Genomic DNA, 139832 nt, shown 5'->3' with positions numbered 1-139832 from the left:
TTAATAAACACGCAAGGACAAATATCATTGTTCACGTATCCCCTTCCGAGCAAGTATTCACTTAGGCGATTATACCACATTCTTCCAGATTGTTTCAAGCCATAAAGTGATCGTCTCAACCTAACTGAGATCGTGTTCCGTGGTCTGGAACTAATTGCTTCGGGTAATCGAAGTCCTTCAGGAACTTTCATATATATACTTGTATCTAGATCCCCATATAGATAAGCTGTGACCACATCCATGAGCTGCATAGTCAGTTCCTCGGATACAACCAAACTGACTAGATATCTGAATGTAATAACATCCATAACAGGAGAATATGTCTCCTCAAAGTCAATCCCAGGTCGCTGAGAAAATCCTTGTGCTACGAGACGAGCCTTATATCTCATAATCTCGTTTTTCTCATTTCTTTTCCTTATGAATACCCATTTATATCCCACGGGTATAACTCCAGGAGGTGTAGGAGCTACCGGCCCAAACACTCCCCTTTTTACCAATGAGTCAAACTCAGCATGGATTGTTTTTTCCCAATTCGGCCAATCATCCCTCTGTTTACATTCATCAATTGTTCGAGGCTCAATATCATCACTCGATACAATTTCAGTAGCTACTGTGTAAGCAAACACATCATTGATGATTATTTCATCCCGATGCCAAACCTCATTCATGCATGAATAACTAACCGAGATTTCTCTATTCTCGGGAATGGATACTAATGTCGAGGCGTCCCCCGATTTCGTCTCCAAGACGGATCCATAGTCCGGAACTATATCATGAGATGGATCGGGTGGGATCCCATTATTACTATTGCTAACCTCATTCAACTGTTGGGCATTCATCCGCTTCCGGGGATGAGAATCCTTTGATCCAATTGGTCTCCCCCTCTTCTGGGCAGGGAGATATGATTGGTTAGCAGGGACTGATGGCCTTCCCACGTTTTGTCCTTCTGGGACATCTATCCTTGCAGGCACGTTTGCAGCTGGTATATGAGATCTCGTCACTTTTTCCAAGTCAGAGAATGAGTCTGGCATATTATTGGCTACTTTCTGTAGATCTATGAGTCTACGTACTTCAAACTCTCTGACTGAAGTGGAGGGATCATGATGAGACACAGTGGGGTCATTCCATACAACTTCACGCCGTTCTTCAGGAACGTTAGTGTGAACGTTCTTTTCTCCCCCTAACGGCGGGAAGACGGTCTCATCAAAGTGACAGTCCGCGAATCGAGCGGTAAAGAGATCGTCTGTCAAGGGTTCTAAATATCGTATTATAGATGGTGATATGTAACCAACATAAATGCCCAATCTACGTTGAGGTCCCATCTTGGTCCGTTGTGGCGGAGCAATCGGCACATAAACTGCACACCCAAATGTGCGTAAATGAGAAACGTTTGGTGTACTTCCGGACACCAACTGTAACGCAGAATATGGTTGGGTTGCAGTGGGCCTCAATCGTAATAACATAGTTGTGTGTAATATTGCATAGCCCCAAGCAGAGATTGGAAGTTTGGTGCGCATTACCAAAGTCCGTGCAATCCTCTGTAAATTCTTAATAAATGCCTCTGCAAGGCCATTTTGGGTATGAACATGCGCTACAGGATGTTCTATGTCAATACCTAAAGACATGCAATATTCGTCGAAAGACCGCGACGTAAACTCTGCAGCATTATCCAGTCGAATAGACTTAATGGGATAATCTGGATAGTGTGCTCTCAATCTTATTATTTGAGAGAGGAGTTTAGCATAAGCAGCATTCCTCGTAGAGAACCAAATCGACCTGTGACCACTTAGTTGAAGCATCAACCATCACCAAAAAATATTTAAAAGGTCCACATGGTGGTGAGATGGGGCCATATATATCTCTTTGGATTCGTTCCAAGAAACCAAGAGAATCTTTACTAGTTTGTGCATAAGTTGGCATAGGATCAAGTTTTCCAATAGAACAAGGTACACATATCTTATCATTGTGTACAAGATCCTTATTCGTTAGTGGATGCCCAATAGATGTGTTAATAATTCGGCGCATCACACTTTGACCCGGATATCCCAGTCGGTCATGCCATAGAAAATATTTGCTCGGATCACTAGACTTCGAGCAATCGACAAGGTGTGCTTCTGGCACTCGAATTTTGGTCTTATATAACCCTATCGAAAGTCACTCTAATTTTTCCAAGGTACGCTTCTGGCCGTACACGTTAGAGGTGATGCACATATACTCGATCCCCTTTTCATCAGTTGTTTCAACATGATAACCATTGGCTCGAATATCTTTAAAACTCAGCAGCGTTCTACTGGAACGTGGAGAATAAAGAGCTTCTCTAATGGTCAGAATTGTGCCATGAGGTAACATAATATGGGCATTACCATAACCATCTATTATACTAGATGTGCCTGATATAGTAGTCAAAGAAGTCTTACTAGACATGAAACTAACAAAATATGACTTATCCCTAAGGATAGTGTGCGTTGTCGCACTATCTGCCAGACATTCATCCCCACATGCCATGTCTAGAAAGATAAATAAATCTAATCATATATTCCGCAATTGAAAATACTTTAATAAAATCCAAACAAGATAACTCTATCGAGTACCATATAAACTAATTAAAACATAGCCATATAAAATATAGTTCAGAAAATAAAGCACAAACATAATCCAAATACGAAATTGGTTCATAAGCATGACCAAATAAACAACATAACTTAAAACTGATAAACTAGAAACATAAAAGAACATAATGTCTAAACTCATAAAATAACATTGTAATCATATTCCAAACTGGGTCATTGGGCCAGATGTGCCCAGATTTGGGAGTCGAGCAATGGGCTCCTCATTGAGAACGTCTATCTCAACCAGGTTGGTCTCCGGTGGTGTATTGTTATTTACACCACCAACCATAACGTTCCTCGCACGACAGGTGCGTGACCAATGCCCAGTCCCACCACACCTATGACATGTATCACTATTCTGATTTTGATTCTGATTCGGGGTTCTATTCTGCTGCGCACCTCTAGGTCGAGCATTGTTACCTCCTCTTGGCATATTCCCCCTTTGCCCATACTGTGGGGGACCATTAGGTGGCCTATTATAAGGAACATGTCCGCCCCTATTACCCCGTCCTCTCACTCGACGATTGAACCCCCGGCCTCTGCCTCCTCCACGGTTGTTTCTGTTGACCAAATTTGCTTCTGGCAAAGGTTGAGGATTTCGATTGACCAAATTTGCTTCTGGCAAAGGTCGAGTACCAACTGGTCGAGCCTGGTTGTTCTTCAAAAGAAGATCAAGTTTCTTCTCGGCAAGGAGCAGAACTGTGACCAACTCTGAAAACTGAGTATAGTTCTTGGCTCTGTACTGTTGAGACAGTATCATATGTGAGGTAGGGAATGTAGAGTACGTCTTCTCCAGAATCTCAGCATCAGTTAGTTTCTCTCCACAAAACTCCAGGGTGGATTTGATGCGACATACTTCAGAGTTATACTCGTTAACGGTTTTGAAGTCCATAAACCGTAAGTGAATCCATTTGTTTCTTGCTTCAGGCAAGAGGATTGTCTTTTGGTGATCAAATCGACTAGCCAGGGCATCCCATAGTATTTGGGGATCCTCAATCGATGAGTAGTCCAAACGGAGGACCTCATCTAGGTGCCTTCTAATCAGAATCATGGCTTCAGCCTTCTGGGCTTCGTTAAGCAGATTTTCTTTGACAATAGCCATCCTCAGTTTTTTACTAGTGAGATGGATCTTAACATCCATTGTCCAACTCACGTAGTTCTCACCAGATACATTCAAAGGGGTGAAATCAAGTTTGCTCAAATGTTCCATCCTATCGTACATAGACAAAGAATACATGCGAATCAAATTATTGTGTATTACTTTTATGTCATGAAATTTGCATATGACGTGATACAACCACATATAGCATATATGACTCGCATAGAATTCACATATATTTCAACCAGTTCATGATTATTAGACAAACCGATTGTTTCATGCACACAGAATATTCACATGGATGATTTTATTCACTGGTCATATAACATTAAATGTCCAAACATGTACGCAGAATATTCATAGTGAAATCATTCTAGAAGAATATTACATATTACTCATCTTGACAAACAGATTAATTCATAAACTTCTTATCTTCATTCACCAACAAAGTACAACTCATATAACAATCTATTCATGAATCATATAGTACTCGAAACATCAACCGAGATTTTCAAACAAATATCAAATAACATCAAATAAATATGCTACACAACTTTTCATGCTAATTCGAATTTATCTAACATGCATTCATATAATAAAGAATTTCAAGGGGTTAAGGCTTACTTGAAAATTGATAAAATTCAGATACTATAGAGAAGATTATACGTTCTACGAAAGTAGATCACCGTTTTACAAACGAACCACGCTCACAATTTCTCCAAGTATCCTAGCCCCACGAACAATTATTCTTCCACGATCACCGCGAGCAATTCGTGCTGATAACGTGTTGTAAATCGCCCTAATGGTATTGCTCTTCGGTTTGATGATGGTGGAAAATAAAGTATGACAATATAAAAGATAGAGAGAGAATGCAAAGACAAAAATCCGTAGAGAGATTAATAAGGGTGTAAATATGGGGGAGGGAGAATTCCATTATATAGGTGAAAAACCACCGGGAGTTACAAGAGAAGTTACAAAATAAGTTACTCTACCACTAACACATAATGGGAAGACATGGGTAGGTTAGTGATCTAGTGGGGAGTTGGGTGGTTATGTTAGGAAACCCCACAACCATATTATTTACAACATAAATAATGATTTATCCCGATCCCAACTAGGTGAAAGCGTATTAAATTATTAGTTCGATAATTTAATATTTCCCTGAATTAATAAAATTTTGTTCCCTCTGAGTCCATTAATTTGCAGAGATTTAAATCTATGAGCGAGAGCAAAAGTTCTACGATATATTTCTCACAATCTTCTATATCGAATTACATCGGATTGGGTGAGATTGAATTAATATCTCACTGACTAATTAATTATTTAGTCAGGATGTTTGATTCGTTAGATTAAATCTTGCATAAAATTTGTTAAATTCTGGTACTTAATGTGAATTGTCTAAAAAGTATTTTAATTAAAATAATTAAGATATTATTTTAAGAATAAAATTGTATTTTCCTCTTTTAATTACCCCTACAAAATTAATCGGGAGGGGTGCTACTAATTAAACCAAATAATAGCACCTAATTGCGGGCTCTAAGTGTAGTAGCGGGCTTGACTAAATACGAATCTCATCAACCAAATATCTTACTAACCCCTACTATTTAGTTAATAGGGGTTAATAGCACCAAGCAAACGAGGCCTAAATAGTGAAATTTTATAGGATTAGTTTGGCAAAAAAAACAGCTGAAATAAATACATGATACTAAATAAATAAAAAATAAAGAACTCAATTCACCACCCATATTTCCGATTTTACCCTTTCCCTAAATAAATGATCTAGAGATCATCTTCTCCATTGTTACTCTATTTGCACAATTCCACCGCCAAAATCGGGAACGAGGATGAATGTCATTCACTCATTTTCCATCACAACATAATATTCCATGATGGAGGTGGTTTTCAGCATGCAGCGCATAAAAAATACATATTGATTTCTATAACTCACATCGGTATTTCGAATTCCACCGTTTCAATTCCTGCATTAAACTGAAAAAAATAGTCATGAACTAAACTTTCAAATCCCAAATTCCAATTTTTATAGACCTATGTTCCATTATTTTCTTTCCGACAAATGTCCAAGTTTTCGATTCTTGTTCCAAGTTTTGGATGACATACTCTTATCAGTCTCATCAACACTCCCAAACGAAACAACGGCAAAGTTTTGATCGCGATGAATATAGAAAGTATGAACTGAAAAATATCAAGCTGAAATCGAACAATTACCAAAATTTCACTCCTCCATTTTACAGATTCAACCACCACACTAACCAAACATCAAACAAGACCTCGTTATTTAAAGAATCACCGGTTATCTACCAACGAACGAAACGAGGCCTTAAGAGTACTCGAATAAAGAACAAAATGCACATTGTATACATGCTCAAAATTCAAGAAACCATTAACCAGCTCAAACTGATCTTCACCAAAACTTTATAAACAAACATAATAATTAAAAAAAAAATCAAAATTCTTCCGCCGGAAATATAAACGAAAAACACGAAAAGAAGAGATGAAGATTGCATATACTGAACACCAAACCCGGGAAAAAAATTGCAAAATAGTCCTCAAAAAGCTCTTCTTTTTCTTCTTCTTTTTCTTCCTTTCTTAATTAGGGTTCCAAAATACCTACCCCATTTCTGCAATTCGTCCTTCTTCAAAGCAAAACCCATCAGAAAAGCACAGCAACAAAACCCTAAAATCCAATCTTTCACCCCTCTTCTCCACCCCTCCGCCGAAAACCCAAATAAAAGCAACCCTAATCCACCGAGCAAAGCATCCCCATCCAAACCCAATTCTTTACCCGCAAGAAACCACAATCCCACCGCACCAAAAATCACCAAAATTCCGACGATCCCCAATTTCGTTTTCCTTTTCCTCCTTCTCCAGCCGTCGAACCCGCCCCACCCGAACCGATTCGGGACCCAATTCCCGCCGCCATTTCCGGACCCAAATTCCCGCAGAATCAATTCTAAAGGTTCCGGTAAAAGCCTGAGCTTTGACGCAATGATGAAAGCTGAATCGAGGATTAGCTTGCCGGATTTTCCGATTCCATATCGGTTTCTTCTGTTTGCGGCGCAGAGAATTTTTGGTTCGGCGGCGCGTGGTTGGGAATTGCTGTTGGTGCGAATGGGGAAGAAGGATTGTGTGAGGTGTAAGGAGATGTTCATTTTGACATTTGGATCTGTAACTAGATGAAGGGTTTCGAGCATTCTGCTCTGTAAACTCTGAAGAAATTTAAATTTAAATTTAGTTGACTCAACTCATACAGGAAGTTACGGAGATCGAAATTAAGGAGGCGCTTGACGATATCGGTGTGGATAGATCGCCGGGGCCCGACGGCTTCTCGGCTGGTTTCTTTAAGAAGTCGTGGGACATTGTTGGAGAACAGGTTGTTGGTGCGGTGAAGGAATTTTTTGGCAACGGATTCCTGCTTAAACAGTTAAATAATTCTTTTATCTCTCTTGTGCCGAAGGGAAGCCACTCTCCTTCGGTGGGAGATTTTCGGCCGATTGCGTGCTGCAATGTCGTGTACAAGATAATTACGAAAGTACTTGCAGCGAGATTGGCGCCGATTATGGATTCGATTGTTGACAAGGCTCAAGCGGCGTTCATTCAAGGGCGGAGTATAAGTGATAATATCCACTTGATGCAGGAGCTGCTTCGACATTATAATCGAAAAAGAATTTCTCCTCGATGTGTTATTAAAATTGATATTCGGAAGGCGTATGACTCGATTAGTTGGGACTTCCTTTTTGATATGCTGAAAGGGTTGGGTTTTCCACCGCTGTTCGTTAATTGGATTGTTGAGTGCGTTTCGACTCCATCCTATTCTCTTTCCATTAACGGCGGTTTGCATGGATTTTTCAAAGGGAAGAAGGGGCTGCGACAAGGTGATCCGATATCACCTTATCTGTTTATTTTGTGTCTCGAATATTTCTCGAGACTGATGGCCAAGGCTACCGACAATCCCGACTTTAATTTCCACCCGAAATGTGGTCCTTTGAAGATTACGCATCTTGCGTATGCGGATGATTTGATGCTCCTGGCTAGAGGAGATCCTATGTCGGTTCAAGTGCTCATGGATTGCTTGAAAGATTTTGGAGCGAAATCGGGGCTGCAACTTAATGTGCTCAAATCAAATATCTATTTTGCGGGGGTTTCCGAGCAGCAGGGCGAGGATATTCAGCAAACGACGCACTTGGTTAAGGGAGTTATGCCTTTTCGGTACCTTGGTATCCCTTTGGCTGCAGCACGTCTCAAGGTTGTGCAGTATGGGCCTTTGCTTGACAAGATCTTGGCTTATATTAATGCCTGGACGGGGGCCTCGCTTTCTTATGCGGGTCGGGCTGAGTTAATTCGAGCGGTCCTACAAGGCGTGGAATGTTTTTGGCTTTCTATTTTCTCCATCCCGGTCACGGTTAGAACCGCAATTATTAAATTATGCCGTGCATTTTTGTGGGGAAAGGCAGGAGCGTCCGTGGCATGGAAGAAATGTTGCCTTCCGAAGACCGAGGGAGGTCTTGGATTGAGAGAATTAGGGGCTTGGAATGCTGCCCTTATTACGAAGAATCTGTGGGAGATTCAATCCAAGAAGGACTCGTTGTGGGTTCGGTGGGTTAATTGTGTATATTTACGGCAACAATCTGTTTGGGAATGGGTTCCGGGCCGACAAGACTCAGCTTTTATTAAATACCTGGCTTCTATTCGAGATCAGATCCGATTGCATTTTGGGTCGGAGGAGTTGGCAATCGCTAATTTGACCAAATGGTATGGTCTGCCCGGCAAGGGGTCTGCCGCTGCTTATGATTGTTTTCGTCCGAGGGCTGCTCCTCGTCCGTGGGCTAATGTGGTCTGGTGTCCAACTGTTACACCGAAACACTCGTTTATTCTGTGGCTTGGTATTCTGTCCAGGCTCAAGACCAGGAATCGAATCAAGCACGTGGAGGTTGAAAAGTCGTGCATTTTTTGTACGGAGCCTGAAACTGTGGTGCATTTGTTTTTCGGATGCACGTTTACTTACAACATTTGGAGCATTATTCGGGAATGGATGGGCTTCCCTCGGGCTGCAACTACGCTCAAGAGTGCTTTGAAATGGCTGAAGAAGGAGGCTCGTGGCTCATGTTGGCGGCAAAAAGCGAAGAAGGTGGCCCTTGCTTGCACCGTTTATCAGATTTGGAGTGCTCGCAATCGGAAAATTTTTGAGAACGAGACGCCTAGGATTACTGAGATGGTGCGTAAGATCAAGATACTCGTTTACAAGACGGTTTTTGCCTTGTTTCCGCAATCAGCTTTGCAAATCGTGCATCCCTGATTGTTTTTTGATCTTTGGTTTGCACTTGACCCTTTTTGATCTTTGGTTTGCACTTGACCTGTGGGGTCTTGTTCATGTATAGGCATTGATATATATTTTTTTGATTACACTGCCTGGGTATGCCCAGTGTATTTGTAAAGTCCGTTTTGATCTATATATTTCACATTTACCGATCAAAAAAAAAAAAAAAGTTAGATTACTAACTCAAAGAACCACAAATTTCGTGTATAGAGTTTTGCCAAATTCCGAGCTGAAGGTGGTCAAAATCATGTTACGTTATAGTTAAAACTGAAACGACATTTATCACATCCCAAACATACCTCGTGGTATTTATAGTATAAATCCATTCCCCTTCACCGAAAAAAAACTAAAAGGAGAATTTAGCAATTAATAGGCTTACAGCCATGAAAACAACATAAAGGCCAACAAGACAAAACCCCCAAAACCTAGGAACCCTAAACCTGCACCAAGTCACAACCAACAACGAACCCATCAAACTCAAAATCAAGAACACAAACGCAACCACAATACTCGTATGGAAACGAAGCTCGTAAGCTTCCGGATAAACACTCCCCGTCTGCATCACCAAAGCCGTACCGAGCCCAAATAGCATATTAAACATGGGGCATGCAAAGCAGCCCGCCATAGCCATAGCGGGCTGGCCCGCCTTCGCAACCGCCACGTCAGCAACTAGGTCACCCACCGAGTTCCCCCACGCAAGTACCGTCAAACCAAGAAGTGCTGACGGCAAATGCAGAAGGGTGCCGATAGCTGCGAGGCAGTTGAGTAGTTCGCCAGCTATGGTTGAGATCCAGAACACGCTCATTATAAATGCTGTTAGCACTACCGGGATTTGTTCGGTTTTTTTGGGTTGTTCTGTTTCCACTACCACGTAGTGGAGAGTGGCTAAGGAGGAGGTTGCGAAGAGTAGGATTGACCAGAGAGGGAAAGGGGTGTTTGGGAGGAGGAATATGATTGGGTGGTCTAAAGGGATGAACGATTTGCATGCGTATGAAAGGGCGAGTGGGCAAAGTGCGATGTTTGCCGAGCGGTAGAATCTGCTCCATTCGGATGGGGAAGTTTCCGGGATTGTGAGTTTTAGAAGTATCGAGACTGGTACTTGCCATATTTGTGAAATCTGCACAAAAAGAAATAAAAAGAATCTTCATTTGAGATAAAACGACAACGAACATTTTGGTGTAAAAAACGCACATCATTTGAAATCTTCGAAGCAACAAGACAAAGCTTTGACCTACTTAACAAGTTCAACGAGGATGACAAAACGAACAACGACATATTAACTGATCACAAGAACAACTGAAGCAGAAAATCGAGCTACCGATTATGTGCTTAAATAAGAGGCCAGAATGTTAATATAAAGTAAAGGTTCCGTATTCATCTAGTGCAGTTACTTAGTGCATTTATGTTATGCTCTTCGGTAACGAACCCGATAGATTAATATACCATTGCTGTTTATTTCCAACGGTTACGGCACCAACGCAGGCAAATATGCCAGGATGAGTATGTGAAAATTATAGCAAAAGAAAGTATCACGTGTTCCATTACATTGTACTATTGGATAGACACGACCTACGGGCAAATGTAATTTCGACACACTCTCCAAAACGTAATCCAGTATAATCACTCGTTATATTGACGGACTTAACTGTAACAGATATTCTAACCTTGATCGTACTGTTGTCGACATACACCCGACATACACCAGTACAAATCATGAGAAAAGTTACAAGGAAGCAAGTACGAACGGGCAGAAATCTATATCCGAGATACGATGCAAAAAAAAAAAAAAAGAAAATCGCAATTTACTAACACAGAAACACATGCTCTCGATGCAATATCATAAGCTTTTAAAACCGTAAAATTTATGATAGAAATCAAGATCGAATGCACCACTAGATCACATACCTTTTCGACCGCTTTCCAAAACCAAGAACTCGATTTCCTTTTAACTTCCGATCTGTCGATTGATCGCCCACTTTCACAATCGATCTCCGAATTCACCGCCAACTCCAACTCTCCCCCATTACCAGAGCTTCTACTCTTCTCTCCACCACCACCGCCGCTATACCCGAAATCCATCGAAAAAACAATCCCAACAAAGAAAACATAGAAAGCAACAAAACCAACAGCCTGCCACAAGTAAATCTCGGCACTCAAGTACACGTAAAACATGAACAACGCAGCAGTCAAGTAAAACAGCACATCCCTAATAAACGGAGCCGGTTCGACGGAAAATGGCGCGGCGTAAATAGCAACGAAGCCGACGACGAGAGCCGAGACGAAAGTCCCCGCCGAAAGAATCGCGCCGAACCCGGTTCTCGGCTGCCCACCTCTAACAGCCGCCACGGAGGCGAACACATCGGGCGCCCCATTGCCCAATGCCAGAAGCGTGACGGCGCCCATCGACGGAGACAGCTTCAATTGGGCGGAGAGATTCGTCACGACGACGGAGAACCGATCCTGGGCGGTTTTGACCAGGATGTAGAACTGCAGTAGGAGGATGAGAGAGAGAAAAGGGACGGAGAGATATGAATTGCTGTTGAAGATGCATGAATGGAAGGCGGAGTAGTTGAATAGGCCGTCGGAGGATGTGAGATTTGAGGGGGTGCAGTTTGGAATTGGGGAGAAGATGAGGGACCTGTGGGGAAATAGTGTGGGGTTTGGGGGAGGGTGGATTGAAGGAGGGCGGAGGAGGAGGAAGAAGAGGAGGGTGGTGAGGAGGATGAGTGAGATGGCGGTGATTTTGAGGATTCCGGTGAGGGTATTGGCGGAGACGACGGCGTCGACGGCCATGCCATTCCCAAATCTGTGTTGTTTCGGAAGAGAGTGGTTTATTTTTAGGCGAGTGAAGTTACGCGGCTATTGTGTTGTGTGTGTCGGTGGGTGGGTTGAATCTCACTCGCCGGTGAGTCTTTTGACTTTTGGTTATGCCCTTTGTTTTCTTTCTTTGACGCGCTTTTGCGTTTTTTAAGCAAGGTTGTAAAAAGCGGGTCGGAGGCGGTTTGGTACCGATTTACGATTAATGGGTGCGGCATTTATTAATCGCCGTTAAATTGGAAATAAATTGATTTTTAAAATTTAAATAGATATTAATTATAATTACTCAAACATGTATAAAAAGGCATGGGACTTACTATTCATAGTGCATTTTTTCCGGTTACAGTGCGAAATAATTCATTTGTCAAGAAACCCTTTTAACCTTTTTCCAAATCCTCTCAATCTCCAAATATACCGATTTTTGTAGATCGTGATTTGTTTTTGTTACAATCAGTTAGAGCCCAACAATTATCAAGATGGTCAACATCGATCCCGTTAATGAGGTAAAAAATTACGTTTTTGTATGATATTTTTCGATTTTTAGTCGTTTCGTGTACAATATCACGAAATTCTTTAATGTGTTTTGTGTGTTTTGTACGAAATTAACATCATATTCATGTTTACCAATAATTTCGTACAAAACACTACGAAATGTTAACTCGTATTTTGTATAAAATAATACGAAACAAACAATATACTATTTGTGTTGTGTGTTTAGTATGATTTTACACGAAATGTACACACGTAGTTCGTATACTTATACACAAAATCCCTATTTTTTTAATTTTTTTTGTGCAAGTATCTAACTTATTTATCTTTTTTTTTACGCAGTCATATGAAGACAACTTGTATTTTGATCCCGCATTTTTTGAGCGAAACGAATATGAAGATTTCTCTCACTTCTTTCAAGTTGATATCGTGTTCGATAGTAGGAAAGAATTAATCAAGTGGGCCAAAGCAACTGCAGTTAGTCATTCTCGCCGTTTGATTTGTCAGTCTAGAAGGGAGAATGCACAGTATTTGACGTGTGACAAATATGGACATGGCCGACAAACGAATATCGATGTGGAAGATCCTAGAAACACTAGAACAAAAAAATGTGGTTGTCTATTCAAATTGATTGGCAAAAAATCAAGATTTGATGAACTATGGCGGTTGACTGTCAACAATGGCAAGCATACTCATCCTCTAGCTTTGTTTCCTCACAAACATGGTATGACTAGTCGTATAACTTCACAACAGAAAGCAAGAATTAAATAATTGAGAAATTCTCACGTGAAGCCAATGCTAATCATGGATAGATTGAGGAAAGATGATCCGATGATACAAACCTCTATGAATCATGATTACAATGAGTTGGCCAAGATTAAATCTGAGGAAATGGAGGGCATGATTGGTATTCAATTTCTGATGCATAACTTTCAACAAGGCGAGTATCGATATTGGCATCGCGGATGTTATGTTTGCATGTCCCGAATCTATTAAGTTACTACAGCTGTTCCCGTATGTTATATTGATGGACTGCACATACAAAATCAATAAATAAGTAAAAATTACGATTGTTTAAATTACGATTGTTGTGTTATAATGTATTGTATTGTTTAAATATGTAAAAAAAACATTGATGTAGGTATGTAATGCCTCTTTTTAAAATAATTGGGGTAACTTCAGTTGGGAGGAATTTTACGATTGTTGTTGCATTTATGTCGCATGAAGATGCAAACACCTACGAGTAGACTTTGAATTGTGTGAGAGAGTTGTTAAATGGTGTCGAACCTGATGCGATCTTGACAGACAGGGAGTTGAGTCTCTTGAAAGCACTGTCAAATGTCTTTCCAGTTTCATATCATATGTTGTGTATATTTCATATAAACAGAAATGTTAAGGCAAATGCGACGAAATTTATGGGAGGCAACAAAGACCAAGGTCTGATATTCCGACGTGTGATGTGAAATTGTTGGTGAAATCATAAACCGAAAAAGAGTATCATTACAATTACAATGAAATTGTTGGACGGTATGTAGGATATCCTAGACTGATAAAGTATTTGAATGATCACGTGGTTGATATACAAGGAGAAGTTTGTCCAAGCATATAACCGCAATGTGTCCCGAAATCCCATCCCGAACTCACCCCTACAAAAACCCCTTCATTTTTTATTGTTTTTTTTTCGGGATGCAAAATAAAAAATTAAATTGTAATTTTCTTCAACCTCCAACCTAATTCCGAGCGTACAAAGGGCGAAAAAATAAAAATCACACCGGATAATTGCAAAAATTATATTTTCTTACAAAATAAAATTAATCAAATAAATTTTTATGACTAATTTACTCGATTAATATATCTTTTATTGTAATTGGTGGAAATATTAGATAGAAATATTTGGAAGAAAATATGATTTTCACATAACTTGATAACGAAATAGGTCAAGGATTTTTTTTTCGTGAAATATTTTTTTGTGATAAAAAATATAATTTTTAAATACCACTATGAATATTAAATTACCTTTATTAGCTTTAAAGGTTCATGTGAGATGCATTATGCAATATATTATATTTCGATGATGCAAAATGCTATTGATTTACTTCAAGGGTGCAAAATACCAAAATAATATATTTCAAAAATGCAAAGTGGAATCGAGCCAAATAAAATAGAATCAAAATGTACACTGGTTTTATAGTACAATCTAATGCAATTTTTAAATATGTATTAGACCTCGTGTGGTGCGTTCATTGCGACAGGTCCCTCGATTTTTTTTTTCTTTTTGGATATTTCATAAATATCAACAATAAAAATTAAGTATTTTGTATTATTTTAATAAAAAATAATTATAATGTAAAATATATTATCATTATTGGAATTTCTAAGCTTAAAATCATGGGACTGTTAGCTTATTTAGATGCGGAATACACTATTATTTATAAATAAATATAAAAAATCATTAGAAAGACAAAGAAAATTTTCTTGCAGGATTGCCTGCAAATCAAAGTTTGGATCCATGTTCCACGTCATTGTTCCCACCATTAGTTACATATTATCGGTTTTATAATTTGAAGACGAAGATAAATAGATATTTGATTTTTTTTTTTTACATTTCACTCTCTTTAGTCTTTTACTGTGTTATTTCTCCTAATGACAATTAGCACGTAATAGTAATTAGAACGTGATGGTTAATTAGAGTACACACCAAAAATGAGATATGACAAAATGATTATATTTAAATGGGTAACATTTTGGGATGATTTTGTAACATGCGACCTAGCTCCTCATTTCGCCTCCATAATTTAGAATGTATAATTTTGACTGTTACACTATATGTTTACAAGTTTTTTTGTTTTTTTTGAAATGTTACTCATATTTATGCTACTTCATCTCACTAATGGATGTTCTTGTTTGATCTAATCACATGGTTGCCACCGACCCTTTAGAGTATTCAATAAAAGTTATAAGTATGTTCTAGAGTATATGGTAAATACAATGGTGCCTCTTTAACAGAAACATAACATGTTATAAATACGGTTTGATCCTTCTAAAGTGTCTATCCAATACACGAAGCAATCAACAGATGACTTTATAGAGTTATTGCATGCAAATTTATTCGCACTCTATTTTCCCTGCTACTGCTATGCAATACTTTCTCCTTATAATATTATAAAGCAGTTTGTTTCGAAAATTTTAATGTGAATAAAATTGTCGATATGAACAAAGTCCTAAGCAACACATCTATTAATGGAAGAACTATTTACAAAAGTTAAACAACTATTTAATCAGTTGTTTAAGTACTTCCTCGTAAACAACTCAAATTTGTAACAAGATTTGAATTTCTACAAATTAAAAAATAAATAAAAAATCCTAGATTTGTTCGGTGTGTGCTTAAAATTCGTGCAAATATCGAAGTGTTCACATCTATTAATGGAATAACTATTTACAAAAACAACTATTTAATCAGACGTCCTCGTAAACAACTCAAATTTGTAACAAGATTTGAATTTCTACAAATTAAAAAATAAATAAATAATCCTAGATTTGTTCGGCGTGTGCTTTAAATTCATGCAAATATCGAAGTGTCCAACAACTGTTGTATCTTGGACTGAGTAGCACTATAGTGCTATTTCCACGCAAAGTCTCTCGCTCATCACCATAATTTTGATTTTAAAACTAATTTTACTTTAAAAGTCTAATGTAACCTCAAATGAAAACACTAACATTCTTTTGTTATTCATTACAACTGGAGATTAATGAATAAGCTTAAAATCCCTTTCTTTGAGATGATTAATCACTGCCATGTGATTGACTGCCTTTTAATCTAATTGCCCTGTTACCGTTATAATGGATCGAGAGAGAGAGAGAGAGAGAGAGAGAGAGAGAGAGAGAGAGAGAGAGAGTCAAGTAATCATATGCACATTGCACCACATTGCACCGTATAACTCAACATACGCATCACATTGCTCGTCTCATTCCGAATCCGAATCCGAACCCAAATCGATTTTCGAAAATCCAACGCAAGTTCACAGCACAATACATCGACGTGATGCTTATGCGTGATTTTAACTACAAATATTTTTCAAATAATCTCAAAAGGCTCGATAACCAAACTGAATCCATTTCCGAACTCTTAAATTACCGAATTCTTACAAACACTGATATAAAACTCTACCTCTCTGCTTCTCGATTTTGTTCCTCAAAAGTGTCTAAAAAGTTATATCAAATGCCATACTTTTAATATATTCACCTATACAACTGAGGCAAGCGATAGCCGCTCATAACTATTTTGTCGGAGAACATCTTGCCGGTCTTCGGCATGACATGCCAATGCAGTGTTAAGTTAAAGTCTTTACCTCGTAAATTGCTTCCCTATGAACACAGGGTAAGAAAATAAACAGAAATTAAATCAAAAAATTTGGCTAAGAAGAAATATATTAGTAAGTGCTAAAAGCTAAAACACAAGCACTCACTTGATCAATAAATCGATATTTGTTAGTTGTGTGAATCCAAAACTTTGCGTGCTCTTTCGAAGGTATAATTCCGTCCCATAATGACACCTGCGAAAATGCATTTTAGAAAATTTATAACGCAAATCAAACATATACTATGTTGCACGGAAACTTCAAGTTCTTAACAACTCCGTGTTTCTGAAACTTTTCGTGTCAGAAACTCGAAGACACCTTATGGGCCATTTTGCAATTTCTAAAAAGTTAGAAACATGTTTGAATAGCAGAATTTCAAATATTTTTGTTGTTTCCCTAATTATTTGCATGATTTAATGATCAATTGCAAATTGATAGTTGATTGTAAATTTATTTTGGATATGTTTGTATAAAAATACATAAAAAGAATTTAAATATAAATAAAAACTTATCTATGTTTATATAAAAAAAATTATAAATATACCCCTATACTTTTAATATTTACACATTTCCCCCTAGTTCCCGGAACATGCCGTTTCCCCGTTCCCCATTTCCATGTCCGTGCTACATAGAACATAAGCATAGTAAACGATGTCACTGACAACCAGAGGTACTAACATAAACATATTATAATGTTTAAACAACGACAGCGAGGACGAACGATCATTACAATATGCATACTCCACAACACAAATCAAACATAAAGTTAATGAACAGATACTAAATGGATATATAATACCTGATTAAGCATATTCTTTGGGGTTTCATACTCGGCGGCTAAAAAGACAAAGACCTGCAAAATCGAGATAATTGGTGTCACATCCAAATATGCTTCAATCCCAACAACTGACTCGAAATTCAGAAGGAAGAGGCAACAAACAGTATTTATACATTTTCATTACGTTTTTCTTTCTTCATATCTAACATTTTTTTCTGCCTTAGGGTTCTATAATGCCGCTATATAGAAACGAAAAGTAATCTTACAAACTGAAATCACCAAAACACGTAGAGAGGATATTCAGAGTGCAAAACTAGAATATTGTAAATGCAGACAAACCTGCTTTGTATTCCACGTGAACAACGACTCTAAGTTCGCTGATATATTCAACGTCAGGCTCACCTGCATAAAGTAAAATTCTTAATTAACACCAACGAAGTACTTCATTTTTTTTTTTTAATTGTTTCTCAAAAGGGAAATGAAGAAGCAGACCACAACTCTGCATGACGTTTTTTCGTTTTTTTAGGATAAAATCAACAGCCACAGCTTTTTGCATCAGCGTAAAAAATAAAACAAAACTTTTGCGTACTCAAACCAGACAGCAATGCAAATTTGCTCCCAATATTATTTACTACTCCCCAGAGCCCTAAAAGGGACAAAAGGTGGGGGTGAAGAGAACCGAAGAGTTCCGTTTTCCCAAAGTAGCAAAATTTGCAATTTTCAAATTCACTTAATTAGATGTCGATCATGTATTTTTCATCATTTAACAGTTTTAAAAGCAAGCCAGTATCTTTTTTTCCTTTTTCCTTCGAAAAAAAAAATATTAAAAGAAACTGGCTTTCTTGTTCCAGATCATGGTATAGACGCTCGTTCGACAAAGATAATATAGCAGATTAACTAACACTTCTACTTCAATAAAAACAAGTGTAATTCGTTCACATAATAATATCAGTGCAACACTCTTTATCTCCTATCTTAGGCAGACTACAAACTGAAACCAAAAGAAACATAGACCAAGATAACGTGATAGAGATTACATCAACTAATCATCCCCTAATTAAAAATCAGACTTAACCCAACATGTGAACCATATATCGAAGATGTTTACTCCAAGGATTTCTTTAACTCATAGGGAGATAACTCATTCAATTTCCTCGTAACTATATTTAAATTTTAGGTGGTTTCCTTTTTTCTTAGGAGAGATAGTATCCGTTCACTTAGACAGTCGCAGTTTTCTTGATTTACAGTTCCTCCAGATTTCTATATAAGAGACTGTACATATGCTTTGAATCGAACAAGAAACAAGATATGGTTATAAACAAACACCATTATCATCTTCTTCGTGGTATCAGAACCAAATCAACGACTATTCATGGCATCAACAGTTCAACCCTATCCTTATTCATTACGATCACATGAAATTTGTCGATGGAGCCTTTCCTCGTCCCTTGTCAACTATCGATACAACTACTGGAACAACCCACAACCTTAGCCATAGTCAATGGATTTGTCAGGATCAAATTGATGTTTCTGATGCGATAATAGACTGTCTCATGCCCTCAATTGAATCGTACCACAAATTCATTCTGTCTCCTTGTACTTATCTTTTTAGATAGCTTTATTATTCTTAGCCTAGACTGAATCCTTTCGTTCAGGTAGTTTCTTAGTGTCCTTAGCCTACAGATCCTCCATCTATTTAAGTTATTGCGCGTGTTGTGTTCTTTGAATGAAACAAGAAACAATATATACTCCTAAGAAACGAAATAAGGTATACTTCTACGGAACACCATAATCTTTTTTCCCCCAAACGCACAACAAGAATTCGAGTGATTTAGTTTTATAATTATACTAATCATAAATATAATTAGTTTTACAATTACATTTTCCCTTTTCCACAACTTGAAACTCTTATAATACATTAGTTTTATAATTATATTAATCATAAATAAATTTATTTCACCGCCTTCGTAATCACAACATACTCATTTTCATTTTCAAAACAGACAAGAGATCCTTCAATCTAAGCAAATAGGCTGAAATTATTTAATTAATTAGTTAATTAATTACCTCGTCATCACCATCCGGTTTCTTCTGGAACCAATTGATGTTCAACACCTAAACAAAAAAAAAAAAAAAAAAAAAAAACCCCAAAAGCATTTAACATATTAGGGTTTAAACAAACACAAAGAAAATCAAACCCATCGACACAAAAGAAGAATAATAAACGAAATTGAAGAAAATACTATTTTGCATAAATAAATAAATTAAAGTTTTACCTGGACTTGTGAAGTGGGCGACGGCGAATTGAAGTTGTCAGAGACAGAGGCGATGGCGCACATTAGCGCGAGAATGGTGATGGCGAAGGTTAGCAAAGCGTTAGCTCTGTACCCAAAAGAATGCATTTTTATTGCCCTTTTTGAATTAAGCAAAAAATGTGGTGAGCCAAAAAACCAGAGATTTTTAGTGTTGAGGAAGAAGAAGAAGAAGAAGAGTGGTGGGGGTTATGACTTTGGGGAGACTCGTCGCACAATCGCATTTATGCTTTAGATCTCTGTTTTTTGCATTTATAATTTCCGAAAATCTGATTATCACTGTCGTATTCATTTTTATATTTAATTCGATTTTCCTCAATTTTAAATTTTAATAAATGAAAAGGGATTTGTTTTTTTTTTTAATATGTTTTAAGAAAATAATTTGAGGACGAGGATGAAATTAATTGTTTGTATCTTGAGATGAGATAAAATACACTCTAATAAAAAAATAATGTTTAGTAGGGTTGGTACGGTTCGTTTTTTGCAATAAACCAAACTAGTACCGATAATATCAGTTTTTCATATTTTAAGAAACGAACAAGTCATTTTTTTCCGATTCTGTGTGAATCGTTTTCGGTATCAATTCGGTTTATTTTCGGTTTCGGTGTCATCTATCGGTTTGGCATAATACCGATATTTGATTAACAGTGAATTTGAATTTTCATTACATTTGTTTGAGAAAATTAACAAATAACAATCCAAAATTAACTAATAAAAAACATGTCACAATCCAAAATTAACTAATAGAAAACATGTCACATGGAGGCGCTCGAAGGATAAAGGCGCGCTAGGGGAAGACGGTAAATATTTATACTATATATCAAAAGGACGTCGTTTTGTATAAATCGGTTATGTTCGTTAATTTTTTTATTCTTCATGCACAAATGGATATTTTCGGTTTTTCAAAAAAGAATTACTGTACATGCGGTTTTAAGTTGGGACGGTGCATATCGGCTCGGTTTTTTTGGTTTTCGGTTCGATTCTTTTGTTTCTCGCTTTTTTTGCTCACCCCTAATGTCTGGAAAATATCTATTAGAAGAGAAATATTATAAAAATATTTTTAGTGAATACGTTTCTATTGTAGCAGTAAAATCTTTCTTACAGTAGCAATCAAATCATGTTTGGACGGAGGGAACCAATTAGATAGACGAGCTGGACTACGATCAATATGTCAAGGTATATAAGCTTTTCGAAAATCGTAAAGATACTTGTTACTCCAAGCTACGATATCAGCCGTAGTAGTACTCTTTGCAGATCTATAAATCTCAAAATTCAGAATGTACCAGGCCTTCCGGCACACTATTGCAGCGTGTTCAAGATCCTCCCGACTAAAGTTCGCATAAAAAAGGATAATTTGTATGTGTCTCTATCAACAAAAAACGTTGTGCACTCCATATAAATTTCATCCTATCGCAAATAAGAGCAATATGGAGCGCCGATTTGTGCTCATTTTGACAGCGACTACAAAATCGATTTGGTACAATATTCCGGTGATATAGCTCCACCCTCGTAGAAGGGATATCGTTAGTTCGTTACATGCTATGCAAATGAATACTCGAACTTTCGCAGGAACTTTTATACGCAGATAAAATCTCCGCTTCTGTTTACTATTCCACTTCGATTTCCCCCATTAATACCTCCCATATGATCAACCATAGATGGAATACTGAAATAATTAAGATCTTACACAAAAGTTTCCATTTTTTTTAATTGAATGTAAAAAATAATTAATAGTTATTTAAAGAAGTGCTGTTAAAAAAATAACAACTATGGTGGTGGTTGCAAAAGCTTTTACAAATAGATTGTGAACTTTTTTTTGTTCGTAATCTATTTTTAAGCGTTTGCAAAATATATTTTTGCTTTTACTTCTCTTAAATAAGTAAATTTAAGCTATAAATTTGTTAGGGATAATTAGTGAAAACCCTCCAACTCATTTACTTATATTAAGGTGGATATAACCGTCTTTTCAATATTAGTGAGAATCCCTCTAATGAGTTAATGAAATAAATATTTTATTAAAATTTATAGCATTCTCTCTCACATATCCTTCTATCAATAATATATAATTTATTTTTTCCACCTAAAATTCTAATCACATAAATTCATCGTCTCTTCTTCTCCTATTCTCTCTTCTTCCACAGACCTTCGCCTCTCTACCTCCGTGCCGCCGCCGTCACTCCGCCAACGCCGCCCCACTTCGTCACGATCGACACCATGGTATTTACAGATCTCATCATCCTCCATTATGCCCTGCAAATTCTCTGAAATCTTGAAACTAGCCTCGTAGTAGATTTCATTGTCTTCACTTCCTGACCTTCTTGCATGAAATTTTATGGTAGGTTTCTCCGTTTCCGTTTCTTGAAAAAAAAAACGCAATATTTAAATCTTGATTAAAAAAAATACTTGTTAATCAACAAATAATTATAACTACTAGAGGTACTAGATCATAAAATTTGACAAAGAAATTAATCAAGTGGTGACAATATATATATGAAAGAACATATATATCTTTTGAAAATATATACTTTTTTTTTACAATTAAATATTATGAAAGAACAATTTGTGTAGTTATTACATAAATATATACTTTACATGATATATTAATTAAAAATGTACTAATTTTTTCGTTGAAATTATGGTCAGATTGAGATAATATAAGTTTGAAAACATGGTTTAATAAATTAATTAGTATTTTAATGTAATAATTTGTTGACAGAACATCATATTTCAAGACAGGTCATGCATGCATGTTATCATATTTCTTGTTTGGTTATTTTATTTTCAAACAATTACAACTTTGTCATTAACTTAAATAGTACTTTACTTAATATAATATATTAAAAGTATAAAACTGTAGTCAATTTGCATTTAAGATCATGTGGAAAATTATTGAACAACTCTAGATCGAGTCAAAATACTCGATTAATTATGATCCATCAGTACACTTATATGATTAGCTATGGGTTCCTTTATTAAAAAAAATGACGGCAGATTAATTTGGTCACTTTAGATCAAAGAAAAATATATATTTAATTTTCATGCAATATCAAGCAAGCCTTGTAACCTACACCTATATATATGGCGACACTAAACTTGTGCTATGTATACACAATTAAAACTGTATATCCAAACGTTGCAAATGACGTATACATACGATAAGTAACGTCCATATACTATAAATGGTGCACTTCCAAGGTAAAAAGATGCGCATACGGTGTACGAGCAAGGAATTCTAGGGTTGGGTATGCTTCTCATGCTCATTAATTAGTACACAAGAACTTATCATAAACCGCACTAAATGTATTTCGTGTACATACTTACGAGGAAGCGAAGAATTATCTGATTTTGTCGGGGTCATTTCGATGGTGATGAATATCGCCTTTTCTGAGTAACAATAATGTCGACGATGTGCATATTCATCTACACCATCGTACTCACGTCTTCGTCGCTCGTCACCGACATATACAGTCTTTCTGGTGGGCCTAGGTACTGAAGAACCAACGAATCTGGATTTGTAGCTCCACACTTTTCTGCTACTGTATATCAAAAAGCTCATTCAGAGTCTCATTACTCTTGATTGCAATGACAAAGAGCTGATGATTATGGTGGCGACAACATCCTAGCACTTCAACCAAGGGTTGTTGACTATCACCAAATACGTTCATTTTTTCAGACATGGGGCAAATAACTAAAAGGTAGCGATGTAGATGGGCGGAACTATGGTGGCGCGAAAAGGGGGCAGAGGTTGAGCATGATGTTTTTTTCAATTTTTTGTCGTAATTTTAGGAAGATTCGGACATATTTGGGAACTATAATTATATGTTAAGAGGATGTATAATGGTTGTTTAGTTACATGTATAGATAATATGGAGAAGAAAAAGAAAATACAAAATCATTTAATGAAGGGTGTTCCAAACATTTCAGATAGGAAAATGAGCTAACTGCAAGCGAAACTTAAAAGGAGGAGCGTAGTATCCAAAGTATAATTACATGGATTGTCTAGTATATGAAACTAGACAAAAGGGATTTATGAGTTACAACCCCTATTTAATATTCATGCGTGGTACTTATGGAACTTTCAATTCAAAAGATCGAAATCGATTGAGCTGGACAGTTGGTCCAAGGAAGAGTAGTTATATTTTCAAAATTGGGAATGTATTTTTCTTCAAACAATGATTTACAGTTATGGTGTCAAGGTTATCATCTTGAGTAATACAATTTAAAACTAATCGAATTTTATTTTTTTTATTAGACCAAATTAACAAGAAATGAACTAGTTCGACCAATAGATGTCATATTTATCGAAGATCATTCAAGGTCAGTGGTACAAGCTCGAATGCTGCGAAACTCGACCAACACGCGTACTAGGTAAAATATATGGATCTGTTGAAACATAAATACTAAATTACGGCAACATGTATGTTTATACACACACACAAACGTTATGTTATAACAAATTTTATTGGTGACGGGAATCTGGATCTCAATATCCGGGCATGAATTCTTGCGTCAAATTGTGTCCATAACTTGTTATTGCCCATTGAGTAGTGACGGGATTTCACGGTCTCCTCACACTTTCTTGAATCAAACTGTTTGGATACGTCGTTATCCATTAGCGTTGCCTCTCTCGTCGCGGGCTTGATCATCGGATATTTCCCATCTTGTCTAAGTCTATACATGACCACAAAGTTGTCCCAATGGTCCGAGTAATAATCGCAGTCCGTGTCTATAAAGATTGTCTCTACCGAGGGGGAATTCTTAAGCAAATGCACAAGGAAATTTTCTTCACTAAGACACCCGCAGTACCCAACCATTTTAACAACCTTCAGATTTTTATGACGAAACCTCTTTGCCTCTTCTGGAGTTACTTCTGGAAATGGTATCATGCTTTTTATCTGTCACAAACAACAGCAAAGAACTAATTACAACGAAAATTTAACATTATAAATTAAGAGATAGAGATGAATTAAGTACCTCGTAATCTAAATACCATGGGCGGGACACCAAGTAGTCTATCTGTAACAGGATGAAAAATACAGGATTCGGTGATTAAAAAGAAAAATGGCAAAGGAACTCATTCCTATAAGTATGATTCTTTGAGCTCACGTTAATTTCAATTTCAGTCAAATAATTACGCAGAAATGCAAGTTTGACATTCAAAAAATGCAGCATCATTTAAACCACTTTCAAACTATAATAAAAGATAAATTCATCCATACACTGTTACATAAAATTTCAAACCCAAGGTGTGGCAACAAAATAAGAAACCATACCATAAGCATTCATCCAACACGGAATGTGATATATGAGTTACGCCAACATGGTAAATATTATATTAAATACAAAACATGAAAGAACTTGAACCAGAAAGAGCTTTCTCATTCATCGTGAAAACTTGTTATCGAAGCAAAATGCTATTTACCCTTTCTTTATTTATTGGATTATTATGTTCTATGGGTTGCATAATTGAACAGTTAAATTCCTGTCATTAGATATCAAGCTTGATAGCCAAGTTATTCATCTCAAACAACAACACGTAAACAAAAGCATACTTTATTTGAAATAAATTAAACATAAAATAAGCAGTTGAAACATTTACCTTGAGTTTAAACTCGTGAAGGAGAGGAGATGCATCGATCAATGATGTGAAAAAGAGAAGGCTCCGGCCAACTTTTGACACAATATTCAATTCCAGCTGCTTTAGAGATCCAAACTGATGAAATTCAGGAGGAGCAATTGTTCTCTTGATGCTCTGTGACAAAAAAAAAATGAAAAATGTCAGTTCGTTCGTGATGGTTAAGATATGTCATTCGGTGATGTAATTCACGTACCTCCCTTTGAACATCCTCAGTTTGAAGATTCAAGACAAGCTTCACCAGTTGAGCTGAATAGCTCGAGTGTTTATTAGGTTCGTACACGAAGGACTTACAAAATACCCCACCGAGAGTTAGCTCGAAGGGATCTCGAGTTTTCTTGAACGGTAGACTGATTTCACTTCCTTGGTACGTACACGAGGCAAGATTTGTGGCAGATATCTCCAGACTTTCGAGATTGCAACAATCAGATATTTCAAGTTCCTTCAGATTTGGCAATGGATCGACAACTCGAAGATGTTTTGTAGCATCGGAGGCCCTTATGCATAACTGTTCAATACAAGGACACGAGTCTAGGAAATATTGAACCATCTCATCTTGTATATCGACGTCAACCAATTTAAGTGTTCTTAGAGAGACAAAACCATTAAGGTATCTTAGGGAGCTCCTCATAGACCCGAACTGACGGTACTTATCACGATGAAATTGCGTTAGCAATTTTACAAAGCTAGGAAATTCGTAGCTGCAGTGAAAGCCACAGTCGGCCGACAAATCCAATTCAAATCTTTTTACTTGCTTAAGCATGGCGGAATATACCCAATGATCAATGGCAGTAGATTCAGTCTTTTGCCTTGTATTAGAAAAATGAATAACCAAACCATCAACACGGTTATACAACTCGAGGACGTGTTTCACGAAAGCTCTGAACTTTTTCCGAGTAGCAATATCCTTATCATGAAATTCCAATGTGACAGACATAGACATCCATAGATATCTCCATCTGGAAGAGAGAACGCTCGTTCTGACAGCATCTTTGATGCTCATACGAGACAGAATGTCAACAATGACATCATCAGGCAGCTCTTCAATCCCAGTTCCCTGCATCATCATAATATAGTAAGCAAGATTTACGAAACAGCATATATAATAAAACCACAACCGGCGTGCAATAAAAAAAACTCATTACGAACCTTGTGCGTCCGCTGTCGTTTTCTTGGGGTTTGTGTATCTAAATCCGCCTCGCGCTTCTTCACCTCCATCGCTATCGCAAGTTTTGGTGAAAAACTTGTTTGAATAACCAAAAAAAAATTAAATTTGTTCAACGGAAAGAGAGAGATGAAAAAATCAGTTCTTCCTACAAACGACAAACACGAATTAGAAGGAATTGAATTGTGGGATATGAATCTGAAACAGTGCGGAAGAAAAATTGCGATCCGATTTAAATTCTACCTGAAATTAGGATTTCTAGGGCACCGATAGGATAGTTAAATAGAAAGGAAAAGGAAGAAGAATAATTATGTTGTTAGAGAGGTTGATAGGATAAAGGGCGACTCAAACTTCGACTCTTAAATACTATGTTTGTAAAAAGCCGGATCCGAGTTGGTCAGACACTGATTCACGATTAATCGGTGCGGCGGTGATTAATCGGTGATAAATCGGAAATAAATCGGTTTTTAAAATTTAATAAAATATATTTCTAGATATTATTTATAAATACTCGAATCATATGTAAAAAGATATTTAAACATAGTTCTCCATCATGTATATATTCTTAATAATATAATAAAAATTTAATAATTATAAGATCATAATACATAAATATCCTTATAAAATATAAATAAAAAAACATTTTTTTTGACTTTACATTTATTCATGAACATTTCTGACATACATCATTAGTTCTTTAACAATAACAATTAACATAAACAAAATAAGACATAAACTCATTTTTTTTTTTATTAAAATCTCAACTTTTATTTTGAATTATATATAAAAAAAAAACAAAAAAAAAAAAAAAACCAATTTTTGGTCGATATTTGCCACCGACCGCCTTAAAGATTTGACTAGGGGTGAGTTCGGGACGGGATTTCGGGAATTCGGGATTTTCGGGATCGGGATTTCGGGATTCGGGATAGAAATTTTAAATCCCAATCCCGTCCCATAATATTAAATCCCGGTAATATCGGTATCCCTAAATATTTCGGGAATTCGGGATTGGGATCGGGAATCCCATATTTTGGCTAAAAACTAAGAAATATAAATATTTTTTTTTTCATTAATATTATTTTATACATTAAACCAACTTGAATATATTATATAAATACTATTTTTATTGCACTATTTATTTTTACCACAAAACTTGGAACAAATGAAATTTGAATTTTTTTAAAATAAGTTGAAACGATATATTATATTGTATTTCTCATCTCCTTGACAAATATTTATATATATATATATATATATATTATATATATATATATATATATATATATATATATATATATATATATATATATATATATATATATATATGTGTGTGTGTGTGTGTGTGTGTATGTGTGTGTGTGTGTTTATTAGTTTTTTTTTTCTTTTTTCCTAATTCGGGATTAAAATATCCCGATCGGGATTGAACCAATTCCCGAATCCCGATCCCGTATTTGTTCCTAATCCCAATCCCGAATCCCGTAATCCCGAATTCCCGAAGTTTTAATCCCAAATAGTAAAATTCTAATCGGGACGGGACGGGATCCCGAATCCCGATCCCAAAGTCCCAGCCCTAGATTTGACCGCCTCAGACCGCCTAAAACCGCCTCACAGGCAAAAAATCGATTTTTCAAACATTTACACTAAAATCGTAAAGGTTTTAGACCGCCTCCGCCTCGGAGACCGATTAATCGGCCGCCTCAGCCGATATTTAGAACACTGTTTAATACCGGTGAAAAAAAATCCTTTAGTTTATTTTGAATTAGTTAAGATAAGTATTATATAATATATATTATTTATAGGTGTATTTTTGGAAGAAAAAAAATCAGACTTTTTTCGGAACTAATTTTGGAAATTAAATCGGATAAGAAATCGGAAGTTCCAAGGTTATATATATATATATATATATATATATGTATATATATATATATATATATATATATATATATATATATATATATATATATATATATACATATATATATATATATATATATATATATGATTTGTTCGACCCTACACCCGGTGATAAACACCGGGTGGATCTTCTGCTGCCACGTGTCTCTTTTTTGTATTTTATAATATATTCACCGCTAGGGTTTATACTAATTAATGAGCATGAGAAGCATACCCAACCCTCGAATTCCGTGCAAGTACACCGTATGTGCCTCTTTTTACTTTTAGTAAGGGAAGTGCACTAATTTTTTGTTAGAAATTTATCGTATATACATACTAATCCCAAGAACCAACATGCTTGAATCAATGAGAATTAAACAGAAACATAAACACGGAAGCGTACCTTACATCATGGAATTGAATCTTCGAATCTCCACTGGATTTTGGGATAGGTCTTCCAAAGAATCCGCAGTTCCTTAATTATCTCTCTAACGATGGATTTTAGAAGAGACGGAATGGTTGCGTTTCTTTGGAGACCACGACCCTTTATATAACTGTAGAGTCCAGTTATATTACAACTGTGATTCAGCCCCATCAATAAATCACAATTAAACCCTAATTGTCTCTACACATTAGGCCCATAATTATAGTCTAATACCCATAAGTCCAACCCAATAATCTTTATTAGATCACAATTAATTTAGACTTTCTTTTAGATAGCCATACACATTTACGTCACATATGTGAGCCCACATAATTATTGAAATAATTCCAACAATCTCCCACTTGGGCCACATATGCTATATACCTTATAAATGTGTACACCTTATGAGCTCAAATATTGCTATCATATAAAAAGGTATTCCTTACAATCTCGTCCATTGACCATACTAATATAGGACTAAAGAGGCTTTCGTCACATTGATCGTGTCTAAACCCAACAGTAATCACGTATACCAATATAGCCAAACGACATAGATCAAATTATGGTGTGTAGCATGGAAATTACATGTAATGTGATCTTAACATGCCTATTTCCAAATGGTCCTACTTTAAACTTTATTGAGTCCAAACCTTAACACAATTGTACAAAGCGCAACCAAATACTTTATTTCTGCAGAAAATTTAATACACAACTTTGTGTCCAAACATATCATAGAGCTACCAAAATGTGCTTATATATACACATAAATACAAACTCCCACTGAACCATAATATCCTTAAATGATATAACACTTACATGAGCGATGCTCATGAATACCTTATGTGTTAATCCTTTAGTAAGCGGATCCGCAATTGTGGAGTTTATCTTAATATGCTCTATATACTGTCCACTTTGTACCTTTAACAACAAAGAACTTTCACAAGCTTTTGTTGTTATTCAAAATTATAGCTGTTAAATATTGTCACCGTATAACTTTAATACAAATCAAAATGTGCAGCCTAGTGACAAAAGTTTATAGTTATGTTTCAAAATAAGATGCCAAAAATTACCATAAATTCTTAACCAACGTGAAAAGAGCTTAAAGTGTTTGCTTAACACCTATGTCGAAATAGCTCAATCGCTTAGGTTTACATTAACCAAAATGGATCTATACTTTATACACATCATAAAACTCAAAATCAGAAATAAACCACACGATCTCCCAAAATATCTGATTTTGATAAATGAGCATATGTATATAACTTACATCCCTATAATTACTGTATAACCCATTTGGCTGCTTTGCTAAATGATCCACTTTATAGGGTTATTCAAATATCTGCCTAACTTTATGCACGCCTTAACCGAATGCGCACATTATTTTACTTTAAAGTATTTATTGGGCATTGAATGAGACTAAACAAGTCTCTTTTATTGTGAGATTATCTCCCACTGATCCTTGGGTATGTACAATCATTAACTTTATTTATCTCAAAGTGCATATGAGATAATTAACTTAGGATTGTAACATCATTAACGGGAATTTTAATTTCATTAATGGACTACTTTAGTTGGCAATCAATATCCTTCAAATCTTTAAATATTAAGATTGTATGGTTGCACTTTATTGTTCCATAAATGTTACCATTTGAGAAACATATTCCTTTTGTCCATAAATTTCTTAATAGAGTCGACATGAGTGAAATCTTTAAATGACTAAACGTACCATATATTTTTCAATATTTCCCATTTGAATTACATTTGGTCTCAATTATTTGTAACCAAAGAAATTCACACCTTATGGCATTTTGATAAGATCCTAATGTCTTGTCATTCTAAATTTCAACTCATCTTTAATGCTTTATTATTTTAAGGTTGTTGAGTTTGCTCTTTAAGTAACAATTATCAAAACTTGATTGGGGAATTATTCAACATTGTCTTATCAAAACTCCAAATCTACTTTTCAAACAATGACAAGTATAAAGACATGTACATTGTCAAAAAACAGTATTAGGAATCGAATTGATTCCTCTTTAAAGACAATGTATATAATCTAAATTTCTCCCCTCAAACTCAACATCCTTAAAAGATTTTAAATTTCCCCCTTTTAAAGAAAACTAGTAATTGTACCCGTGCGATGCACGGGACAACAAATTGCATTGTTTTGATGTTGTAAGAATATAAACAAACGTTTGATGTATTGTATGATCAAAATTTTATTATAATCATTCATTAATAATTCATCACTGGAACATTATTAAGTATACTGCACACACACAAAAAAAAAAAAATAACTTTACTGTTGAATAATTTTCCAAATGAATTGAATCAGCTAATATCAGTAGATTGAAAATTTGAACCAGGAAAAAAATCATCAACTCTGTCCTTCATGTTGAGCTTAAAAGTAATTAGATTTAAGAACTTAGTTAACATAATCAAAACTAAACTATCGACAACATACCATCGTAAAAGGCAATCTATACATCTTGCATCGGAACTAAGCCCTTCTCCATTGCCTCATTTTAAGGTTGTATTGCTACTGGAATTAACAATTGGAAAATTAAGAAACAAAAATAAATATAAACAATAAATTAAATATCGCATACAAACAATAAGTCTTGAAGGTCGACTTCCAATAGCTTGTGGCTACGCCCATTTTATGTTAATTCTCTCAAATCATTCCTTTCAATTACATGTCCAAAAACATATAAAATGAAATAATTGTTATACATAAAATTTGAAATCTTTAGTATAAATTAATGAAACAATTATTATAAATAATATCTAGGAGGTAAAAATTTGATGAAAATCGATAATAATAATTAATAATATTTAGGAGATAACATTTGATAAAAAAATCAAAAAATAATATTTAGGAGATAAAAATCTGATAAAAATTGAAAATAAAATTTAAAATAATAGTTAGGAATAAAAATTTGGTAAAAATCGAAAATAGTATTTCAAATAATGTTAATGAGATAAAAGTTGCTAAAATACGAAAATAATAATAAGAATAATATTTAGGAGATAAAATATGATTAAAATCAAAATTATTATTTAAAATAATATTTAGGAGATAAAAATCGAAAATAATATTTAGGAGATAAAAAACTAATAAAAACAAGATAAAACTCGAAAAAATATTTAAAATATTATTTAGGAGATATAAATTTGATAAAATTCGAAAATAATATTTAGGAGATAAAAATATTCTACAAGTGGAAAATTATATTTAAAATTATAGTTAGGAGATATAAATTTTATAAAATTAAAAAATATTATTTATAATAATATTTAGGAGATAAAAATTTGATAAAAATAAAAAATAATATTTAGGAGACAAAAATCTGATAAAAATAAAAAATAATATTTAAAATAATTTTTAGGGGATACAAATATGATAAAATTCGAAAATAATATTAAGGAGATAAAAATTTGATAAAAATTGAAAACAAAATTACAAATATGACATTAGGGTTTCTTAGGGTTGCCCTAGCGTTTCTTTCTTTTATATATAAGATAATAATATATTGCAGCAATTAATGTTTCTCCTAAATGTACCTTAGTGAAGAAGAATGACTTATCATACTTCTTTGAATGTCCTTGAATATTCTATTCTTGAATTTTGTACCATTTAAATTGCTTATGCAAGATTTTACTGTAAGAGACTTTTACTTAAATTATAGGTTAAATTTTGTATTATGAAATAGATCAAGCTTAATATTTCCAAATGAACAAGCTAACCGAATTTGTTCAACAGAAAATTTAAATCCATCTAATGACGGTACCAAATGCCTATTTCATAATTCAAAAGAAAACCTAAGAGTCCTCATAGCCTCAATCCCAAATATCTTACATAAGCTTTATAGATGTATCTTTCAACATCAATTGAATATTGGTTATGTAAATAACCCTTATATACACACTTACGTGAGTGTAACCCAGGATCTATTCACTAAATGTGTCTAGGTACAAATTCAAAATATATTTTAGAACACATTAAAGTTAGAAACAAGCATAATTACGTTATTCAACGTACCTGAGATGTAAACTGCAATTATAAATATTTATCTTAAGGTGTACTAGTGAAATTAATACTTAGTTTTTCCCCCTTAATTATTTATTCTTCGTGTGTACGGTCAAAGTTTTATTCTTTATGTTTTACAACAAACCTTATATTGACCGTTCACGGAGAAAAATAAATTAAACCATATCCACTTTCAAGTCAGTGAAACCACACTAACTGAAGTGCTATAACTGAAATAATATTAGACTATTACTTAATGTGCTTACTTATGTTCATTTTCTTTATACCTTATTTAAACAATAGATATCAAAATCTAATTTGTTGCAACTTTATCGTTTTAAAAATAAAACGTATCCTTACTATCTTTAAGGAACCTTCTAGTACGTAGCCCCTAATTAAACCTTATGCCCCCAAAAGTTATTTAAAATAGATGCACATAATGATCTTAAATTTTATAATTAGAACGATGATATACTTTAGGTTCTTCAATTGCTCTATCCAAAATAAAAATTAAGATCTATGCACCATACTAAATAATAATAAGAATAATAAATATTTGTGCAATTAAGCACAAAAGTGTTATAGGCAGACAATGTGTAGGTAGATAAATAAATTAAATAGAGAATGCAAATAAAATCAATATGCTCACATTATAATCCAAAGATTGACTTTGAAATTTTAAATAATTATTGAATACATCTCAAGATGCCTTGATGACAATAAATTCTGTCAAATAATGAGCCCATCTTTGGATGTTACTTACTATTCACATGGAAACTTAACAATTGTCACGCACTTATTACCACAGTTGCATATGTGATTCGGCCAAATATCAACCTACCTTTGGGTATAGTTAAATATTCGCATGAATTTACATACACATTACATCTTAACATTCTCAATAAGCTAATCGACACAGAGAGGTCACTTTGGTGGCTTCATGCTTCAATCAGTTATCTTAAAAGTCAGACAACTTAGAGGGTGTTTGGCTAAGCTTATTTTAAACAGCTGATAAGCTCTTACGTCTGATAAGATGTTTTAAGAGCTGATAAGCTGTTACATCTTATTTTTAGGATTAATTTTTAAAGTGTTTGGATAATGGACTTATTTCCTATTTTTACTCATTAAAAGATCTTAAATAAAAAGGTGGGGTGGAGGTACTTATTTAAAAAGATCTTATTTGCTCTCCAACAGCTTATTTTAAAAAAAAATTAAGATCTTTTTCTAAAAATTTACCAAACACTTTGGAAGAGCTTATAAGCTCTAAAACATCTTATAAGCTCCTTTTAACCTCTTATAAGCTTAGCCAAACACCCTCTTAATAACAAGTCATTAGATGTACCCAAAAAAATTATTCAGAAATTTAAAGTCGTTGTTCAACGCTAAGGCTCTAAAGACATCACCTGAGCGCTAACAGTCTGTATCCAACACTAAGATTGCCTCACTGTATTGTTTTCGAATCAAACTCTGTAGTATGGTTATTCATAAAAATGAGTATGAATTGAAAACATTGAATCCATCTTTATTTTGAATTTGAGCTAAAGAATATGTGGGGCTCACAATTCAACCTTATTTAGATTTAGAGGCCAAAATAAATTTTAACCAATAAATCTACCTTTATATGGATTTGGACTGTATTAGTATCTCAATTTTGAATTAAAACAAGGGTTTTGAGTCAAATACCGAATGAGTCAAACCTTATATGGTTAATTAATAACCATTATTCATATTTTGATTTGTTAATGTTTAAATTATAATTGGTCATAAACTTATTGAATTAATAAATTAATTCATATCCTTAATTGGACCCATTAATTAAAACATTTAAGCCTAATAAGCCATAAACTTTAAAATCTGAAAATTCCCCAAATTAGCATTAGAAAATCGAATTTGAAATTCAAAATGAATTGCACTTTATTGACCGACCAAAACTTTTAAATGAATATTAGTTCGGTCCCTCAAAATAATTGAAATATTTAAACGGCCCTAAAACCTTAAATCAACTTTTTTTTATTCTTTAAAATTGCCCTTGCCCCAAATCCAGAAGATCTTAAAACGTAAAGGACTGGATTGAAATTTTGAAAGTAATTTTAGGATCACAATATATTTTCTGAAAATATATCACAGTTTTTGAGAGAAACTTTAAAACTGGGGACTGAAATGCACTTTTCGAAAGCTTGAGGGCTGTAAGACAGATTTTTTTTTATTATTATTATTTCAAATCGACCCCGGCACAAAATCACGAATAACCAAAATATGGGCCAAATTGAAATAATGCTAAATATCTCAAACTTAAATAAGGGGACCAAATTTGAAATTACAGAAACCCTAAATCTGGGGTTAAATTGTAATTTCCCAATTTTCTTTCTTCAGACCCGCCGCCACCACCATGACTTTGCAACCTAAGCAACACCACCGCCGAAAACACACCCTTATTAGCAAATCCCCAACGCCAAGAATCACCAAGGACAATGGCTTGCGTTCGCTATATTGGCCGCCGGAAACGGGAAGAAGATAGTGGTGTGAGTCATGGTCGTCGCCGCGGAGAATCTTGCGACCGTGAATCACAGCCGAATGGCCGCCGTCTGAACTGTATTTTAGAGGACCTAAAATTTGCTTTTTACCGTTTGAAAAAGGCTATTTACCGTTCAAAAAAACTCTCTCTCTCTCTCTCTAAAAAAAATTGCTCTCAAGACAATTTCTTCACAAATCATTCTTATTGGTGTGATATACGAACATAAATGAATTTATCGAATGAAGATCGGGATAGCGAACACAGCGAGGTAAAAATTCCGTCTTTTCGATCGAAAAAACTGGGCTAAACATTCAAAAGCCCAACTTGGGCGCCCGACAGTGCAGTGCACGCCCATGATGGGCGTGCAGTTGGCGGTTACACGCCCATTATGGGCGTTTGTAGGCCAACTGCACGCCCAACATGGGCGTGCACTGCACTGCCGGGCGCCCGACTTGGGCTTCTGGGTTTTAAACCCTTTTTTTTTTTTTTTTTTTAAATCAATTTTTTTACGTTTTTTTCAGGACGATACGTCTACATTTGAAGTTGATCATACCGATTATTTTACCACTACTCAGTTGTTTGACTCGAAGGATGAGGTAGTGGTTTGGGTGAGGTTCGTTGCAAGAGGTCTTTTTGTGAAAATAGTAAAAAGAAGCAGTCCTAAAAAAAAGATTTTTTTGACTTGTGACCTATTCGGGGAAAAACGAGAATGTCCATCAACTAATCCAGACGCGCGCACGAGAAGGACCGGTAGCAAAAAGATAGGCTGTGGTTTTTATATTGTCGGAGAGCTACGATGGGATGATAAATGGGAGGTCAGAGTAATATACGGGAAGCATAATCATGTTCCGATATACAAGTCCGGGCATGGGATGAGTGCATTGTCTCAGGAGGAGGCGAAGATCATTAGTGATCTGTCACAAAGTCATGTGCCGCCCAAGAAGATTTTGGCTAACTTGAGACAAAATGGTTTGGGTCTCGATGCTTATTCGAAACAAATATACAATGAGAAGGCGAAATTGAAAAGACTATCTAGGGGTGACCGTACAGTGATGCAACATTTGATTGGGTTGCTTGAGGAGCATAACTATTACAAGTGGTTCCGTACTGATGAAACAACACATGCAGTTACTGATTTGATGTGGGCTCACCCTCAATCTGTCGAATTGTTAAGTATGTTTCCGTACGTATTACTACTTGACAGTACTTACAAAACCAATCAGTACAAATTGCCTTTGTTGGAGATTGTTGGTGTTACTCCTGTCGGGAAAAATTTTACTGTAGCAGTCGCATTTTTGCGCCATGAAAATGAAGACCATTACACATGGGTGTTGCAAAAGCTGAAGAGACTTTTCCCCCCTCAGACTCTACCTAGTGCCATTGTGACGGATCGAGAGTTAGGGCTCATAAAGGCGCTAGAGAATGTATTTCCGACCGTACCTCATCTCTTATGTCTTTGGCACATTAACATGAATGTGGGGCGTCGTGCTTCAAGATGTCTCGGCAATAGTAGGCGTCGCGGCACGGCTTTTGTAGTTGGTACGTGGCAAACCTTGGTAAAATCAGTGTCTGAAGAAGATTTCGCCATGAATTACACAGCTTTGTTGGACGAGTACGCGAATTATCCAGATTTGATTGAGTATCTCCAATACACTTGGCTCGTATACAAAGAGAAATTTGTAAAAGCATGGACGGATCTAATTTTCCATTTGGGTAATACATCGACAAGCAGGTATTTATTTATAAGTTGTTAAATATATATACTTAACTTACTGTCATGTAGTTTATTGAAACATAGCATATTCTTAACATATTAGGGTGGAGAGCAACCATAGAGCATTGAAAAGATGGTTGGAATCGTCGACGGGTGGCTTCGACACATTTTGGGCACAGTATCACTCAATGATGAAAGATCAATTTAACGAGATACTAGCCGATTTTGCAAAATCAAAGAGGATTCGAGCCCATACGATCAACGTGCCCGTATTTAAAATATTGTCCAGTGGAATTGTAACACATAATGCTCTGCAGATGTTGGACGATGAGAAGGATGAAGACATAGACGGTTGCGTCTGTTATATGAGGAAATGTCTTGGACTCCCATGCAGACATGAAATTCGTGCAAAGATGAATGCACGACGTGGTGTGTTTTATGCAGAGGATGTCCACATTTTTTGGAGGACATTTATTTCGGGATTCGGGGATTCCCTAGATGAAAGTGTTGGTTCTGTTCCCGACCACAGGTCACAGGCTATTGGCAGGCTAGAAGGGTTAATGAATGATTTGCGTGAGCGGTCAGAAATTGAGATCACGGACGTGACAGATGTCATTTTCGAACGAATGCATCCCGGGGCTATGGAAATGAATGAGCCACCAGTACTAGCCTGCCCGAGAGGTAGACCGCGGACGAACTCTACACAGAGGGATTTGTCAGGGCATGAGTTTCCATTATTTCCGGGAGAAGGTGAAGATTCTGGACGAGGACGAGGACGAGGACGAACACGAGGCAACAGAGGGCGTGGTTCATCTTCTGAGAGATCTAGCCGTGGTCGTGCTCGTTCATCGACCGTGAGTGGACCCGCAATAGGTCAAATTCCCCGACCCCCTTGGATGCGACACCTTCATTTCTGCCTTGTTCCGGAGGTTGTGACGTGGACGGACGTTCAAGGGGATGGTAATTGTGGTTATCGAAGCGTCGCGTGTGCAGTGAAGAACCACGAGGATGATTGGATGGATGTTAGAATGGATGTTTATAACTGTATTAAAACACACGAAGAGTTCTTCAAGGATTATTTCGGTGGTGGTAATTTAGTGTATCGGGTATTGGCGAGTGTCGCTTATTGGGACAACGCCCCAGCACCCTATGAGAAGTGGATGACTATCACGGACGTGGGCGTGGTTGTGGCAACATATTACAACGCGTTGGTCTTGTCGGCTAGCAGCTTGGGCAATCAGACTTATTTACCACTTTGGGCTCCCGAAGGTGTTTCACAGTTATCTTACGAGATGACTATACTATTTCTTGAATCAGGAAGCCACTTTGTGTACGTGAAGATGAATGATAATTGTCCGCTTCCTCCGTTTGATAGACAGTGGGCGAGGTATAGCAATAATAGTGTTGCATATCTACCAGAGGCGTTGCGGAGTCGACGTGAAATGTGGGATATTCTTAATAGTGTTTGATTTAGTTTTGTTTATTTTGTTGGAATGAATGTATTACTATTGACATTGTATATTATTATTATTATTATGTTATGATGTTATAATAAATATTACTATGTTATGTAATAATAATAATAATAATAATAATAATAATAATAATAATAATAATAATAATAATAATAATAATAATAATAATAATAATAATAATAATAGTAATAATAATAATAATAATAATAATAATAATAATAATAATAATAATAATAATAATAATAATAATAATAATAATAATAATAATAATAATAATAATAATAATAATAATAATAAAAACCGGAAATCAGGTTATGGTTACACATATTTTATTAAACATAGATTTAGCTTAAAAAACGGAAATCAGGTTATGGTTACACCATATTTTATTAAACATAAATTTAGCTTAAAAAACGGAAATCAGGTCCTGAACACCTAAGTATCCCTCGTCCTACGCCTGCGGTGAGAATGTCGCCCCTGAGAGGGTCCTGCATCCCGATCGTCAGCATCAGCACGGTCCAACTGTAGATACTCAGCGAATGGGGCGCACATGTCCTGGATCGTCCTGAAGAAGTCATCGGGCATATGCCGATATCCTGGAATAGTAGACGGAGGCAAGTTATCGTAGAAGTACGGATGCAACACTCGGGTGAGATCATATATAGCCGGAACTGCAGATGGTTCCGCTCTTTCAACCGGCTCGGTACTAGGATGTACACGGACGTGGGTGTGGTCTAGAAACCACGGCATATACTCCGGATCCGACTCCCAAGCTGGACGCGCCGGATGACCATAGTAAGCTCGACTAAGCATGTGCGTGTGGGGGATATCCCACATCTGATCGCCAGGCTCATAGTTAACCTTGTAAGATGCTATTTTTCTCTCCCTCTTAGACCCTCTTAGCGGACGAATTGGGTCCGCCGGTTTAATCTGCCGAAACCCGAACTGACGCAAAACTCTATCGGGCATATAAGGCTCGACCGTATCCATCCATCGAATAGTCCCGTGATGAACCGTCTTTGCAACTTCAGATGACACTTTCAATCCAAATGGCGTCCAATTCACCTATATTCATTTAATTATACACATATATTAATAAGCATAATTAATATAAAATGATACTTACACACATAGATACTTACATCTGACGGACGCATCGAATCGAGACGTCTACGATAATCTACAAGTATATCCTCGTCCTTAGGAATATGATGTATCACCTGCCACCGTTTACACCATGGCTCTCCCGTAACATGTGCGTTAACCATCGGAGGCCGGAAACACGGAAAATACTCATATATCCAACACTACAGTACGGGAAATAATAATACGGCATAATTAACAACAACAACAACAACAACAACAACAACAACAACAACAACAACAACAACAACAACAACAACAACAACAACAACAACAACAACAACAACAACAGCAACAACAACAACAACAGCAACAACAACAAGAACAGCACCAACAACAACAACAGCACCAACACCAACAACAACACCAACACCAGCAACAACAACAACACCAACAGCAACAACAACAACAACAGCAACAACAACAACAGCACCAACAACAACAACAGCACCAACACCAACAACAACACCAACACCAGCAACAACAACAACACCAACAGCAACAACAACAACAACAACAACAACAACAACAACAACAACAACAACAACAACAACAACAACAACAACAACAACAACAACAACAACAACAACAACAACAATAATAATAATAGTAATAATAATAATAATACCTCTAATAGTGTCAGACATCCAGCAATCTGCGCCGCCTCAGCTCGCGTAGCCATGCCCAACTGTCGGTACAGATAGGCCAATGTAGCCGAACCCCAAGAATACTCGCGAATCAGATTGATTTCCTCTAACAATGGGAAAAAATCTGCTCTGACCTTCGATCCACTCTTATCCACGAACAACAACTTTCCGAGCAAGTATGCAATATATGCTCGTACTCGATACGCGGAAGGAAAGGTAGAATTGTCGCCATACTTCACCTCCAAATCATCTAACCGGGGTCCGCCACCATACCACCACTGCTCCATAAGTGCGGGTGCGACCCCGAAAGCTCTCGCACCAAGCTGGATCGCGTCGGCCTTATCCATCCAAACGTTAGGGCGAGTTCCACTAACTCGCAAATCCATGATGTAATGCACGTCGTGCAGGGTAATTGTCATCTCACCGAATGGCATGTGAAAACTGTTGGTGTCCGGCTGCCACCTCTCAATAAAAGCCTCTATGAGTGGGTTATTGTGCTGAGGCAGCGAACAATCACGCAAGTGATACAAGCCGGTATTCTCCAGTAGTGAGACACAATCATCGTCGTCGGGGCCCGGCCAAGTACACTTCGCGTGCGACCGTAATTTAACCATATGTCGACCCTGTTCAAGATATATTCATATATAAGTATACCACAAGCAAGTGTAAATATTATAAACAAAATTTATTAATATTAATAAGTATTACCTTTCCCTCCCAAATGTCGTAGGCAATGTGTGCTCCAAAACTTGGAATCAAGTGAGCGTATTTAGGTCCACCGGGTGTCTCACCGGTCAACATCCAAGGTCGAGAAGGAAGTTTTTTTCTCGGAGCGGTGCGGGACCTCGAGACAGGATTAGAACCATCGAAAGTACCACCCATCGGGACAGGAGGCGGAGTCGGAGTCCGAACATCCTCGTAATCGTCATCGGATGGAAAATCCGGCACCGGAAACTGATACTTCTGCTGAAAGCGTAGTTGTGGATCGTACTCGTACTCCTGCGGCTGCATATATGCATCCATGGGTGCATCCATCTCCTGCTCGGCCTCTGTCTCTGTCTCCTCCTGAATCATCGTACGTGGGGGTACAAAAGCACCAGTGCGTTCCCCACGACGTTTAGAACCGGTAACATTTCTATTATGTGTCCTTCCCTCCCGTTCCGCAGTATTCTCCTCCACCGGATCTGCAGGAGGACGAATCAGGAGTCCTTTCCCTTTTCCCAGTCCGAATTTTTTCGCCCAATTAGACATCTTGTAAACATAAAATTATTATAATTTTCTTTGAATTAACTAAATTATATTAAACTAACTTATTTTAATTCAGAATAAAAAATATTTATTTTAAATCAGAAAAAAAAAAAAAAAAAAAAAAAAAAAAAAAAATTAAAACGAACGCCCGGTTTGGGCGTTTCCCGGGCGAACCGGCGCCCGGTCCAGGCGTCGGTTCGGCCGGGAAACGCCCAAACCGGGCGTTCAAACATTGATTCAACGCCCAAATCGGGCGCCGGCAGCATGAACAGACGCCCACTTTGGGCGTCCGTTCATGCAGCCGGCGCCCGATTTGGGCGTTGGGGTATAAGTTCCGAAAATTTCAAAAGCCCTACAAATCGATTTGTAGGGCTTTTAAACATGAAATTGGTTGCAAAATCGAGTTACCCATTGCATATAACACATGTAGGTGTTGAAATTACCTGAAAAAATCGAAGCCCAAGCTCGAAATTTGGTTGATTTCGAAATTTTTCGAAAAAAAAAAAATTTTCTGAAATTTTTGGAATGGGGGGTAATTGGAGAGAATTTAGAATTTTAGGGGTTTTAGAGAGATAAACTGTTTTTTACTTTGAACGGTAAATAGCAGTTATTAAACCGTAAAGAGCATTTTCTATTTTAAATTACTGCAGCGATGATGCCGAAGGATGGCTCGGCCGGAAAACCAAGTCAGCCGCCATTCATTTACCCTTGCAAATTGGAATTTCAGACTTTTACCGTAAATCTTAATTCTTTAATCTTAATTCAATTCATTCGAAGGAGAGTCATAATCCAAAATAACTCCGATTCGAATTTTGACTGAACGAATGCAAAACCGTATGGAAATTAATCAATAAAGTATTGAATAATCTCGCAAAATTGAACTTAATTTTATTAAAACCGAATTTCAAATTCAGGGCAACCTAATTTCGGATTTAAATGTCCGACCGAAATTTTCATAATTAAATAAAAAAAAAAAAAAAAAAAAAAAAACAGGTTTCATATAATACTAAATTCTAGATCAGCATAAAGCCTAATTTTCAGAAATATGAATCCATGAATTGAATACTAATCTTAAAGAGAATTCCAATTCATATATGTACATTATTGACCGTAATTCTTAAAAAAATCAAATCCGTCAACATAGATTTGATTTAACACACGGAAAATTCTCGATGATCCAAAACATGGTGGCTCTGATACCACTTGTTAGAAATTTATCGTATATACAGACTAATCCCAAAACCAACATGCTTGAATCAACGAGAATTAAACAGAAACATAAACACGGAAGCGTACCTTACAACATGGAATTGATTCTTCGAATCTCCACTGAATCTTCGAATCTCCACTGGATTTTGGGATAGTTCTTCCAAAGAATCCGCACCTTACATCATGGAATTGAATCTTCGAATCTCCACTGAATTTTGGGATAGTTCTTCCAAAGAATCCGCAGTTCCTTAATTATCTCTCTAACGATGGATTTAGGCTAGATTATTTGCTTATTCTTTGCTTTTTTTTTTCTCTTTGTTTTCAAGTCTTTCTCCATCTTATTCACTTTCTTCAATAATCCAGGAATAATTTTCTTCGACCTCATACACATTTGAGGATCAACCCACTTAAAGAAATCACACTTGGATGCTCTCTGTATATTTTTTTACAATAAATTACGAAATTAATCACCTTATAAATCCATTAAAATTTAATTTAAAGTTTAGAAATAACTCACCTTAGAGCAACTCCAACAGTTGTGTTATATGCTAAATTTCAGCAAATTTTACAACTTTTACTGAAAATTGGAGCTCTAACAGCTCTTTTATATTATAGACCACATGGCATATTATAAATTCGGCTCGTCAAATTTGAAACACCAAGAGGATGAAATTGCGAAATCACTTTTGTTAGAAAATCAAATCACAGGACAATTACACAAGTTTCAAACTCTAAATTCATAATCTTTAATTATTTTATTAACACTTAAAATGGCCGTTGAAATATAACACTTCAAATATAATTATTTAATTGAAATTTAAATTATTATTATTATTTTAAACAAAATTAATTTTTTTATTATATCATCAAATATATGAAATATAATATAAAACGTAAAATTATGTATTAAAAAATATATTGGAATAAATAGTGATGTCAAAAATGTTGTTTTAAAGTGATGTGTTAAAATAGGGGTGACATTGGTATACTGTTACTTTTGGTACGATACCATGGTACATGGTATTCTACCATCATCTTGTATTAAGCTAGAATTTTATAAAAAAAATCTTGTTTATCCGCAAATGAATTTCGTAATTATATAAATTTATATTATTTTAACGTCTTCATACATTTATTGAGTCAAACATTACAATTAATTTTACGACGTCACATAGCATTGAGAATGCAATACCACTACTGTACCAACCATTTGCGGTACGGTACCAATACCGTATCGAATGAAATGGTAACTGCCAGTTTGATATTTTTTTCGGTAATCTTTGGTTGGCATACCGTGGTACTTGGCAATTGGTAATTTTTTTTCTATCCCTATGTTAAAATATAAACAATCACTGCTATGAGTCAGAAAAAGTAGTGTACTAAAACGCTATTTATTGTGTATAATTTGATAAGAAGTGATAAATTTAGCACAACTATTGGAGTTGCTCTTATAGTTTGGAAATGCACGAAACCTTCTTCTTGGATTGACATCACTCCAAGAGGTGACTACATGAAGCTGACTTCCACACTTACAAATTAGACTTTCCAGTGGACTGATTTCATTTCTAGAAACAAAAACATCGATCATAGCCGCTACGACTCGATGTTGTAGAACTGAGTACCTATGTTTTCCCTCAAGTACGGATTTTGGTAAAGAAAATCTCCAAATTTTGTTGAAATCGAATGAATGAGGGAGAGAAATTAGGGCCGTGAGTTTTTTAATGTTAGGTGAAAGAGGGGAAATGATATTGAACTCATACATTTGACCTAATTTGGAGAGAAACGGCACACTTGTTGCGCACGTGCTTTATTCCACTACCCACTAACGATAAATTGACGGAGGGGACTAAAATTGTAAAATTGTGGTAACTTGAGGGATCATTTTTTGGAACATAGGAGACAAAACGTGAATTTTGTGCAAATATGAGGGACGGAAAGTGTAATTTTCCCAAATTAAATTACGTCTATATTTAGCAGTGTTCTAAAAATTGGTCGAAGTGGCCGATTAACTGGTCTCCGAGGCGGAGGCGGTCCCAAACCTTTACGATTTTAGTGTAAATGTTTGGAAATTTGGTTTTTTGCCTGTGAGGCAGTTTTAGGCGGTCAAACCTTTAAGGTGGATAAAAATTGGTTTTTTTTTTTTTTTTTTAGTTCAAAATAAAAGTTGGGATTTTAATAAGAAAATATGAGTTGATGCTTTATTTTGTTTATGTCAACTGTTATTGTTAAAGAACTAATGATGTATGCTAGGAATGTTCACGAATAAATGTAAATTCAAAAAAATTGCCTTTTATTTATATTTTATAAGAATATTTATGTATTATGATCTTATTATTATTAAATTTTTATTATGTTATTATGTTATTTAAACTATGTTTAAATATCTTTTTATATATGTTTTGAGTATTTATAAATAATATCTAAAAATATATTATATTAAATTTTAGATTTATTTCCAATTTATCACCGATTAATCACCGTCACACCGATTAATCGTGGGTCGGTGTCTGACCGCCTCCAACCCTAGACATGGCCACGGGCCGGGTCGGGTCCGGGTCCGGGTCGGACCCGCCGGGTCCGGGTCCTACTTTTTTGGGACCCGAAACCGACCCGCGTGGAGGCGGGTCCGGGTCCGGGTCGGGTCCACTCGGGTCCTCCGGGTCCGGGCCGGGTCCGGGTCGGGTCCGGGTCGGGTCCGGGTCCATAATCGGTTCTTGAATTTTTTATTTTTTTTAATTTAATTTTATTATTTTCGGGTCGGGTCCGGTTCGGGTCCGGGTGGACCCGAGTTTCTAGCCGTTGAAAAAAAAAATAAAAATAAATAAAAATTGAATTTTCGGGTCGGGTCCGGGTCGGTTCCGGGTGGACCCGAGTTTCTAGCCATTATAATTTAAAAAAAAACATTTTTTGAATGCTCGGACCGGGTCCGGGCCGGATCCGGGTCGGGTCCGGTTCGGGTCCGGTTTCTAGCCATTGCATTTTTGAATTTTGAAAAAAAAAATATTTTTTTATTCGGGTGGACCCGACGGGTCCTCGGGTCGGGTCCTCAGGTCCGGGTCCTCGGGTCCACCCGCCGGGTGGACCCGTCGGGTCTCGGGTCCAAAATATCGGGACCCGAAACCGACCCATATATTTTCGGGTCCGGGTCCGGGTCCATGGTCAACGGGGCGGGGCGGGGCGATCGCCGGGTCGGGTCCAGGGCGGGTCCGGGTCAGACCCGACCCGTGGCCATGTCTATCCAACCCGAATACCGCTTTTTACAACCTTGATATTTAGGGCTAACACTAACATTTCAAAAAAGGTTCACTTAAAAGTTACATATAGTACATATAGTATAGTAAAAGGGCCAAAGTGCAATATACATAACATTACATGCTTCTGGAGTTCAAAAATGGTTCAAACCTGGAGCCGCATTTGTATAATAAGTAAACTTAAATGCTTCGATTACTTCTCTCAGCCCACTGCCGCCGTGCCGGCGGCTACAACCTCGATGTATCCACCGCCCGCTGCATCTCTTCCACGGCGAGCCTCAGCGCTTCATGGATGGACAAGGTGAAAGGAGTTCTCACCGGCCAGAAGACCACCGCCGCCGCCGCCGAATCTTCTGCCGAATCGGCCGAATCCTTCACCCTTCTCCGTAAGTGATTTCTCCACCTCGTAATCATGTAAAATTCAGATTGTTAATTTTTTTTGATTTTGGTAAAATACGAAATAGGTTTTGCGGAGGAGATGAGAAAAGCGAGGAAATTGGGGAGTTTGAAGCAGTATGTAGTAGGGAGGGGTAGTGAAGCAACTTTCGCCGATGCATTTGAGAAGCAAGAAGCAATTATTCGATACCTAGGCGGTTTTGATCCTACTGGGGAGGTCTCTCTTCTCTTCTCATCTCCCAATTCATTAATTAATTAATTACCCAAAAAAAAAAAAAAACTTTATGTTGTTGTTTATAGTAGTACTTCTCTAGTTACTGAATTTTACTGAAATTGACTCGTATGAATTTTAGGGTTGGAAGAATGTGGTTGATGTTGCAACTCTAATTAGGAATTTTTTTTATCTGAATTCTAGCACAAGTAGTATTTTTTTCAATTTAGTTTCTCAATCTTCCTGTTAGAAACAAAGGCCTTCTTTCTGTATTTTTGTACAGGCTCACTATCTTTAATGAGTTCGATCAACAATTTTATTTTTAATTTTTTGTGTCGAATGCTCCTTTATTTTTGCTTACTAGTTGTTTTACTATAACCGGTTATTTACTGTAGGAAACCATTGGGGAAATTTTCCCATTTTAGATGTATAACATTTTAGAAGTTTGAAGAATTCGAGGGGAAGGACAATATTGAAGTTGCTCGTATTGTATGGAGCTAATATAGAGAGCAGTAGGTAGACATATCAAACATAGAGTTTAAGTTGCGTTTATTATCGAAGAAAAAGCTCTAATCATTAGTTAAGTTATGAACTTATCCGAGAATCCAGAAAGGCTGCTTGACATGATATTATCTTGACTAGAGTTCTGCGTTGACCATCTGCCAATCTTTTCAAGAATTTTATATAGACATTTTTAAGGTGGATAAATTTCTTCCAGATATTACTGTGAACATAATTTTTTTTTATTATTTAATAATTAAAGATCACATGGAATCCATTTTGACCTATTGTGTGTCAGCATCTCCGTAGAACTTTTTCTTGAAAATAGTGCAGTGATGCAAAAAAAACGGCTCCAAATTGAAGTTTTGAAGTTAAAAAAATTGGCATGTTGCGAAAAGCAGCTTTTAGGAAGTAAATTTATGATTATCAGTTCCCACAATTATCTCGTGATGACAAAATCGATAATTAGGTGTTGGTTCAGCCAATTAGCAATTCATCTTCTGTTACATGTGCTGTTGTCTGTGAATTATGCACTTTGCTGAAGGCCTTTGGTTTACATTATAATATTTTTTTGGTCGGGTTTTGTATATTTTACTATTCTTTTATGCTTTTATATTCAGCATTTAGCATTTCAAACTATCCACCCGCTAAATAGCTCTTTTACTAAATTATGTGATGGAAGTTATTTCCGAATACATTGGTATACTTGAGTGGTAACCCACTTTCCTTTTTCTTTCTGTGTGTTGCAGAACATTCAGACCAGTCAAAAGACGGATGCAGCAAAGCACTGTAATTGCACGATATTAGACGTCGAAAATGCCTTGGCAAAGTTTACATGGGCAAAAAATGCACAAAAAAAGATCGAACAACTTAAAGCCGAGGGCAAACCAATGCCCAAGAACTTGGGAGAGGTATTCATCACAATTCACTGTCATTTTTTTTATATACAATTGCTGCTATGATGTTTTTGTGCCGCGTTTTATAACTTCTGTTCGACTTTATTTTGTGTAATTGTGATGGATTATGTTTATGTTTTTAGAGAATTTTCGCTGGCGAGGGAAATAGGAAAACAGATGTCATTGTTTTGCTAAATAGCAATTTGTAAAATCCCTTAGGACTTCGGTTTATCGAAATTTACAAAGATCTCCGACGAAGTTTATCCAGATTTACAGAATCCCCCCAGAAAGCACTCATTAACATTATTTTACAAATTAATTCCACATAGGGCCTTCTTGTATTTTCTGCTTTCTGTCATTTAATTATAATATTTACAAAGTAATGAGAGCCGAATTACTCTTGCCACCATCACATGATGAACTATTTTTTAACGAGGATAATTATTGGTTCCTTGATTCCCGTTCGGATGACTCAAACCCGTGACCAATTAGCTCATAGGCGCAAAGTGCGACCGACTAATTGATTACTCGTATCAAAGAACTGATTTGTAGTTTAATTTCATGGCTGTTCCTATTTGCCTGAGAATCATCTAACCATCATCCATTTTCTTTTCGTCTCTTAATTTTTTTTTATAATTGAACTTTAATGAGTTCGGCAAAACTTTCTCCTCTTATGTTCATTTGTCGGTCAATTAAAATTCTGACCTCGTTTGTTTGGGATTCACAAAGAGTTTTCATCAAGAAATAATTTCATCGGTCAGGATCCCAATAATCAGTACATGCTGGTACAAAGCAAGATTTTGCGATAATAGTATCAAGGGCTTAGTGTTTAGGAAGCAAGAAAATGCAAAAGAGAGTGAATTATTGGAAGTTGATACAGATAAAATAATTTGGAATAAAATGCGAAAGAATTCAGTTAATTTTATTTTTCTTCTTATATCAAATAAAGGTTTACGGTTCCCAATTTTTTACTAATTTCCTTGTCATTATTATTTTTCTTTTAAATTTATAATCCGAACGTTGTCGTGATGCTTGATTATCTGGTTGCCACTTAAATGGCTACACTTGATCAACTTTCCAGAAAATGACGAAAGAAAGAGAGCATTTTATGTCTTTGGTGTTTTATTTTTTCTTTTATTAATTTATTCTCAATTATTAACTTGTGACGGCATTATTAACTGCAGATTCAGAAATTGATGGGGTCGTCACCCTTGGATGTTGCACGATCGAGCATGGCTAAGAGCGGCCAAATAAGTCGGAACGCCCCCTGCCCCTGTGGCTCTAAGAAGTTGTATAAAAGGTATTTACTCGGTCTTAGCCGAATTCGAAGTCGTACATTATTTGAGCAGGCTAAAGAATGTCGTAAGTGGTATGCAATTTCATAGTTACAATATATCCAGCTCGTAATCCTACAAAAAAAGTAAGGTACTTTGTACAGTTAAACCTCTATAAATTAATGCAGTCGGAACTAGAGAAATTCTATTAATTTAGCGAATTATTAAATTATCGAGTTAATCATTTAACACGTTCTCACCGAGTTGGGACCAAGAAAAACTTTTATTTAAGCGAGGTTATTAATTTATCGAGGTCCTCTGGGTCCACTTTTGTGTCTAATCTGTGATTGTCATCTGTATATAGATACTTCATTTCAATATCTGCTTACACATATATGAAAACATGTATTGCACAATACACAGTCAACCCAACATGTGTTTTAAGTTTTAACTAGTCTCTAAATTTTCTTTTTTTCTCTAATTATTGCAGTCATTTTTTCATCAATCGAAACTTTAGTTTCGACTACACTTCGATGTCTCGATTTTATTTTATTATTATAATTTATTTATTTATTTATTATTAATTTTTTTTTGGTATTTGAAGGTGTTGTGGGAAGGACAAAAGCAGTTGAAGGACCAAAATCAATTGTAACTAATATGGGCAAATTTACGCCACTCGAAGAGAGCTTCAAAAAAGCTGCGGAAATCCAACCTTCCATTCAATAAATTCCGAGACGAACGATTTTTTGGTAATGTGGCTCTTATTTAGAATAGAGTGGATCTTTCAAGTAGGATTGCTCATTTTAATTTTGCTAATAGGATAAAAAAATGATGAGATTATGATTTTTGAAATGCAAGATTTTTAGGAGTAAAATAAGTGTTTTATTTGTTTACATGGATTTGTCAAATAAAATTGATAATGATGAAATAACCCTTTTAGGGTGCCATTTGGATTGAATAATTTAAAATGAAATGAAATTTGGAATTGACTTAAAATGGGAAGTATTTAAAACGAAATTGAAACTAAAACCGAAAACCCAAAATCCGAAATCCGGAAACCGGAAAACCCGAGATTTAAATCAACTGAATCTTTCAAAAAAACCAACTGGAAATATAGACTTGTTTTAGAGGACTCTGTTTTGAAGAAGTAATTAGAAATGTTTAATCTCACTTCGTTCCCTTGAAATCTAGTGATTTAGCACTTTGCACCCTTGAAATAAATTAATGGTACTTTGCACCCTTGAAACACAAGGAAAAAAAAAAAGAAAAAAAAATCATTCTTAATGTACCTAGAATTGAATATTTAAAACTTAATGCAGACAATTTCATATTTTGTTCGTCTTTTTTTTTTAGAGTGCAAAATTACTAATTAAATTATTATTTTCTTTTACATGCCATCTATTTTCTAACTTACAAAGTGAGAAAGATAAAAATAACACAAAATTATTGCAAAAACTATATTTTTTCAAAAAATAAAGAACAATAACTTTTTTGTAACTAAATTATTCGTTTGATAGATTTTATTATTGTAGATGGTGAAAATATTTTATATAACTCTTGGTAATAAAATATAATTTTCAAATAACTTGATGACAAAATAGCATAAGGAATTTTTTTTCCTTTTCTTCTTTTCTTTTTTTAAGTAAAATATATTTTTGTGATAAAAGATATAATTTTTAAATATGTTGATAAAAGATGTGTTTTTTTCACTTTATAGTTTCGAAAAAGGATTGATGGATATATATTTTTGATTCGGCATCCTAATGAAATACCACTAAAAATATTAAATTACATTTATTAGCTTTCAAAAATTATTCGGGGTGAATTATAAATGATTTATTTCGTTTATTAAGAATGTAAAGTGCTATTAATTTTCTCGAGGGCATAAAATATCAAACGACTATATTTTAAGGGTGCAAAGTAAAATTAAGTCAATTAGAGACATCACAATGCTTGCTACACACCTTTTCTTAAGTCAATACTTCGTTATTTATTCTAAAAAATAAATAAATAAAGTCAATACTATAAATAAAGTTATACTTGTTTTGATGTTTTCAAAAAAAAATTGCGTGCGAGAAAACTTCAACCGATTTGCACTTCCATTCCATCCCATCGCCGGCAAGGGCAACGCCGCTTACTCTGCCGCCAGCGGAGCAGCACCGATATCCCGCCGCCTCCTCTTCCACCCTACAACTACATTTAAAACATCTCTAATTACAGTTAATACGACCGATGAGTCAAACTAGTGGTCAGGGTCCACCCTCTGCGCCGCCTCTTCAGCTGCCACCGCCGCCACTACAAAGAGCCAAGTTGATCACTAATGATGTGAATGTTCATAAGGACACAATTAGGCTTCAATTGGATGAATTTTACCCTGATTGCCACTTGGTTTCCTTCACTTTTGATGCTTCGGTTAATGGAAGGTATTTCATTTGTTTTCACTTTTTTTTTTCTCCATATTTGTTCGAGTCGAATCGAGCGAATTATTGTTCGTATTGATCGTTCGAAGGTGATACTCGAACATGTACGGTAGAATCTCGATAAATTTATAACCTCGTTTAAATAACAATTTCTTCGGGCCCCGACTCCGGATAAGTTATTACTCTCTCCGTTTCTTTTTAAGTGTCGTTTAAGGTTAATGCACACTAATTAAGAAAGTTATTATAAAGCCTTGATTTTGAAGATCTTTTTATTTGACAAAACTACCCCTTTGTATTTTTCTTTTTTTTTGTTACTTCTTTAATCTGTCATTAATGTTAGTTTAATTTGTGCTTAATCTCACTTTGCATCATTGAAATATAAAATTTTGGCACTTTGCACCCTCGAAACAAATTAATAGTACTTTTCACCCTCGAAAACACAATATATCATGCATATTGCACCCCACATGAGTTTTTAAAGCTAATAATTAAAGGTAATTTAATATTTTTAGTGGTATTTAAAAATTATAACAAAACAATATTTCACGAAAAAAAAATAATTCTTCAGCTATTTCGTTATCAAATTTTCTTCCGAATATTGTTTTGAGTGTCTATTTTATTTTCTGTTGATATAAAATTCAGTAATATGGTAATTGCCTTGGATCTTATATTCAATTCAGTCCATATCAATTTTGTAATTTTGTAACATTTTCTGATACGAAGAAACATTTTACGTTTTATGATAACCAGCCTTTGGCTAAGAGTAAATAAACTGATGCATGTAACTATGGTTATAAATTGCAGTATCACAATCTTCTATTTCGCGGAGGAGGGAGACGAGTGTAAATTCACTCCAATACACCCGGAGATTAATCCCGTAAAAATTCAATTCAGAAAAGGGCCCGGACTGAAGTTCTGCCAGCCTTCAGGAACCGGTATAGACTTAGGCTTCTTCGATATTGATGAGCTGTCAAAGGCTTCCCTAGGAGGATTCGTTTACCCGCTCGTAATATTAGCGCAGTCGTCTACTAATAATAATGCTCAGATCACTCAAGCTGTGTTGGAGAAAAAAAATGGGAAGATTTTTCATGTGAAAGTAATTAAGCAGATTTTGTGGGCCGGTGGGGTCTGCTACGAGTTGCATGATATATACGGCGGTAGTGGTACGAATAGAGCTTCGGTTAGCGATGCGGAGTCGGAAAACGAGTGCATCATTTGCTTTGCCGAGGACAAGAACACGGTTGTCTTGCCGTGTAGGCACATGGTATGTACCTTAAAACTCCTCTTTTTTTTCGAAGGAAGGAATTGAGTTGTTTTAGTTGATCCGAGAAAAAAACGGAAATAAAAAATTTAAACTTGGAATGCAAAAATGTATTCCAGAATCCGAACTTTTGGATGGGAATCAAGAAAATTTGGTCATTGATATTATAAATGTCACCGAAAAAGTCATTTGAAAGTCGTCGAAATGTCACTGAAAAATCGTAGTAATGTCACTGAAAAATTCGTTTGACAAAAAATATAAGGTCAGAGTTCAACATATGGACCAACCCTCATTAGGAGAGTCGGTGTCTAACCTTACCAATAGGGTAAAAAGTCTAGGGTTCGAGTCCCGCCTCCCCTACTTCTCCTTTTTTTTTTTTTTTTTTTTGAGTAAATTCAAGTCCATTACAAGGGGAAGTCCCCTACTTCTCCTTGTAATGACTTGAATTACTAAAAAAAAAAAAATACAACATGAGGAGTTTTCTGGTAATTTGATCATACATCCAGAGGTTTTTTGTAATTTTATGACCTTTTAAATTTTATTTAGCTTAAGGGCATTATAGACATTTGATTTAATACATTTGGTCAAACGGTAGTTAGAGGGATTTTTTGATAATTATGAATACATGATGGGTTTTTTCATAATTAAAACATAGTTCAGGGGCGCTTTTGGTAATTTACCTTTTTTTTTTGTGTGTGTTACAGTGTATGTGCGGTGAATGTGCCAAAGATTTGAGGCTGAAATCAAACAAGTGTCCAATATGCCGGCAGCCTATTCAGGAGCTTATGGAGATCAACTTTACCAAGGTAATAAATAATAGAAGACAATTAAAAGGCTTATGATTTATTGACATACATTAGAACCTCGATAAATTAATAACCTATCTTAAATTATAATTTCTCTCGGTCTCGACTTGATAAAAATATATTATATTATTAGTTTGATAATTTAATATTTCGCTACGTTAATAGAATTTTGTTAATCCCAACTTTATTAACTTATAGAGGTTTAACTGTATATATATTTATCAGGGGTTTATTGCATTTAGCACCCTCGTGTTTGCTCAAATTGTAAAAACTCTCCGTACGAGTTATTAATATTAGCAAACACCACTCTATAATTCAGTTTGTTTTAGTAAACCACCATAAAAACTCACTATTTAGGAAGCTGCGTTCCGGAGAAATGCATCGTATGGAATTTTTCGCTAATTTTAATATTTGTTAGGGCGATTTTTTAAAAATTCGATACAAGACGGGTAGTAAATACAATAAACTGTATCTATTATGAATGAAATGTCAAATGCCAAAAGGGTGCAAGACTAATATTGTTCTGTCTTGTTTTTGCATACAGTGACCAAAGTCAGTCTGGAAGAATGATACTTATTCATCAGGATATATACAGTTTTCATACTTGCAATTTTATATTTTTGCAGAAAGTTTACATATTTTCATATGTGCTATATCAATTGTCATCCTTTTTCCCTTTGTTTTTTTTTGGTTTAAGTTTTACGAGTGCGTGAAATGTGAGAATAAAGTGTATTTATTGTTGTTCGAAGGTGTAAATTTGGCATATATATATTTTTTTCCACTTTTTTATGTTCATGATTACAATTCCACGCAAGAATATGTGTAACACCTCCATCTCACATCGAAAAAAAACGTGGGATTGTGTTTCAACTTATAAACAGATCTCTGACTACTATCAAGTACCAATAACTTCCACGTACTTTAGGCGGACTAATTTTGATTTCAACATATTATGTTGTACTAGTCCACCATTTTCATCATAATTTTCTTCGTTGGGATTCCAATTTCAATAATTTAAGTTGGGTTGGAAAGACAACAAATTGAGCTACAACTTTATGCTTGTAGATTCAAATTTGTTCGGTGTCAAAATTTACATTAATCGTCTTACAAATGCACAGTGAACTTTCTTAAAACTCGAATTGGTTAGAGTCAAAATTCACAGTAAATATTTTACAAACGCACATTAAATTCTTGAAAAACTGAGCAGAGTCGGTGTATTAGTTACCATTATTCAATTTTGAACATAAAAAATTATCCAAAATTCCAGTTCCAGTGATTCGAGTTGAGATTGAAATCCAACTTTCATGTCTACCATTTTCTTCAAATTCGAATTGGATCAATGTCAAAATTTACTAAACACAATAAACACCTTAATGATAGAAAAATCAAAGAGAAAACTCTACGAGAGAAATGAGTGATTGTTTTCCTCATTGGAGATAAATAACGAGTGATTGTTTATCTAACCATGTTGTATTCGACTTCTCTGTAAATCTACCTTTGTTCTTGTGATCAATAAAATTGTGGGTGAACTATGAAAACCTCCTGAACTAGGTTAAATAACGAAAAACACCCTCACCTATTTGTAATTAACAAAAAAACTCTAATGCTTGTTTACGTCTTACACCAACCCTTATAGTGTGACTTTTCACGGATTTTTTTTACTCCACGGAATAGAGTTTACACAATTTCAAATATTTTCTCTTATTTCTCACCTATTTAACAGAAAGTATAATAGGCTGTACACATTTTTGTTAAAAAACTCGATCAACAGTTAATCAGATGGGGATTTTGGTTATTACAGATATGTGGGGGTACTTATCATTATTTAGCTTAAGTTCAAAGGGGTTTTCGTAATTTACCCTAAAATTGTTCCATTAATTGCGCGCACACAGATACATTTTCTCAACAAAAAACAAAATATGGGGTAGTTTTGTTAAAATGAACATGTGAAGGGTCTTTAAACCAAATATTAATATTTCGTGTCCTAATTAAATTCAGTTTCTTTCTAGGGACATTTTTGCAAATTCACCCAAAAAAACCAATGCTCCGATTGCTTCTCTCATCCCACCACCGTACCAGCCGCCGCCGTTGCATCTCCACCACGGCGAGTCTCAGCTCATCATGGATCGACAAAATGAAAGGATTCTTCACCGGCGAGTCTTCCCCCAAATCGTTCACTCTTCTCCGTCAGTAATTTTTCCGCCCATAATAATGTGACTGCCGCCGATCTCTCTCTCTTTTTTTTTTGTCAATTTTTTTTTTTTTGATTTTTGATTTTGTAAAAGGTGAGCAGGATATGCGGATGAGATGAGAAAAGCAAGGAAATTGGAAGGTTTGAAGCCGATTGCAGTAGGGAGGAGAAGCGACGCCACTTTCGCCGATGCGTTTGAGAAGCAAGAAGCCGTAATTCGTTACCTAGGGCGTTTGGATCCTACTGGTGAGGTTCGCAGCGCCTCTCTCTCTCTCTCTCTCTCTCTCTCTCTCTCTCTCTCTCTCTCTCTCTCTCTCTCTCTCTCTTTCACTATTGAAATTCCTTTTGCTATTTGCATCATCAATTTCAACATTTCTCTTTTTAACTGGATTTTATTGGAATTGATTTTCTTTAGAAATAGCTCAAATCTGAAGCTTTGTTTTGTGAAAAAAGAAAAGAAGCAAATTTCCGTTTTACATGTATAATGTTTTGGGTAAGTTACGGTCACCTCAAGGTTAAATTACGAAAAAAAAAAACCCTCATGTCTGGGTAATTACAATACACGTCCACCCTTATGGTGTCAAATTCAACATAATTTTCTAGATTCCGTGAAATGTTCTTTATTTTGTACTCGTTTTGTGCAAAAATGTAGTTTCTGATGCATTACAATCTGATACTTACAAGCCAAGATACACGTCGTATGATCATCTTGTTACAAAATGTGGAACTTTAATGGGTAAAATGGGTACAAACTGGAAAGTATTCCACTTAATCTAGAAGATTCCACTAAATTTGACACCGTAAGATTGGACGTGTAAGAAGATTCATACTTGAGAGGTGGTTTTAAATTATAATCACCCAAACATAAGAGGTTTTTTCCGTACTTTGACCTTACCTCAGGTGTGACCGTAATTTACCCTAGAGTTTTTAAAATTGGAAGAAATCAAGGGAAAGAACAGTGTGGAAAGAGTTAGATTGCTCATAGTTGATGGAACATAAGAATAGTAAATGATAGGTGCACATATCAAAACAAGAGTTTAAGTTGTGTTACATGAATGAAGAAAGTTTATGGTTTTAAGTTCCCTAATTATCTCGTGAATGACAAATTCGATAGTTAGACGTTGGTTCAGCTATTTACCAATTAATTCCTCGTTTCATGCACTGATGTCTGTCAATCATGCTTTTTTCGGAAGGGCTATGGTTCACATCACTGGAATTTTCTCAGTTGGTTGTACGTAGACTAGTTTATCTTTTGCTAATCTTCGTCATTCAACATTGCAAAATTGTTAGTAGTTAGCAAATTTATTGCTCTTTCGATAAGTTAGGAGATGAAAGTTGAAAGGTCAAGTCGTACTTTAGTGGTACTCACATTCATTTTTGTTTCTATTTGCTGTAGAACATTCAAATTAGTCAAAAGATGGATGCAGCAAAACAATGTAACTGCACGATATTAGTCGTTGAAAGTGCATTCGCAAAGTTTACATGGGCAAAAGAAGCACAGAAAAAGATGGATCAACTTAAAGCAGAGGGCAAACCGATGCCCAAGAGCTTATCAGAGGTATTCCATCAGAATGCACTATATCCCGTTCTTTCAAAATCCTTCTATGGTTTTATTTTGCTATTAGAATATTATTTATGTGCCAGATTTAATTATGACCTCCGTTTTAACTCCATTGAGTATCGTCTCGGGAGCTAGCGACGAAATACTGACACATTTTTCGATTCTTTTGTTTCAATATTATATTATATATAAAAACAAATATGTACATACAATGATATATAACAATACATAAAGATAAAATATCAGTATCCAAAATTGACAATTAAAAACCGAATTCCAGTTTTTTTTTTTGTTCGAACTCTTTACGTACCGAATTTTCATTTTTAGCATGGTTCAGTTGGAGGTGATACATTCTAAATCACTTCCATGAAACATTTTAGTATAAAACAAACCCTGTGTTTTCTGCAGCATTCTTGCCAGTTGCCACCATCACATGACCAACTAATTGATTATTCCTATCCAAGAATCGACTTTCAAAGATTAACTTGAATTTTTTTATCAATGCCACTTTATTTAGTTTTCTTTGTTTCCCATTTATTCAAAGATTATCGAGTTGTGAAGTCATCATTTTATTGCAGGTTCAGAAATTGATGGGGTCGTCCCCCTTGGACGTTGCACGATTAAACATGGCTAAAAGTGGACAAATAAGTCGAAATTCCCCCTGCCCCTGTGGTTCCAAAAAGTTGTATAAAAGGTACGTCCTTTTCTTTTCATATACTAGAAATGCAAAACGAGTTGGAGTACTATTAATCGGACTAATTCCTTTGGACACAATGCACTTCACTCCCTATAAATTTCCCATTTTCGCACTTTCCTCCCTAAAAATTCAAACAAGGGATACTCCTCCTTCGAAATATTATTTTGGTTGCACTTCGCCCCAGAAGCCAATTTTTTGAGGGCATTGTGAAATAAACATAACATTTTAAAGGGGCGATGTGCAAAAAAGTATTGTTTTAAGGGGCAATGTGCAACAAAAATAACATTTAAAGGGGCAACGTGCAACAAAAATACTCAATTCCGATGAATAATCCATCGGAGTTTTGCTATCGGGGCAATGTGCAACAAGAATAACATTTTGAAAGCGGACGGACATTCACTTTTAAAATTTTTGAGGGGGTAAAGTGCGAAAATTAGATATTTACAGGGGAGTGATGTACAATTTGCCCTTCCTTTTATCCGTAAATTGCAGTCATTGTTTGTGTATGATTAATCGGGCTTTCTATTATGCATATCCAATAAAGTTTAGGTTGAAATAGGTTTCAGTAAATTATTTCACTCCCTAATTTCCGCAACTTTTGCCAACTGAAAATCTATTTAAAAATTTAGTTTTTATTACACTTGATTTGTCTTATAAGCTTTGTATCTGAAGGTGCTGTGGGAAAGACAATAAAAGCAGTTGAAAGTGAAAACTAACCGTAATCGCATTTAAGACACTCGGGCGAAAAAAGTCAACCTTCGGCTAATATATACTACTATAAGGTATGAGTTTAAGAAATCAATTTTCTGTATTATTCTTATCACTGTAACCTTTTTAAAGTAGTGCTGCATGTTTTGAGCCACGTTATCGAGGTGCAAATTTTTCGATTTTCTTTTTTTCATTTTCTTTTTAACTTGAATTGGCATATGTTGTCTTGAAGTGGGACCTTAAAATTGTCGTTGTGTAACTTAAAATTGTTAGTGATGTCGTTTTGGATTTTGATAGTCATGGTTAGTAGTTCGTATAATTGTATTGTCTAAACTCGAATTTGCATCTCTCTTTGAATCCTAAGTAACAAATCGGGCATCATACGTGATCGTCCAGGCATGTGTTTACTAGAAAAATAAAAATATTAAAATTGAATGTGGTTGCGCGTTTATCGAATATAGCATAGAACAAAGTTGCGATTGTTTGACAAGTGGAGTATCTTGGCAAAAATTACGAGAATACAGTACATATATGGTTGGATGCGAGTTTCTTCTTTACCAGAAAAAAAAAATACTAAATCCAACAGTCTACAATACAAGCTACGAAGTTACAAATAATTGCACATTGCTCTATCAGTTTTTAAATAAATCAAAATCAACACAATATAGATTCTAGAAGATCTAAATAGGCCACAAGTGCCAAAAATAAAATGTTTACTAGTAGTCTAGTACTAACAAAATGTCAAAATATGAAAGTCCGTTTTTTCAGCCTAAAAACATGTCAAAACAAATTAAAAAAATTACAATTATAATTTATTTATTTTTTGAAGGAAAAAGTACACAACATTAAACCCTCATAATTTTTTGACATGTGACATCTTTGAATATAAATTTCTACATAATTTAGTTATATTTTGTTTATCTTTTCCACTTTGCAAATTGAAAATTAGTCCGCTGCGAAAGGAAATGAAAGTTTAATTTGACATTTTGCACTACGAAAAGAAATACTATCGAAAAACTAAAAATACACCAAGTGATTAACACAAAAAATTTAAAAAATACAACAATGATTTAAAAAAAGAGAAAGAAAAAAAGAACCAATATAGAGTAAATTGCAGAAACATGAATCCTATCGCAGAGATATAGAACGGACATTTGGAGCTCTTCGATCTCGGTTTGCAATTATAAGAGGAGCGGCTTGATTTTGGAAGAAAGAAGAGTTACATGAAGTCACGTTTGCATAATTATTATACACAATATGATAGTTGAGGAAGAACGAAGTGGATATCTAAATGACAATCTTGATTATGAAACTTCACCCTACTGTCCCGCTTCATGAGCTTTCAAAAGATTTAAATAATATGAAATATGTTAGTTTTCTTGATCAACATCGAAATCAAGGAAAACATAAACTAAAAAGAAGATTGGTAGCATATTTGTAAGATAAACGTGATCAGATAGATAATGATGGTCATGATTAGGGGTGAAAGTCGGATGGATCGGATCGGAATTAACCTTTTCGGAAAATTTCCAAAAAAATTCGGAAGTACAAAATCAATTCCAATTCCAATTCCAAAAATTTCGGAATCTAAAAGTTCATTCCAATTCCAAAAGGCCCGGAAATTTCGGAATTTCGGAAAAAAAATCAGAAATCACGTAAGCTTTAAAATTTCAAAACTTAGCCGAAAATTTCTATAATGTTCATAATTTTTCAAAAATAAGAAAATTCACGGCGATAAAAGTAAAACTAATAACTACTAAAATTCAGTTCAAAAATAAAAATAAAAATAAACACAACGTAATATCCAATAAAACTTCTAATAACAATTCATTATGTCAAAATCCAAAAACAAAACTTATAGGTGTATTTTTCGGAAAATAAGTATTATATAATATATATTATTTATAGGTGTATTTTTCGGAAAAAATTCAGATTTTTTCGGAATTAATTTCGGAATTAAATCGGATCGGAAATCGGAAATTCCAAATTTATTTTATATAATTCCAATTCCAATTCAAAAAAATCGAAAAAATTCGAAAATCGGGATTTCGGAAGTCGGAATGAAAAAAGTTATTCCAAAACCGGAACTTTTCGGATCGTAATCGGCGAAAATTGGAAATTCCGTTCCAACTTGCACCCCTAGTCATGAATCATGATGATCATAATAATGTTAAATGACACCCCTCAAACAGATGGTCGTATTGCACTTTGCTCCTCTAACAAAAAATCTTTACACGGATTTACCTAAACTCGTTAATTCGTTACACAATGCCCCCTAAACTCAATTTTCCCACAATTTTGGACGAAATGTTAAATCATGTGCGTTAAATGTGAGATTTGCAGGGGTAAATCCGTCCCGTCACTTAAGTTGTGTATATTAAGAAAAAATTAATCATTAAAAAACAACCCAAGGTTTTAAAAAACTAGTAAACATTTTATTTTATGCTTTTAAAACAAGGTTTTAATGGGACTCGTGTGATCTTCAAAGTTATCAATGAAATAATTTATTTTGCCAAACAAAATGTAGGATCGTTTTTATGATAAATTTATATTGTAACGTTTCATTTATGAAATTATTGTTTATGGGTGATTTGATTATATGTATAATAATTTCAGTTTTATTTAATTCATGTTTCAAAAGTTTTTGAAATTTATCACAACTTAATTATATAGTCAATACAATTATTACTTAAAACCAGAACTATAATCATTTTTTGGAAATAAAATAGGGTAAATTTACGATTAAAATTATATTTATAACATTTTGTGATACATTTTGTGAAATGAGTATGACATGGAAAATCAAACCCAACCCTACTCTTTATTAATGGCAAAATGGTAATGTTTTATTATTTGGTGTAAAATTTGATAGAATTGTTCGGAGACCAAATACACTATTTGTTACCAAAAACTGTAAAATAGTATATTACGGGTAGAAGATAAATTCATTTTCTCACCATCGAAAAAAGTATTTGGTTAAAATATAGTCTTAAAGATGGAAGATGCTTAGTGAGGGAGGTTTCTCCAAAATTTCCTTAAGAATTAAGGTATTGATGCTATTATACAAAAAAAAAAAAAAAAAAAAACGAAAATCAAAATTTTGACCAAGTCATTGCAAAATTACTATTTAATTTAAAAGTATTTTCTAATAAAGATTATTCTATATAGAAAAGTAATGTATGTCTAACGCCTATGAAATCAAATAGAAACACCACTATTTATCAATTTTATTATTTTATTACTAATACATGTATAAAATATATTTCTAAAAAGGACTAGATGTTAAATATTGACCTAACCTAACCCCACCAAAACATAAATTAAATAATAAAATAAATAATTAAATTAAATAAAAAAAACAATTATTCCAAATTTATTTGCCTAATAAGCATCGAATTTCATTTGGAGACAAGTTCAAACCGATTTTGCAGTGGTGTAGTAGTGGGGTTTTTTTATTATTTGACCCCAAATCAGAATTCTACAACTTTCAACCACCGCCACCACCGCCACCACCGCCACCGCCAATCCCGCCGGCAACCCCAAACATGGGAAATTCCTGGAGTAAAAGGTTCCACCGCCACAGCCGCCACCACCATCCTCAGCCGCAGCCGCAATCGGAGCCGCAGCCACAGCAGCCGCCGCAATTGGAGCCGCCGCCTCCGCCGCCTCGGCAATCGGAGCCGCAGCCGCCACCTTTTCCTCCACCTTCCTCTTCACCAAACCCTCCTTCTCCGATCGCGTTCCCCCCAATAAATTCACCGCCGGCGATTCCACCACCACCACCACCACAACAACCGCAACTTACATCGCAACCCCACGATGATCTCAATCCGCCGTCCCAACCACCAAGCTACGCTTTTGCAGCCTACGCCCCTCACTCTACAACCCCGCCGCCGGAACAACACCCTTACCCCGCCGTCCCCCAATGCCCCAACCGCCCTCCGCCGTCGCTCCCCATTCAACCCTACAACAACAACAATTACAACTACTCCAACCCCAACTACTATGTGAGGCCCGTCAATACGATGGGTCAATACTCCAACTACCGTCCTTATTACTCACCCCAAATCAACATGTGGGGCCCACCCGCCGCGCCCCCTCCTCAGCTGCCGCCCCCGCTGCCGCTAATACAGCCCGCCCCCTACGTGGATCATCAGAGCGCCAAGAAGATTAAGAATGATGTGAATGTTCATAAAGACACAATTAGGCTTCAATCGGATGAGCTGTACCCCGATTGCCACGTGGTTACCTTCACCTTTGATGCTTTGGTTGATGGAAGGTATATCATATTCGATTATTTTGGGGTACAATATATTTTACTCGTTGTATTAGAATTATGTGGTTGTTTCTCTTTCATTTTGCCTTTGACTTTGATAACATTGATTTGGTTAACATCAGTAATCAATACTTACTCCCGAGAAAAGGATCGAAAATAATGTGTGAACCTGTCAATTGATACCGACTATGAACTGAAGTGGCTAAAATAAGTTGATCGGGATCGTATATAACAGTAGGCATTCAAAACATCTGGCTAAAATAAGTTGATCTTGATCATGTGCATATGCAGCCGTCTATTGAAGCTTACACCGTTTTTAGTGAAATAAGTCTAATCTAGATGTTTGAATTTCTCGTCATTTTATTTGTGATATATATATTGGAGTGCTGTTGATTCCTGAAGATTTTGTTTCTTACTATTGTTAAAGAACAAAAACGAGCGCAGCTTGTTTTAGAAGCCGAAGCCCCAAAAATTAACTTCAAATGCGAACAACAAACTGCCAATTATTTGTTTGTGTGTGTGTTTTGGAGGAAGTATATGAAACTATTAAATGATAATGGAGTGAGTCTTGGGCCTCGTTTGGTTGGGGAGATTAGCCATTATTAACTAAATAATTGGACTTCCTTTGATGTTTGGTATCCCCAATAACTTGTCGGATCGACCCACAAACATTATGTTATCATGGCTTATCTTGCCTTTTAGGGAGTTTTTTTTTTGTTGGACGTCCCAGAGTCCGATAAAATAATTGGATTTTCATTAGATTATTTAATCTTATCTTGTCAACCAAACGAGGCCTTAGGGTATGATATTAAGAAATGAAACTATTTATGGCGCAATGTGTAAGTTGTTTGGCCCTTGATCAATTCTTCTTCACTTATGACTCAAGTGCAGTACTAACGCTGCCCTGAAAAGGGATAACTTGTTGAAAAGGGATAACTTGTTGCCTGACCGAACTTTGCATACATCTGGAAATCATTATTAGGTGTATTTTTCTCCTGTTTTACTATTGTCATCGTCTACTGTTTGCTTCTTAAGGTGGGATATTTTTCGACAATTGGATTCTACGGCTAAGGGTAAAGAATATGACCTTTTTGCCCCTCAATCTCATGTATTTTCTGAAAATTAGATTCTATAGTGGAAACTATGCTGTTTAACAGGAATGGTGTTGGTAATATCATTCATTTTGTTATTTTTTATTTTTTTCGTGCGGGGAAAGTTGGTTAATTTTTTCATTTTGTTAATTTTGGAATGGTTTTTTTCATTTTGTTAATTTTGTTATTAGTTTCATGTTTTGTTCACATGACTAAGCATACATAAAAAGCATGCTTCTATTAGGAAGAGTGCTTAAAGGTGTATGATGCATAAAACTTAACATGTAAATGCGTTTACATGACACGATCTTCTGGGGAAGATGTTCTCTAACATATTAGCATGCCCTTATTCTGGACAATTACTGTCTACCAAAGTTCGGATAATTTCGTATCGCATTTGCTTCTTTTGTCCATCTGTTGCCAGTGTGACCTTTTGCTAGAATTTTTCTGTTCATTTCGTGCCATTTTCAGTAGGTTTTACTTGAATGTCAGAATTTCAGTAACAATAAAGTTCTACTGCTGTGTAATGTAAGTAGAATACTTCATAGAATTCCCTAACCGCGACTCACGTTGAAATGACATGAAAAAACTTGGGTTTTTTCTTTTTTTTTTTTTTTTTGACTTAGTCGAGCATAGAATCAATCTCTCCTAAATCAAGTTTTGGCGTCCAGCATCCAAACAGCTGGTTGTTTCTCGAATTGGGACATTAAGAATTTAATCGTTTGTCTGAAATAGCATAAAAAAAAAAAATTCAACGAGCCCAAAGTTTGTAAGTATTGCATTGTATAATTTAAACAGTCCAACTGTTATGAACCTGTAGAAACTTTATCCTTGCCAAGAACACTATTTGAAGACTAGTCTTAAATTTCATCATTTTTTTAATTTAAATATGAAGGATTTATTTAAATTATTGCCCAACAGTAGTTTCTTGCTGTCCAAACTATTAGCATGACTTGTTATTATTTTAATTATGATGGTGGCTTTACCTGATATACTTTGTGATTATGTTGCAGTATTACTATCTTCTACTTTGCCAAGGAGGGAGTCAACTGTAAATTTATTCCATTATATCCGGATATCGTGCCTGCAAAAATTCCGTTCCAAAAAGGACTTGGACAAAAGTTCTGCCAGCCTTCAGGAACTGGTGTGGACTTGGGCTTCTTCGACATTGATGACCTGTCAAAGCCTGTTCCAGGAGAAGACGCTTACCCACTCGTAATATCTGCCGAGTCATTTTCACCGTCTACGAGTACAGCCGAGCGTACAGATGCCGAACTGGTTAAAGCGTCTCATGCTCAGATCTCTCAGGCTGTCTTGGAAAAAAAAGGTGGTAATTTCCAAGTCAAAGTAATAAAGCAGATTCTGTGGACCGACGGGGCCCGCTATGAATTGCGTGAGATTTATGGGATTAGTGATGCGGATGAAGGTGCTGTCAACGATGTTGATTCGGGAAATGAATGCATCATTTGTTTGACTGAGGTCAAGAACACAGCTGTCTTGCCATGTAGGCACATGGTAACTACCTTAACTTCAATCTTTTTCGGTTTTGTTCTTAGATGAAAATATTATTTATAAGTGATAATGTGTTTGCGGAATGAAAGAAGTTAATTAGTTAATTAACCACATTTAATTACTATTCATACTTCAGAACGTCTCCTTAAAGTCTTGGCTTTTGATGAATTAAACATCCCATTTGACATAATTAGTTAACCACTCGTCTCCGATATGTTTCGTAATTACTAATCCTTCCCTTCATATTTATGTTGTTGATATCATCATTTTTGTTGAAACTCGAATCAGAAGGGGAAGTTTGGTAATTGTGGAGGTTCATGTAATTATGGACGAAGAGTAAAGAGTTGTTAACTACTTCAGATAGAATATAAGTATAATAAATCCCAATTTTCATTCTCTTTGAATGAAATTCTCTACAGATACCGGCCAGAATAAAGAATGCAAAAGGATTGTTATATGCTAATTTTAGTTGCTTATTTAGAGAATAGATATCGAAATAAATAATGACCAAGTACTAAAGCAAAATGAGGAAATGAACCATGATTTTTCGATTTAGTTAGATGAGTTAACTGAAAAAGATTTTTATTTTTTTTTATTTATTAATTAATTAATATTTAACCTTGCCTACTCTTTCTGAAAACTATTTCTGGTATCCCTATCTCTTCCTTTGGCATTCTATCGAGACTCCATTCACAAAGTAGAAGAACTATGACCTCGTTTGAGAATGTTGATGGGATTGATAAGATTGATTGAGTTGTTAGTATTTAGGATTACACTTTCCATGATACCATGATATTTAATCTCTGATTATCTTATAATTGAGATTTGTGATTATATATTTTATTTTGTGACGATTCTGTTTTATTGCTTTGCAGTGTATGTGCAGTGACTGTGCCAAAGAGCTGAGGCTCCAATCAAATAAATGTCCCGTTTGTCGGCAGCCCATTGAAGAGCTTCTCGAGATCAAGATTGATGAAGGTATAATACTAGAATCCAGTAGTTAGTTCGGCTTATGATTTATCAGTGTGTTTTTTTTTTGTGGTCGAATTTCGTGATTATAAGAAAGAATTGAATAGAAAAAAGAACGTGCAATGATATATCGTTCTTTCTCGTTTTAATGAATTACAATTATTCTTTAATCAAATTTATAACATCCGAGAAACAATGATTGATTTTAACAAGTTTTTCGAGTAAGTAAAATTATTTGTGATCTTCGTTTATCCCTCTCGATTTTTTTCATGAATTACTGCATTTTCAGAATCTGGAGTTTAGGAAGAGGAAGTTTAGCACGTCGGGACGAAATCGACCAAAGGCTTCTATATGAATATTTAAATCATACACAAAAAAATTGCAGGTTGGAGAAAGATCCCTCCCTCCCTCCCTGCTTATCAAGATCTGTACAGTTCACAGTGTTATGTATTGCAACTTTATATTTTTGCACATTGCATGTTTTGGTATTTGCCTTTACTAATTTTATTTCTCTTTCTTTTTTTTTTCTTGCTAAAGTTTGTTTTATATTTATTTGTAAATGCTTTACTAATTTTTGTCCTTTTTAACTCCAAAGTTTGCAGTAAAGTGTATAAAAGAAAAGAATAATCATATTTGATCCCTGCTTTGATGGTGCTTATTTTTATTGAATTCTTTTATTTCTTGGTGCAATTTGCTTAACACTTTTCAAGTCTACTTTTCTTTCTGTTTGTTACTGTTCTCAATTTTTTTCATTATTTCCCAAAATAAAATCACTTTTCTAAAATTATGTTTAAAAAGTTTCTCTAAAAAAAATTAAAATGTTACTCTCTCTAACAAACATGTTTTTACTAAATTCACTTTATTTTTCAAATTCTTCTTACAAAATACATTTTTCCACCACCTTTTAGACATGATTTGATTGATTACAGTAAAAATTTGTCTCTTCTCCAAACACATTCAAATTTTATTTTATTTTCAAATTATTCTCTCGAAACATATTTCTCTAAAATTAAATGGAAACGGAATCACAAAACCTTACCAAACATAGCTGACTCAAAACTTAGGCTCGGGCTACATGAATAAATGCACTCTACAATACAGTCCTCATTCAACTCTCTTTATTTAAGTTATTTATTTTCAGTCTAAACTGTCCGAAAGATTTGAAGCAAATTCAATATATACGCTTGAACTTTAAGCTATAAAAAATAGTTTTGGAGGGACTTTAAGCTAAATGATCCTTTATTCCTTGGAGGAACTAGATGAATGTGCAAGATGACCGTAATCGTTAATGACCACTTCTTCTCGACAACCATAAATTGATATAATACCAGAACTATTACAATCTCATACTTAGGTGTAACATAAATTCATATTATACCAGAACTATTACCACCTCATACTTAGGTGTAACAAATAAGCGGTGCCAGGGTACCATGGTCCTCCCAAAATAAATTTGGTATTAATATAATGTATTTTATAACTTAAATTAGTGTGTTTGGTCCCTCTTTTTTTAAAAGAATAATTTCCTCTTTGAAGAACAAGTTAAGATCTGAACTTTCTAAAGGTAATTTAGTTATAACTCATTATCAATTTTCTTTTTATTGATTTACATTATTCTTAATAGGTTTTCAATTTAAAAACTTTTAGGGGTAATGGCAAATAGGCCCATGACAAGGGCACTTAATTAAAATAGGGACATCCAACTTTTTTGTCTTTCAAATAAATCCACCCCATTCAAACTTATTTGCAAATAAGGAAAATCCCTTTATATATACCAAAATTACCCCCAATTCATTTGAAACCCAATTTAACTCCAATTTCATGATTTACACCCCAATTTAGCCCAATTTCATCAATTAACCAATTTTAACCCAAATTTTAATTTTGACCCCAATTTTAACCCTAATTCGTATCAATTCCACCCATTATGCTCTAACTTCTTTAATATTACACATTGACCCCGGATTTTAACAAATATATCACATTAACCCCCAAAACTTTTTTTTTTCAGTAAATAATTTTTTTTCTGAAATATTTTTTTTCCGGCCGATTCCGGCGTAGACCGCCGGTCTCCGGCGTTGACTTTTTTTTTTTTTTTTTTTTTGAATTTTGTTTTCCTGAAATTTTTTTCCGGTCGGTCAACGGCCGTTGACCGCCGGGTTTCCGGCGTTGACTTTTTTTTTTTTTTTTTTTTTTTCTTAAAAAAAATATTTTAATTAATTTTACTGTCTTGGCTGTTAAATTACTGTCTCCGGCAGCTATTTAACTATCGGAGACAGTAATTTAACTGTTAATCGACTGTTTTTTTTTTTTTTTTTTCTTCAAAAATATTTTAATTAATATTACTGTATTCGTTGCTAAATTACTGTCTCCAGCAGTTATTTAACTGTCGGAGACAGTAATTTAACTATTAATTGACTTTTTTATTCTTAAAAAAATATTTTCAATTAATATTACTGTATTCGTTGCTAAATTACTGTCTCCAGCAGTTATTTAACTGTCGGAGACAGTAATTTAACTGTTAATTGACTTTTTTATTCTTAAAAAAAATATTTTTAATTAATATTACTGTATTCGTTGCTAAATTACTGTCTCCAGCAGTTATTTAACTGTCGGAGACAGTAATTTAACTGTTAATTGACTTTTTTATTCTTAAAAAAAATATTTTTAATTAATATTACTGTATTCGTTGCTAAATTACTGTCTCCAGCAGTTATTTAACTGTCGGAGACAGTAACTTAACTGTTAATTGACTTTTTTTTTTTTTTAATTTTTTTCCTTAAAAAAAATTTATTTAAATTAATATTACTGTCTTGGATGTTAAATTACTGTCTCCAACAGTAATTTAACTGTCTTAGATAATAATATTAATAATATTATTGTTCGGAAAAATAATATTCATAATATTACTGTCTCAAACAGTAATATTACTGTCTGAGACAGTAATTTAGTAGTCAAGACAGTAATATTATTTAAAATATTTTTTTTCTAAGAAAAAACAATTCAAAAAAAAAAAAAAAAAATCAACGCCGGAGACCGGCGGTCAACGGTGGTTGACCGGCCGGAAAAAAAAAAGCAGGAAAAAAAATTTCAAAAAAAAAAAAAAAAAGTCAACGCCGGAGACCGGCGGTCTCCGGCGGTCAACGCCGGAATCTGGCCGGAAAAAAAACAGTTCAGAAAAAAAATTATTTTCTGAAAAAAAAAAGTTTTGGGGGTTAATGTGATATATTTGTTTAAATCCGGGGTCAATGTGTAATATTAAGGAAGTTAGAGCATAATGGGTGGAATTGTTAAGAATTATATTATTGAGGGTATTTTAGACTAAAGACATGGGGATGGGCTTAATTGAGAGACTGTTTTTTTTGTGGACTAAAATGCATTTAAGTCCAATGTGATGGGCCTTTTTGCCATTTGCCCTAACTTTTATATATTTTTTTCGGGCATCTTGCACATTCATCTAGTTCATCTTTACTCTTTGCGTAATTATTGACTTAATTAAAGGAGTTTCATTGAACATATTTTGAATATAGTGTATTTAGTATATATATATATACACACGATTTTAATTGAAATGTACAAATATTTACATATTTTAATGAATTTTGTGTGAAAATATTCATTAAAAGAGTTTGTCTAATGGGTTCCATGTTTGTTAAGATTGCTTAGGTAGGGCCACATAATTATCAAGACTAAGCATGTTTATAAGCTTTATAAGCATGATGTTCGTAATTAACTCGAAAATTTTGAACGTGCAACGTGCCAAGATATAAAGGTGAACATTGCAAGGATTTACTTTAGTGTTGTTAGCCAAATGCATTACACATTTTTCCACAGGGTTTTAATTAGGTAATCTGATATGCTATCAGTACGTGTTTTAGTGGTCTGAACTGCGACTTTATTTCATTTGCAAGTTTTGAAGGTAAAAACTCACGAAATAGTGTTTTTTTAAAGTTTAGGTTACGGAGCACGAAAAAATGTGTTTTAGATTTTTTTTCCTTTTTTGTATTATGTGGAGTTTTACACAAATCATAAGCCTGTGTTTCGTGTAAAACTACCCAAGTTCAGTAAGTTTTTTTTTAATCACCTCATTTTTATCACTCAAATCAATATGGGAATAACAATAAACCTAAAATGAAATGCAAATACAAGTATTATTGGAGATAATAATATTAAATGATACATTTCACTAACAGCTTAAACTTTTAGTTGAAAATGGTCATTCAATATGGTATGCCAAACGTAAAGGTCCCGAGTTCGAATCCCACAGTCACCCATTTCAAATATTTCATGTGCAAGGCTTCAAAAATTAATTCGTCCGCACTTGAGGGGGCGTATTGGAGATATTAATATTAAATTATTTCTTCATTTTTTGCTTGAATTTCGTTTGAGATTTTGCATGTGGTTTTCCACTTGAACCTATCGAACTTTTAGCTATTTTCGGTAGATACCTTTCGAATCTTGAGTGAATTTCGACAGCTTCCTATTGTGTACCGGTGGCTAGGTCAGAGCCCAGATGACAAGGATAAAAAGAAGGCCGTCAAGTTGGATTGGTTGAAGCAGCTCCTCAGTGGGGTGACTGAGAGGGCTAAAAGAAGGCCCTTCACGACTGGCTCCATACTTATATGCTTCTAATACGAGCCTATCAAGTCAAGTGGGATATGACATTTCTTTGCAATATACTTGTGAAGATCATGGCAACAAGGTAGACAATGATTCTTCGGATGATGCAACTGTAAGACATATCACTTGGAAGCAATTCTTTCGACTTGTCCGCCTCAACTTTCAGTTGTTTAAGAATTTACTTAGATACATTTCCGCGTACAACAACTTTAAAATGTGTTGGTACGCATTTATGTTTATTTCAAAAGATTCTTTGATGGAATTGTGTTGTTCGAGAATTTGATTGTGGATATTCATATATGACGAGGGTTGATTTGACAAACTATTGAGCTTGTATAAATATTTGAGCTAAAGTCCATTGATGGACGGTGATCCAATAATATTATGTTTAATGAGCTCATAATTAGGTCAAACCTCAAGAATATGTATGACTTATAAATATTTTATAGTCTTACCAATAAGAGGTACGCTTTATTCACACATGATACACACTCCTACACGCACTAAATCACACTATCAGCACATCGATCTCACATTGTCTTCTCTATTCGTTTTCCTTATCATTTTACTCTTTCTCGAACTATTTCCCCAACTAACTTGAGGGTCGGAGTTTCTCCCCGGGGCTCAAGCCCCGGAATTTCAAATGATCGGAGTAGTTTTCCGGCGGTTGAGATCTGGGAAGGTCTTCGAGAAGAGACAATGTTGGTGGTGATTAACCTCCATCAATATAAAAATCCACGAAGTTGCCAGTTGATTTCCCCAGGTCTTTTTTCGTCCGTCCGTGTACACCCTCCACCTAATTAGAAGTGTACATTCCAAGATGAGGACACTTATTTGTCCATGTCATTAAACATTTCTCCTTGAAAGGATCCAACCTTGAATTAGCTACATATGCTATAGCCTCCGGATAATCAACAAATGATTATTTCATGACTCTCAATCCCTATTGAGCGCCTCCACAATATTTCGATCAATCAGAGCCGACCAAGCCGACTGAAACGACACACAAATGATGATTTGGATGGAGCACATTTCTTATTGCTTTCATCAAAGTCAAATCCCGATATGTTACAATGCAAATAGGCAGAGGACATTTTTCCAAGATACGTAATGCCATTAGAACTTTATAAGTTTTTTCGTGGTCCAAGTAGGCAATGGCGACGGAGAACGTCTTGTCAGTACAAGTAACACCTATAATCTCCAACGATTGATTTTGTACGTGCAATTCATGATGTATATGTACGGATAGTAGTCTGCCAACTTAATGCAAAAATTGAAATTGAGACATGTTAGATAACTCTTCAAACTTTATCTTCTGGCAAATATTGTTAACTGTTTTCATCCCAATTACATTTGTCACATCCCTTGGCTTCAACGTTCTTAGAATTGCCTTTGGTTTGACTATTGTTTTGAACAAACTTTCAACAAGTAACATCTCTTCTTTTATTAATCTTTCGGCATATGAGAGTCCTTGTAAGTTTCAAATAAATTGTGGTTGTGAATACTACTGACAATAGTAAACTCTGACCGAACATTTTATCTAATATTATGTCCTTCAATTTAAACATGCAATTGCATTTCTTAGAACTGAGGTTGGTGAAGAAGAAGAGTTTGACGGGGTTTTGAGTGTGTGGTATTTAACATTGAATATAGTTAAGAGTATTTACGTCCAAAAATATTAAAAAAATTAAACTGAGAAGGATTTTGTATTTGTTTTAAATGTCCTTAAATTGGAATAAAAAATAAAAATAAAAATAATGACGTGGGCCTATTGGCCGAAGCTCAACAAGCACATAGATTGAAAAGTGTAGCATGGCTTTTAGAGTAAAGTAATTTGGTACTCACTTAAAGCGTTTCATCACCCTTTATTTTTCTTTTTATTTATCCTCACAAATCCTACACTGCTTGCTTTTTCCCAAAACTAAAATAACTTTTCCTGCAACCCGAAAAAGAGAAAATTGAACTAAATCTGACTGAAAAAGAGAAGCAATTGCCAAGACCAAATTTTGATAAATTAATAGAAACAAAACTTCGTTCAAACGATAACCGAATTTCGCCAAATTAAAGAAGCAAAACTTCATTTTGCTCCGTTAAGACAGCATTCATATTTAGCTCCCTCAATAGACAAATCGAAGACGCAAAAAGATTCATAGCATGACAACGAAAACAACTACTAAGCAACATTAACTAATTTTTCATTTAATCGCTTTCCGATAATGGTCATCCACACAATACTTACGCCATGAAAAGTAGACGATTAGTCTTAACAAACCAATTAAGCATAAAGCAAAACCTATAAAAAAAATTAAAAAGAAAAAAAAGAAACTACTTATTTGTGCCATAAGTTTATAAATCGAGGTCTTTCCTGCTTCCGTTCGACGGAAGGAAATCACTGGCTAATACATTATAACACCCAATTACGCCATGAAACCGAGCAACTAGTAAATTTTTAATTTACATGTCAAACTATTCTAACATCTACGTCAAGAAAATGAGCAAGCCATCAAAGGCAATGCACAACCTCAACTCATTATTCACCCCAATCGTAATCTAAGCATGATCTGCACTTTCACATCTATCAACAATCAAAAGGTTAACAAAAAGATAAACGAAAAAAAAAAAAAGGCCAAGAAACGCACTTACGACGACCAAGAAAAGTTGTCGATCAATCAATCCCCCATGGATCTTAGCTCGTGCAATTGCTCTCTAATTTGATCCTGCACCAACTCCAGCCTCTTAGAGAACACTTCCAACTCCAACATTTGTTGCTTCCTCCATCTGTTGTTGTTGGCGATTTTATCCCCGCCCATGGTTGCGTTAAAACATACGGGCAGCAAATTTTGTGGTAATCCGAACCCGTGTCCACAACAAGGACTATTGGAATTCGGAGTGGAGCTCATCGAATTGGACAACAACTCCTTGATTATCGGCGACAAACAGCTCTTGACGGTTTCTTCGATCACACTTGGCATTGATCCTGATACCCCCGGAGTTACCCCCATGCCGACCGCCGGAGAAGCCATTGGAGCCACCGGCACTGCTGGCGGAGTGTTGTTAATAGTACTAATCGGGTTGGCTAGCTCTACTTTCACTACTCCAGCTCGGTTTCTCTTCTTTGGGCGCGGGATTTTGCTGTTTATATCAATGCCGTTAGGTTTAGGGCTTTGGAAATAGGCGAAATTGGGGCTGTTGAGGTCGTCATCTTCCTCTTCGATCGGGGCGGAGGCAGGGGCAGGGGCGGCAGGCAAGGCGGCGTAGCCGTTGAAGGCGGTGCTGCCCCAGATTTTGGAGGAGATTTCGAAGGTGGCTTGTTCGTGGGCGGTTTTGAATGAATACTCTTTGCCGGAGGCGAATTTGGCGACGACGTTTCGGTACTTTTTTTTGAGGCGGCGGAGCTTTTCGACGAGCTGGTTCTTGTTGAAATCGAGCTGGAATTTGCTCTTGATCTGGTCGTAGAACGCCGCCGTGTCGTGGTGGTGCTGGGAGGAGGAATTGTGTGCGCCTAATCGCTGCGTGGTGTAGTCGAGAAACCCTTGGAGGAGCTCAATTTCGTCCTCGTCGGTCCAGAGGCGCTGGAACAGCTTCCGTGACTCGTCCGGCGGCATCGGCTTCTTGGCGACGACGATCTCCTGGTGGTGGTGGTGCTCCGGCTGTTGGAGGCGGAGGTGGGGGTGGGGATCGGGGAAGGCGACGGTAACTTGGGCGGAGGAAGTGAACGGGAGATGGCGATCGAGGGCGAGGGCGGCGGAGGAGGCGGAATCGCCTTCGTCGCGGTCGGAGATTTCTTCCTCATCGTCGTCGTCTTCGATTAGGTCTTCGTCTTCGTTGAAGATATTAGCGGCGGCGGCGGCGGTGGTGGTGGGATCATCGGCGGAGGCCATGGGGGAATAAAATAAAATCGAGAATTGAAGGGGGGTGGTTGGGGTAATTGGTGGTGGTGGGGTTTGGAGTGTAAAAGGCCGAGATGGGGTTGAATTGAACCCTTCAACTCACGCCACCTACGCTACGTTAGTCTATACTCTATACATACACCTATTGTTTGCTAAACCCACTCAGCCCAAAAAAGCCACGTCTCTTTGGTTATTTTGTAATTCATTGGTGTTTGACTATTCACCACATGGCTGCGGCTATATGCAATACTCATTCCACTTGTGCAAGACCAAATTTTAAGAAAGATTCTAAAAGATTCTATTTTATTAAGATGGAATGACAAGTATGCCCATAAATTAAATTGACTTTTTTTTCTCATGTAAGACCAAATACAAATAATGAGAAAAAAACAAAAATCGACACCAAGGTGTCGAAAAACTATGCTACAAATCGACACTTAAGCGTCGAATTTCATAGGTCAAAATCGACATTGACATGTCGAATTTATAGCACAAATTCAAATGTCGAATTTTATACCTCAAAATCGACATCTAAATGTCGATTTTTAGCTGTAAAATTCGACCTGTACATGTCGAATTCGTTTGCGCGGGATTTTTTTTGGAAAATCGATTCTAGCTAAAAAAACCCATAAATGCATACATTCTTGGGTTCTTCCATCGTAGAATCTTCTATTTTGATGTCTCATGACTCCATACTTGCCATCTTTGTAAGATTTGTTGAGTTTTGATGATTTTGAATTTCTAGGTTTTGTGGGTTAATGGAGGGGGAAGGAGAAAGGTCTTGTGGGTTTTGGAAGATGGAGAAGATGATAGTTGATCTTGTGGTTTTGTGGTCTTGTGATAGGGTTTTTTGTGTTTTTGAATTTTTGGTCTTGCATATTTGGAATTTTTTATTTTTTTAATAAATAAGGGTATTATAGTATTTATACATTGAAAATTTTAATTTGGTCTTGCACAAGTGGAATTAGTCTTGCATATAGCCGCAGCCTAACTTTATTCATTTTTTTTGTTTGGTTTTTTAATTTTTATTTGTTGACCTAATAATATTTTTATCTATTATCGACTATTGTAATATTATTGTGGTTCAAAGTAAAATTAATTTTACTGTAACCACAATAATATTATCCTTGTTATAGTAATATAATTATTAATGACAATAATAATTTTAATATTACTGCCAATTACAAGAATATTAATTTTTTTTTTGTTTTTTATTATGTTTGTGTTTGTTGATCGGTCAACATAATAATATTATTGTATTACATAAATGTAACATAGCGGTTTTGTTGCGTTAATATTACTATATTAGATAGTAATATAGCAATATGACTGTGTTAAACAGTAATATAGTTGATATTATTATCAACCATAGTAATATTATTGTGTTTTTTACGAGAGCCAAAAAATGCTCAGGAAAAAAACTTTAAAAAATAAAATAAAGGTCAACACTGCCGGTTAGTGGCGGCGGCAGCAGGAAAAAATAAGTCAATGCCGGAGATCGACGGCAACGGTTAAAATTGGATTATGTGTCTTAATCGAAAAGTTGGGAAATTTATGGTCACATTGAGATTAAATTGGGTTAAATGAATGAAATTGGAGCATATTAAAATGTAATGGAGTATTTAAATTGGATTATGTGTCAAAATCGAAAAGTTGGAAAATTTATGGTCACATTGAGATTAAATTGGGTTAAATGAATGAAATTGGAGCATATTAAAATGTAATGGAGTATTTTAGTCTTTTTATGTACCTCTGGACTTTTTTGTAAAAGAATTTTTGGTCTGATCTTCATTATGAATAAGTGGCACATAATGGACTTATTTGTAATAGCCTCAATAATTAATTAGTCAGTAGAAAATATATAATCCTAACTAATCTGATATAGATATAGGTACCAGAACGAGCCATAAACATGACGTTATTTTTTTGGATTCCTTATAGGTAACATCTCTTTGATGATAAAATGTTTGTAATGCCCAAATGATGCTTATACACTAATTATAAAAGTTCATGAATCACCAAGCCTAAGTGAATCGAGAATGTGATGGTTCGATGCCACCAGGCGCTCGAGGTAGCTGGGGTGTAGAATTTTCATGTTAGACCTATTAAATTTCCACGTGCCTGAGTACAATCTCACACGCCAATTTACAAAACAATGCAAACACGTGTTGACTTGAGTCGTTGAGATTGTATCGTCGTTTTCATTCCAATGATTTTAAATCAACTGAAATGCTTCTTGCAGTGGAGGGATTTCATTTGTTTTGAGTTTTCAAACTTCAAAATTCTCAAAACTCTCTGAAACCCATAAAATTCCTTAAAAACTTATGTCACGTGCGACAACAATTTGACTTAAATTTTAACAAGTTTGCATATAGTATTTTATGATTTACATTTGATTAATTTACAATTTTGTTTACAAATAGTCGTTAGTGAAAAATTAGATTTCGAAAAAAAGTACAAATTGTTCGTACAAAAAATCCAAATTTTTGCAAGTTTTGAGCTCATAAGCACGAAATCCTTGTACAAATTTTGGGCTAATTAATTAGCTCGAAACCTTCAAAAATTTTACCAATTCCATGCTAATTATTACGAAATCCTTAAAAGAAATTACCAAAGCTTAAGAAAATATGTAATGTTGACTTCCTAGTAACTTTTGCAAACACCCCAACTTTTACCTACTAAACAATTGTTCATAAATTTACTCGCAATCATGAACTTCTATTTATTTAAAATTTTGATTTTCTAGTAACTTTTGTAAACTCCCCAACTTTTACCTAATAAACAATTGTTCGTAAATTTACTCGCAATCATCAACTTTTACTTTTTAAAAAAAAAAATTCCAAACACGACCTTAACATCATTATTGCCAATTGTTATATACTTGTATGTATACCATAAATACCAATAAATCATTGTATAAATCAAAATAATTCTAAAACAATCTTGAAGTCATTTCTCAAGCAATAATTTTACTACTAGAAAAGTCACACTTTCACAAACACACAAGAGGGAATGAGGAATTCTGATTAAGAAACAGGATAACGAATTTAAACCGTCGTATCGGGTACTTTCCCGCTCAATCCCGAATTTGGCAGATCGTTCTAGCAAATAGGTCTGATAAATGTGTACATGTAGCCGGTAACTCAACACTTTCCGGCATAAAATAAAAAAAACGACAAAACGGATAAATCCGCAAAAGTAAAATAATACTACTACATGCATGCCAGGGCGACCTTTGATACATAAGTTTTTGTGCAAACGAAAACTTCTTCAAACAGACAAAAAGATAAATAATTCTGCACATGATTATCTCAAGGCTAAATGCAAATCCAGCTGATTCAATTTTGAATCTTATCTTACACCTAAAAACAGAATTTGAGAAAGAGATGCAAACGCATACGAGTAAAATTGTGCTCAAAGTTTGAAGCTTGATTCAGAAACAATCAATAGCTGAAGCATGAAGATGCTTATAAACAAGACCGAGCAGGAAATTTCGGATCAGTCCACACAAAAATTGGTCCCACATCTCTCAAACATCAATACGAGTGCACATAGTGGTGGTGTAGTAAACTTTGGAGGAGTTTTAAGGTATTTTCGAAAAAAACAAGTCCTATAGAGATTCCATCTATTCCTGCACTCATTTTATGATACAACAATAGTTACGCCATGAATAAGAGTATAAGACTCGGCCGTTAAAATTCACAACTACAGTGAAAATAATGAGGGGAGGCGGAAAAAAAACAAACACATTCAGTAATCAATATCATAGATTCTTTACCACTTCCCTTCACGGGAAATCAGTTCCCGATACATTATAACGCCTAATTACCAGACCAAATCAGTTCTTGGATACATTATAATTTATAACATCTAATATTACCACACCATGTAATTTTAATTTACATGTCAAACTATCTAATATGGACTGAACAATCTCAACTCATTATTTAACCAATCATAATGTAAGCGTTCTGCATTTCGCATCTACCAACATCCGTCACAACGTTCTATATAAGATTAAAAAAAGAGATCCGAGAAAGGAACACACTTACGCCCGATAACGTTGTCAATCAACTCAATTCAATTCCCCATGGACCTAAGCTCCTGCAATTGCTCTCTAATTTGATCCTGCACCAACTCCAAGCGCTTCGAGAACACTTCCAACTCCAACATTTGTTGCTTCCTCCACCTGTTGTTGTTAGCAGTTTTATCTCCGCCCATGGCTGTGTTAAAACATACGGGTAGTAGATTTCGCGTTAACCCGAAGCCATGTCCGCAACAAGGCCCGTTAGAATTTGGAGTCGAACTCATCGAATTGGTCAATAGCTCCTTGATTATCGGAGTCAGACAACTCTTGACAGTCTCTTCAATCACACTAGGCATTGATCCTGTTATCCCCATGCCCATCAACGGAGATGCCATCTGAGTTGCCCCCATTCCCATCGCCGGAGATGCCATCTGAGTTGCCCCCATGCCCATCGCCGGAGCAGCCATTGGAGCCACCGGCACTGCTGGCGGATTGTTGTTGATGGTACTAATCGGGTTGATAAGCTCTACTTTCACTACTCCAGCTCGGTTCCTCTTTCTGGGGGGAGGGGTTTTGCTGTTTATATCAATGCCATTAGGGTTAGGGCTTTGAAAATAAGCGAAATGGTGGTTGTTAAGGTCGTCGTAGTCGTCTCCGATGGGGGCGGGGGCAGGGGCGGCAGGTAAGGGCGAGTAGTTGTTGATGGCGGTGTTGCCCCAAATTTTGGAGGAGATTTCGAAGGTGGCTTGTTCATGGGAACTCCTGAAGACATAGTCTTTGCCGGAGCTGAATTTGGCGACAACGTTTCTGTACTTCTTCTTGAGGCGGCGGAGCTTCTCGACGAGCTGGTTCTTGTTAAAATCGAGCTGGAATCTGCTCTTGATCTGGTCGTAAAACGCCGTCGTGTCGTGGTGGTGCTGGGAGGAGGAATTGTGTGCCCCAAATCGCTGCGTGGTGTAGTCGAGAAACCCTTGGAGGAGCTCAATTTCGTCCTCGTCGGTCCAGAGGCGCTGGAACAGCTTCCGTGACTCGTCCGGCGGCATCGGCTTCTTCGCGACGACGATCTCCTGGTGGTGGTGGTGCTCCGGCTGTTGCAGGCGGAGGTGGGGGTGGGGATCGGGGAAGGCGACGGTCACTTGGGCGGCGGAAGTGAACGGAAGATGGCGATCGACGGCGAGGGCGGCGGAGGAGGCGGAATCGTCTTCGTCGCGGTCGGAGCTCTCGACGTCATCGTCGTCGTCGATTAGGTCTTCATCGACGTTGAAGACGGCGACGGCGGCGGTGGGATCAGCGGCGGAAGCCATGAGATGAATAATTAAATTGGAGAATTGAGGGGTGGGTGAGTTAGGGCTAATCGGAGGGTTTGGAGTGTAAGAGCGAGATGGGCGAGATGTGGTTGAACGATTCAAACAATCAACACACGCCACCTACGCTCTTGTGTGTACACCTTAATGTTTGGCCGAAATAGCCCAACAGTTCAGCCGTGTCTATTTAAAGTGCTTTTACATTACCTTTTTTTATTTTTCAAATAACTTATTAGGGTAAATTACAGCTAACCACTCATGTTTGGGTAATTACAATCACCCTTCAACTATGAATCTTCTTACATATTCATCATTGCGGTGTCAGATCTAGTGGAATATTCAGGATTTTATGGAATATTCTCAAGTTTGTACCCGTTTTGTGCAAAAATACAGTTTCTATGTCTAATTAAAACAACTATGTTCTAGCATTTATATCAACTACTATTACAACACATTCAAAGGTCAACCTCTACTATTTCCCCTTAGATCGACCGATTTCTCGATTGGGTTCTCATCTTCAAATCCCTCGTAGTGAAAGAGAACCGTCACTGGTGAAATAGAAACACCACTGCTTAAAGAATAACAATGTCATGTGGAAATCCTAGCACACACATCTCAATGAAAACACCACCATCAACCTGAGAACCTTCATTTTTTACCACGCCACCGTCGCCGTTTACAATGAAACCACCAGAGAGGAGAGAAATGCGGTCGATCAATCGGAGAGAGAGAGAGAGAGAGAGAGAGATCACTTGGGTTTTCGTTGAGATGGAGAAGAACAAGGTCAGGGACGAATCGTCAAAAGAAAGAGAGAGAGAGAGAGAAACATATAAGATATCGAGAGGGGAGAGATAGAGATCGTGTGTGATCGGTCCCAATTCATGATATTTTTGTTAGGATGAGACTTGATCTTTAAAGTGGGCTTTAGGGCTGGATTGGGCCTTGAATCTTTAAACAAATCTGTAGAAGAGAGGAAAATTCGGACTCGTGTCGGGGTTAGCAATTTGACGGCCAAGTTAGTAATCTTCTTTAAAGTATTTGATTTTAATACGTTAAGTTATTTTTGGTCGCAAGTCTTTCTTATGAAGAACATATATTTTACGGTTATTTTCTGAGAGCTTACCTTCCTAGACGGTACTGCCCAAATTTATAGATGAAAATGGACGTCAACCCTTTCTCCATTCTAGTTTAACCAGTCTGATCACTGTAATAAAATATTACGGATTTCAAATTACCTCCAATCGAGTTTAGTCTGTCATTTTAATAGTCAGTAAGAACGCCTCCACATGTAAAAAGTAGCAAACATTCTCTGCAGCTTGTCAGACGATTGGACCTGCATTAAATGTGACTTCAACAAGCGGTGCAGCGAGAATGAAGCGAGAAATGAGCATGGCAGCGAGAAGTGTTTTGTCGTTCGCTATGAAGGTCGGTCGAAATTCATCTCACCCAAAGCCGAATAACTCACCAGTTCCCCGGACTTGATCTCTTCGTGGGTCTCCTAATACTATATGGTCCTAGTTGTGGCGTTTGAGTTAATTTTGGTGAGATGAGTGTGATATAGGATTTGCGATGGATAAAAAATGATAAAATTGATATATTAATGCAATATGAATTTATGATTACAATAAATTTCTAACGAGGGGTGTGTTGCTAAAAACCAATATAACATTATACTTTTTTGAGAATAAAACCAATATAACATTAAGACTATACCTTTAGTACATGTGTTTTGATGGGTTAATATCCCCTATGTGAATATTACATGGGGATCATGTGCAAAATGGTCAAACCAAGGGGGTTTATGTGCTATTGAGGGGTTAATACTTAATAGGGTGTTGCTATTTGCAGCGGTATTATTACTGAATACAGCGAAATCTCATTCATTTGAATTTTGTTTTTCAAAATTATCTCTGTATCCCCAAACTCCCAAACACAATCAACATTCGAAAAAAAAATCGGCTTCAATCCGCAGCAAACGAGTCTTGATTCCGATTTTTTTTTTTTCAAATTCTACTACTTTCAATCAATTTCATTTACAATTTAGGTAAAAACGTATGATTAGTTAGATCTAGGTAATTTTTGAAAAAAAATAGGGAGGTATCGTGCTCTGCAGCACAAGACCTTCAAGAAATTTGAATGTCTCGTGCTCTAGAGCACGATTCATGGTAAATTTCCGAGGGAGCGTGCTCTAGAGCACGAGGCCTTCACAAATCTTGAACGTCTCCTGATATAGAGCACGATTCGTTGGAAATTTTTGATGGAATTGTACTATAGAGTACGCGACATTTAAGATTCTTGAAGGTCTCGTACTCTAGAGCACGATTCCAAGGAAGATTTTTATATATTATTATTATAGCCGGACGGTGGACTAGACCGCATTCCTATGACTGCATCTCATCGGCGTACGAGAGATAGTGAGCGAACAACTGACGCAGCCGATTTACCCGACGTGGATGAAGTACCCGATATGGTATGTACTTTGAGAGCTATGGTGGGGACTGAAGCTGTAGTGCAGCATTCTCGTATCCCCTATAATCGAGACGATGACGACGACGACGATGAAAATTACCTATAGATTGATTCCTAGCTTCAAGATTCATATGGCTCACTACATTTGGGAAAAACATGTTTAAGTTTATATTTATTTCTTTTTATATATATTTTCATTTTTTTAACATACATTCTTTTAATAAATACATATTCTGTAGGAGCACACTGACGGACGGTGTGAGTATAGGATTCACGCGTTAAACGCGTTTACGAAGGATGACCTAAAGAAGCACATGACACCATACGTGCATGATGAGTTAGAGCTAATGGAAGCATCTGGCGTGAACTCACTCGAGCACTTCTACATTCATAATGTGGAGAAGAGCCTAATGTAGGCGTTTGTCGAGAGGTGGCAGCCGGAGACGAACAATTTCCACATGCCTTGGGGTGAGACGACGATCACCCTGCATGATGTTGTCTTCATTTTGGGGTTGCGTATCGACAATCTATCAATCCAATATAATTTTGAGGCGGAGAGGCCCATGTGTGAGCTGTTGTTAAAGAGGTTCTTGATCTGAACCTAGTCGACCCGAATGATATGTACATGAATGTTGGGGTCCATTGGACGGAGCTATGTGATTGGGTGTTGCAGCGGCATCGATCTTGAAGACAGAAGGTCGTAGAGTTTCTGATGTTTCTACTCGGGATGGCTTTGTTCCCCAATTTGACCGTAGACGAGCTGAAGCCAACGTGGATGAGATGCTCCTTCGACCTAAAACACGTTGGTGAGTATGCTTGGGGTGCATCGGTTTTGGCCCACTTTTACCGACAATTGGCCTGGCTAATAAGGCCCACGTGAAGGGGCTACATGAATGTACATTATTGCTCCAGGTATTTTATTATGAACATTTTTTTTTCAATTTATTATAACTTAGTATGTAATTTTTCTTTATTATTTAATGTGCTAGATTTATGAGTACTTACGTCCTTTCCGAGTACCTATTAATCTGGCTTATAGGGAAATGCAACCCCGTTTCATGAAGTGGAAACTACATAAGGATGTTTCAGAACTCGATTTCGGTATGAAGGTTGCTCGACGAGATGCAAGCCGATCAGGTATGTTTTTTGAAGTTGTTATATTAATTCAATGGTTGATGCATTTTGTATTTATTACGTAATAAAAATTGTACCATACTAACTGGATGTCGTATGGTCCGCACCTGCATAGACGCGTTCCGCTTACACTCTATTACGATTGTATCTAGTTTATGTTGACTGTCAATCTATATCTGCCGGATCGTGTCTTACGGCAGTTTGGATTTATCTAGACCATACCACACTGCTGCATTCAGTCTGGAGAGCTATACCGACGCGGTCCCCTTGGAAGTCTAACATACGAGATACAATATGATGCTCCAAGTGATGAGTGGACGGACTTGGCTGACAACTTGATTTCAGTGCATGGTAAAAACTAGCTTCGCCGCCATCAGATGTTGTTTCTCAGTACCTGGAGTGGTACAGATCTCGCATGCATTAGTACGTCATCAACAGACGGCCAGTGCAACAGGGACCGCCGCCCGTCGTAACCCCCAGCAAATTTAATGTCTTATGTGACCTGACCTTGCATATCAAATTCTGAAATACCAGATACGCTGCTTTATGCTTCCTGATTAAACTGGATTTTGAAACTTCCCCTTGATCCTAGTAAGTTGACGCTCGACCCCCGAATCAAGCTAATATTGCACGGTGTTAACAACGCTGGTAAAAACACTAATCCAGCCCTTCGACGAATTGGAGCACTTCCCACCATTTCCATAGACATAAAAAAATGCAACTAATAACTAAAAACATCAACAATATATATATATATATATATATATATATATATATATATATATATATATATATATATATATATATATATATATATATATATATATATATATATATATATATATATATATATTTAAAAATGCATAACCGAAAACGAAAATACCTATTTGTCGACGTGTTTCCAAAATGGAATTTCTTATTAGTCCATGCTTTGACAATTTTTTTCTTGTATATCAACCAAGTATCGTTCAGGTATGATATCAGTTTGGGGTAACAACCATAGCGTCTAACCATTACCTCGTAATTTTCATAGTAATCTTCCAATGTTTTTTATTCCGCTAAGTGTTGCCCAATGTTCGCGCCGGAATAAAACCCTGTGTTTACTACTTCCAATAAACTTCAACGCATTTTTTTTCCCTCCCACATTTCTATTTATGTGAAACAAACACAAGAAATGTTGGGAAGTTGAAAATATTTGAGGCAGCGCTTTAATGAGTCCCAATTCTTGATCCGTCAAGATCACATTAGGTATCAGTCCTTCCAATGCACATTTCAGACCCTGAAAGCAACAATAATTGTGAAATTATATCCAACATGGGTAACCCCAATTATTTCGAGAAGTGGCATTTCATACATACATCAAATATTTTTAAACCTCAAAACGTAAATATCAAATGCAATCAAATTACAATTACTAAATACATAACAAATGAATACAAATTACATACATATTGGTTTTGTAAGTGAAGTCCATCAATATATCATGAGAAAATAACCACAAAATTTTGAGTGAAATAGAAGCGACAAAAATCTAATCAGTCAGTGTATCACCGGTTTCATTACTTCGATACCAATATTCATATCCAGTTTCTTGAAGGCTCGATATCACGTGCTGTATGACTGTCTTCCCCGCCATATTCTCTCTTTTCATCTTCTCAAGTTGGTTGTATACATGTTTCACACTCGTCGATGTCTGTGAATTATCCTTCCTCAATCTATCCATAATTAATGTCGGCTTTACGTGGCTCCTTCTCAGTAACTTCACAACTTCGTACTCTTCTAGTGTCAAACGACTTTCCGGACATTGTCATATATGATACGGTAGCATCGTGTGAGTGTGGATGCCATCTTTTAACTTCATTCGCCATAGTCCATCATATCGATTTCTGCTATCATATAAACGAAACGTACATCCACATATATTTGTTCCCACATTTCGTAGTCTCACACCACCGGTTCGTTTTTCATGTCCCTTCCCATACATATGACATGTAATTAGTACATAAATGTTTTTCTCGCTTGAAGCTACTATCAATCGATGACCATGAATAACGGTGTTTTACGCCATATCACTAATTCTTTGTTATTTTCATACTTAATATCCACATTGAAATATTCATTGTCAGAGAGTTTCGATTTCTTTAGAAAGTTAGAAAAATAAGAAATAAAATTACAACTGCAAATAAGCCAATTTCAGTAAAAGTCTGCAATTAACATTTCAGTACTTAATAGTTAATATCCCTATATGAATATTACATGGGGACTATGTGCAAAATGGTGAAACCAAAGGGGGTTATGTGATATTTAAATAGTATTTACCCTAAATAATCTTTTTTTGATGAATATACCCTAAATTATTTTATTTTATTGCTATAAAACGGGGTTATTATACTAGAGGCACTTCTTTCACACACACACACACACACACACACACAAACACAAACACAAGTACACTAAAAACCCTTGTTCGAGTTCGAGGGTTTTCCAGAAGAAAAATCACCTTTTCTTCTTCTTCTTCACTGCATTTCGCTCTCAAATACCAAATCTCGCGAATCTGGTAACTTCAGATCGGAATCCAATATGCATGCCCCAGTCCTCGTACTGAGTAAGTTCTCCTTTTCGCTTCTTCTTCCTCGCCATTTTACATTCTCTCTGATTTTCTTCTTTTTAAATTCATTGTTTTTTGTACCAATTCGCACGGCCGCCATTTCTTACGTTTTCAGTACACGCAGTAGATCCATTACACACTTCAGTTGTTATACATCTCTATGTATATGTATATGTATATGTATGGTGAACAGAGCAGGATTCAAACGCACCGCGAATCAAATGCTCCGATCTCGATTAGTTTTAGATTTGGATGCACATTCGAAAATGGGGGTTTTTTTGTTAATTTTACCTAGGGTTTTATGTTTTTAAGTGAAGGAAATGCTTCTTTTGAGTCTGTTAAGGGGTAGGGTTGTTTTATTGTGTAGATTTTGGACATAAAGTTCACTTCTTCCTTGTATGGTTACTTTAATAAATGTTTCAAATGTACTGAGATATGGAGTAGGGTATGGATTTCATCTCTCCTTCATGGGTTCGTTCATGTAACTCGCATACGAGAAAGAAAGCATTAAAAAAGTGTTGCAGTAATGATCTTGCTCATATATTTTGATTTCTTTTAAGCAGAAGATACATTGAAGCGGGAGTCTGGAAGCAAGGTGCAACATGCCAATATTCAAGCATCCAAGGTAGTACCCACTCTCGTAATCTCGTCCTTTTATCCTTTTCTTTGATGCGTTTTGAATCGACTTTGAGGATCAGGAGTTTGTGTATTTTCTGAACTTTCTAATTATTTTGCATTAGCAATGTGAAATATCGTGCTCCTTTCTGATGCGGGCCTATAAAGAGTAGCTACTTTAGTAAGATTGCCTTTTTTCGTATCTGCCTGATGTGCTATGAGTGATTGCATAAATCTGTTTCTTGGCGCTTTTGAGCAACTAGCGAGAATACTGCCTCAACCCAGGCTTTGGGCAAAGTAGCATAACAAAATCTTCAAGTATTACTCTACCTATATAAGTAAAACTTTGCCATTTAGTTTGAAGCCCAATCATACACGGGAGGATCGGATTTATGTAAGTGTCATGACATGTATGGTTATAGACAATGTGTATACCAATGCTTAGCAGTTTTTGGATGACCAAAACACTATTGATGGTAATAAATCCTAAGCAACAAAGTTATACTAATAACAGTGCATTTCTGTAATAATATTTTCTTTAAAACTCCCTTTTGTCCCTCTTGTTTAACATAGTATAACATCTGGGAAGAGTGGGAGACTATTGGTTTAATTTTCATGCTGTGTTTCTCGATGATGTTTGTGATGTCTCATTATGTTTATGATTTTTGTTTGATGAATCTCAATATCTGCTTCTGGTCTCTATTAGACCATAGGGCTCGGAGTTTTTTTCCCTTACTCCATTTTTTGCCCCCATTACCTTATTGGTTAAATTCAACATATTTGTTTTGCACTTGTCAGGCTGTTGCAGATATTATACGTACTACTTTAGGTCCGCGGTCAATGTTGAAGATGCTCCTTGATGCTTCTGGAGGTTATATTACTGATCATATTTACTTGACTATGAATAACTCTAATTTAGGATGTTGATAAGGAAAATCACAATTTTCTAGAACACAGGGATTGTATATTTTTTTTCATCTTATTATTCTGTATGTTATTCGTTTCATCCTGTTGAACCTATTTATGTTGACAAACACAGGGATTGTAGTGACAAATGATGGAAATGCTATTCTACGTGAGCTAGATGTCGCACACCCAGCAGCTAAGGTACATTCTCCCTTCATTTTCTTTTTCAGCATTAACTTGTTTGCCTCAGTCTTTGAACAACAGGAAGAAAGATTCCTATGACTGTAGCTTACAGATCTTTTTGTCACTTTGATTGCCTTTTGACATATGTGCATTTTTTCTACTTTGGTGGCAGTCAATGATTGAACTAAGCCGAACTCAGGATGAGGAGGTGGGAGATGGGACAACATCCGTGATTGTCCTCGGTATGCATTTAATTTACTTGGAATCTTATTCGTTTACTTGTGATACTTAGTGCATATTGTGCGCTGAGCTTGCAATGGGGACAAATGGTATTGATGCAAGTGTGCACTTGCATGATGACCGTGTTTTGGGGTGTATCTATGTGCAATTTCTACTTATTAAGAATGCTAGTCTGCGAGCATACACATGAACTCACTTTAATGCAATTAACAAATGCCTTCTAATTTCTTATGGGTCAATGTTAAAGTTTTAGCTGATTGTCTCGTAGAAAAATTATGTTTGACGATATTTCGTATGTTGTTATGTTTATGTGGATGTACTTATCTTTGAATAATCTATACATTGAAGCTGGTGAAATGCTCCATGTTGCTGAAGCCTTCATTGACAAGAAATATCACCCCACGGTCATTTGTCGAGGTAAATTTGAGCTCTATCTAATTGTCACTTCATGTCTGGTTTATCTATTTTGATAATCTTGATATTGACAAGTTTATTTCTTTTGGACGGCAGCTTATGGTAAAGCTCTGGAAGATGCAGTCGCTGTACTTGACAAAATTGCTATGACTGTGGATATAAATGATCGTAAGTTTACTGCCTTTGTCATTCCCTGTAAACCCGTAACGCTAATGTGGTTGAACTGTTTAATGTGCTTGAAATCTCTGAACTGGAAAATGTTTCGGTTGTTTGGCATGTTTTTAATGGAGCTAGTAATTTGTGGTTGGATTTATTTTTATTAAGATTACAGTGTCTTACTTGTGATGGATCATGACTACTATTTGAGTTATTTCTGTACTGTTATCTGTCTTGTATTTTATCATGACATTGTGAGAGTATGGAAAGCCATTTCAACCTCTATGTTCAGCTGTAAGAAGTTGCATGCCATACGGTAGAGCTAATCAAACCTAAGTGATAACTCAGTTTAGGTTTAAAGCTGGCTGTTCCAGAGCTTTTGATGCATCATTTTTTATGGATGGACACTGTCATTTCTCTCTTTCTTCCAGCTCTTATTTTCGTATGTTTCTATTTTTTTTCAGATGCAACAATGTTAGGGCTTGTCAAGAGTTGTATTGGCACAAAGTTTACCAGTCAATTTGGCGATTTGATTGCTGTAAGTATTTTGATCGTTGGTCACTGTTTGTGGATTGTAATATATCTGGTCTTTCTCAATCCACCTGCCACTGTCCTTTCTTCTCCTTTTGCTAAAGATGTGAATATTGAATCTCAACTTCGTTGTTTTATTGTAAAAAAAAGGACATTCTAATGTGATGAGAATTGAAGAAACATAAATAGGGGATAACATGTCAAGTAAACACTCTATTCTCTAGTACCCAAAAGGCCTGCCTGCATTGCCTATTTATGTTGTATTTACATGTGATATCTGGTTGTAGAATAACAGCTTCGTCATAGTAATTACACAATATGAAATTTGAACCCATAGTTTGTCGTGACAAATGTAATTGAAGCTGCATTCACAGTGTGTTCTTTGTTAAATTTTCAGAACTTGGCAATAGATGCCACAACCACAGCAGGTGTCGATGTTGGCCAAGGATTGCGTGAGGTGGATATCAAGAAGTACATCAAGGTAGAGAAGATTCCCGGTGGTCAATTGGAAGACTCGAAAGTCTTAAAAGGAGTCATGTTCAACAAGGACGTTGTTGCCCCTGGCAAAATGAAAAGAAAAATACTAAATCCAAGAATTATGCTTCTTGATTGTCCTCTCGAGTACAAGAAAGGTGAGAACCAAACCAACGCTGAATTGTTGAGGGAGGAAGACTGGAGTGTCTTACTGAAAATGGAAGAGGAGTACATAGAGAACCTATGTGCGCAGATATTGAAGTTCAAACCGGATTTAGTGATAACTGAAAAGGGGCTCAGTGATCTAGCTTGCCATTATTTTAGCAAGGCTGGTGTCAGTGCAATCAGAAGGCTGAGAAAGACGGATAATAACAGAATTGCCAGAGCTTGTGGGGCAGTTATTGTTAATAGGCCCGATGAATTGCAGGAATCTGATATTGGTACAGGCGCTGGACTGTTTGAGGTGAGGAAAATTGGTGATGAGTTCTTTGCATTCATTGTGGACTGTAAAGATCCAAAAGCATGCACTGTCCTTCTAAGGGGTGCCAGCAAGGACCTGTTGAATGAAGTGGAGAGAAATTTGCAGGTATCTTTGAGTTTTGGTACCCTAATATTCGTTTTCTTTTTTTTTTTTTTGGTAAAGCTATGATTTTAAATTTTTAACTATACTTTAACATAGGATGCAATGGCTGTGGCAAGAAACATAATTAAAAACCCGAAACTTGTTCCTGGTGGTGGTGCGACAGAACTGACTGTATCTGCTATGTTGAAGCAAAAGAGCTCATCCATTGAAGGCGTAGAGAAGGTAAAGAATTTCAATGTGTTCTTTATGTTGTTGAATCACTGTTTATCGGTTTTCGAACAATTTTGGCTACCTTCGATTATACTTGGAGTATCTGTAGACTACTGAGAATGTTTTGCTGGTACTATAATGTCGATATTTTATTTGTAGAGCATGATTAGGCGATTATTTATATACTGATATTCTACTCACGTTTAAACAAAAGTAACTATTTCACAGTTTTCCTTCTGATAAAAACCTGTTGTGAAGCTATGTATTTATATAGAGAACTCGAGTATCATTTCTCGGAATATGGTTTTGAAAACTTCTCATTTTATGGATAATTCCGAACAGTGGCCATATGAAGCTGCTGCAATGGCATTCGAAGCTATACCAAGAACTTTGGCTCAGAACTGTGGTGTCAATGTGATTCGGATCATGACTGCCTTACAAGGAAAGGTAAAACATCCTAATTTTTGCGTGCTTGCAGTTTTGAACAAGCTCTAAATTATGCCCGTTATAAATATAATTTCGTCTTTTTTCTAGCATGCAAACGGTGAGAATGCATGGATCGGAATCGACGGTAACACTGGTGAAATCACTGATATGAAAGAGCGCAAGGTGCGAATTTTGTTCTCCCTTCCCTTTTCTTTCTTCCGCTTTGTTCTTGATTAATCACTCGATGAATGAATATTATCGAATTATTTCCTTTCTGGGTTTATTAATTCACTGACGTTATATTATGATATTTAGATATGGGATTCATACACTGTGAAGGCGCAAGCATTCAAGACAGCCATTGAAGCTGCGTGCATGCTGTTGAGAATCGATGATATAGTGAGTGGGATAAAGAAGAAGCAGGCTGGAGCAGGTGGGCCATCGAAGCCTACAATCGAGGAAGAAGGCAATGCAGACAACGAGAATATGATTCCCGAGTGAGAGATACCAAGTGGATTATTGCATGCAATCTCTGATCTGTAAATGAAATTAAAAATTGGTTCTTTAAAAAAAACAAGTTTAGCAGTGTTGTGCTTTTTCGGCTGGATGTGCCGTTTCATTTCCCCTGATCCGAGTTGCAGGTTGAGTTTTGTAGTCTGTTGTTTCTTCCTTCCTTAATTAACTAGGGTTTCTTGCCACTTGACGTAATTTTTGTGGTTTTGTTCGACTTTTTTTTGCGTGTCTCTTGTACTAAACTAAGATTTGTCAATTTTCCCCTTTAGAACCAGATGCCCAATTTTGACAATGATCCCCAGAAAACATAAAATTCTACAATGTTACGTCTTTAAGTTGACTTTTGAAATCATCACGATTGGAGATCGGATATGAATGATATAGTCGCCCTTGCCCTGCGTGATGCTTGCTGATTTTTCCGAGCATGCAAAGGTTGAAGAACCCATCATTGATTCCAAATGTCTTGGTGCAATTATCTTTATCTGGAATGCTTGTTGTATCATTGATGGCGAGGAAACGAGTGATTAATTAAAGGAATTTTGGATCGATTGGACCCGAAATCAAAATTTGGATTCGTTATGGATAAAATAACTTCCTACGTTATACTATTAAACTCTCGACCGGTTGATTTGACATATCCGATATTGTTATACATAATACTAATCCGATTCACTATCATCGAGAGGTAATTCATTGAATTTACTGACACGAGATCTATCAACTCTAGAGAATTAAATCCCCGAGTTATTGCCAAGTAAAAAAGAAAAAACCGATAAAGACTACGAAAAGTCAAACCGCTCGTAAGTTCGATTTTATTCTTCATTAAAATATTTATTTCCTTATAAAGAAAAAGTCCCTTGTTATTTCATTTCACAATTTCAAAAACATTTCAATGCAATTTCAAACACATTTGTATCCCCCAAAGAGAAAATTTGTAGGTGACAGAAATTCCAAATTCAATGGTACTTCATTTTTCTCGAGAATGTACTCTACTAATTCTAGAAGATTAGTGAATTCTAAGCACATATATATAGTATATATATATATACAGACATATTATATTATATTTTATATATAGTAAATATATTTACATAAACACCATCGGTGGGTATTTTTTCAGATCAACGAATTCCAAATTAGAGAGAGCAGTAATTACTAACATAACTTGTAAACACACACACACAAACACACATAGTAATCACTAACAGTAACATTTTTCTTCCGGAGGCGTAAGTCCAACCATCTCCCACTCCGATATCCCGGCGATGGGGGTTCCCGCTTTTTACCGGTGGCTGGCAGATCGGTACCCTAAGTGTATCGTCGACGTGGTGGAGGAAGAACCTAGAAACGCCGCCAACGGTGCTCCACTGCCCGTCGATGTGTCCAGGCCAAACCCTAACGGAATTGAGTTCGATAACTTGTATTTGGATATGAATGGTATTATTCACCCATGTTTCCACCCCGAAGGCAAGGTAATTAATTCAACCCTGTTTTGAACATTATTTTTTTATTTTTCCGTATCTCCGTTACTTCAATTATATTAGGTAGCAATGGTGATTACTGGGATTTTGTGGTTTTTTTTTTTGAAGTAGAAACAACTTGAACAAGGAAGTGTGTTGTTGCAGAAATGTTTGCTTAAATTTTACAGACGATATATATATATATATATATATATATATATATATATATATATATATATATATATATATATATATCTGTCTGAAATGTAATCTGATATAAGAAAGTATGTGTTTTCCCTTTGCTATTGAATTCCGGATATTTATGTTACGGACCCGACTTCGACTACCGTTTCACAAGAATCGGTAGATTAGCTCATTATAAAAGTTGATTTCGTTGTATTCGATATCTTCCTCTAGGATAGCTTCCATGTTCAGGGTTTATATTTAGCTTAGAAAGAACTTGTAGAAGTCGGCAAAAACAATTTAGTACAGAACAGTATTTTCTTAGAGAATCTTTACATTTCAGCTGCTTTTAGTTAGTTTTGACTTTTTAAGTTTTTATGCCAAGACCGATTGGACAATTAATTTGTCGTTTATTTATAAGCTCATGAGAGTTGTTTGTTGAGTACGATGAAATTAAATGAGGGCCACTTTTTCAAAAAATAAACTTCTTCCTCCCACTTACTGAGTGACACCGATATTTTGTCGGCTTTGCAACTACATAATGTTTTTTTCCCTCTTTAATGCAGCCTGCACCTGCCACTTACGATGATGTATTTAAATCTATCTTTGATTACATCGACCACCTCGTGTCATTGGTTCGTCCGAGAAAGCTCCTTTATATGGCAATTGGTAAGCTGCTTTATTATAATTCTACAGGTTTGCGGATCAAACTTAGTATCAGTCCTCTTTCTACTATGCAGATGGTGTGGCTCCTAGGGCCAAAATGAACCAGCAAAGATCGCGACGTTTCAGGGCAGCTAAGGATGCTGCAGAAGCTGTATGTATTCTGTATATATGGAAGAATTGCAATTTGCAAGTTGTGTTACCTTATAAGTTTTGATAGTCCATATTAGTTATTCAAGACCTATGTGCTATTTTCTCGTGTCAGGAAGCTGAAGAAGAAAGATTGAGGAAAGAGTTTGACCTTGAGGGGGCAAAATTATTGCCCAAAGAAAAGACTGAAACATCTGATTCAAATGTCATCACCCCTGGCACTCCATTTATGGCAGTGCTCTCTGTAGCCCTTCAGTATTATGTACAGTGTAGGTTGAACAGCATTCCTGGATGGCGCTTTCTAAAGGTTAGCTTAAAATCATCATACTAGATTTTCCATTTCTGTTTTGTCTCTCAAGAGGGGTGATCGGTCTTGTGGAGTGATCCTTTCTGTTTTTTGCCTTTTCCATTGAATTTCTGGTTTTGAGGATACTTTTGTCTCTCGTAAATTATTTATGAGGCTGCATTGGATGATTCTTTGAAGGTTATTCTTTCTGATGCAAATGTTCCTGGTGAAGGCGAGCATAAAGTCATGTCTTACATTCGTTTACAGCGCAACCTTCCTGGATTCAATCCAAATACAAGGCACTGCCTATATGGTCTGGTGAGCATGAGAAAAACAATGAAATATGTTGTCTAAATGTTTGTCATTCGTGCTGACCTTTCACTTGTCTCTAAATGATATTTTCTTGTGCCTTTTGGCTCGTATACTTGAGTTACCATGTGCTAAAACAGTAATTCAAATATGTTTTAAATAGGATGCAGACCTGATCATGCTGTCACTAGCTACACATGAAGTCCATTTCTCAATACTGAGGGAGGTCAGTTGTTTTTGTATCTGCACAAAACTCCAATCTTAAGCTTCCATTTTCAGTAGAAGGCTCTTTTTTCAATTTTCTGATGGTGCAGGTAATTAATCCTCCTGGGCACCAAGAAAAATGTTTTCTCTGTGGTCAAGGCGGTCATCTGGCTGCTGAATGTCGTGGTGGAACAAATGACCGCATTCAAGATGCAAGTGGGAAGTTTTTAGATGATATCCCTATTTATAAGAAAAAGTATCAGGTTGGATAACTCTAGATCATATCTCCATTATCTCATTGTTATCTTTTGCTTCTGTCCTTGTTAATTGTTATTGATTATTCTTCTGATATTTCTATATTTTGTTGCCAGTTTCTCAACATTTGGGTATTGCGAGAATATTTGGGATATGAGATGGATATTCCCAATCCTCCATTTGAAATTGACTTCGATAGGCTGGTGGATGACTTTGTGTTTCTGTGTTTCTTTGTCGGCAATGACTTTCTTCCTCATATGCCCACACTTGAAATTAGAGAGGTATATACGCCTGTAGAATCAGTTGAATCTAATATTTGTTTTTTGCTGTTCTCTGGATGTCAACCTTATGAAAACATATGCACTGACATTAATTGCGGTTTCAAGCAGATCCGCTCTTATGTTGTCATGTCATTATTTGACATGTATATATACGTTTATTTATCCCTTTGTCTTTTGAAACATTAATTAAGTTTCCGTTTATTTTTCAATGCTGTAGGGTGCCATAAATTTGCTCATGTCTGTATATCGGCGGGAATTTTCTGCAATGGGTGGTTATCTTACTGATGCTGGTGAGGTAAGTTAATGCCTTTCTGTACAAGTTAAACTTGTCTCAGCGAGACATGTAATTTTGATTTTAGGTTAAACTGTGAATTATTTACTAGGTCAAGAATATGCATGGCCCTGCATGCCTCTTAATGAAGTAAAGTTCCAGTATAAGACTACAAAAACTAGTTCTTTACTTGTCGCCATCTTATTACCAATTGTTGTTTAATCATGTTTTGTCTTTCACTGTCACGTCATCGCATCTGTATTTCCCTTGGCCTACTGCTTGACCACTACTATGAGAACTCAGCCACCCTCTCCTTGTCATCCCATTGTTCTCCACCACCTAATTTGCCGCTTCCATCACAATTATCACTGGCCTTCTCCTTGGCCATGTGATGGATGTTATGATATATTAATATTATTGCTTTTTAACTTCTATTTCTTGAATGCACCAAATGAACCACCACCATGGCTTACACTCCTTACATCTACCTCCTTACATTCACGTGAACATATCAAGGCTTTATGGATTGACTGAATCAGAACTCAAACTGCAATTAAATAATGAAATGCAAAATTTATGCAATCTCCTTCGAGGGTGGATCAGAGTTTTGATTTCAAATATGAACAGACCTGAGCCAGCCTATATTCTTGGTATTTAGGTCATCACTATTCTTGCTACCTTTATTGCTAACATTGGTATTCTTCGGATCCTTGTGTTCTGACTCTTAATCGTCACAATTTGATGAGTATGCTTGACATAAGTTAATTCTATTAGAAAATAGCTCTTCTCAGTGTCTCTCTTGGACATAAAGATCTCACTTAAATCATATTAAGATTTCCTACATGAATCATAGTATTCTGTTTTATGTGACTAGGGATTGCTTGAACTGTGTTTGGTGCTAGGGTTGGTGATGTAGGGATATGACGTAAAACGAATGAGTTGGGGCCGTTGTCGCAGTAAATATGGAAAATCTGTGATTTCGTGGGAATTGAATTTGGAAATGGTGATGGTCCGACAATCAAATTTGTAGATCATTATTTTTGAGAATTTAGTCCTAAGGTTTTTATGTTTCAAAATTTTATATGTTCTTTCCATAATAACTTCTCTTTATGTTGTCTTGTTGATGTCAATAATTTGGATAGTAGAATCATATGTTCAGAAAATGATTATTACATATTTCTTTTATGAAGTTTTGCAATATTATGAGGTAGTTATGATGAAACTTCTCGTCATTTTATAATGTGATATATGATGGTGTCAAAGTAAGAAATGATTCTGCATAGATACAGGAAAACTAATATTAGGTTTAAATAGTTTCAAGATCTGTCAATATTTCAGGTATTCTTGGAGCGTGTTGAACACTTTGTTCAGGCAGTGGCAGTGCATGAAGATCAGATATTTAGAAAGAGAACTCGCATACAGCAGGTCCGCTGTTCATTTATTCTTACCCTTATCATGCTGGTTAATATTGTCTGTGTTATAACAAAAGTGAAAAAGAATCTTGATATTACAACCACTGTCACTTCCTGCTGTTGAATATTTGATGGATGTATAACTCTGTTGCATAAGAGCTTTTATAATACTGATTTGTTTGATAAGCTACTAAATACAGTGTTACTAGAGTTGGCCGTTGGGTATAATTTAATGCTATGCATATGTTTGAACTTTTAGTCTATTGATTTTGTTTGTGTGGCAAGTCAGATAAACCTTATAATTAATATATGGCAAGATAAAGTTACTCTATTTCAGTAGGAATATGTTGAGGATTTGGTCCACATGCAATAATGTGTGTCTTCATTTGTACATTTAGCCTATAGGTGCAGTTTTACCTGTACATTTAGAACTGTAAACTTACATTAAGGCCTATCTGTTTTTTTGAAATAAAGTGAAACCTGTGTAGTATAGGTTAACTGTTCAAGGTGACTTGACAAATTGGATAGCTCTCTTCTAGAACCCACTATTTTCGTGCGTACCTTTTTTGTGCCATTTGAAATGGAAGGGTTTTTGTGTGTTTTGCGGGTTTGTAGGTCCGTGAGTGTTGGAAGGTGGGAGGAAACGTTTTCTCTTATGTTTGTTATGTCAAAAGATTTGTAAGTAACTAAAGTTTATCTATTGTGGCTGTTACTTTTCTGTTGGGATGTATGTTCCCTTGTTTCATTCTGCTTGGTACTTTCTGAGATTTTCTTATGTTTCTATGAGTAAAATATTACATATGCACATTAAATGCTTCACAAAGGTGTCAATTGTCATTGCTTCTCTTAATATGTAGAGCCTTTGTGGCCTTTTTTTCCTTCTATTTTTTCAGTCATATGAGAACAATGAAGAGATGAAACTGAAAGCAAGAGGAGAGACTAGTCTAGAGCCCCGACCTTCAGCCGGGGACAAGGTGCCTACTCTCATCTGAATATTATCTCAAAGTTGACATTTCTATTGCATATCATGACTTGAGTCAGTAAAACTATAACTGTAGTGAATCGTGATTGCTTGTTATTGTGAAAGTCATGGATTACATATTATTTAATCAGTTTAACCAAAATGTATTTTAAAACACTAACAGAATAAATACCACAATATGCAACTTCTGTTGTATCAGAATCGTTGAAAATCAATGTGTTAAATATATTAAATGATTAGACATTTTTGAGTTGTAATATCAAGCTTTGTACTGCAGCAAATTGCACCTTCAAAGGTGAGGATTGGGAATAAATTATTTTTTCACAAATCTGTGTTTACTTTAAAAGTTTCTTTTATTTACTGCAGATAGCGGCATGTAGTTTGACATGTCTTAGTTTCGCTGCGAGTTTATCTAAATTTGGACAGTGTCTTAGATTCTTATGATTGTTGTTAGGTTCAGATTATGAAATCTCTATTTCTTTTTTTTTTTTTGGAATACTGTCACATGTTATGTGATGATGACAGAAAAAAAATTCCTTTTATATGGACCTCTCTGTTAAAATGTACGTAGGTAATGGCTCTATGTTAAACAATTCCCAATTTTTAATTCTCTCAGGTGAAGTTGGGGGAGCCTGGATATAAGGAGAGGTACTATTCTGAGAAATTTGGTGTATCAGAACCAGAGAAGATTGATGAAATCAGAATGGACGTGGTAAGTACAGTCATTGCATTTATAATAGATAGTGATCTTTTTAATTGATCTTACTTTATAAGTAACTTTAACTATTTTTAAAATATATATTAATGCAGTAAATAAATTCATCGGGATTACGAAATTCCATTATCTAATTTTTAACTGATGGTAATTAATAAAACTACATGAATAACATAGGTTGATAAATTATACCTAGTAGATAAATAATGTAAAAGCAAGAGAATTTACCATTGATAATTAATTAAATATATAAACTCAAAATAGAAAAATCTAAGCATATTTGTAATGACCACTTGCAATTTCCTTTTGACATTAAATTTTTGTTCATCATTGCAATAGTTTACTCGGAATTTCATTATAAATATGTTTTGCTCCCCTTTAAATCTCGCTCATCCTGTTCAGCTTCATTGTTTGCTGTTATCGTTCACTACTGCTGATAAGGGAGGATAATTGATATTCTTTTGTAGGTTTTGAAGTATGTGGAAGGGCTGTGCTGGGTTTGTCGCTATTACTACCAAGGTGTCTGCTCATGGCTTTGGTGTGTATTATGTCTCCTCTATAGAAGAAAATAATTTTATTTTCCTTACCATTGCATGTAGTGAGGCCCGTGTATTATGATTCAAATATTATTTCAGTAAATAATTCGATAATCATGTAACGCAGATCATGTTATGCATTTCTCCAGGTACTATCCATATCATTATGCTCCATTTGCATCTGATCTTAAAGGCTTAGCTGATTTGGAGATAACCTTTTTCCCTGGAAAGCCATTTAAACCCTTCGATCAGCTATTAGGAACCCTACCAGCTGCAAGGTTTTTCACTCTTCCTCTTGTCTGAAAAACTGTTGAGAGTTGCCTCTGAATATTTTGTGTATTTGATGTTATTTTCTTATATGTTGTTTCCATTTTATAGTTCTACTGCTCTTCCCGAAAGATACAAGCAATTGATGACTGATCCTGCATCACCTATTTATAATTTCTACCCAACTGGTATTGTCAATTGTTTGCTGGAGCTTGCTTATATTTCTTTATATTTTATTTCTAAACGTAATTTCGTTCTCTTATGTGACCAGATTTTGAAATTGACATGAACGGAAAGCGCTTTGCTTGGCAGGTATCTCCCATGTCTTATGATTATTATTTCATTGCATGATCCATAGTGTTTAAATAACTTGACCAGTGAAAAGCACCATATCTTTCATGTGCAATAGGGTATCGCCAAATTGCCATTCATTGATGAGAATAAACTGCTTGGCGAGACAAAGAAGATTGAGAATACCTTGACGGTATGAAAGATGATGAGTTTTCTTATTCTTCTATTTTCATGTTATTCAAAATGAACTTTTATTAAGTAAAAAAAAAAAAAGAGATTTGCAGTGAGAACAAGAACTCCTTACAAACATATGCTTGCTAATCTCCCTAGATCTCCCTTAGGTAGACTCCTATCGGAACTACTGACTTACACCAAAGAGAGACTGTAAATGCAACTGTTATTAATCAAGTAGTTGTTCATAAAGATTCAACCCAAACATATCCTGCCAAATCAAAAACAACCTATTTGCATATTTTAGTATCTTTGCTTCCTTGTACCTCATGAAACTGCCTGCATCTAGGAGATCTTATTCACAGAAGATGGAAACTAAACAATCCTTTGTGGTAAATCAAACGTCTGTCCTTTGTCCCTTTACAAAGGACAACGTAGAAAAGGATGAGCATGGTTCTCCTTCGTGATTTGTACACATGTCACACAATTTCGCTTCCTGGGTTATCCTTCCTGGGTTATCCTAATCTGTAGCACGTCTTTGGTGCCATCGTTGTTCTATGGGCATGTGTATATTCCTAACAATGTTGTATAAAACATGAAGATCTGTTTATTTGAATGAGACGGTTTGATGCTCCGCATTCATGCGAGAAGTCTGATAAGCTAAAATATGCTTTCCTACATAGAAGGCGTTCTAGACATACCAACCAAATTACGACCATATCTTATCTCGAAATTTGGAATTTTTTCATATGCCCAATAGGTTAATTAGGTTTTAAGAAATGATTTATAATTTGACATTTGAATATTAATCTCAGCTTACAATGATCCCATTCTAAGTGGTAATCTTCCAGAACAGAATGGTAAACGGATAAAAAATCGAGTTACATAAGTTGATATACCTTTGATGAGCAATCAACAAATTTGTTTATTTCTGAAAAAAGGAAAATGAGTAACTAGTTAATATACTTCTCTTTCGTCCGTGTTCTGGTTTTGTAGGAGGAAGAGAAATTCCGAAATACTATCATGTCTGATTTGCTGTATGTTCATCCCCTTCATGATTTGGCAGCCCAAATTACCATTTATTATCGCCTTTGTGTAATGGAAAAATTGCCGTGGACTATTGATACTATTGCAAGGTTGGTTATCTAGTCTTCTTTTCTGTTGGTATTAATCCCTATTTTATGTCATGTAAGCTGTTTCCATTTTTCTGGTTGTTTCAGTGGTGGAATGAATGGATTCATGTCTTTGACTAAAAGAAATAGCTTGAGACAAGTGATCCCTTCCCCAGTCAATGGGTTCGAAGACATCACGAATAATCTAGTTCTGTAAGTTACATTGAAAGCCTTTGCAAACCAAAGATTTTTGAACCAAATTCAACCAGATATAGAGTTTGCTTATCCAATTTCGCAGAAATATCACTTATCTTAATCCAGCTCCGCATGCTCACATTCCAAAGCCACCTGAAGGTGTAAAGATGCCTAATAAGGTATGCAACTATCCTGTTTTACTTCCTACGGTCATTTATGGCTGGAGATTATATCGTTAGTATATTACACGAGGCTTCATTTCGTTCCAAGAAAACGAGGAAGATGAAATAGACCAGATGGAATGCCGTTTTTTATTTAAATGTGTAATTTCTGAATGGGTTTTCTTAATTTCCAGATTTTGAGGCCTATTGACATAAAACCATTACCAGCATTATGGCATGAAGATAACCGTGGAAGGCACCAGCAAGTCAGAGAGAGGTAACGAAACTATATCAATATATAACAAATGAATAGTTTTCATTCTAATTGTCTTGTGAATAATTTAAAACAACTGCATTGTTCAATAAAATATTCGACTTTATTTAGCAGTTAGAATCCCCGAGTTGAGCTTTAAACTAGTAAAACTATAAGTTTTGATCTGTTTTGAACTTATGTTTTTCATAGACCACAAGTATCTGGGGCAATATCTGGCTCTGTATTGGGAGAAGCTGCTTACCGTCTGGTCAACAACTCACTGAACATCAAGTCAGACCGGACAACAAATCCTCGCAATTTCCAGGGAAATCAATTAGCCAATAGGATGCGGCCAGCTGGACCAACTGGCTATGAAAGAGGGCAATATGGGAATGAAAGAGGGCAATATGGGAATGAAAGAGGGCAATATGTAAATGAAAGAGGGCAATATGGGAACGAAAGAGGGCAAAGAGGGCAATATGGGTATGAAAGAGGAGGTGCTGGTCGATATGGTTATAACGAACAAGGATATTACGATGACCCAAATTTTGTCAATGGACAATACAGCCCTCATGCTCCTCCAATAAGCAGTGGTGCTAATAATACTTACGGTGTCCCTGTAAATGATAGATACACATATCAGGAACAGTATCCTGAACTAAGAAACGGCATGTCTGCTTTGACACTTGAAGGCAATTTTAGAAGCAGGCCAAATTCTGGTCAAGTATCATCTTCGAGATCGTCAAATTCTGGTCAACCCGGTCAGAACACGGGGGGCCCACTTCCCTCACCGCCTCCTAAATGGATCGATAGGCGTGGTGGTGGATCTGGGAATGCAGTAATGTACAGTGGGCAGCAGCAGCAGAGTTCTTCATTGTCTGGACTGCATGAGAGACAGGCTAAGATGGTCTACCAGGTCAAAAGTAAGTCAGCACAGGATCTGTTGGATTCGGAATTCCAGCAGTGACTCGCAACTACGGTGAGTGCCTGTTTATAAATATTACGATAAATTTCATTTTACCCCCTTCTGCTCTCGTTGAATGTCATTTTGCCCCCTTTATACTCTCGATTCGTATCACTTTAACCCCTTGTACTCGTTAATAAGAAATGACGTAATTACCCTCTAATATAAATTTGTAGTTTAATTTAGATTTGACGTATTCCAAAATTATTATGTATTTATATTGGGATAATTTTTCAACTTTATTGATTAATACTTGTTATTAAATATATTTACAACTTTATTTTTATTTTATATTTCATAATTACCTTTCAAAACAATTTTTTAACAAGTCTTATATATAGTAATTAGTATGAGCTTTATATATTGGTTAATAAATCATATTTATAATGTTTCGAAGAAACATGATATTGATTGATGAAGTTAAAAAGCTGTTTAAATTTATTTCGAGTTAACTAAATTGACGGTGAAAGAAGTTCCTAATATAACTACTCAATTGTCTTCAGTAATTGGCTCCGACGAAGTTGCAAGCGGATGTATTGTTGTATTTCTAGCACCAGTAAATCGTACCTATCGTTGAAGTGCATTACAAAGACAGTTTTAGTCAAGCCTGATATAAAGGTGAGTTAACTACTCATTATGCTGCAGATTTCATTTCATTTATTTTTATTTTATGCACAACTTTTTATTTTATTTTTAATTTGACAGGTGGGTTCAAGCACATTTTATTTGATAGCTCAGCTTGTTCAGGCAATGTTATATTACAGGTTCTTGGAAACAATACAAATTTTATGCTTCTCTTTCTTTTCTTTTCGTTTTTTTTCGTCATTTATGTTAATTTCGGAAACTTCGTATGTGTTGTTTCAACTTGGTAGACTAGTTAAGCCTTGGTAATTGGACCATGGTAGAGCATTGTGCGTCGCTCTAGTCGAGGAACTCAAATTTGGATGGAACTTTAGAGACTACATAGTTTGGAAGAGTATCGGTTTTACATATTATGAAATTCAAAAACTTAGTTATCTTACGGTGGTTGCAATGCGATTAACGTTAAATTCTTTGAAACCCATCCCTCTTAAAATGACGAACATTAAATTTTTCGAAACCCGCGATTTATCCATTTAATATCAGCGATGATATTCCTGTAAATAGATCGGCCACAAATATGCTCGAATTACTGTCGATCAATAATCTGACTCAATCGATGGTCTCCAGCAAATTCTATGGCTTCGAAGACTGCCATTGCTTCACCTGAGTTCACATATCTCACGACTAACTAAATGGAATCTAAAATCTATGTTAATGATAAGTACCTATTTGAAGTTTAAGAAAACAATTATGATTCCTTTTTTTTTTTGACCTTTATATAATATAAAACATCATATAATTTGTATTTAGTTGTATAATATTGGGTAGATTACAACCACCTTTCTGAGGTAAAGTGTTATCACCAAAAATCCCCTTTGTGTTGAGAAATTAAATCGAGCCCCCTGTGGTTTGTAAATATCTTACATCTAACTGCCTACAAAAGGGTGTTGATGTAAGAAATGTACAAATTGCAGAGTGGTTGATGTAATTATGGGAAAGTGAAGGGTTTTTTTTGTTAGATCATATCTCTAGGCGGTTGAAATTTACCCTAATATTAACTTTCTAATTAATTAACCTTTTATTTTTTCTTAACCAACGATTTTTATTGAATAATGCAGAAAATTAAATTACAAACTGAAATGCTAAATGTTGTTCAGTTGCACTTCGTTTTGGCTTCAAATATTATTTTGACCATTTTTTCAGCTTGAATATAACAAAATTCAAAACACCAAATTTGTAGTCATTTAAATTGTCTTTCTAATCCAACTTGAATCAGATCGATTAGATATCAAGTGTGAAAGATATATACAAATGAATTAGGTTTGGATCGATATACAATTTGGCCAAACCATACTATCTGGTTTCAGTTTGCTTTCCGAAGAAAAAAAAAATGAAATTCCTAAAACAATTTCAAAAAGTTTAACTCACGTTTCAGGAATAATTCGACTTCCTTCAAAATGCATTCACTAAAAAAACCGAAAAAACATTCAATTTTTTTTCTAAAATATTTTCAACACTTTTAAATATAATTTAATCGCAACAATATATTTTTATCCCCTCCCAAAAACTTAAAAAAAAAACATTACTTCAAATTTCAACCTTTTTTTAATCTAAATTAAACTATATATTATTTTCACAAAATAAAATGGAAATAATCCCAATGGTCTTCCAAATATTGCTCTTAGCCCTAAAACCCCACATTACAATTTTACAAACACTTGGTGCGCTGCGATAAACCTCACTGTAAAAAACAAAGAAATCTGATCGGAAAATATGGCGGCGGCGGCAGCGGCAGCGGCAGCTTCCGAAACCTATAATCAACCAACAGAAAGCCCGTCACCAAAAATATATATACCTGAGGAATGGTCAAATGCAGTTGACGCCATAGCCAGTGGCTCCGTTGCTTTTCCAGTTGTTTTTGTATGTGGCCCTAAGAATTGCGGCAAAACTACTTTCTCCCGCCACCTCCTCAATCTTCTTCTCCAGAGGTACTCTCCATATTTAATTTATTAATTTCTTTTTTCTTCTGCTTTTTTTATTTTTTATTTTTAAAATGATCAACTTTCAATTTATTCAATGATGTTGAAATGTTTATATGTTTGATTATTATTCGGGCTTGGCTTTGCTGTTGTTGTTGTAATTTGACTCGGAAAACTAGCGGTTTCCGAAGAGTAATTGCATTTAGGCAAAATTTACTTACAGTTGGATGTGTGATCCTCATCAAAATTCGAACTTGAATTTAGTGTTGTATTTGGTGTGTGTATGTTAGTGTGTGTGTGATTGTTATATGTATAATTGTATTAGCTAACCATATGATCAAATCAACCAGGAATGGTTTAAAGAAGAAAACTGATCAGATCAGTAGTGAAAATGTATTATAGGGATTGTAAGTTTAGTTTTACCGAACTTTCATAAATACACAATAAAAAAAGATACAGAGATACATGTTTATTCATACATATATATATGCAGATAACCTACTAGTGTTTATATGTTAAAACATGTGTTTGTCCATGTGCTTTGCTAGGTGTTTAATCTGGAAAATTGGAGATTTTCGCCCTTTTTTCAGATGGAATAAGAATTGTAGTTTGATAAAATGACGAGGCGAAACTTTGCGGTTAAGGCTTTTGTACAACTCTATTATATCTATTACGTAACACACATTTTCTTCAAAAGGAGCACATAACACATAACTCATAAATCCGAGCTCGTCGTTTCAGGCACAAAAAAGTGGCTTACCTTGACACTGATGTTGGGCAAACAGAGTTTACTCCTCCTGGTCTTCTATCACTTACTGTGATCGATAAAATAACACCAGGTACATACATTTTTTTTGCTGTTTTGACCATTCTAATAAGGTTGTTCTTTGTTATTTTTGTGTCGTATTTCTTATAACTATTTTCATTTTTTTTTATATGTAGACCTAACTCTTCCATGCTTGAAAACACCCGAGAGGTATGAAATCTTTTGTTCATTTTGATTAATTTTTCTTTGTCCTGTTTGTCTTTTCCTTTTTTGCTGCATATTTGGATTTTGTAATTTAGTGTGATAAGTTTAATAAGTTAGATTTGCACTATTACCTTGATATGCTTTATTGAGTTGTACTATTGATATGCTATGAAGATAACATTTGCTTTTCTCGTATTTCTATAGTTGAACTGTTGAATCATATTCTGTAAATTAGTGACATATCTCAAAGTGGTATGACTTGTATATTCAAATTTTGATTTTTTTTTTTGAAAATGCATAAGGATTTATGAAACATAAAAAAAACAATGTTGTTTGGGCTTGTCCGACTCTACTAAGAGTTTGTAATATTTCATCAATTCAGCTTTTGTCTAACTCAACTAGGAGCTTGTAATATTTCATCAGTTCAGCTTGGACAGTGATCTCATAAGTACGCATTTGGCGGGAGCCTGAAATTCGATATTTTTTGGGTTGACTTTCGCATCGACCCACATAGCCTGATTTACAGGCCTAGCAATGTGTGAAGTGTGATCTTTAAACAACATTTTCAAATATATTCCAATCTTTTCATGATTTTGGCCTTTGGCTGCTCGAACCTCACATAGTCATTTTATACAGTTCACATGTACTAAATATCTCATTCTGTGGTCATTGCTTTATCTATGTAAACTTAATGTACCCGTCAAATTTACAAATGATACTCAAATCTAAAAATTTACCTTATGTTCAGGTGTTATTTCTTTGGTGACATCTCCTCAAAGAGGGACCCATCAGCCTATTTGTCTTATATATCGGCTCTGTACGACCACTATCTGAAAGAATACCGCACGGGTAACAGGACAGGTGATACTTCAAACATTTTTTTTAATACTTTATTAGGGCAAATTACAGCCAACCCCCTGAGTTATGGTCAAATTACGAAAACCCCCCTCCTGTTTGGGTAATTATAGCCACCCCCTCAACTATGTATTATCTTACAAAAAGACCCCTCCAGAGGTAAATTTAGGGATGTTTATTCGGTTAAACCGAACCGAAATTTCAGTACGCCAACATTTCATACCGTTTACCGAACTAAATATACGATTTGGTTCGGTAAATAACCGAATTACATAAATTTTATGTAAAAATATTTATAAGGAGGTGGGTGGCTGTAATTACCCAAACAAGAGGGGTCTTTTCGTAATTTGGCCATACCTCAAGGGGGTGGCCGTAATTTGCCCTACTTTATTTTGGAGTACGCTAATTTTCATTTTGTGCAGTTTTTATTTGTTTTGTGTGTGTATGAGGACAGATGGACATAGATTAGGTTATTTTGTTGCTGATTTGTGTTTTTTCTTTGGATCAGAGTCCGGTAATAGATCGAAAGGTTTCTCCAGAGATTGTTCGTTGCCACTTGTCATAAATACCCCTGGCTGGGTAAAAGGTTTGTTCATTGTTTTTGCTTCTCTTTGTTAAGTTAAAACATTGTAATACATTTTGCTACTTGTACTATACAGCAATAACATGCTATATTATTATAATCTCCAGGTATTGGTTATGAACTATTGGTCGACATGCTAAATTATATATCTCCTACCCATGTGGTCAATATTCGTATATCCGTCGAAAGCAAGAACTTACCTTCCGGAACTTTTTGGTTAAATGAGGGGAATTATGATGATGATGTGTCTGTTATGGAGATCAATGCTGCTCTTCAGGATCATTTAAAGAGATCGTACGCTTTTTCATTATGTGAACTATTCTTTAAAAAAAATTAAAAAAGCTCTAATATCTAGAATTTTGTAAGGTTCAACTAAATCTTTGAAGTTTGGTTTCTGTTTTAGGATGCTGGTACAAAAGGACTCGGGCCTTTTACGAGATATGCGTATGATGGCATATTTCAAGCAATGTTTTCCGAGTGATAGGAATATGTCCACAATTAAAGAACTTGCTATTGCATTATGTGCTCTCCCACCTTATGGAGTTGATGTGTCGAGTGTCAAAATTAAGCACCTTTACCACAAGGTTAGCCCGGGACATATATATATATATATATATATATATATATATATATATATATATATATATATATATATGTGTGTGTGTGTGTGTGTGTGTGTGTGTGTGTGTGTGTGTGTGTGTGTGTGTTTGTTCTCACCTGTTTTTTTCCTCACTGGAGTACATATTATATACAAATTATTAAGTGTTTTTGACAGTAGAATATATTTATGGTAGGTTCCGGTGAACGAAATTTATCGAAGTTTGAATGCAACTATTGTTGGGCTGGCGGTTAGTTCAGCGTCTGAGAAATTGCCTACTTGTGTTGGCTTGGGTTAGTTCACCGAATCTTTTCTAGTGTTTTTTTTCTCTTTATTGAAGTACAACAGGACTCTTGTTTGATAATTTACTTTTTCGTTTTTTGGTTATTTTGTTTTGGTTCAAAATATTTCCCTTTCTTCTCCTCAGGTATTGTGAGAGCAGTAGACGCCTCAAAAGGGGTACTCTATGTCATAACTCCCGTTCCAGTGCAGATTCTAGAAGATGTAAACCTGTTACTTCAGGGCTTTATTCAAATCCCTACTTCTTTACTTCAGGTACACAATCGATGTTCTTCTTCTTCTTCTTCTTCTGAAATCGCTCGTACAAGTGCAGTGATTTATTTGTCTAAACTCTATAAGCTAAATTCGATTTGTTCTCTCTTTTTTTTTTCTCCCCCCCCCCCCCCAGGCACCGGGTTGTGTTTCTCCTTACATGTGCGCAAATGTACTCCCTTATATTTAGGAGAGATCAAAATGTTGAGCGTTTTTGGTCGAGTGGTACTTTTCTCATTCTTATAGTGGGAGGTTCTTGGTTCAATCCCAGTTATGTGCGTGTATGTTATAAGGCAAATCCCAAAAAAAGAACAGTTGGAGTAAAATTCGATCGACTCAAGTCTAAAAATTACACATTACTCGGGATGTTTAAGTTATACTATTTGATCGGCTTCGATCTAGATATTTCTCCATCTCAAGAGTGTCTCATCCAAACGAATCGAAGGGCACCTTTAATGCATCTCTGCCAGAAATTTTGAGTTTTAGCAACCACAGTTTTCTCCGAGTAAATATAGGCATTATTTGTGATGATGGGAGCGGACGAATTTGACCCTAATTTGTTGAGGGCTTCGCCTTTGAAGACCGATGGAAATGTTTGATCTGATCGAGTCCATTGACTATTTAATTTTATAAAAAATCTAACAATAGTATTTTCACAATATAAATAGTATATAAAAATTGGTAGGAAGTATATAAATACTACGGGTTACGAAGCATTTACAAACAAAATCCATGCCGTCTCACTAGCCAATACGAAGTAACAGAAGACGGCAATTCTATACTCGAATAATAAAATTTTGGTAATTTCAATCTACTCTCACAACTGCAACAACATATATGGTAATTTAGGTTACACATTAAATACATGGCCCTATACATACAGTATTTCTCAACATTAGTGGTTAGAATAATATCAAGCTAGTGTGATATTTTTTTTTCCATTAAACAGAACAAATTGAGTGAAAGAAACAACTACACATTTTGCTAACACAGTTTTTTATCTCTGTCGAAAAGATCAAGAAAGCTATTATTGTTCCTCTTCAGGCTCTTCCTCCTCCTGGAGAAGGTTCTCTCGGTTATCGTGTGCCCAAAAACCACGTACATCTATAAGCATGCTTGCAACTGTGCCGCCCTGTTTGCATGCCAGAAGATCAGCCAGTGCTATACTCAACGGATCCGATGGCTTCACCATATCCCATATTTCATCCCTTACATCCTCGATGCAAAGCTCGTAGTTTCCACCCTCTATCCATTTCTGATGAACATCCCTGTTTTTTTTTATCATTGGGAAAATTATGAATTTTCAGTTTTCAGTTATCAATTTATACAGATTCCAATAAATGATTAAAACTTCGATATGTATGAATGCATGTATCTTGCAAAATGAGACTTGTAGAGATCTTGCTCAAGAACTACAAGCAGGAAATTGCAGCAGCTTTTTGTTGGAAGATTCATCAGGAAACAATCAATGCTCTTGATGTTTCCCTTCTTTACTTCCATATTAATTTTACGGTTTATTGCATTCAGCACCCCCATGCTATAAATATTAGCAAAAATTCCCATAGGATGCAATTTTTTAAGCAAATTACCCCCTAAAAACCCTCCATTTAGGAAGTTGTGTGCTAAAAAATGCATCATATTGGGGGTTTGGCTAATATTTATACCAGGGGTTTTTTAGCAATTCGATATAACACAGGGGTACTGAATGCAATAAACTCTTAATTTTAATATAGTAGATACAGGAACAGAAAAATAAAAATTACTCAAAACACAATTATATTAGTAAGTGAAACGAATACTTTTTTTGGCCCAAACCTGAATAGGGAATGAATATCAGCAGTTGTGAGGAATCCCCTTCCGTTAAGATCAAGACACCTAAACAAATACGTCAATCCTTCAGGAGTATCTTTGTTCTCTAGAGCTAGAACAAAATCAAGAAAGCTCTCGAAATCCATTTCCCGAGCATTACCACCTCCAATTTTTCCACGCCGGACATGCTCATCAAACACTGTAAAGACGACGACAAAAATTAACAGATAAAAATCGGAAGGAATACAACATTTAGTGCACATGGGGTCTAGGCATATGGCAAGTAACAGGATAGTGCATCACACTTGATAAACTACTTTTCACCTCGATTATCAACATTTGCAATCTTATTTGTCAACATTTGTAGCATGAGAGGTATTTGAGCTCACAAAACAAGACAAACTTAATATTAACAAACAAATTGACAGTATTAAGTATAAGACAGTTTCCCATAGTTATATCAGAGGCCTTTAACTTACATGATTTCTACATCCGGGATTTATGACTTCTATTATCTTTCGAGATTTCACAAAATAAGGCTTCATTTCCTAAAATAGAAACTTCTTAAAAGCACTATCATTTATTGTAATACTTGATACCGGTAAGCATACTTTCAGACAGAAGAGTGTTCTGAAAATGGTATACGAGGAAAACTCGACCGTCCCTTCATGCAGCGGTACAAATACTTTAGTAAGATGATATACAGTATAATACTTTCCATATATGTATACATACAAACACACATGCAGTGTGTGAGAGAGAGAGAGGGGACTACAGTTAGTTTCTACCTCTCTCAATGAAAATATCCGTCAAAGTCCCATCTGCGTAATCTCGAAGCTCCTGTTTGCTAAGCGTTCCATTCATATCTTTATCCAGAGCAAGGAACATATCTGTAAATAACCATTTCAGCAGCTATAAGCTAGTCAAGCCAAAGTATGATGGCATTCAGAAATCACGAAAAACAAACAATACACAGGCATCAGAACTGTATGCTCACCTTCAGAATCACACAGCCAAAATAGAATTAAATACATAAATTAAAAGTAGGTCAATTTACAAAAAACTACCCTTGACGTTTGTTTGAGGGTCAGATCATTCTGGATGAACAAGAAGAAAAGCTCTGAATTTTTTTGTGAAGCTGACTGAATAAAATATCTATGTATCACAATGTCATCTGATCATTTCTATAAACAATTTACACATTATCATTCCGTTATTATATGCTTATCTGAAACAGAACCTAGTTTGAAAAAAATATATTGATGAAAAAACCACATAGTTCATTACATACTGACACGAGTGCATCAAACAACTAATTATATAAAGAAACCACATACTTCTCTTCGATATAACTTTAATTTTGAATTATTACTTCTCAAATTTAAATTAATGTGTTCAATAAAATCAATTGCAATTTGAGTTTCATATTAAATCAACCAGAAATAGGGATGATTTCTATTATTAAAGAGAACTCGGGGGATGGATATTTGTTTTTTTGTACAAACAAATAGGATAATACTAAAATGCCCATTATATGCCGGAAATTCTTTGTTAAAATCCTATGAAAAGAACAAAATGAGTTGAACACTCAGGGTTGAAAAGGAATTTAGTTAATATAAATAGATCTTGTATATGCAATATCAATGAAGTGAGTGAAATATGCATATTCCAAAACCTATGTTAAAGCACTGACCACATATGCGTTGAGCAGATGTTAACGAGAACCAATTTTCAGCTTGTTCAGTATCGGTAGCTTCTTCCTCATTTTCCTAGTGTACATGAAACATAAATCAGAATAATATTCCAAAACTTAAATGGAAAGGAAATGCTACCATTCGACTATTTCAGGTAAATAATACCGAAAGTTTACCTGGTGCAGTTCCATTAGCTCCTGAAGACAATTACTAAGCAGAACTTTCTTTATGCATGCCTTCCCTGTTATTAACAATTAGTTTTTATATGCTGAACTGTAAACAAAATGGCAATAATTCAGTGGCAAGCCTAATAACTACAATTGAATGCCAACCTCGTTTATGTGGATCACAAAAGAAAAAGAACTTGTGTGCAGCTATGCGACAATACATCTGCTCAAAAGCGGCAGGCATGTCCCTTAGTTGAGCCAAATTAGGAATAAGACCTTTTATATATAATTCCATTTCCTGTTTCAAAGAAGAGAAAAGGGAAATTATATTAGCACAAATGAGGACAACATCATCAAGCATCTTTATATCTAATGTTGAACTTATTTTGTGGGATTAGCCTCAGAAGTACAATTAACATACATGAGGTTGAAGGAAGCCATCAGAATCCTCATCAAGCTCACTCATATCAATTCTCGCTTGAGTAAGTGAAACCTGGATCATAATGAAGTAGTAAGTAATACTGAAGAAGCACAGAGAATCCTTACTTTCAAGCAACTTTAAAATGGCATATCACTTTTTTTTTATTTAGATACTGCAATTATTGACCAATCTACTTCTGAAGTGAACTTTCAACTGAAAGACATTCATCGTATCAGCTACTACCTATAAAGTAAATTGTGATAGTATGGATGCGACTGACAAGTGAAGTGTCGGACATTTCCAAATAGCAATGTTAGTGGTTCTTAGCAGGATATGATTGTACAGTTTATGGGTGCTTTAATTTGCTACCAATTTTGTTTTGTGAACTCCAGTATCTTGTCAAAATGTGTATCCTTCGAAATGGATTATTTATTTGCTTACATATAGATTATAATTGGTTGCTTACATGCAATTGGTTTGAGGGTTGTGTTAGGAGGTTCAGTTGTGACGTATTGAAAAGAAAGTTCATTTATAGGTGTATTTTATTTTCAAGCCCTACTCAATCTTTCAAATCATAGCCACATCCCTAGAAAAATAAAACTGCAGTACGAAACTTTAAAAGACAAACCATCATACTAAACTTATAATGAAAAGTGAACGGGGGAATGGGTACTGGTGAATTTTCTGTGAGTATTAAAGGGCAGCAACTTTTACCGTCCGCATCACATATAGATAGAAAGGCAGGATGGAAATTCTTCCGGATTCATCTTTCTCAAACTTCATGAAATTTGAGGGACTGAAAAAACGTCGACATTTGAGGCCTATTTGTTCTGTACATACTGAGGCAATGTGGCAGAAGTCTTCATAATTCATCTGCACAATTTACAAATGACGTTCATCTCAGTATAGTTGCACTCAACCAATTGCACAAGCCTTAAATTGTTTGATGTTGTGAGCTTACAAAGTGATAGTTTCAAAGACAATCGAACAACTTATAAATTCAAAGATAGAACGGAAAAGGGAAAGGAAAAACACTATTACAGAACCCACAGTTTACGGAAAAATGGAATTAGAGATCGCAGCAAATAGGATGCCAGTAATACATTTATTCCCGCAATTAAGTTGCATTTGATGAAGTTGTACAGAATGAGAATATGGAATTGTGTGCAACACTAAGTGTAACAGACAGGTATTTGACAAATTGAAAGCCATGGGAAATTTTGTCCCAAGTGCATCTCCTAATTTGGAAGTTGTGATTATGCATATTGAATAGATATGTTAGCCATGAGTCATTTGAAAAATTGTCTGATTAAAGTTCTTCACTGTCCGGTTTCTTTTGCCATTTAATGAAATTTATTAGAGAAAGAGAATGTGGAATATGAAATTATCTGATAAGAGAAAACTCATGTCACAATTTGCAAACTGAGACATATTCTACACTAGGTGCATTTCATATTAGAGAGTTATAAGGATGTATGTTGGATAGATATCTCAGGCAACTGGTGGTTGTAGAACTAAAGTTCTGCAGTATCTAATATTCTTTACCCTACTGCATACCAGAACTGACTTTTATGGACTATATTCATATCTTACACAGTGCAATCCAACAAAGCATCTGGATGGAAAGAACTAAGAAAATATGGAAAACTTCCCCAACTCACAGCAAGAAAAAACACTTCTTTTGTTCATTCAAGAAGATCAAATGGTCCTATTATCAAACGTGTATACTTCTAACTTCGAAAAAAACCAGAGAGCATGGGCAGTAAGATTTTCCAAGAAATTAATGCCATCAATAGCCCATTAGAACTTAAATTACTCCAAATATTAATAAATTTTATCTTCATTAATGTTGGAAATAGAAGGATAAGAAAGTATTTTATTCGTCACTCATAATAGTTATTGTTAACGAGCAAAAAGAAGAGTAAGCACTTGATCTGAGCAAATATCATAAATTGTATTAGAAGAACAAGGCAGGTAAATTGTATTATAAGAGTTGCATTCCTTTATAAGTTAGTTAAAAGGTAACGTAGGTGAACAAGCCCCACTACCTTTTCAGCACCAGTTGCATCATCAATTACACAATTTTCCCTCAGGCAAACCCACATAGCATCCAGGTCATCGGCATTCAACAGAAGATCTGATTGTTTCTGATTAGACAAAACCATCATCGTTAATCACACATCAATTCAGGCAAATCGTGACAGCTTATAAGCTGAACTTCTAGCTTTTAATCATGAACTGCAAAAGGCAAATGACAGTGAACTGGAAAAAAAAACCGAATGACCGACCCAAACCCGGCCAGGCAGATCTACGAAACACATCAACATACCTTGAGAAATCGATACTTGGCCAACCTTTGAACTCTATGACTAATGGAACCTTCTTCAGGTTTCTGAAAAATAAGAGAGAATCAGAAAACACAAGTGCTCAATAGAAAAAAAAAAATTACAGCCTAATTTTCGAAATATACCTTCTTGTAGAAGCTTGGAATGGAGCCAGCTTCGGCGCTCTTTTGTTGCTTCTCCTTAAAAATATCGAGCAAAATGCGTTTGGTCTCCAGTTCTGAATGGAGCAAAGTACAAAAAATTCACCAAATTCTCAGTCGGCGATAGGTTCAAATTGAGAATCGCCAGTGCAAAAAAGGACACGTCAGCAGTAATTACGTACCGGTGAGGGCTTCGGATCCGAGGCCGGCACCGGATCCGATGAAGCGGCGGAGATTGCGAACCCAGAGCATGGAAGACGCCGCCGGAATTCTCCTCTGCGCCGACGCCTCGCCGTCACTGGAACCACTGTACATCTCCGGCTAATTGCAAAAACCCTCCGATTACACCTGATCTAACCTAACCTAACCAACGATGTCAGAACATAAGAAGTTGGGGGAGTGTTTGTGCGATATGTGAGGAAGATTACTTTCTCTCTCCTCTCTCTCTCTCTCTTCTTTCTCTCTCTTGAGTAATAATTCTTACTTCAAAGTTTATTCAGAGCAAGACTGGAATTATGAGTAATTTTTTTTTTTTTTTTTTTCACAATTTGTTTTTTTTGCTTTTTTTTTTTTTTTTAAATACAAACATAATTAAATAGAAGGTAAATTCAGAAACTGAAATATAAATACAGAAAGATTTTTAGTAAACACGTATCATTTTTTTTTTTAATTTTAACTTTTAATCCAATTCCACTCATTTATCATTGCTTTACTTTATTAATATGAATAAAATTCCTAAATTTTACTTTTATATTTAAATTTATTAAATTTGGTGTTGTAGAATTTATAAATTTAAATAATGATTCTTTTACTTTTATAATTAAATAGGGTAAAATAGTCTAAAACTCAAAATTTGTCCATAGATTTGTCTTGAAATTGAATAACAGAAGTTTCTACTTAGGGTGAATAGTATTTCAGTGATTTTTGTGGATTAATACAAAAAATGGTGTAACAATTCGATCTAAGAAAGCTTCACAAATCAAAAAAATCAAGCGTCTGCGGTAGATATTATTAACCTGAGTTATGCACAAATTTTGATAAATTCGTGTTTTGATGATTTTCAGGCCGCATCGCACAAACCCTAGCAAATAGGGAAAGTCGTTGCACCTTACAAAATACAGGAATATTTCCTTTGAATAGGCGCCCAAAACCCTAGCCCCATGTTGGAAGATTTCTTTATTGCACCTTCAACATTTCTTTTACCTTGTGTTAGTTTCAAACATTTGTAGTGTACTACAATACAAAAAAAATCAAAATTTGTATAAATGTTTGATATTGTTGTATATTGTGAATTTATTTATTTATTTATTTTTTTTTTGTTTTTTTTTTTTTTTTTTTTTTTTTTTTTTTGTGATTGGAGAATGAACAAAGGGAAACGATAAATTGAAACTAATGAATAAATTATAGTAGACCACGATTTTTTTTGTAGTTAATACTGAAAAATTGTAGCAAAATGCCATATAACATGGCTAACCGCTAAAGAAATTAAAAACTTACAAAAAAAATATAGTTGACTATGGAAATGATGAAGAAAATTACAATTAACACTAGAAAATCAAATTTTGTAGTAGTGGAGACGACAATGGCTGAGAATTTACGAGATCTCTTCCAAACATTTCGGGATTTATATCGATCATGAATGACATTTCCCTATTACAAACATACTGAATTTTGCTTTCATTTTAAATTCAATTTTCGGCATCCTATAATAAATTAGAGAGGATGTTGTACTTGTCAACCGTTTGATTTCCGTTGGTGAGGATTATGTAGATTAAATGAACTTCTCTACTGACGACGATGCATCTAGCTTCCGAGAGGAGTCTGATTTTATCTCGGGACCAAAAAAAAAAAAGAAAAAAAAAATAAGCGAATGCGAACTGAACTGAACTGATTCTACGAGTGATCCTTTTTTACCAACTAAGCATATTAAACGTACGTATGTTTTAGTCACTCGATTCTTGTTAGATTTCTAGCCATATTATAAGGGCCTAAAAACTAAAATATCATTTCATACAAAGTGCAGAATTTATATAAAAAATCTCAATTTCACAAATTAAAACCAATGTTAAACAAAATTACTATAAGAGGGTTTTTATTTTTCTTTCTTTTTTCCATTGAACTCTATACAGTCTAGGTGCTACTCTAATCGTACTTAAGATTTAGATTTGATGTTAATTATTATTTTTTGTTTGGATTAAATACTTTGTTGAGTTGTACTCCTCTACATACGAAAGTTCTTCCGAATATGTCCGCTTAAGGAATTGCTTTCGACTTCCATCCGTCGACTTTGGCTTTCCATCAATACCATTCAGCAGTGTCATAACCTAAAAAAAAAGTTTCAAAATATTATATATATTTTTTTTGAAAGACAAAATATTATATGCTTGTATTTCACATATAAAGTGTGAAATTTCGAGTTTAAAAGAACGACATAAATCGTTCTTGTGTTAAAAAAAAAAACCTCGTGTTTTATTTTTCTCTGCATCTTATAAACTATTACTAGCTTATAAGCTCTTAAATATTTTATAAGATATTTTTTAATTAACAACTTATAAGCTTAGCCGAACATGCTCTACATATATTGAATTTAATTTCTTGATTCCAGCAATATATAGAAACATAATTTTATACTTGCCTGACTCATTCTCGGTCTAAGAACCGGATTTTGCTGGATACATGAACCGGCAGTTGAGATAACCCGAGCCATCTCTTTTGGATCATAGTTATTCTCCAAAGAAGGGTCCACAAGTTCCATAGTTGCATTATTATCAATTAAAGGCTTTGCCTACATAACAAAATTATAAATAAAGAAAATAAATAAAGATTAATTTACAAATAATCCCTTTCAAGTATGCCTAGATTACATTTATATCCTCAAATTAGTATTTACCTTAAGAAAAGTTATAAAATATTTAAATTGCCCTTCATTAAATCAAAAATGCATTTAGGTGGTGTTTGCAAAAGCTTTAAAAAAAAATAGAAGTCGGTGATTATGATTTAAGTTAGTAATAAGTGATTATGTTTAAAAGTTTGGGGTGTTTGCAAAATCACAGAAAATCAACCTTTAAGCAATTTATTTTAAGAGAAGTTGTTTTTCTTATTTCATCTTAAAACAACTTATTTTAAGTAAAGTAGAAACAAAAGTTGGAACTGCAAACACTTCATAAGTGATTCTAAGCCAAAAACAAAAAGCTCGAAATCACTTTGCAAACACTTACCCAAAGCACAAGGCTTTTCTTCGATTCATCTAATGCTTGGCGTCCAGTTATAATCTCAAGAAGTAGAACTCCAAAAGAGAATATGTCTGTTTTTTCATCCACAATTCCATGCATAAAGTACTCTGGAGCAAAGTATCTATTCACAATTAAACCAAATATATGTTACATTCGGTGAAGTGTACATCGTGTATTCAGTATATATATGTTGTGCCCTTTTGAGGCAAAATATCTGATAACCTTTTACGTCTGATTATTATTTGAATACTGAACTTATAAGTTATTTTTATTAATTATTAGAACTTGAATATAAAGGTAGGGGAGGTACTTCAAAAAAAAAAAATTTAAAAGCTCTCAAACAGTTTTTTTTTTTTTTTTTATATAATTTTTTAAGTGTTTTACCAAACGCTTTGGAAGAACTTATAAGCTCTAAAACATTCTGTAAATTGTTTTTAACAACTTATAAGCGTAACCTAACACCAATTGAACGTAAGTGGACAATGATCGATTTAAGTTGAAGAACAATACGTACCCGAATGTGCCTTCAAACTTTGTGGCGTTGTGATGGGACCATTGTTTCGGTAACCATTTCGAGAGCCCGAAATCACAGATCTATTTGACATTTGCAAAACAAGTCACAAATATATACCAAGCAATAAATAACTAAGTTGTGGTCTTATTAAGAGGAAATTATTTTATTTTTTTAACAAAAAAATATGCAACAATATATGTGCATTGGATAAACTCTGCACTCGTGCAATAACCCAAATGAATAATTACTTTACATTAAAAAATGATATAATGTTTCGTAGTATTCTATAAAAATCTCATTTTAGTCTACCCGAAAGAATAAGAAATCGATCGATTTTTACTATTAAGATATACCGACTAAATAGTGACACATAATAACATATTGGGTTAGCAAAATTCATGCTACTATTGAATATTTTTTTATAGATAGTATCTAAAAAGAACAAAGATAACTGTATCCCCATATTATGGAGTTAGTACAAGTCAATCAGTCCATATTAAATTAATTTTGACTCATGCAACTAGGGGTGGAAATCGGACGGAAGTTGATAGAAAATTATTTTTTTGGAATTTTTTTAATTTTTTCGGAAGTAAAAAATGGGGTCCAATTTTCGTTCCAAAAAATCGGAATGCAAAATTTCATTCCGATTTCGGAATGTCTCAAAATCGGCGAATTTTTGGAAATTTTGTAAATTACATTAGTTTATAATCTCTTGTTCCAAATCTGGATATAATGTGAATTTTCAACAATGTTTTTCTATTTGTTTCAAAATTTCGCTCGAAAATGCAAGAAATCCAAAAAAGAGTTTGACAAAACGCAATAAATAAAAACACACGTAGGAACAACAAATTGAAACATAAATTTTCTTAAAAGAAAAAATGCAACATCTGATACCAATTAATATTACTTGACCCTATGTTTTATATATTTTTCATACAAAATATAACACGAGTAATTTTATATTATGGAATTACAAAAAATATATCATAAAATTATATTATATATTTCGAAAAGCCATAGAAATATTCAAAACTAAATTGGATCGAAAATCAGAATTTCCGGTAATTTTATATACCATTTCGATTTCGTTCCAAATAAATTCGGAAGAATCGGAAATCAGAACTTCGGAAATTGGAATGAAAAAATACGGTCCCAAATTCGGATATTTTCGAATCAGAATTAAAGGAATTCGAAAACTCCATTCCGACCTACATCCCAACACGCAACCGACCGAACAAAGGCTAAATTAAATAAAGAATTAACATCTATATAACATTTGAACATTATTTTCGAAAGATTGAAAAATAAAATGCAGGTACCTGAGGCTCGAAATCTTCGGATAAAAGGATATTATCAGCTTTAATATCTCGATGAATAATTCGTCTTTCGCAATGTTCGTGCAAATAAAGTAGGCCTTGTGCTGTACCAACGATTATCTTATATCTCTTACTCCAATCTAGTTTTTCCTTTGAACCTGCATAAATAATTAGCAGATAATAATTTTATTAATTTCAATTCAATGAATCCGTCTCGTTCGGTTGACACTATTCATTTCAGTTGACTAAAACCTCGTTCGGTTATCATTATTAAGTTCTATTTACCGAATAAATAGGAGCTAATAAGATTTTTTATTGACAAGATTCATACTTACTAAGTTTGCTACAAAAGTTGAAGCTCGAAATTAAACATTAGAGCAGTAGCTTAACTTTGTTAAATAAGAGATTTTATAGATAATTCACGTATAATACCAGAATTTAACAAATATCTAAGGAACCAAACATCTTAATAATTAAATAATTAACTAATTAACAGTAAAGAATTAATCCGATCTCATTTAATACAATTTAATCCAATATAGGTAACTGTACGAGGAAATGCTTGCTGTATATACAAGATTCAAATTAATTTATGTTAAAGTTAAAGTTCACAACCAATAACATTAGTAGTTGTCCTACTCACTGCGATTAATTTTGTAGATAGTGATTAAAAATGAAAAAAGACAAATTTATCCATAAAACGAAAACATACCTTGAAGGAGTGAACCCAAGCTCCCTAATGATGATAATTGAAGAATGAGAAAAGAGCCTCCTTCGACCCCAAAACCGATCATTTTTGCGGTGTTGGGATGGTTAACATGCGCTATTATTCCGATCTCCGTCAAGAAATTGACAACCTCGTCCTCCCCCACTCCCTTGTTGAGCCGCTTCACCGCCACCGATTGTCCGTTGCTCAGACAACCTTTGTAAACCTCCGCGTACCCGCCCTTCCCGATCAGATTCTCTAATGCAATAATCAAAATATTAATCTCTTTCATAAGTATCTCATTTAGTAGGTAGAGTTCAATTAACTCATTGAGATATTAAAGCTGATAATATTAATGTGCGACAAGTCAATAAAAAGGAAAAAAAGTCAACATCGGAGACCGACTGTCAACGGCAGTGGTAATTAGAGCACACTAATTAAATTTACCCAAAATATTTTATATTAGCAAAAAAAAAAAAAAAAAAAAAAATCGATAATTACCTTTGCTAAAGTTGTTGGTTGCAGATTGCAATTGAGCAAGGGTAAAAGTTTTCCAGGTAGAAGTGATGAGGCACCTGTCTATATCCACATTTTGATCTCTACTACTTCTACTATGCCTTTTTGATATTTTAGGCACAACTATTGAAGGTAAATTTGATGGTAATCTCTTTATTGAACTCTTTTTCAACAATTTGAAATATTTTTGCCACCCGGACGTTTTATTTTTGTTACAACTCGATTCTCCCTTTTCGTCAACGTCTCTCGTGGTAGTAGCAATACCGTGTGTTGTTTCTTTTTTCCCCGTATTGAAATATCTCAAGTCTACAATGCAAAAAGGAAAAAAAGGGTAAATAGTGGACATATTAAAGTTAGACGGTTTGATAATGAAATTTTTACAGGGTTCCGGGCAGCGACATAAATGTGACTTATTCACGAAAAAATAGTTCAAAACATGTAACCGTTAATTATAATAACTTAATTAATAACGTAAACCAGAATATGATATATCCAAAATAAAATCATTAAAACTTCTAAAATAGGTTTTCTTCTTGAATTTTGCAATGAAGTAGACAAAAATGATTTATTTGAAAATATTAAACTAATTAATATTAAAAGTTGAAAATCATTTCCTAGAAATAGTTCCGAAACTCCCTTGTGAGGTTGGTTACCTTGAGCAGAAGAAGAGCAAGGAAATGAAAATGCTCGCTTTTGGTATGTCGCCAAAATACTGTCCCCGTTTTTCCTGCAAAAAAAAAAACGATGTTCGATACCGATACCAATTCTCCGCGAATAAAAAAAAAAATTATTATCCTCTAATTTCAAATTCATGTGAGAATAAAAAAAAACAAATAAATAAATATGAATAAAGGATTATTAAAGTATTTAATAAATAATTAATACGTAGAACGATGAGGATGTTCTTGAATGCCCTGAGTGGCCATGAATATGTATTTATTTTAGAATGGAACAAAATCAAGCAGCCCAGATAATAATCATAAATAATAATCACTAAAAAAACATTCTTGGGAATTCATGCATGCCCCAATAATAATGTTTAATTTAAATATATAATCAAACAAATTAAAGAAAAAATATATATATTTCATGCAAGAGATAGCTACATGCATGCATACATCTCTTTGTTAAAAATAGATTTACTATGAGGCCAAATGCTAGAGCCTCCTACTTTTACTCTCCCCCCATTAATTATATAAGTATAAATATATTTAAATATATTTGAAACATGCATTTGGTTCGACTCAATTCGTTATGCCAAATAAAATATCAAGCATGCAAAAAAAATTCTAATTAATCCAAATCATTCTAATAACATATTGTGCACTTAACATTTTGGGGGATCGCCCCGATTTTTCTAAGAGTATTGATAAACAAAATTCAAAATTAAGTATATGTAGAATTTATTTGAAAGAGATAAGTTTTACCCATTTTATTTTATATTGTAATATTAAGGTGGTGTTTGCAAAAGCTTTTAGAAATGGATTATAAGCTTTTTTCTGCACACAGTCTGTTTTTAAGTGTTTACAAATCAAGTTTTTCCTTTTGCTTCTCTTAAAGTAAGTTGCTTCAAATTATAATTTTAAAAGCACCCATGTACGTACCTGCTTTTTCTATTTTAGTTAATTTTTTTCCAGCTAATCTGAAAACACTCGCGACTTTTAGAAATAAATACTTAATCTGAACTTAACTCACAGTCAATAACTTTTGCTTTTAATAAGCTTTTGCAAACACCTCCTAAAAAAAAGATATATAATTTACATAAGATTATTGACGACGGAGACGAATCGACGAAATATACATGGCTGGTGCATGGCTTGTTTTTAGCATAGACAATTCCTTAGTTACGTTAATTATTTGCTTAATTAATGTATTAATTATGTTATTAGTTGCTTTCCATAATTAGGTTTATTAGTTTCCCGGTGAAAGATGGTTTCCTAGTTACACTTGGTTTGGTACTTTGGTTATCGGTATGTTATTTAAATTCAGTTTTCTAACTCTATTCTTGATTTTCTTGAACACCAAAGACAAATAAAAAAATAAAAGATTAAAAAAAAACAATATGCAGGACGATTTGGGAGAGTTTTTACTTTATGATCTGCCTTTATTCGTCGGAATACTCGTCATCGGAACAGCAGTAATTCTATTGTACATCTTTTGGTTCGCAGCGGACAGCAATTTTAACCGCCAGCTGGTGAACACGTTGTGGATGAACCGCCGCCGCCACAACACGGGGGTTTCGGCCCTCGATCTGGAGAAGCTGCCGAAAGTGACAGGTAAAGATTTGGTGTTTGCGAGTGATTGTGCGATTTGTTTGGAAAAAATCGAGAACGAGCAACCGGCTAGGTTGATTCCAGGTTGCAACCATGGCTTTCATCTAGAATGCGCCGACGCGTGGCTGTCGAAGAACCCTAACTGCCCTGTCTGTAGGGCCCACATTGGGCCCGAGTTCTTCAATCCACCGGAAACGAATCCTTGCTAGTTAAAAAATAAACCCAAATAGGCAGTGGTGGAGTCAGGATTTTATGCCCGCACGTACGGCATGCAAATATAAATTAAAAAACAAAAAAAATCGTAGGGGCGGCAAATACTATAAATTTAAGAAACTACGGCTCTATTTATGCTGGCTCTGCCACTGTAAATAGCTGTCGACGTTTATATTCTAATTAAAGTCTATTCAATTTGTATATATAAAACTCAGATTTCAGATTCATCTTACTAATTTATATAAAGTTCCGTCTCGTATATCTTCTTATTTTGCTTTCGACTTTTTTTTTTTTTGCACGTGATGAATTGGAAGTGCGTGATAAAGATGAATACAATAGTTGAACTAAATATGGTATACAAGATGTTGTGACAAGTGTTATAACAGCTTAGATAACATGTATACATGATCATATGGTGTTTGCAAAAGCTTTTGAATAAGTAGAAGTTGGGAGTAAAAGTCGAAAATAAATGTTTATTTTTAAACGTTGGTGGTGTTTGATTTGCAGATTCTTAAAAGCAATCTACTTTAAGAAGTCAATTTAAGAGTTGTAAGTGTTTGCATATCAACTTTAATTTTCAGCTTATTTAGGTGAAATATCTAAATATCCACATAAAAAAGACTAAAGATAAAAATAATAAGGGTATTAATGTCTAAACTCTACATCTTAATGTCTGAGTTATGGGGACAAAATTCAACATGTTAATAGCGAATCGCGTTGCGCGAATTTCTTTTCAAAAGTTGTGGTTATTTTTTGGTATTGCATCAATTCTTATTTTATTTTTTAACAAGTAAGGAGTGTTATAGTATATGTACATTAATTTTTTAATTTTGTCTTGCACTTAATGAAATTAGTATTGCAAATAACCGCGACATTAATTTTGACTACCTCCAACGGGGGGCGCCTAGCACTTTATCTAGCTCCTTCAGACGACAGAGACAAGCTTCGGCTGCGTCAACAACCAAAGCTACGCTTACAACACCCGCCCTCAAAGCCGAACTCCAACTCTTCAGAAAACGATTCCCAAAATTAACCGTAATCTACGCAGATTATTACAACGCCTATTTGAACGTGATCAATAGAGCGTAAAAATACAGAATAAAGAATCTTTAAGGAGTGTCCCGTGGATACGAAAATGGATCTTACAACTTCCGACTATTTCCATGCATGCAGGTCCCCTTCAACCTCCTGTGGTAAGCCTACGAGTATATTAGCCGGGATGGGGTTTCATCTTACTGAAGCTATGTAACTGAGAGGAGAGATCAATTGAGATCAAATTACGATAATAATAATAAGGGAAAATTAACGGACACCACCCCGAGTTATGGTCAAATTACAAAAATCCACCTCTTGTTTGGGTAATTACAGCCACAACCTCAACTATGTATTATCTTACAAAAATATCCCTCCATAAGTAAATTTAGGTATGTTAAATTGGTAAAACCGAACCGAAATTTCGGTACGCCAAGATTTCATGCCGTTTACCGAACTGAATATACGATTTAGTTCGGTAAATAACCGAATTACATAAATTTTATGTAAAAATATTTAAAAGGAGAGGGTGGCAGTAATTACCCAAACAAGAGGGGTTTTTCGTAATTTGGCCATACCTCAAGGGTAGCCGTAATTTGCCCTAATAGTAATAATAAACTGATTTATATGCAACGATATTTAGCATTCGGTTTCTTTTCCAAATCAGCTTATTGTAAAGATCAAATATTTCATGAAAGATCAACTTGAGAAGAAACTATAAATGCTATATTATAGAAGCTTTGTAACAAGAGAAACAGGACAATCTCAATTCTTGTTGAATACATTAACAGTGTGTACAAAAGGGAGGTCTCAACTCAGCAAGCAATGCAGCAAATACGGTCATCTATTTAGCTCGGGATTTCAAGGTTTCGAACATAAGAAAATCAAAGTGTGAAACGAATTATTACCCTCATTCCCAAAATAGATAAACATATCAAATCAGGAAAAAAAAAAATCATAAAGAACCAACCTATCGAACAGGGCGCACTAGTATTCATTCCATCACGGCAACTCCTCCAACAGCTTTGATTTTCTCAATGATGCTAGTCGCCTCGTCTTTCGTGATCTGCTGCTTGAGTAAAACCGGCACTTTCTCAACCAAATCTTTAGCTTCCTTCAGTCCAAGATCGGTGAAGGACCGAATCTCTTTGATAACCTTAAGCTTCGCACCTGCTTCGAATTTCTCCAGCTTGACGTCGAAAGTCGTTTTCTCGGCTTTTTTCTCCTCCGCCTTAGAAGGTGCTCCCCCGGGAGCACCCAAATCGATTCCTTCAACGGAAATATGTTCCAGCTTGGGATGCATTACCTTTTCCCTAAGAGCTGGACCGATTTGCATCCGCTCTTGTAGTGGCAAAGATGCGATTTTTTCGGCGAGCTGGAGAATCTTTTCCGAGGGTGGGGGCCTTGGCCCGTACGGGTCGTAGAAAGCGGGGTATTTGTATCTCTTGGGGCTGGATTTGGGATCTCTCGGAACGAAATCAGCTTGGAAACAACGACGTTGAACTAGGTTCGGTAGAATGGAGTTTGCGCGAGCAATTCGGTATAAAGTAGCTACTTTCATGGTTTCTGATAATAAATATGATGATTAAATTAATATTGCAGCTCTAATCTATCATATTCACAACGAAAAAAGCATGCGATTATCGTTTTTGAATGATCTAACAAAGACAATCAACCAAAAATTCCGATATCATAATTTACTGGAAATGATAAATTCTGAATTCTGAGAGCATGTAACTAACATGCTTGTATTCATTCATATTTACATGCTCTAGGCAAATACTGAACAATACAATGCTCTGAAAACTCCAATTTTACCAAGCAAAATTGATCCATCTAACCCTAATTTTTTTTCAAAATTTCCGAACACAAACCCCATTTCTTTCTTCTGATCGATCACACTCTCTCTCTCTCTCTCTACTATAGGACTTAGAGGAGAAAAACCTACCTTGTAATCGCCGGAAGCTTCGACGGCGAGCGGCGACTGGGCGGCGAACTTCCTCTTCCAATTTGACAACAGCGGTAATACAAAAATGGGTGGTGGTGTTGTGATGAGTTTGGGAAGAATCGAATTGGAGTGGGGTGATGGGCGGCGGAGAAATTAGGGTTTCTGGGTGCAATTTATTGTATTATTTAATTAATTGCTATTAATAATTAATTATATATACATAAGAAAAATGTCAAGACGACGAATAACATGGGGTCACTATTAGTTCGAGCTCGAGTTATTCAATTTTTCCACTAGACAGATGCATGTGTGTTATACCTGTGGTTCAATTTTCCCACGATTTATTTTTCTGAAACGTTAAATATCGTTTTGACTTCAAATCTGATTTTGACATATTTCTATTTTGATTTTGGCAAAATTCGAAACACGAAAACTGTAGTATTTTGGGTTAGCTTTCTAATCCAACTTAAATCCGCTAGATTGGATGTCGTGTGACAAAGTTATGCATGAATGAGTTACATTTTGAATTTTAGATACCTCAATACATCATAGTTTGTGAGCAGTATCCATTGATTCATGTAAATCTTTCTCGTCCGCCATTCAATTTTGGTGATTCAAGTTGGATCTATAAATTAACTCAGAATACTACAAATTCTGTTTTTCGGGTTTTGCAAAATTTGGAATTAAAAATGATCAAAATCACGTTTGAAGTCGTAACGTTATTATTAAAGCTCAAACGACATTTATCACATCCCTTTATTTTTTAAAAGTTATTTTATTGATATAATGTCATACATTGAAATGCATAAAATAGAGAGTTATAATGTTTGTTAATGGAATAAAAGAAGGTTTGATTTTACATAACAATTTTGGAAGTTGGAACGAAATAAACTATTCTAAAGAAGTTGTGAATCAGATACATTGAGTTGAGTTAGTAAAATTATTTGGTAGATAGAAATTAATTAATTAATTAGTACAATTACATGGAGAGCCATTGATGAAATCGGTGAAGCCTTCGTACAATAAATCATGCATTGGATTCGACTCGATTCATTTACGCCCCTACATATAACTTACAATAATGATCTAGAACATGAATTCAAGTTTTAACCTTTTTTTTCCCCCAATAGTATTTATGAAAAGAAAATCGAGAAAATTACAGCTTTCATCCCTCAAGTTTGCACCGATTTCACATTTGGTCCCTCATGTTTCAATAATTTAACGCTTTTGGTCATTTCCGTCAATTTACCGTTAGTCTGTCAGATAAGTCATTGATGGGCACATGCTTGGTTCCGTTAGTTTTAACGGAAAATTGACGGAAATGACTAGAAGTGTTGAATTTTTTAAACATAAGGGACCAAATGTGTTTTTTGTGAACATGACGGATCAAATATGAAATCGGTGCTAATGTGAGGGGCGGAAACTGTATTTTTCCCAAAAAAAAAAAAATCAGAGTGAATGCATCTCTCCTTGTCAGAGATGTACGTAGTTCGAGTCCATTGTCTGTATGCGCAAGAATTGTAATAGCAATAACAAATAAGATGTCTCGATTTCCGAGGAAAAACCCGTCACATTAATTCTTCGTCTATTCTTACAATTCTCAATCGCAAATAAGAAAACATAATGTGAAAAATATAAAAATAAGAAATTAATCTTCATGGCGTTCGTGTTTCTTTTTTTTTTTGCTGAGATGAGATTCTGCTATTCACAGAGAAATGGACAAAATATAATATAATATAATATAATATATCGGGCAATGCTCGTCATCAAGAAGGCACGCCACCTCCTCCTCACATTTCTAACCTACCATTTCATCGTAGTAAAAACGAATCTATTGCTTATGACAGCAACATAAATCAGACGAACAAGTTAAGTCATAAGTTTTGAGATAGTAAACCAAACCAAAGGCCAAACTTGTGATCAGTTCTGTAATGGCTGCAGTTCTTGCTCGGCTACAACAGAATCAACGGGCTTGTAAGAAACGAGCGATTTATCTCTCCTCCAAATATACCATGCCCCAGATGCCAACAATCCAATTACCATCGTAATTACAAATGCTATGATTACTGCCATGTAATGTTGTCGCCACCATGTCCTGGAATATTGCAACAAGATCAAATATTTACTTAGGAGTATACAAAATATTTTTGTTTGTTCATATGATTTTCTAAGAATGTCTTCCAAATTTAAAGAAAATTCTAACGTTAAGCTTTGTTGATCAGGTAGATCAATTAATTTTCCCTATTCCAATTTCTTGAGCTCAATATTTCTAGTGAAATAAATTTAATGCGAGCGATGTACATAAGAAACTTCATATTTTATTTTACCGTTGAGGTGGTGTCGGCCCCATATTCCATCCAAAGAATTTGTAACTTCCAAAGCTATCAGGGAGATGAACACGATTTTCACTCAACCTGGATACAATATCCTGTAAAAAAAACAATTAAAAAAATGTTTAAGTAAAAGCGTATGAGCCCCTCAGTATCTATCAGTATACAGAAAAGAAAGTGTTGTCGTTGTAACAATTTTTTTACCATGGCCGTAGCATTAGAAATATAATCAGCAGGTTCTTCTGGGAAAATGGCCCATTTTATGAGGGTATCATTCTCTCCAGAAGTGAAATTCATCAAACGAACCTGCGACAGTTGATATCAAAAAGTGAGAAAGTTGACTAACATATATTCAGATTTCACTAGAAAAAAAAAAATTAAACTTAGATATTACGTTCCACATGCAATCCTAAAGGATCAACAATTTATATTGATTTACCTGAGAAGAATTAACATCTAATTCCTTGGCCATGAACAGAGCAAGTTCTGACATGTGAGGTTTCAACTCTGGGTACGTCACGTTCAACAACATAAAGAATGTTATGAGACCTATTTTAGCCTCCCCTGCAAAAGACCAAAAAATTCATCAAATATTCTGCTCATTCATTACGTTATTAGAATCATCAGTAAACATTGATCAATCCACATAGAATTTTAAGTAAAATAGTGAAGAAGAATGTGATACAGAAAAGTTGATAATCCAGTTCCTAGCTATAATCAGTGGATTTAGTAACTATTTATTTTTCTAAATGACCTGGCAGTTATAAGATTTTGAACACCACTCGCCTACAAAGTATAAGAGTCATAACCGAAATGTCCAAACTTTTGGCATGGGATGCTGTTACGAACAATTCATCTCTCTCGAATTGAGACAGAGGTGATGTACCCGATTCCATTACAGACCTTTCTTGACAGTAAACCATATGTCAAGTCAAAGATCTAGGAGATAGCAATCTATTAAACCAAATAACCGGCAGGACAGGAATATGCAGTCTCATTTCTTCAGAAACAAACAATCCCAACTAATCAATCAGAGCTTGGTCCTTCGTTATATATACTAATTGTGTAATCATCATAATATTTTGAGATTGAAAAGGCAAAAGGTGCAGTTTTCAGATACATATCATTAAACAAAGACAAGGACCAAGCATCATGGTATTGTGGGCCAGAGAACAAAGAAAATTAACATTGGACAAAGAAACTCTGCTGGTTGAAAATAAGATAAACCTGCATGCCGGCCTTCTTTAAACATTCCCTTCTGCCAAAATTTAGTTAACGAAATAAGAAATTCTCCATTTAATTCCATCAGTTAAAGTTTTCAATGGACATTATCTGTGATCTTAGTCATATAAGAAAATCATCGTGGGTTCTCATAATCTTCTATCATTAAAACTCAGCAGGTACTTCCTCATTGACTCAGCATGTACTCATCTATTCAATAAAATAACAAAAAGCAGTAAACTTTAAAATTTCTAACCTTATTTTAATTTAACACTTCAACAACTTCAAAAATTTAAATCCATAGCCATAGGTATTGTTCTTGAGTGAAAAAGCTTACCACCCATCACATAAAATAGGCATCGCAAAATTAAAATTTCACCATAATGCCAAACAAACTTGCTAAGCCATATTTCTTCAAAAAAGGATTCATCAACTAATAAATTCAGGTGAGACAGCAGAAGACGAAAAACAGTAACATGATATACCTGAAGATTTTGGCGCAGGTGCAGGCGGTGACTCGCTAGGAGCTAACGCAGGAGATATATCCAAGGTTGAGTTATCCTTATCGGTGCCAGAAGGCAATGGTGGAGGGGCAGGGGACAAGTGAAGTCTCTCCCATAACTGAGAACAATTGGTTTTCCAAAAACCAATCTTTTCATGTTCACGATCATATGTAACAAGAGTATTCCGAACAACAATACCTGACAAAAAGAAAAACGATCAGCAGATACAATCATTCAATGATAAACATTAAAGCTGAGATAAAAAAAATTAAAAATAAAATAAATAAAAAGTACCCCCTAAAAGAGTGGTTGGATCCTTTCCATTCTGAAAAATCCCAAGGCAGTATGAACCACGCACCTTTGAGTGCTGTACATGAGAATATAGCAAAATAATGATCACAAAGGGAAACATAATTGAATGTCGGGGCAGCATAAATAAACAAAAGGAAAATTCCAGCTATGTATACGAATTGAACTTTTTCATGGTGCAACAAATAATTACATGATTTGAAGGGGTGGCTTTTCAACAACATAAAGTAAAGATACTTACTCTGAACAAGTAATTTTCAGGAGACAACAATATCTTCTGTCCGTTGCCAAATACCATTTCAACCGATGGAAAGGCGTTCGAGAGTTGTGAAGTATCACTGAAGCAAAATATGAACTTAATTACACAAAAATACCGACTGCAAACTTTTACTATCTAGACAAATTCTATAATGACAATCGTATTACCTTCCAGCACCAGAGAAGCATAAATCATTGTAATTAGGGTCGGGACCTTGTATTCTTTTGAGGGAGTTGAGTTCCTTGAAGATCTACTCGCCAAAAACGGAGAAACTCAGCACAGAAACACATGATTAAAAAAAAGTATCCTATAATCAAATAATGAATATACTTACGGCTTCTTTAAATGCTCCAAATGCCTGCTCAGGTAGATAAGCATAAGTTGTACCACTATCAAGAACAGTTCCATGTTTGCCGTCAAACACCTTGGGATTAAGAGGCAGCATCTTCCCAGCAACATGTATCTCCTTCAGGTCGATATTGTAATAAGGGCTGTTGCCACCCCGAAACTAGAGTAAATGTGTGAGATGTATCAAGGGTACGTGTTAGGAAAAGAAGCCTAACAGTCCATTGCAATACTGCAAGAATTTTCCTACACGTACCTTCGAGCAGTGTCGGAATGGGTAAACACCATGTCATCAGGAGTTGCAATTCCTCCGAGAACCATTGCACCACCGCCCACATCCATTCCACCGTAGCACAAGGAAAACGAGTCACTAATTACACTTTTATCCACAAGCTGGTCAACAATACTGAGGTCTCCACGACCCAGACCCATTATTCCATCGGCATGCTGACTGTACAGGTCGCCGGTTTCCATATTCTCACACCCGAAAACAGCTCTTTGTGGCTCCAACTCACTTTGATTGCCAAAGGATACAATGTCCTCGCCCAAGACCCCACTGCTAGAACTCATTTCAGCGTACTGTCTTTCGTATATACATTGCTCCCTTTCGTTATCACAAGAACAATCGATGTTGCACTTTACGGGTTGGTAGGTGCTTGACAAATCTGGTTGAAACTTTGGGTCCTATTTGGAAGAGAAATTTGAAATTAAATCATGCAAAGAAACTGAAAAACACAACACAAAGGGACTTGATAATGCACCGTTTACACGTATTCGAAGAACTAAAATTATTATTACTCGCTACCAATGGTGTTGATGTCAAATGAAGAGAGGGGAGTCCTTACCCAGAAAATTACTCAAAAGGGAAGGAACAAGAAAAGTCAAGCAACACTTTAAGGTCCAAAAAAATAAATTATTTCACATAGAAAATCCAATTCTTTCCTAATTTAGTGAAGAAAAACTATATAAAGGTTTCCTCCTTTCTCTTCCCGAAAAGCCAATAACAGTATAAATTAGTGGTAACTTCATTGTAGTTTTTTCCTCTTTCGTTATGAGTAGCTCTTTCATACTATTCGGACATTATTTTCCAGTTAAAAACAGATTTCAAAATAGTGTCTTGCAAGAGACGGACATATCGGTCGTTTTGCAATTGTCCGAACATATCGAAATTATCATATAACCAAACCGAAAATGGGGAAATCTCTTCTCAACTATTCCTTAACTGTGCACTTTCACTATTCAATTCACCCAAATCAAGACATATCCAATCAAAATTCAAGACGAGAAAAGTCAAACATAGATCAACAACAAACCTAATTGCATTGTTCAATCACAGAAAAAAAAAAGTTAATAAATAAATCATCAAAATTTAAGAAACCTGATGTTTGCCGCACTGTTCGCAAGTGGAACACGGTACATAAGTGACAGTACTGCCGGTATCAACTATCAGAGCGAATCTCTGCGGCGGCGTCCCGATCCAAAGCCGAGTCGTGTAATACCTGCAACACCGATTCATAACAGAATACACATCAGAAATTCGAGATCGGATCTCCCAATCGGAATAAGGAATGCTGAAATTCAAACAGAGAAGCGGATGTTGACCCGTTGAGGAGGAGATCGTCGTGGAGGGGCATTCGGGCGCTGGGGGTGGGGCGGTTGTGGAGATGGCGGCGCGGATGGAAGTCCTCCTTGGTTCGTTGCTGGTTGAAAAACAGAGGTAGGAACATGGCGGTGCCGCCATTGCTGCTGCTGCTGTTGACGAAGGTAATTGAATCTCCATAAGGCGGAATCGAGACGGATGCGGCGGCGGCGGCGGCGGAGCAGAGGATGGCGTAAGTGAATGCCCAAGCCATCATCATAGGGATTGTTCAATCCGAGGCTGGGCTGAACCAGCCAGTAGTTGTGATGTGATGGCTAGAGAGAGAAAGAGAGAGAGAGAGATGCGTACAGAAGAGAGAGAGAGAGAGAGAAGACTCGGTCGAATGTTACTAACGCGCGGAGGAGAGCTTTTAATTTTCCATTTAGATCTTGATTGTGTTAATCTATTATTAATTCTAATAAATAATAATTAAACCCATAATAATCCTATTTCTACTTTTTTTTTCTAAAAAAAAAAACTATTTATATTTTGAAATTAAATCTAGACACTAAGGCCCCATTTGGCTAAGCTTATTTTAAGCAGCTGATAAGCTATTACGTCTAATAAGGTATTTTAAGAACTGATAAGTTGTTACATCTTATTTTTAGAATTAATTTTTGGGTAATTCCACTTTCCCGCCTTGTACTTTGGCTTGATACCACTTGACCCCCTTCTACTATCGATTGCATCGGTTTTCCCCCCTGTACTCGAAAAATTATCTCAATGCGGCCCTCGTTGTTAGTTGTCAGACATTTGACCTTAACACCGTTTGGTCTAAGCTCTGAAATTACAAAAACACCACCCCTCCTAGTTTAAATAATTATTTAATAACGAAAAGGGAATTAGAAAAACAAAAAAATAATAATAATAAGCAATTCAAGACAACGAGAAAGCATAGTCTACGACGACATCGACAATTTATTTTAATTTTTTTTAATAATTATTTAAACTAGGAGGGGTGATTTTTTGTAATTTGCAGACTTATATCAAACGGTGTTAATGTTAAGTGTCTAAAAACTAACGGCGAGGGCCACATTGAGACAATTTTTCAAGTACATGAGGCAGATCGAATAATTAAGAGTAGAAGGGGATAAAGTGATATCGAGCCAAAGTACAAGGGTGGAAAGTGAAATTTACCGTTAATTTTTAAAGTGTTTGTGTAATGATCTTATAAACTATTTTTACTCATTATAAGATCTTAAATAAAAATGTGGGATAAATATAACTTTTAAAAAATATCTTATTTATTCTCCAACAAATTATTTTTCAAAAATTAAGATATTTTTCTTAAAATATTATCAAACACTTTTGAAGAGTTTATAAGCTCTTAAACATTTTATAAGCTCATTTTAACAACTTATAAACTTAGCCAAACAAGAGCTTATAAAATGCTTTTAAGAATTTATAAGTACTTTTAAAGTGTTTGATAATTTTTGTAAGAAAGATCTTAAAAATTTAAAACAATAAGTTCTTCGAGAGCTTTTAATTTATTTATTTTCAAAAAGTATTTATGTCCCACATTTCAGTTTGAGATCTTATAATGAGTAAAAATAGCTCAAAACCCTACTATCCAAACACTTTGAAGATTAATTATATAAACAAAATGTAATAAGTTATCGGCTTAATCCCACTTTGCACCCTTGAAATATACCATTTTGGCAATTTGCACCCTCGAAACAAATTAATAGCACTTTACACCCTCGAAACACAATAAATCATGCATAATGCACCCCAAATGAATTTTTAAAGCTAAAAAATGTAATTTAATATTTTTAGTGATACTTTTTTAGGATGCCAAATGTCAAATATTTTTTTTATTCATCAATCATTTTGAAACTATAAAGTGCAAAAATAAAAATATATTTCATCAACATATTTAAAAATTATATTTTTTTAATTAAAATAAAATATTTTACGAAAAAATCATTCAGCTATTCAGTTATTAAGTTATCTGAAAATCATATTTTCTTCATAATATTTTTACCTAATATTTTCATCCAGTTACAATAAAAAATCAATCAATCGAATAATTTAGTGACAAAAACTTATTTTATTTAAGAAACTATTTTTCTTAAATACTCCGGTGTAATTTTTATTTTTTCGCACTTTGTCCGCTTGAAATTAGATTGGAGGTTCAAGAAAATAACAATTTTTATTTATTTATTTTGCACCCCAAAAAAAAACACCAATAAAAAATGAAATTGTCTTTATTATTCAATTCAGGGTGCACTATGAATGATTTATTGTGTTTTAAGGGTGCAAAGTGCTATTATTATTTTTTGAGGGTGCAAAGTGCCAAAGAGGTATATTTCAAGGGTGCAAAGTAGGATTAAGCCTAAGTTATCTCACCTCTTAAAATAACTTATTAAATATTAAAGCTTATCAACCGTTTAAAATAAATTTAACCAAACATGCCCTAAATAAAATATCCACCAAATGATTTCACTACGAGATCTAGAATTTCATTTTTGTAAAAATATTTTTTTTTTCAAAGGCATAATTAGGTAAAGGTACTCTATCAATTTATTTTTCTTCCTTATAAATAAGGTCACTTCCTATATTGGTTGACAAAGCCATTTTTCAAACCTTTCTTTAACAAAATACTCTCGCATTGCTTTTAGCTAAAAGTTTCTAATAATTTGATTACTATCTGATCCGATCCGATCCAATTTTTGAAAATTACTAAACATAAAAATTGTAACTCTATTAGTTGGTCAAAACAACTTTGTACCAAAACAACTTGAATCAATGCAATGCATTGTAAAACAACTTTGTACCAAAACAACTTGAATCAATACATTCTAGTTCATATGGAAACATTGTGGTCAAAATAAAAGTCTTTGGAAATAGCACAAATTATGATTTGTACATAATTTTGAGTTTAAAGTTTAATTTTTTATATGATCCAATTCAAATACCAAAACACTACGAACACATACTTGTAGACTCATTAGTTGTTTTTCTAATGAAAGTTTGAATCAACATAATTGAAGTTCGGATGAAAAAGGTGTGGTTAAATTGAAGTGTTTTTTCTTTTCAAAATAGTACGATTCACGACATCTGCATAATTTCTAACTTCAAGTGGAATTCTGACTATTATTTATAGGGGTAATGACAAATAGGCCCATGACAAGGGCATTTAATTAAAATAGGGACATCCAATTTTTTTGTCTTTCAAATAAATCCACCCCATTCAAACTTATTTGCAAATAAGGAAAATCCCTTTATATATACCAAAATTACCCTCAATTCATTGAAACCCAATTCAACTCCAATTTCATGATTTACACCCCAATTTAGCCCAATTTCATCAATTAACCAATTTTAACCAAAATTTCAATTTTGACCCCAATTTTAACCCTAATTCGTATCAATTCCACCCATTATGCTCTAACTTCTTTAATATTACACATTGACCCCGGATTTTAACAAATATATCACATTAACCCCCAAAACTTTTTTTTTTCAGAAAATAATTTTTTTTCTGAAATATTTTTTTCCGGCCAGATTCCGGCGTTGACCGCCGGTCTCCGGCGTTGACTTTTTTTTTTTTTTTTTTTTTTTTTTTTTGTTTTCCTGAAAAATTTTTCCGGCCGGTCAACGGCCGTTGACCGCCGGGTCTCCGGCGTTGACTTTTTTTTTTTTTTTTTTCCTTAAAAAAATATTTTAATTACTTTTACTGTCTTGGCTGCTAAATTACTGTCTCCGGCAGCTATTTAACTGTCGGAGACAGTAATTTAACTGTTAATTGACTGTTTTTTTTTTCTTCAAAAATATTTTAATTAATATTACTGTATTCGTTGCTAAATTACTGTCTCCAGCAGTTATTTAACTGTCGGAGACAGTAATTTAACTGTTAATTGACTTTTTTATTCTTAAAAAAAATATTTTTAATTAATATCACTGTATTCGTTGCTAAATTACTGTCTCCAGCAGTTATTTAACTGTCGGAGACAGTAATCTAACTGTTAATTGACTTTTTTATTCTTAAAAAAAATATTTTTAATTAATATTACTGTATTCGTTGCTAAATTACTGTCTCCAGCAGTTATTTAACTGTCGGAGACAGTAATTTAACTGTTAATTGACTTTTTTATTCTTAAAAAAAATATTTTTAATTAATATTACTGTATTCGTTGCTAAATTACTGTCTCCAGCAGTTATTTAACTGTCGGAGACAGTAACTTAACTGTTAATTGATTTTTTTATTCTTAAAAAAAATATTTTTAATTAATATTACTGTATTCGTTGCTAAATTACTGTCTCCAGCAGTTATTTAACTGTCGGAGACAGTAATTTAACTGTTAATTGACTTTTTTATTCTTAAAAAAAATATTTTTAATTAATATTACAGTCTTGGATGTTAAATTACTGTCTCCAACAGTAATTTAACTGTTTTAGACAATAATATTAATAATATTACTGTTCGGAAAAATAATATTCATAATATTACTGTCCCAAACAGTAATATTACTGTCTGAGACAGTAATTTAGTAGTCAGGAGAGTAATATTAATTAAAATATTTTTTTTCTAAGAAAAAACAATTCAAAAAAAAAAAAAAAAAAAAAGTCAACGCCGGAGACCGGCGGTCAACGGTGGTTGACCGGCCGGAAAAAAAAAATCAGGAAAAAAAAAAAAAAAAAAAAAGTCAACGCCGGAGACCGGCGGTCTCCGGCGGTCAACGCCGGAATCTGGCCGGAAAAAAAACAGTTCAGAAAAAAAATTATTTTCTGAAAAAAAAAAAGTTTTGGGGGTTAATGTGATATATTTGTTTAAATCCGGGGTCAATGTGTAATATTAAAGAAGTTAGAGCATAATGGGTGGAATTGTTAAGAATTATATTATTGAGGGTATTTTAGACTAAAGACTTGGGGATGGGCTTAATTGAGAGACTGTTTTTTTTGTGGACTAAAATGCATTTAAGTCCCATGTGATGGGCCTTTTTGCCATTTGCCCTTATTTATAATATGAAAAAAAAAGTTAAATATGAAAATTTTATGTCCCTTGAATCTAAATCATAACTAAGTTTTTTTGGTTACAATAACTTTGAATATATATTGTATATTTTTTACAATAACTTGAGTTTTTTTATAAATGAATTCACATTTGTTGTTCTACAACAAACACCCGAATTTTACAAGTGGATAATTGTAACTTTCTTATTGTTTTCTGGTTAATCTATAATCACGGGTCAGTATTTCAATTTGATAATGTTGATTTTTAATTATTTTCGCTATGCAGTTGAAATTCAATTTGATAATGTTGATTATTAATTATTTTCGCTAGTGCAGTCGAAATTCCGTGTTCTTCTGTCAAATTGAACCATGTGTTTTAGACGCTTGTTGTTTTGCTTCGGCAAATATGTATTGGATCTCGTAACAAATTTTACAAAATTTGTATCACCTAATTTCGTCGAATGCTTCCTCCTCCGGATCCACACAT

The 139832-nt window shown here is 35.2% G+C and overlaps 19 protein-coding genes and 1 non-coding gene across 27 annotated transcripts; 9 read left to right on the top strand and 11 right to left on the bottom strand.

Moving 5' to 3' along the window:
* Positions 1 to 2766: 2766 nt before the first annotated feature.
* Positions 2767 to 3819, bottom strand: LOC105958439 (uncharacterized). The gene has a single exon (XM_012982443.2). The coding sequence runs from the start codon at positions 3817 to 3819 to the stop codon at positions 2767 to 2769; it is 1053 nt and encodes a 350-aa protein (XP_012837897.2).
* A 5502-nt stretch (positions 3820 to 9321) lies between these two features.
* CAX11 (cation exchanger 11) lies at positions 9322 to 11985 on the bottom strand. The gene is made up of 2 exons (XM_012982478.2): positions 10949 to 11985; positions 9322 to 10160 (listed from the first exon to the last, which is right to left on the bottom strand). The coding sequence occupies exons 1-2, from the start codon at positions 11834 to 11836 to the stop codon at positions 9390 to 9392; spliced, it is 1659 nt and encodes a 552-aa protein (XP_012837932.2). The 5' UTR covers positions 11837 to 11985; the 3' UTR covers positions 9322 to 9389.
* Positions 11986 to 16405: 4420 nt separating this feature from the next.
* LOC105958476 (signal peptidase complex subunit 3B) lies at positions 16406 to 20060 on the bottom strand. Its single transcript, XM_088813738.1, has 6 exons — positions 19762 to 20060; positions 19553 to 19600; positions 17825 to 17887; positions 17507 to 17560; positions 16816 to 16902; positions 16406 to 16714 (listed from the first exon to the last, which is right to left on the bottom strand). Exons 1-6 carry the CDS (start codon positions 19885 to 19887, stop codon positions 16589 to 16591), a joined length of 504 nt encoding a protein of 167 aa, XP_088669864.1. The 5' UTR covers positions 19888 to 20060; the 3' UTR covers positions 16406 to 16588.
* A 4014-nt stretch (positions 20061 to 24074) lies between these two features.
* Positions 24075 to 26935, bottom strand: LOC105958474 (F-box/FBD/LRR-repeat protein At4g26340). Of its 3 annotated transcripts, none has more exons than XM_088814018.1 (6): positions 26841 to 26935; positions 26582 to 26745; positions 25629 to 26489; positions 25397 to 25549; positions 24772 to 24813; positions 24075 to 24692 (listed from the first exon to the last, which is right to left on the bottom strand). In XM_088814018.1, exons 2-6 carry the CDS (start codon positions 26648 to 26650, stop codon positions 24240 to 24242), a joined length of 1578 nt encoding a protein of 525 aa, XP_088670144.1. In that variant the 5' UTR covers positions 26651 to 26745; positions 26841 to 26935; the 3' UTR covers positions 24075 to 24239. The 3 variants fall into 3 exon arrangements, with proteins under 3 accessions (XP_088670144.1, XP_088670145.1, XP_012837929.1); XM_088814019.1 differs by having other exon boundaries at positions 26582 to 26675; positions 26841 to 26932; XM_012982475.2 differs by having other exon boundaries at positions 26582 to 26932.
* Positions 26936 to 35412: 8477 nt separating this feature from the next.
* On the top strand, positions 35413 to 38639 carry LOC105954720 (protein FAR-RED IMPAIRED RESPONSE 1-like). Its single transcript, XM_088812750.1, has 4 exons — positions 35413 to 35533; positions 35702 to 35724; positions 35978 to 37188; positions 37274 to 38639. Exons 1-4 carry the CDS (start codon positions 35413 to 35415, stop codon positions 38637 to 38639), a joined length of 2721 nt encoding a protein of 906 aa, XP_088668876.1.
* Positions 38640 to 46255: 7616 nt separating this feature from the next.
* LOC105958457 (SEC-C motif protein) lies at positions 46256 to 50417 on the top strand. Its single transcript, XM_012982460.2, has 5 exons — positions 46256 to 46529; positions 46608 to 46756; positions 48001 to 48162; positions 49332 to 49447; positions 50026 to 50417. Exons 1-5 carry the CDS (start codon positions 46328 to 46330, stop codon positions 50051 to 50053), a joined length of 657 nt encoding a protein of 218 aa, XP_012837914.1. The 5' UTR covers positions 46256 to 46327; the 3' UTR covers positions 50054 to 50417.
* Positions 50418 to 50567: 150 nt separating this feature from the next.
* Positions 50568 to 54703, top strand: LOC105958438 (putative E3 ubiquitin-protein ligase LUL4). The gene is made up of 4 exons (XM_088814335.1): positions 50568 to 51844; positions 52646 to 53105; positions 53807 to 53908; positions 54453 to 54703. The coding sequence occupies exons 1-4, from the start codon at positions 51654 to 51656 to the stop codon at positions 54453 to 54455; spliced, it is 756 nt and encodes a 251-aa protein (XP_088670461.1). The 5' UTR covers positions 50568 to 51653; the 3' UTR covers positions 54456 to 54703.
* A 1174-nt stretch (positions 54704 to 55877) lies between these two features.
* On the top strand, positions 55878 to 59384 carry LOC105958456 (uncharacterized). 3 transcript variants are annotated; one of them, XM_012982459.2, is made up of 5 exons: positions 55878 to 56094; positions 56202 to 56350; positions 57496 to 57657; positions 58239 to 58354; positions 59030 to 59384. In XM_012982459.2, the coding sequence occupies exons 1-5, from the start codon at positions 55950 to 55952 to the stop codon at positions 59058 to 59060; spliced, it is 603 nt and encodes a 200-aa protein (XP_012837913.1). In that variant the 5' UTR covers positions 55878 to 55949; the 3' UTR covers positions 59061 to 59384. The 3 variants fall into 3 exon arrangements, with proteins under 3 accessions (XP_012837913.1, XP_088670462.1, XP_088670463.1); XM_088814336.1 differs by having other exon boundaries at positions 55918 to 56121; XM_088814337.1 differs by having other exon boundaries at positions 55986 to 56121; positions 56194 to 56350.
* A 3050-nt stretch (positions 59385 to 62434) lies between these two features.
* Positions 62435 to 67559, top strand: LOC105958473 (putative E3 ubiquitin-protein ligase LUL4). The gene is made up of 4 exons (XM_012982474.2): positions 62435 to 63344; positions 65446 to 65947; positions 66820 to 66922; positions 67203 to 67559. Exons 1-4 carry the CDS (start codon positions 62611 to 62613, stop codon positions 67214 to 67216), a joined length of 1353 nt encoding a protein of 450 aa, XP_012837928.1. The 5' UTR covers positions 62435 to 62610; the 3' UTR covers positions 67217 to 67559.
* A 6279-nt stretch (positions 67560 to 73838) lies between these two features.
* On the bottom strand, positions 73839 to 75538 carry LOC105958472 (putative transcription factor At3g04930). 4 transcript variants are annotated; one of them, XM_088813683.1, is made up of 2 exons: positions 74177 to 75538; positions 73839 to 74108 (listed from the first exon to the last, which is right to left on the bottom strand). In XM_088813683.1, the coding sequence occupies exon 1, from the start codon at positions 75412 to 75414 to the stop codon at positions 74203 to 74205; it is 1212 nt and encodes a 403-aa protein (XP_088669809.1). In that variant the 5' UTR covers positions 75415 to 75538; the 3' UTR covers positions 73839 to 74108; positions 74177 to 74202. The 4 variants fall into 4 exon arrangements, with proteins under 4 accessions (XP_088669809.1, XP_088669811.1, XP_088669810.1 ...); XM_088813685.1 differs by having other exon boundaries at positions 73839 to 74094; XM_088813684.1 differs by having other exon boundaries at positions 74183 to 75538.
* A 3634-nt stretch (positions 75539 to 79172) lies between these two features.
* Positions 79173 to 80953, bottom strand: LOC105958471 (putative transcription factor At3g04930). Its single transcript, XM_012982472.2, has one exon. The coding sequence runs from the start codon at positions 80752 to 80754 to the stop codon at positions 79504 to 79506; it is 1251 nt and encodes a 416-aa protein (XP_012837926.1). The 5' UTR covers positions 80755 to 80953; the 3' UTR covers positions 79173 to 79503.
* A 5660-nt stretch (positions 80954 to 86613) lies between these two features.
* LOC105958470 (TCP-1/cpn60 chaperonin family protein) lies at positions 86614 to 92508 on the top strand. Its single transcript, XM_012982471.2, has 13 exons — positions 86614 to 86962; positions 87529 to 87590; positions 88379 to 88451; positions 88620 to 88687; positions 88842 to 88911; positions 89258 to 89326; positions 89420 to 89491; positions 89944 to 90017; positions 90408 to 91070; positions 91164 to 91289; positions 91620 to 91724; positions 91812 to 91886; positions 92019 to 92508. The coding sequence occupies exons 1-13, from the start codon at positions 86938 to 86940 to the stop codon at positions 92202 to 92204; spliced, it is 1668 nt and encodes a 555-aa protein (XP_012837925.1). The 5' UTR covers positions 86614 to 86937; the 3' UTR covers positions 92205 to 92508.
* Positions 92509 to 93267: 759 nt separating this feature from the next.
* Positions 93268 to 104358, top strand: XRN4 (exoribonuclease 4). The gene is made up of 24 exons (XM_012982470.2): positions 93268 to 93688; positions 94426 to 94528; positions 94600 to 94676; positions 94788 to 94979; positions 95157 to 95276; positions 95431 to 95493; positions 95582 to 95734; positions 95843 to 96007; positions 96225 to 96302; positions 97617 to 97703; positions 98584 to 98664; positions 99289 to 99384; positions 99855 to 99925; positions 100073 to 100201; positions 100302 to 100378; positions 100462 to 100502; positions 100600 to 100674; positions 101649 to 101788; positions 101873 to 101977; positions 102063 to 102138; positions 102315 to 102397; positions 102584 to 103352; positions 103841 to 103955; positions 104043 to 104358. Exons 1-22 carry the CDS (start codon positions 93482 to 93484, stop codon positions 103338 to 103340), a joined length of 2976 nt encoding a protein of 991 aa, XP_012837924.1. The 5' UTR covers positions 93268 to 93481; the 3' UTR covers positions 103341 to 103352; positions 103841 to 103955; positions 104043 to 104358.
* Positions 104359 to 105566: 1208 nt separating this feature from the next.
* On the top strand, positions 105567 to 109875 carry LOC105958468 (polynucleotide 5'-hydroxyl-kinase NOL9). Its single transcript, XM_012982469.2, has 10 exons — positions 105567 to 105907; positions 106640 to 106737; positions 106841 to 106874; positions 107617 to 107729; positions 108232 to 108309; positions 108414 to 108600; positions 108710 to 108890; positions 109101 to 109197; positions 109332 to 109459; positions 109593 to 109875. The coding sequence occupies exons 1-10, from the start codon at positions 105693 to 105695 to the stop codon at positions 109644 to 109646; spliced, it is 1185 nt and encodes a 394-aa protein (XP_012837923.1). The 5' UTR covers positions 105567 to 105692; the 3' UTR covers positions 109647 to 109875.
* Positions 109876 to 110251: 376 nt separating this feature from the next.
* Positions 110252 to 116623, bottom strand: FASS (tonneau 2 (TON2)). The gene is made up of 12 exons (XM_012982468.2): positions 116215 to 116623; positions 116018 to 116109; positions 115877 to 115939; positions 115596 to 115694; positions 114262 to 114420; positions 113548 to 113619; positions 113292 to 113424; positions 113136 to 113200; positions 112959 to 113034; positions 112054 to 112155; positions 111272 to 111464; positions 110252 to 110724 (listed from the first exon to the last, which is right to left on the bottom strand). The coding sequence occupies exons 1-12, from the start codon at positions 116345 to 116347 to the stop codon at positions 110484 to 110486; spliced, it is 1428 nt and encodes a 475-aa protein (XP_012837922.1). The 5' UTR covers positions 116348 to 116623; the 3' UTR covers positions 110252 to 110483.
* On the bottom strand, positions 110824 to 110942 carry LOC148765324 (small nucleolar RNA snoR104). The gene has a single exon (XR_016029964.1). It is a non-coding gene; the product is annotated as a small nucleolar RNA snoR104 (small nucleolar RNA).
* A 1434-nt stretch (positions 116624 to 118057) lies between the features above and the next one.
* Positions 118058 to 123392, bottom strand: LOC105958437 (receptor-like cytosolic serine/threonine-protein kinase RBK2). Its single transcript, XM_088814333.1, has 9 exons — positions 123203 to 123392; positions 122971 to 123044; positions 122303 to 122623; positions 121808 to 122059; positions 121099 to 121253; positions 119780 to 119859; positions 119251 to 119386; positions 118668 to 118817; positions 118058 to 118356 (listed from the first exon to the last, which is right to left on the bottom strand). The coding sequence occupies exons 1-9, from the start codon at positions 123241 to 123243 to the stop codon at positions 118204 to 118206; spliced, it is 1362 nt and encodes a 453-aa protein (XP_088670459.1). The 5' UTR covers positions 123244 to 123392; the 3' UTR covers positions 118058 to 118203.
* Positions 123393 to 124310: 918 nt separating this feature from the next.
* LOC105958436 (E3 ubiquitin-protein ligase ATL23) lies at positions 124311 to 124838 on the top strand. The gene has a single exon (XM_012982440.2). It carries the CDS (start codon positions 124380 to 124382, stop codon positions 124797 to 124799), a length of 420 nt encoding a protein of 139 aa, XP_012837894.2. The 5' UTR covers positions 124311 to 124379; the 3' UTR covers positions 124800 to 124838.
* A 1744-nt stretch (positions 124839 to 126582) lies between these two features.
* LOC105958455 (Ribosomal protein L12/ ATP-dependent Clp protease adaptor protein ClpS family protein) lies at positions 126583 to 128062 on the bottom strand. The gene is made up of 2 exons (XM_012982458.2): positions 127784 to 128062; positions 126583 to 127401 (listed from the first exon to the last, which is right to left on the bottom strand). Exon 2 carries the CDS (start codon positions 127394 to 127396, stop codon positions 126830 to 126832), a length of 567 nt encoding a protein of 188 aa, XP_012837912.1. The 5' UTR covers positions 127397 to 127401; positions 127784 to 128062; the 3' UTR covers positions 126583 to 126829.
* Positions 128063 to 129333: 1271 nt separating this feature from the next.
* Positions 129334 to 134786, bottom strand: LOC105958466 (aspartic proteinase 36). Its single transcript, XM_012982467.2, has 12 exons — positions 134353 to 134786; positions 134129 to 134249; positions 133007 to 133434; positions 132740 to 132896; positions 132573 to 132655; positions 132388 to 132484; positions 132132 to 132204; positions 131820 to 132035; positions 130553 to 130677; positions 130318 to 130419; positions 130111 to 130211; positions 129334 to 129878 (listed from the first exon to the last, which is right to left on the bottom strand). The coding sequence occupies exons 1-12, from the start codon at positions 134607 to 134609 to the stop codon at positions 129704 to 129706; spliced, it is 1935 nt and encodes a 644-aa protein (XP_012837921.2). The 5' UTR covers positions 134610 to 134786; the 3' UTR covers positions 129334 to 129703.
* Between the last annotated feature and the right edge of the window lie 5046 nt (positions 134787 to 139832).

Source organism: Erythranthe guttata, chromosome 14, assembly GCF_056151865.1.
Source record: "Erythranthe guttata isolate IM_541 chromosome 14, IM_541, whole genome shotgun sequence".
NCBI lineage: Eukaryota > Viridiplantae > Streptophyta > Magnoliopsida > Lamiales > Phrymaceae > Erythranthe > Erythranthe guttata.
Note: the sequence above shows the minus strand (reverse complement) of the source record. Positions and strands in the feature narration are given on the sequence as shown.

Bases quoted from the DNA above. Each gene is read 5' to 3' on its own strand.
- LOC105958439 (XM_012982443.2), bottom strand. From the start codon at position 3,819: ATGGAACATTTGAGCAAACTTGATTTCACCCCTTTGAATGTATCTGGT.
- CAX11 (XM_012982478.2), bottom strand. From the start codon at position 11,836: ATGGCCGTCGACGCCGTCGTCTCCGCCAATACCCTCACCGGAATCCTC. The intron at 10,161-10,948 runs GTATGTGATCTA...CTTTTTGTGCAG, and splicing joins TTTGGAAAGCGGTCGAAAAG to ATTTCACAAATATGGCAAGT.
- LOC105958476 (XM_088813738.1), bottom strand. From the start codon at position 19,887: ATGCATTCTTTTGGGTACAGAGCTAACGCTTTGCTAACCTTCGCCATC. The intron at 17,888-19,552 runs GTAATTAATTAA...TACTTTATGCAG, and splicing joins AACCGGATGGTGATGACGAG to GTGAGCCTGACGTTGAATAT. The intron at 17,561-17,824 runs GTTTGTCTGCAT...TCGATTTTGCAG, and splicing joins TCACGTGGAATACAAAGCAG to GTCTTTGTCTTTTTAGCCGC.
- LOC105958474 (XM_088814018.1), bottom strand. From the start codon at position 26,650: ATGGAGGTGAAGAAGCGCGAGGCGGATTTAGATACACAAACCCCAAGA. The intron at 25,550-25,628 runs GTACGTGAATTA...TTTTTGTCACAG, and splicing joins CTGAGGATGTTCAAAGGGAG to AGCATCAAGAGAACAATTGC. The intron at 24,693-24,771 runs GTACTTAATTCA...TGTTTGTGACAG, and splicing joins CATGGTATTTAGATTACGAG to ATAAAAAGCATGATACCATT.
- LOC105954720 (XM_088812750.1), top strand. From the start codon at position 35,413: ATGGCTTGCGTTCGCTATATTGGCCGCCGGAAACGGGAAGAAGATAGT. The intron at 35,534-35,701 runs GTATTTTAGAGG...TATCGAATGAAG, and splicing joins GAATGGCCGCCGTCTGAACT to ATCGGGATAGCGAACACAGC. The intron at 37,189-37,273 runs GTATTTATTTAT...TTAACATATTAG, and splicing joins GGTAATACATCGACAAGCAG to GGTGGAGAGCAACCATAGAG.
- LOC105958457 (XM_012982460.2), top strand. From the start codon at position 46,328: ATGCTTCGATTACTTCTCTCAGCCCACTGCCGCCGTGCCGGCGGCTAC. The intron at 48,163-49,331 runs GTATTCATCACA...TATTAACTGCAG, and splicing joins TGCCCAAGAACTTGGGAGAG to ATTCAGAAATTGATGGGGTC. The intron at 49,448-50,025 runs GTATTTACTCGG...TGGTATTTGAAG, and splicing joins TCTAAGAAGTTGTATAAAAG to GTGTTGTGGGAAGGACAAAA.
- LOC105958438 (XM_088814335.1), top strand. From the start codon at position 51,654: ATGAGTCAAACTAGTGGTCAGGGTCCACCCTCTGCGCCGCCTCTTCAG. The intron at 51,845-52,645 runs GTATTTCATTTG...TATAAATTGCAG, and splicing joins GATGCTTCGGTTAATGGAAG to TATCACAATCTTCTATTTCG. The intron at 53,106-53,806 runs GTATGTACCTTA...TGTGTGTTACAG, and splicing joins TCTTGCCGTGTAGGCACATG to TGTATGTGCGGTGAATGTGC.
- LOC105958456 (XM_012982459.2), top strand. From the start codon at position 55,950: ATGCTCCGATTGCTTCTCTCATCCCACCACCGTACCAGCCGCCGCCGT. The intron at 56,095-56,201 runs GTCAGTAATTTT...AAAGGTGAGCAG, and splicing joins CAAATCGTTCACTCTTCTCC to GATATGCGGATGAGATGAGA. The intron at 57,658-58,238 runs GTATTCCATCAG...ATTTTATTGCAG, and splicing joins TGCCCAAGAGCTTATCAGAG to GTTCAGAAATTGATGGGGTC.
- LOC105958473 (XM_012982474.2), top strand. From the start codon at position 62,611: ATGGGAAATTCCTGGAGTAAAAGGTTCCACCGCCACAGCCGCCACCAC. The intron at 63,345-65,445 runs GTATATCATATT...ATTATGTTGCAG, and splicing joins GATGCTTTGGTTGATGGAAG to TATTACTATCTTCTACTTTG. The intron at 65,948-66,819 runs GTAACTACCTTA...ATTGCTTTGCAG, and splicing joins TCTTGCCATGTAGGCACATG to TGTATGTGCAGTGACTGTGC.
- LOC105958472 (XM_088813683.1), bottom strand. From the start codon at position 75,414: ATGGCCTCCGCCGATGATCCCACCACCACCGCCGCCGCCGCCGCTAAT.
- LOC105958471 (XM_012982472.2), bottom strand. From the start codon at position 80,754: ATGGCTTCCGCCGCTGATCCCACCGCCGCCGTCGCCGTCTTCAACGTC.
- LOC105958470 (XM_012982471.2), top strand. From the start codon at position 86,938: ATGCATGCCCCAGTCCTCGTACTGA. The intron at 86,963-87,528 runs GTAAGTTCTCCT...TCTTTTAAGCAG, and splicing joins TGCCCCAGTCCTCGTACTGA to AAGATACATTGAAGCGGGAG. The intron at 89,492-89,943 runs GTAAGTTTACTG...ATTTTTTTTCAG, and splicing joins GACTGTGGATATAAATGATC to ATGCAACAATGTTAGGGCTT.
- XRN4 (XM_012982470.2), top strand. From the start codon at position 93,482: ATGGGGGTTCCCGCTTTTTACCGGTGGCTGGCAGATCGGTACCCTAAG. The intron at 94,677-94,787 runs GTATGTATTCTG...TTCTCGTGTCAG, and splicing joins CTAAGGATGCTGCAGAAGCT to GAAGCTGAAGAAGAAAGATT. The intron at 95,277-95,430 runs GTGAGCATGAGA...TGTTTTAAATAG, and splicing joins GGCACTGCCTATATGGTCTG to GATGCAGACCTGATCATGCT.
- LOC105958468 (XM_012982469.2), top strand. From the start codon at position 105,693: ATGGCGGCGGCGGCAGCGGCAGCGGCAGCTTCCGAAACCTATAATCAA. The intron at 105,908-106,639 runs GTACTCTCCATA...TCGTCGTTTCAG, and splicing joins CTCAATCTTCTTCTCCAGAG to GCACAAAAAAGTGGCTTACC. The intron at 108,601-108,709 runs GTACGCTTTTTC...TTTCTGTTTTAG, and splicing joins CAGGATCATTTAAAGAGATC to GATGCTGGTACAAAAGGACT.
- FASS (XM_012982468.2), bottom strand. From the start codon at position 116,347: ATGTACAGTGGTTCCAGTGACGGCGAGGCGTCGGCGCAGAGGAGAATT. The intron at 113,201-113,291 runs GTTGGCATTCAA...TGTTAATAACAG, and splicing joins TTGTGATCCACATAAACGAG to GGAAGGCATGCATAAAGAAA. The intron at 110,725-111,271 runs GTTTGGGCCAAA...AAAAAAAAACAG, and splicing joins GATATTCATTCCCTATTCAG to GGATGTTCATCAGAAATGGA.
- LOC105958437 (XM_088814333.1), bottom strand. From the start codon at position 123,243: ATGGCCACTCAGGGCATTCAAGAACATCCTCATCGTTCTAC. The intron at 123,045-123,202 runs GTATTAATTATT...TTTTTTTTGCAG, and splicing joins GAACATCCTCATCGTTCTAC to GAAAAACGGGGACAGTATTT. The intron at 122,060-122,302 runs GTAATTATCGAT...TTATTGCATTAG, and splicing joins AACCAACAACTTTAGCAAAG to AGAATCTGATCGGGAAGGGC.
- LOC105958436 (XM_012982440.2), top strand. From the start codon at position 124,380: ATGCAGGACGATTTGGGAGAGTTTTTACTTTATGATCTGCCTTTATTC.
- LOC105958455 (XM_012982458.2), bottom strand. From the start codon at position 127,396: ATGAAAGTAGCTACTTTATACCGAATTGCTCGCGCAAACTCCATTCTA.
- LOC105958466 (XM_012982467.2), bottom strand. From the start codon at position 134,609: ATGATGATGGCTTGGGCATTCACTTACGCCATCCTCTGCTCCGCCGCC. The intron at 132,656-132,739 runs GTAAGTATATTC...TTTGGCGAGTAG, and splicing joins TTGGAGCATTTAAAGAAGCC to ATCTTCAAGGAACTCAACTC. The intron at 130,420-130,552 runs GTAAATCAATAT...CAACTGTCGCAG, and splicing joins TAGATGTTAATTCTTCTCAG to GTTCGTTTGATGAATTTCAC.